This window comes from Dermacentor silvarum, chromosome 8 (genome assembly GCF_013339745.2).
Source record: "Dermacentor silvarum isolate Dsil-2018 chromosome 8, BIME_Dsil_1.4, whole genome shotgun sequence".
NCBI lineage: Eukaryota > Metazoa > Arthropoda > Arachnida > Ixodida > Ixodidae > Dermacentor > Dermacentor silvarum.
The window spans coordinates 120,378,712-120,500,607 of NC_051161.1; the positions used below are offsets into that span (position 1 = coordinate 120,378,712).

The following is a 121,896-nucleotide window of genomic DNA, read 5'->3' on the forward strand; positions in this document are numbered from 1 at the left end:
GGCAATCTCAACCTGTGGGGAGGGAGCAATAACACTCACAGATTCCCAAGCAGCTTACCGGAATTTTCAGAAAGGGAGAATCTCCAGGCAAGCCCTAAAAATCCTCACAGAAACGGCAAAGAAGAACTTACCGGAAACGTACACCGTTTGGACTCCGGGGCACGAGTCCCTACTGGGGAATGAGGCAGCCGATGCCTCCGCCCGAGCTCACGTTCACCGGGCTTTCTCAGAGGACGCACCAACGAGACTGAATGAAGTCCCGAAAAAGTACAGCGACATTCTGCAACACTACAGGCTAGACGGAAGAACTTACCTGCTACCTCACCCCAGCCTAACTAGGAAAGAGGCAGTAATCCTCAGGAAACTGCAAACGAACCGCTACGTCCACGGTATTCTATTGCATCAAATCTCGCCTACCCTGCATTCATACCTCTGTACGTACTGTGATGTCCCAGACACCCTGTGCCATGCGGTATGGGGATGTGTCGGGAAAGATGGCAACATAAACGCTCACACACTAACTGAAGAGCAGTGGGAGGCCAACCTGTCAGACCCGGACCCAAAGAGACAGCCCAGCCTCATCTAACGGTCACGGAAGATGGCCATGGCCCGCGGCTACCTGGAATAAGGAGGCTGCCCACCTAGGGCGCAGACTGCGCTTGCTCATAATATAAGTTTATTCTCTGTCTCTGATCACACCACCTAGTTTTCTGCCGTCCTCAGCTGCGCTTCCCTTCTCTTTGTATCCATTTTGTAACTCCATAGAGTTTTTCACTACATTACCTAGAGGGAAAACTGGCGCTGCTGCACTGTGGTATCCATGGGAATGCCGGTATATTGTGACTTCGGATTGGCATCGTTCTCGGAGAACCAGAAAGCCTTGAAGACGCGCCTCGTTAGCACCGTTCCGCCTATCACAATGATTCATTTCCTGCTAAAACAGAACATGAAAAGCTGCTTTAGCTTTATTATTACACAAAAACATGTTTTTTTTTTTAATTTGAGGACTTACTATAGGATGTACAATTATATAAAACGTAAAAAGTATCAGCTGGCCGCTAAAGTTGGAGGGCAGACGACAAGATTCTCGCTCGCTTTGGAAGAACTTGCCGTCTGTTCTTGCTTTTCTTCGCTTGATTCTGCATTGTGGGTGAGTAAACTTTATTGAGAGATGTAATATGGGTGAATGAAAACCCTTTATGTATACTTTTTTTAGGGAAGCGGTTTTTGTGTAGCCATATCCATGTTTTAGACGAAGCCTCGTACAACACCAGCCAACACAAGCCTCGCAGACGCATATCCCATCATTCCCATGACGGCACATCGCCCTTTAAGAAACTCGCATAGACGGTGGCGCCAGTTTACCCTCTAGGTGTTATAGTGAGAAACTCTATGTGTAACTCCAACGGTCCACCGGTTATCCATCCTACGCATTACATGGCCTGCCCAGCTCCATTTTTTCTCTTAGTGTCAAAATATCGGCTATACCCGTTTGCTCTCTCGTCCGCACCGCTATTTTACTGTCTCTTAAAGTTAGGCCTAACATTTTTCGTTCCATCGCTATTTGTGCGGTCCTTAACTTTTTCTCGACCTCCTTTGTTAACCTCCAAGTTTCTGCCCCATATGTTAGCACCGGTAGAATGCAATGATTGTACACTTTTCTTTTCAGCGACAGTGGTAAGCCCCCAGTCAGGATTTGTAAATGCCTGCCGTATGCACGGCCACCCAATTTTATTCTTCTGTAAATTTCCTTCTCGTGATCAGGGTCCCCTGTGAGTAATTGACCGAGATAAACGTACTTATTTACAGACTCTAGAGGCTGACTGGCGATCCTGAATTCATGTTCCTTTGCCAGGCTATTGAAGATTACCTTTGTCTTCTGCATATTCATCTTCAACCCAATTCTTACACTTTCTCGGTTAAGGTCCTAGATCATTTGCTTTAATTCGTCTCCATTGCTGCTGAATAGTACAATGTCATCTGCAAACCGAAGGTTGCTGAGATATTCGCCGTTGATCCTCACTCCTAAGCCTTCCCAGTCTAAGAGCTTGAATACTTCTTCTAAGCATGCAGTGAATAGCATTGCAGAGATTGTATCTCCTTGCCTGACCCCTTTCTTCAAAGGTAACTTTCTACTTTTTTGTGGAGAACCAAGGTTGCTGTGCAATCCTTGTAGATATTTCCCAAGATATTCACGTATGCCTGCTGTACTTCTTGATTACGCAATGCCTCTATTACTGCTGGTATCTCTACTGAATCAATTGCCTTTTCATAATCGATGAAAGCCATATAAAGAGGTTTATTGTACTCCGCCGCAGATGCGGAGTACAATTCTCGATTACCTGATTGATGACATGGATAAGATCCATTGTAGAATATCCCTTCCTGAAGGCAGCCTGTTCTCTTGGCTGACTGAAGTCAATTGTTGCCCTGATTCTATTGGAAATTATCTTGGTGAATATTTTATACACTACTGAAAGCAAGCTAATGGTTCTATAATTCTTCAACTCTTTAATGTCTCTCTTCTTATGTATTAGTATAATGTTCGCATCCTTCCAAATTTCTGGTACACTATAAAGGGCCGCAAGCTTTTCAAGCATGATATCTCCTCCATCTTTGTTTAAATCGACTGTTATTCCATCTTCTCCAGCTGCTTTTCCTCTGGTCACGTCTTGCAAGGCCCTTCTCCCTTCATCGCTAGTTATCGTGGTCATATAGGCTCCATGATACTATCGCCGTCACGCCATTTTCCTCATACCATCGTCCTCATGCCGTTCTCCCACCACGTCGTCATACAGTTGCCGTCGTGCATTCATTGTCATACCGTCGTCGTGATGCCGTCGCGGTCGTTCGATCATCGTCACTAGAACTTCCACATTCTGTTCTCGTCATGGCGGCGTCGTCAAGCCATCGTCGTCACACAATCATCGCCACATCATTGTCGTCATGCCGTCGTTTTCACGATGTCGTTTTATCATCGCCATCGCTTCAGCAACGTCATCCAAATTGCCGCCGTGCCATCGTCGTCAATCCGCCTTCGTCGGCTCACCGACGCTATTATTTTTCCTCGGTCTGTCGTAATCATACTGTCATCATTCAATCTTGTTTATGCTGCCGTTTTCACGTCACCGTCCTCGTTTCGTCGTCCGTCGTCAGGTAGTAGCTATCCTGCATTCATTTGTGGCGCCGTCGTGTCTTGCCCTCGTCATGGTCATGGCCTGCCATCATCGTCATCCCAGCTTCATCATGCGGTTGCCGTCATGCCATCCTTGTCATACACTCGTCGTCATGCCATTGTCCTCCCGTCAGTCGCACAGTCGTCTGTATGCAGTCATCATCGTTTAAGAATAGTCATCTGATTGTCGTCGTGCCGCCGTCGCCATAATCCTTTTGTCATTCCACTGACGTCATTCCTACTTCATCACTTCATCATCCTCACATCGTTGACGTCATACTGTCATTTTCAAGCCGCCATGCTCATGGACGGCCTAGTCAAGCGAGTGCCATAGAGAGAGAGAGAGAGATAAATGAGATGCGAAAGGCAGGGAGGTTAACCGGTAGGTACATATCCAGTTTGGTACCCTGCACTGGGAAAGGGGTAAGGGGAGACAGAAAGATAAACAAAAATGCACACACATAGAAAGAGACGGAGATTTAAAAAAAATTCAAACACCATAATTTATATATCTATTCATACTTTTGTGCTTCGATGCATAAAACGACGTTTTGTTAAGAAAGTGACTGGCAAGCCAATGCATTTCTCCGCAAAGTTAGAGAATTAATATTTCGACACTGGTGTCAGCCTGAGAATTAGTTCCAAGTGGATCCAAACTCTACGGCTAGAATTTGTAAATTGCAACATGTGGCATAAGGTAATTAGCTAAAAACTGAATTGGTAAATTTTGTTAATTAGTCGAATATGCATTTCAATTTTTTTGTGCAAGTAATGTCCGTATCTTCGAGTAGACGAGCCCATGAACTAGAATTGTGCTATCTGCCACAGGCAACCTTTAAACATTTTTGAAAGTGTTCGCTGACACACTTTGTACATACAATTCACTCAGTAACCGAAATGATGCCAAGCCGGATTCACTCGAAATCAGAATGAATAGAAGTTAGAAGTCATGCGCAGCAGTGCTTATACTCGGAATCAAAGTACTAAAAAAAGAGTGCAGTTTAGCCGGGAAGGCGAAGCAGTATTAGTGATGGCGAAGTAGAAGACAATTACACGAAGGAAAATTCTTACCGTGTAAATCCGTGTAAGTATCGCACCCGTGTAAGGGCCGCACCCCCAACTTGACAGCCAATATAAAAAAAGACATCAACCAAGAAGCAATCGCGTTCCGTGCGCTGATTCTGATCCAGCTTAACAGCGAACTGTCGCGCGTCGCTACTGGATGTCGAGAGGAGGCGATCGCGGAAGTTTATGGCGCATTTCATAGTCGTAGTTGGAAAAATGAGGTCAAACGGCCCGGTCCTATGATAGGCCCGTCAAAATCGCGACAGAAAAAAAAGCCGGCACATCCCACGCCCTGTGGGAATCGATGTTATGCGAAGCAGTGTGCCGGGAGAGTATACCAAGTTAACGAAACGACCATGAGAGCACCAAGATGCGGGCGGCTTTTTCATGACCTACATGACACGCATGTCATGACATTCACGTCATGAGTCCGCAGGAGTCCCTTTAGCTACACCTAAGAGACCTTAAGGCGAAAGCCTTAGCCATGCTCATGACCTTTAGCCTTTTCCTTCACTTAGTACCACATCCGAACCCATTCCATTGGTTTTTGAGTATTAACGTTTTTTCTCTGAGTCATTGTCAGTTTTACTTAGCCATGGTCATCACTATGGCTTCTACCACTATCCTTTAGTGTTTCCTTCACTTAATACCCACGTCCGAACCCATTTCAGTGGTTTTCGAGTGTTAATATTTTTTCTGAGTCATTGTAATTTTTGCTGAGTCATGCTCATGACCATGACTTCTACCACCATCCTTTAGTGTTTCCTTCACTTAGCACCCACGTGAGAACCCATTTTAATGGTTTTTGAGTGTCAATCTTTTTCCGCTGAGTCATTTTCATTTTGCTGAGTCATGCTCATGACTATGACTTCTAGCACCATCTAGTGTTGCCTTCGCTTAGTTCAATGTCCGAACTCATTTCAGTGGTTTTTCTGTGTTAACGTTCTTTCGCTGTGTCATTGTCATTTGAGGCGGCTGTTTTATGACCTACATGACACGCATGTCATGACATTCATGCCATGGCCTATCATTTATGTTTGTCATACACTGTTGTCATACTATGCCAATTTTGCTACCTACCAAGTTAATGAAACAACCTTGAGAGCACCAAGATGTAGGCAGCTGTTTAATGACCTACATGACACACTTGTCATGATAATAATGTCATGACCAATCATTTGTGTTCGTCATACACTCTTGTCATAGAATACCAATTGTGGTAAATATCAACTTAACGATACGACCTTGAGAGCACCAAGACGTAGGCGGCTAGATAGATAGATAGATAGATAGATAGATAGATAGATAGATAGATAGATAGATAGATAGATAGATAGATAGATAGATAGATAGATAGATAGATAGATAGATAGATAGATAATGTCACAGTGGCAAATGTTCGCGAAGAAATGCTTCGCATTTAAAATTCGGCCCTTAGACGACGCTATAAGTTAGTTATAGTGGCAATATAAATTGTAGTAAACATTCACCTAAAATTAAAATAGTGTCGCCGTAAAACGCCAAGAGAGGACAGGGAGACGTTCTTCAAGAACAGCAGGACAACCTGTTCTAGCAAAACAGAACGGAGACACGTCTTCTTCGTCGCCAGCCAAAACCCACTGACCCACTAGACGGAGTCTGTTAATGCCCCCATCGTCGTCGTCGTCGGCCTAGAGCACACGCGTCATTTGTCCCTCCCTAGAAGAGCATCGTCCCGATGCTATACCAGAAATGTCACTTGCGGTAGTGAGGGTCTCTCGCATAGTCATTCGCTCACATATGGCTTCATGCGTACAACATGCACAAGTTCAGGATGGCGCGGACGGCGCCTCGTACAGTTGGGACTATCGGGGACGACCTCGTAGGTGACATCACTCAGTCGCCGCAATACTTGATATGGACCGAAGTATCGCCTTAACAGCTTTTCGGAGAGACCTCGTTTCTGTATGGGTGTCCAAACCCACACTCTGTCGCCGACTTCATAGGTTACGGCTCTACGGTGAGCATTATAGCGGCCTGCGTCGTAGTTTTGCTGCTGGCAGATCCGCACGCGCGCGAGCTGCCGAGCCTCTTCGGCGCGTTGCGTAAACACATCGGCGTCCGTGCCAGTGTCGTGAAATTTTTGTGGAAGCATTGCATCCAGCATCGTTCGTACATCCCGGCCGTGAACAAGGGTGAACGGAGTCATGCGCGTCGTCTCTTGTTTCGCCGTGTTGTACGCAAACGTGATGTAAGGGAGGATGTCATCCCAATTTTTATGGTCGACATCCACGTACATTGAAAGCATGTCTTCAATTGTTTTGTTTAGGCGCTCTGTCAGTCCGTTGGTTTGTGGATGGTAGGCGGTCGACTTCCAATGAGCCGTTCCACTTAGCAGCAAGACATGATCTAAAAGTGCAGCCGTGAATGCGGTTCCTCTGTCGGTAATTACGACGCTTGGGGCTCCGTGTCGCAACACAACATTTTCAATGAAAAAGCGCGCCACCTCGAATGCTGTGCCTTTCTGGATGGCCTTTGTTTCGGCGTAACGTGTCAGATAGTCGGTTGCGACGAGAACAAAGCGATTCCCTGCAGTGGAAGTAGGAAGTAGGCCCAATATATCCATTCCAATTTGATCAAATGTAGTTCGAGGAACCTGGACAGGTTGCAGGAGGCCGGCTGGTTTCGTCGGAGGTGACTTGCGCCTCTGGCAGTCAAGACAAGTGCCAACGTGATGTTTCACGGCCGTGGTAAGCCTCGGCCAGTAGTAGCTTTGCCGCACTCTGCCCAATGTTCGCGTGTAGCCCAAGTGACCAGAAGTCACCTCGTTGTGACAGGCTTGAAGTACTTCCGAACGAAGAGTTGCAGGAATGACGAGCAGGTAGGGGGACCCGGTAGAAGAAAAGTTTCTTTTGTAAAGACTTTGGCCCGTAAACAAAATGACGACAGTCCTCTTGCGAAAACTCTAGGTGCTTTCGCAGACCTTCCCTCTAAGTAGTTGATGAGTGCAAGCAACTCAGGGTCGTCCCGTTGTTGTTGAGCGATGGCGGCTGTGTCCAGAACACAAAGAAATGCTGTATCTTCTTCTTCGAGTGGACAAACCGACTCTATCGGCGATCGAGACAGGCAGTCAGCATCCGTATGTCGCTTCCCCGACTTGTACATGACCGTCATGTCAAACTCTTGCAGCCTTAGGCTCCAACGTGCCAATCGTCCAGACGGATGTTTAAGGTTCGTCAACCAACACAGTGAATGGTGGTCGCTAAGAACTTTGAAAGGGCGGCCGTACAAATATGGGCGAAATTTCATAACCGCCCATACCACGGCGAGGCATTCTTTCTCAGTTGTGGAATAATTAGCCTCTGTGCGTGAGAGTGTTCTGCTTGCGTAGGCAATCACTCTTTCCGTGTCCTCCTGCCGCTGCACAAGAACAGCTCCCAAGCCAACATTGCTGGCATCCGTGTGGAGCAATGTAGGAGCGGTCTCATCAAAGTGGGCAAGCACTGGAGGTGTCTGGAGACGTTGCCGCAAGACGTTAAATGCCCTTGCTCTTCGTCACCCCACACAAAAGCAGCGTCGTCTCTCGTGAGGCGAGTTAACGGCGACGCAATGCGAGCAAAGTCTGCAATAAATCACCGGTAATAGGCGCAGAGGCCGAGGAACCGCCGGACAGCCTTTTTGTCGGATGGTACGGGAAACTGTGCGACAGCGGTAATTTTTGCAAGATCCGGGCGGACACCGGCGTGGCTGACGACGTGACCAAGAAACTGTAGTTCCGCAAAGCCAAAGTGGCACTTTTCCGGCTTCAGGGTGAGGCCGGCGGATCTTATGAACTGCAGAACTGCTTCAAGCCGTTCGAGGTGTTCTTCAAACGTTGCGGAAAACACGATGACGTCGTCGAGGTACAATAAGCAGGTTTTCCACTTCAGACCGGAAAGCACAGTATCCATGAGGCGTTGGCCGTCTGGCGTCACAAAAGCAGTTTTTTCACGGTCTCTCGGGTCTACCTCAATATGCCAATATCCGCTCTTTAAGTCCATTGAACAGAAGTAACGGGCGTGTCGAAGCCTCTCGAGAGAATCGTCGATACGGGGAAGCGGGTACACGTCTTTCTTCGTCACCTGATTTAGTTTTCGGTAGTCCACACAGAAACGCAAGCTGCCGTCTTTTTTCTTGACTAGAACTACAGGGGATGCCCAGGGACTCGTTGATGGTTGGATCACGTCGTCTTCAAGCATTTTTGTCACCTGTTGTTGTATGGCTTCACGCTCTCTGGGAGCCACACGATAAGGATTTTGGTGAATTGGTCTCGCCGTATCCTCTGTAATGATTCGGTGCTTTGTTAGAGGCGTGCGACCGACTCTTGAAGTCGACGCAAAGCAGTCGACAAACTGGGCCAATAGCGTAAGAAGCTGTTCTCGTTCGTGCTGCGGCAAAACAGTGCTGACGTCAAGTACAGGAGCTGGGTCTTGTGTAGGCGCTTCTTCGAGCAGTGAACAGCAGCCGCGAACGTCCGCAACACCATCAAAATAAGCCACATCCGTGCCTTTTGGAAGGTGTGGTCTCTCTGTGCTAAATTTGTTAGCAATTGGTTCGTGCGCCCGTCGGTGACATTTACAATTCCTCGTGCGACCGAGATACCGTGAGTAAGCAACAGCATAGATATTTGGTCGGCAACTCCTTCGCAATGAAATGGTACGTCACAGGCCACCGAAACAAGAATACATGACCGAGGTGGGATTACGACTTCATCTTCTGTTAGACGAAAGGAATTGTGTTGCGGCGATAAGTAATGGACTAAACCAGGGCTCTTATAAAACGTCACCATGCGGTCTGGAATGTTAATTACGGCGCCATATTCGCCTTAGGAAATTCATTCCAATAATCAAATCTTTACAGCACGCAAGAAGAACGATGAAAGCGGCCACGAAAGAAGTATCTCCAATATTAATTCTTGCAGCGCATCTTCCAGTAGGCATCAGTACTTGGCCGCCTGCCGCCTTATGTGAGGTCCCGTCCATGGCGTCTTTACTTTCCTCAGGCGGAGGGCGAGTTCCTGACTTATTATAGAGAAGTCAGCACCAGTGTCGACTAACGCTGTCACTGGCTGCCCATCCACGAAAACATCAAGGTCGGCGCTCACAATGTCTTCGGGGTCGGTGGATATCGGCTTCTCGGCTTTTTGCAGCCGGCGAGTTGGTGGCTTGTTATTCTCTTGCGACGGGCCTGCAACCTTACCCGCAGAGGTCACCGCCTTCAGTTTCCCTGGCGGGGGCTGGGCGACCTCCGGCCTTGAAGGTTAGCAAAAGCACGTCCAGCAGGCATCTGGCGTGGAGGAGTTGGAGATCGCGACCGACGGCCGAAATCAGTCCGATCATTGAGCACGGATTCGTCATTCGGGTGCGCTATGGAAGGTCCCTGAAAAGCAGCATCCTCGCGGCGTAGCAAGGAGTCACCATCTGCACGTCGACCATCAGACCACGGACGAAGAGGTCGAAATTATGTGTCGCGATGCCAGCAATGGCGCGAAATATGGCCGGCACCCCCACAGTTAAAACAGAGAGGGCGGTTATCGGCGGTGCGCCACGCGTCAGACCTCCGAAATTGTGGCCGTCTCGTAGGGTCGTTTTGCGGCGTGGTCCAAGGAGCGGCGAATGGCGGCTGACGGTACGACTGCATCGGCATCACAGGTGCGCGCCTCCATGCCTCCTCTTGCGGCGGTGACCAAGGAGCGGCTCTCGGGAGCTGGTTGTACGGGGGTGTGATTGTAACGGTTGGGGAACATCGGACAGCGTCGGCGTAACTCATGGGACGCTGGTGGTCGGGAAGATCGGCTGCCGGTAACGCCTGCCTGATTTCGTCGCGTACCACTTCGGCGATTGACGCGACGGGGCTATCCAGTGTCGGTGTCAGGATCCGGTGAACTTCTTCTCTGACGATCTCTCTGATCAATTCGCGCAAGGGGCTCTGATACTCTGAAGTCAATGCGGCGGCGGTGCTGGTGGACAGTCGATCGTACTGCCTGCATCGTTGATGAAGGGCCCGCTCAATAGCCGTAGCCTCTTTGACAAAATCACCGACGGTGACTGGTGGATTCCTCACAAGCCCCGCGAACAACTGCTCTTTTACACCTCGCATGAGGTAGCGTAACTTCCTATCCTCGGTCATGTTATGGTCGGCTCTACGAAAGAGACGGGCCATGTCCTCGGCGAACATTGTGACCGACTCACTGGGCTGTTGCACCCGTAGCTCCATCAATTGCTGGGCGCGGTCGCGTCGGTCGGCACTTGCAAACGTATCGGTGATTTTCTGCCGAAAGTCATGCCATGTCGATAGGCTAGCTTCGTGGTTCTCGTACCAAGTACGGCCACTGTCGTCAAGCGCGAAATAGACGTGGGAGAGCTTTTGCTGCTCAGTCCACTGCTTAATCTGGGCGACGCACTCGTACTTGTCAAGCCAGTCTTCAATGTCTTCGAAGGCTGCACCGCGATAGCGATCGGGAACCAGCGAATGAAGAACAGTTACCTGTTGTTGACTGGGAGACCGGCTGCATTGGGGTGCTTGCGGTGGGCTGGTTTCGGCCATTGCCAGATGTGTGGAGCTCCTGGAAAGATGTGCTTGAAGAGAGAACTCCGGAGCAAGGCCTAGCAGTCGACGACTGAAGCGATGCACGGGGGTCGTAATTGGCGACAATGCGTCCGGGCTAGATGAACGACTCCCAGAAGGAGTCCGGAGCATCAGGTGTGGTCAATATACCCAGCACCTCCACCACTGTCGCGCTACAACGCCTAGAGAGGACAGGGAGACGTTCTTCAAGAACAGCAGGACAACCTGTTCTAGCAAAACAGAACGGAGACACGTCTTCTTCGTCGTCAGCCAAAACCCACTGACGCACTAGACGGATTATGTTAATGCCTACATCGTCGTCGTCGTCGGCCTAGAGCACACGCGTCAATAGCAAGCATAGTGCAATGCACGGACCATGTAAACCTGCAAATACCTCACTGTATGACCTCGAGCACTCGCTTTCACAACGCAAGCAACGCAAGCATTATGAAGAACGCCGGCCGTGGAGGCGAACGGTTCGTGCAGCCGCGCGATTCACTGCAACTCCGAAAATTAGACTCACCAGCATTATCTGCCTTGTTTATGTCCACTACAGACGACCTCTGTCAGTGATCTGTAATGAGCTCTGCAACACTAGAGGCGCGGAAAGACAGCCCGGCAAAGACAGCGCGCATGAAGTCAGCTGCCATCCCTGCTCGCCCTTTATCATTGCACCCACCAATGATTACCAACAATTGCATACGGCATGCGGGCCGCATAAGCGTCAGCCGCGCACAGTCATTCACAGCTACGGCAGGACTAGAGGAAAAGACGCGTGCTCTCCTTGCCATTCGCGTTTGATGACGTGACCTAGAACTAATCTGAATATTGAGCGCGTGGGAAGATAATGCCCATCAAGCCGCAAATCCTTTTCGGCTCATCACTGTTACGTGCTTTTTCCGGTACCCGCCGTGTATGGATATGTCTTTTCGATTTAATACGGAACAGCATGGTGACGACAACAGCGAAAATTAGCCTGGAGTGTCGATATAAGTGCTTTCGCCATAAAGCGAGAACTAGAAAATTGTTGGCAAAGGGTATATATATATATATATATATATATATATATATATATATATATATATATATATATATATATATATATATATATATGGTACCCAGGGTGCCACCGAAGGAGTCGCAGAATCTATACCACTTCGCCGAGACGAGTTGCATGGCATATTCTTCGGCTTCCGCTGTTATTTGTGCAATGCGTGTCTTCAGTTTCCTGTTGTGCTTCTATGTTTTCCAGCGGCGGGTGAGGCATATATATTTTAACGCCTTCGGTGAGGCGAAAGAAAGAAGAAAAGGACGACGGATCTTGTGGTGTGGAGCGCAGAACAAAAACCGGTGCTGGACTGTTTTCCTCGACCCTCATTCATCATCTGTAAATAAACACGCCTCATTCGTAACTGTTTTGTGGTGGAGGTGCTAGGTACTCAACCAGCCAACACGGTTCTGGAACCACCTGATCTACGCCGAAGCCGCCGCCTAGCTGCACTGCCACCGTTGCCGCTGGTGGTCGACATGTCTCGCAGTTACGATGGAACCCAGACTGTATCAGTTCCTGCAGCTGCAGCCCCTGTCCTGGTTATAGCGGCCCCTTCGGTACCTGCTTCGGCCGCGGCTGTCCCTGGCAGCGTCAGCACCTGATAGAGCCTCGCAAATTCGGAGGCAAATCTGGCGAGGACGTGGATGAGTGGCTCACACACTACAAACGGGTGAGTAACTATTACCAGTGGGATGCGGCAACTCAGCTGTGCAACGTCATGTTCTTCTCAACGGGTCGGCACTTGTGTGGTTTGACAACCATGAAGACACCCTCACGACCTGGGATCGGTTCGTGTCTGAAATACCGGAGTGTTTTGGGAACTCAGTCGCGAAGAGGAAGCAGGCTGAACAAACGCTGCTGCAAAAAGCCCAATTACCAGGCGAGACGTGCCCGACGTATATTCAGGCTATATTGAACCTCTGCAACACCGTCAACCCTCACATGTTAGAGGAAGAGAAGGTCGGCCACCTCTTAAAAGGAATTGCTGAGGATGTCTATCACTTCCTCATTAGCAAAGAGACCCTTGGTACAGTAGCTGACGTCATACGGCATACGGCATTGTCGTACATTCGAGAGCCTGAAGATGCGGCGTATCATGCCTAAATTCGGACGGTTACCGAATGTGACTACCGTAGCAAGTGTTGACGAGGATAGCTGAAGCGGTGTTCGTACCTCGACTCTGCGTAGTGATTGCGCTGCGGCCTCGGGGGCGAGCGAGAACTGTAGTTGTAGTCCTCGACACCAGTAGCAGCGATAGAAACATGATGAGAGGGAACGGGGATAGCCGCAGCAGCATAAGGGGTCGAGTGCACGTGTCGGGTGCACTCCGCCTCCGCCAGTTACGGTGCTCAAGAACAAGATACACATGTTAATGGATGGAGTATGTGCAACGGCTTTAGTGGATACAGGTGCAACCATTTCTGTTATGAGTCGTTCCTTCAAAGATCGCACTGGCCGCAAAGTTATGTTTTCTTGGCCCGAATGGACAAGATTTCGTGTTGTCGGCGGGAAAATACTTCATCCTCTGGGAGTTTGCGTCGTTAACATCTTGTTAGCCGGAAAGGTGTTCCCAACTGAGTTGCTGGTTCTGCAGCAGTGTACGCACAAAGTTATTCTCGGGATTGACTTTCTCCAAGCGTGTGGTGCTTTCGTCGAGTGCGGCACCGGTGAACTTTCAGTCAGCAATGAAGTTGTTCCTGCCCTCGGTGACGAGCTGCCGCCCGCGGAAGACACACTGGTTGTTTCTGATGAACTGACAGTGCCACCATGGTCCATGCGGTCGGTTGCCGTGCTCGCTTCCGTCTCTGCCGTATCTCCCTTTGAAGTGATTGTTGAACCTCTCACTGGTCAGTGTGCTCAGAAAGACATCTTAGTGCCTCGCTGCATTGCATCGATTAGCAACCGAGCCTCGTTTTTGTGGGCACTTAACTGTTCGCCAGTGCCTCTTATACTTCCTCGAGGAATGAAGCTTGCCGTCTTTGATTATGCCATCGGAAATTCTATTGCTGCCGTTAACGACGAAGAAGGTCATAAACGCTTGGCCGTTTGCGAATGCAGTTGCTCCTACGAGTCACAGATTCTGAGCATGGTTAGTAAGAACCTATGGTCACACGAGCGACAAAGATTGGTCGAGCTATTGGAAAGACATGCTTCTGTGTTTGACTTCTTCGAAGAAGAGAAGCGACCATCTTTACCCTGTTCTCGAGCTCAGCACATGCAGGATCGATACAAGTTCTGCTGATCCGGTTCGGCAAAAACCTTATCGAGTGTCCTCATCGGAGCGGAAAGTTATGGCCGAACAAGTTCAATATATGCTGCAGAAGGGCGTTATTGAAGAGTCGTACAGCCCTTGGGCAGTACCTGTCATTTTGGTTAAGAAGAAAGACGGCTCTTGGAGGTTTTGCGTTAATTATAGACGATTAAGCACCCTCACCAAAAAAGATGTATATCCACTACCTCGGATAGACGATGTCATCGACTGTCTTGCATTCGGCTTCCTACTTTTCTTCACTAGATCTACGATCAGGGTATTGGCAGATCGCTACGCACCCTGCTGACAAGGAAAAGACTGCATTCGTGACGCCTGATGGACTCTATCAATTTAAATGTTATGCCGTTTGGGCTTTGCAATGCGCCCGCTACTTTCGAAAGATTTATGGACTCAATTCTGCGCGGTCTAAAATGGGAGGTATGTTTGTGCTATCTAGATGACGTTGTCATTTTCGGACGTACTTTCGCAGAGCATAACGCCCGTTTAAACCTCGTTTTAGACTGCGTCGAAAAGGCCGGCATGGTTTTGAATTCTAAGAAGTGCCGGTTTGGCGAACGACAAGCATTCATCCTTGGTCACCTGGTTGACAAAGATGGTGTCAGGCCAGACCCCCGGAAAATAGAAGCAGTCAGTGCCTTTAAGCCACCTCAGTCACTAAAAGAACTCAGCAGCTTCCTGGGTTCATGCTGCTACTTTGGACGGTTCATGCCCAGATTCGCGGCCATAGTTTATCCTTTGACAAGTCTCTTGCGAAAAGACAGCCCATACGAGTGGACACCTGAATGCGACGCGGCATTCTCTCAACTCAAGTTTCTGCTGACTTCAGAACCCATTCTTCGTCACTTCGATCCGTCTGCTCCTACTGAAGTGCACAGTGACGCCAGCGGAATCGGCATCGGACGAGTGCTTGTTCAGCGCCATAATAATGAAGAGTATGTGGTTGCCTAGGCGAGCCGTTCTCTCAGCAAGGCTGAACGAAACTACAATGTGACAGAGCAAGAATGCTTAGCCGCTGTATCTGCTGTTCAGAAGTTTCGTTGCTACCTCTACGGCCGTCCATTCACAATTGTAACCGACCATCATTCCTTGCGTTGGCTTGTTGCCCTCCGTGACCCCTCCGGTCGTCTAGCACGCTGGGCTTTGCGGCTCCAAGAATTTGACTTCATTGTGTCGTACAAAAGTGGAAGGCGTCATGCTGACGCAGACTGCCTTTTTCGCCTTCCTCTGTCGACAATGGAGGATAACGCGGACAACCTCGACACCTGCTTTGCTGCTGTCTCTCACACGTTTCCTGACGCTACCGTCTTTGACCGGGAACAGCGCAATGACTTATGTTTGGACCCCCTGTTCGCCGATGCCTGCAGTCCCAAGGCCAGTGGTCACTTTTGCCTTCGCGATGGACTGTTATACAAGACAAATTATTCAGCAAGTAGCGCGTGGTATTTACTGTTTGTTCCCCAAAGCCTGCAAGTCACATTCTCCGTGTCAGGCACGACGATCCGACGTCAGGTCATCTTGGATTCATTCGCACCTTACATCGAATACAGGAGCGGTTTTGGTTTTACTGGCCTAAGATGAGACATTCCACTAAACAATACGTGTCGAGCTGTGACATGTGCCAGCTTCACAAGCCACCTACAAGTGCTTCGCAAGACCTTCTTCATCCTGTAGTGCCGCCTATACTACACCTGTCGAGCAAGTTGGTATCGACCTGCTAGGACCGTTTCCACGATCTTCGAAAGACAACCGCTGGGTCCTCGTCTGTGTTGATCACCTAACAAGATACGCGGAAACCGCTGCGATATCTTCCTCTACAGCTACTTGCGTCGCTGCCTTCTTGTTACGCTACGTATTTCTTCGTCACGGTCCACCTCGCGTAATCATCAGCGACCGCGGTCGCCAATTCGTCGCTGACGTCGTGGAAGAATTGCTTAGACTGTGCACTTTGCAGTTCCGCCACTCAACACCATATCATCCCCAGACGAATGACCTTGTCGAACGTACCAACCGCACCCTGACCAACATTCTGGCTATGTATGTATCATCCAATCACAGGAACTCGGATGACATCTTACCGTTTATTACCTATGCATACAATACAGCGAAGCACGAAGCTACGGACTTCACACCTTTCTACCTGCTCTACGCTCGGGCACCGCGCAGCTGTCTCGATACCATTTTCCCCTTTACAATCCATACAGAGGACTCAGTTGCCGAAACTTTGTGCCGTGCTGAAGAAGCCCGACAAATTGATCGTCTGCGTACACTAGCATCACAAGTTCGCTCCTTGGAGCGGTATGACCGCCGCCGCGACTCAATTTCATTTGAAAAAGGCGGCTTGGTGCGGCTGTGGACCCCTCAGCTCAGACGTGGGTTATGCCAAAAGTTCCTGGCTCAGTATACCGGTCTCTTCACAGTCATTGACCGCATTAGTGATATAACATATGTGGTCGCCCGTGTTAGGTCTCCAGGACGCCGCTCTAGTGCTACTCAACTTGCGCATGTTGTGCGCATCAAGCGATATCACTCTATCACTCAGCCCTAACTCCCCAGGTGGGCATCATCTGCGAAACGGGGAATGTAACGCCTTGGTTGAGGTGAAAGAAAGAAGAGGACTGCGGATCTTGTGGTGTGGAGCGCAGAACAAAAACCGGTGCTGGGGTGCTATGCAGGATGCCCCGAGTTTGGCGAAACTCGGGATCTTCACGAGCTCTGGCGACGCCCCAAGATTAAAGCACTAATGGTAACAAGACAAAGTTTGTCCATCGGCACACCTCCAGTTTCATTGGCTTATCTAGATTCACTCTGGGTGGACATCATCCCTTGGGCGTTGCCATATGGGCGGTCGACAAACTGGGGCTCCCGTGATCATACGGTTGGTGCATGGTCGTGCATTCTTTCACTTGTTTGTCGTTCCACCGAGTGCATTCAAAGGCACAAGCAAGTTATCAAATAAATGCATTTAGTACAATGATATTAGTCACATTACCGTAGGGTATAGGTGTTTTAAAGTTTACAAGTTGTACACTGAATGTGTATTAGACTAATTAGTAGTTTAATCGTTTCGCGTTATACCCCGAGGGCACGCTAGCCCTCCTCTTTCTTCCTCTGGATTGGATTGGCGCGGCTCGCTACGTGCTTGCGCTAGCATTTCCGAGCAGAGATTGGTGTGGGCTTAGTTTTCGCACTGGGCTGTGAACAGATCGCTCGTGGCTCTTTCTCTTTCCGCTGGATTCAATTGGTGCGGCTCGCTACGTGCTTGCGCTCCCATTTCCGAGCACAGATTGGTGTGCGCCTGATTTTTACACTGGGATTTCAACAGATCGCTCGTTGCTCGCACTAAAGTAAGGCTGCGAGACGAAGGGAGCGTCGGCTAGCGCAGAAGTGGTCTGCCGCGCGCTTACCGTGTAAGCACTCAGGAATGTCGGAAAACACTCATGCAAGGATAAAAAAACTACGCTTTATTTTCTTTTACATTGTGACGCACCTTCATACTGGCTAGCGCCGAACGATGGCTTCTAACAACCGCAGGAAAGAGTCTTTATACTGGGTAGCCCGAGCGATCCGTGGCTTCTAACAAACGCAAGAAAAGGTCTTTGCAGCGCACGTGGCCGTTGAGTGCCACCACATTCATCCCAGGTGGGACTCCAGCATCAGTGCAGTTACTCTGTACCCACTGCTGACGAGGTGGCGCTTCACTTTTTCACAATAACTTTCTATTTTTTTTTGCGTGTGAACGCCCGTGTTGGTTTCCACAAAGTGCACGCTGTGGTTATCTGTCTCTCAATGCAGATTGAGGCATAGCCCCGTTAGCATCCACTAAATTTGGGATACAGTAGTATGCGGCCAATTCGTCACTATGAATAATGGTCCCCGGTTGAACATTGGCTTCAATAATGGCGCCTAGCGTCGCTGCCTTTCGTCGGTCGACCTTGAAAAGTAGCAGCACCCCTCAGGTCGCGCAGGACCATGCCGAAGACCCATGGGCCACTATCTTTAACACCACCGTAATTTTGGCGACTCGGCGGAACGTTGTCTGTCGCCCGTCATTAGGCGGCCTCGATTGCACTTTTGCCCACCGCGAAGAAGGCACTCATCAATTTGCGCTGTCTTCCCGGGGCCAACGAGTGGAGCTCGCGCCAGCAGCTCGTCTCTCGCGACCTTACGGGGTAGCTCCTCCAGTCGGCGATGGCGTGCTCCGATAGAGGAAACAAGTCTACGGTCTCTTTTAACATCCATATGTCTACGCTTTTGCTCACGCAGTATGTGAGCCAAATCATTTGCTGCGTGGAGAGGTGGTCGTTCGGACGGCCGAGGCGGTCCGTGTTGGCGCAGTAACTTCCTTCGCCTCTCTGCCCGTGTAGTGCAGGGGTACCGTGTACCTGGGAAAACTGATTTCGGCACCTGTTGCACCGGAAGGCAGCCCGGCGTCCATTCTAAATCTTCCAATATAATGTGACTACTTCGCCTGCGCAGGTTGGTTGGTCCGGGTTGAACCCCAGGTGCTCGCAGGTGCTCCAGTACTCCGATGACGACGCCGGACCTGGCCTGGGGCTGGGGCGCGGTGGACGAGCTTGCTTGAAACAGGAGAGAGCTGAAGCGATCGCACGAACTATTCCTCCGCAGCCTAGTCACACCAGTCTGCGCTGGGAAAGCATCATTTTCCCACCACCCTATCTCCGCAGACGACGGCCTTCGCCTAACTCGTCACACAGCCAGCGCAATCACGTTTTGGAAAGGCCAAAATTACGCTAAAACTCTACGTCGGACATGTAGGTGAACGGTTCCAGACGGTCATATTGACGCTTGCTGCCACTGGGTGCGATTACACAGGCTGCTGATGCCACCATCATGTTCCCGAGTTCAACTCGAGGGGGGTTTCGCGATGTACGAGTTTGGCCCGAGTTCGCGTGTCAATCAAAACCATATGTCACGCCCCGCGCGAGGCATGTAACTCTTGTGCGCGCGCCCGCCACGGTTGGGCCACGCCCAACTTATTTTCCGGCAACAGCGACGTGGTGCAGAATGAGAGGCATCAACAATCTTGACCGCCGACAGAAAATACGCACATCACACTGTCATCGGTGATGTACTGAGAACCACTATCAAAAACAAAGCGGCGACTTTCGCTGGCTTATGCATCTATCTTCTTAGGCTGTGATGGCCCCACAACATGGTTCATTGTCTGCATTGTAGCGACGTAGCGCACAGCAAATAATTATCGGAACGACACTGTAGCTGCTTGCAAGGCGTTGATGAGCCGTGGTGGATGACGATGCTGAGCAGTGCGTAGTGTTTTCCAACGTCAAGGTATCGCAGCTGTTGTTTGAGATGGCTAACCTGTCATCGGTGATGTATCGGATCCGCAGTATCGCAAACACGGTCAGCGCCGAGAAACGCTCGCTCTTTTAAGCACAGTGCGATGGCATTTCTTCATCACAAGCACGGCACAATAAATAGTTGCAACCCCTTCCTGCGTTCGAAGTTTGATTTCCTAACTGCACACAGGAGCCATCACCCGTCAAAATGCGATTGCTGCGCTGTCGTTACTATATCCATATGCGATCGCTGTTAGCTCAGCAGCAGAGGCAATCGGCAAGCACATTGGAGAGAACAACACACTCAAACTCTTCGTATACATGCGAATGGAGGCACCTTCACTGGGCAAGCGATGACAAGCGATGAATTGTGTCACTGGGCAGCGCGCTCTTCTTTGCAATGCATCGCGGAGGCTTCCCGCACGCAGATAAACGGGCGCATTTTCACTGTGCTGCGTCACTACGGACCCTAGAATGCCGCACAGCCATTTTGCAGTGACAACCGTTGCTCCCGTCGTTTCAGTTGGTAAAGCGGCGACCTTAATAGCCGCCTCAGTGAAGCACCTGCGGTGAACAACCATGCCGTAGCGCTGCGTTGCCATTCCCCTAATAGTCAGAGAATGGAAAGATCATTGTCATGACTGATTTTATCAAGGATTAGAGTGCCTCGACGCGCGCGGGCATCAAGGCACCCTATAATGGATGGATGGATGGATGGATGGATGGATGGGGCTGAACCCTTTAAATCGGGAGGTGGCATACGCCACCTAGCCATGACTACTAACATAATTTGTACTTTGTGGTGGGTGAAATTTCAACCCTGCCTTGATTTTATCCACCAATCAGACAACCTCTGTTTGGTTACTTCTACCCGCTTAAAGTCTATTTTGCCTTCACTGTCCCTAAACCCCAATGCTTTGAAAAAATCAGCCCCGTTGCCTTGCACTGTAGGGTTAAGCCCTTTACAGAAAAGTATGAGGTGTTCAGCCGTTTCCTCTTCTTCTCCACACGCACAGCACAACGTGTCTATACCTTGGTACTTGACTCGGTACATCTTAGTCCGCAATACATGCTATGAATGCTAGCACTATCAAGGATAGCAATCAAGGATAGCAATACATGCTATCAAGGAATGCCTGCTATCAAGGATAGCACTGCAGCGCCCCTGGCGACTGCTCATCGTATGAACTCCCTCGTGCGCGCGACCCTCCAGAATTTATCCGCTTGTAATCTTTCGCCTCACTGTCGCCACTCGCGGCAAAAAAGTGCGAAATTTAATAATTCTCTCGATCTCTGTTTGTCATCAAACATTTATAGCATTCCAAACGAAAAACACGAACTTCAAGAAATAAAGTGTTTCTTATTTTATTCGTTGTATTTTAACGTAATCGATTGAGGGAAAGTGTAGGCTCAACAATGCACCGCATGTGCCCTGTTCGCATTCGACGGAGGATAGAAAGATAATGCTCGAAAGAGGAGGCACGCCCTTTACGCGCCCTAGAAAGGCGTAGCAAGTGGCTCACGGCAAGTGTGCAGATAGACAGCGGTACAGTCACGGTATTGCTAAATGGTGATAATACGTTGATAACAATACGCGGCGCTGGCACGTTTTGTTGCGCAGTCTTCTGTGCTTGAAGCACGGAATCACTGTGTCGCGCAGGGTGCGCTCATGTTGTCATACGCGGCTTTATCTCGACATTTATTTTTGCCTGCTGTTCTTGCACGTTCCTTGCTATCTCCGTTCACTGACTGCCATCGAGCAAACTCGGGTGAAACTCGTGCGAACGAGAAACTCGGCGCATCCTGCATAGCACCCCTGGACTGCTTTTCCTCTACCCTCAGTCATCATCTGAATATATATATATATCTACCCTTTGCTAACAATTTGCTATTTCTCGCTGTATGGCGAAAGCAATTATATATATATATATATATATATATATATATATATAAATACATGGGTAGGTTTCGGAACGCTGGTCGGGCCCCAGCCCCCCCCCCCTCATATGATAACTTTCCGCCTATCCTCAAACGCATTAGAATAACATGGGATGCCTCCGGGCGTAATACCGGTGGATGTTAGACCTTTACTTACTCATCCAAATAACTACCGCTGTTCTCTTCCAGTCTAGCTGGCGACCATAAATAAGATGGTGCCATCCATTTTATATTTTCGAAACATTTTACTTATAGTCATTCTCATCCTTGAGAGAGGTCATCTGATCACCAACATACAAAACACGCAATAACATCACACGGAAAACAAAAGAAAAGAAGGTGCTTTGCACGTTCGGGTTACGAACTCAATTTATGAAATTCCAATAAATATGATTCTTTTGCGACACATATTTCAACATCTGTTTATACAGTGTAAAGAAAGGCGAGGCATACGGCGCCTTGAACACATCATCTGGAAGGAAATTGCAGCTATTACTGTACATCGAATAAAATAATTTTGTCAAATTTTGTTGGCCTACCAAATAACTTGCTTAAGAAATAAAGCCCCAGGGTCGAAGAAAAGCACCAATGTTACGTGGCACCCACGCGCTTTCTCGCGCGTGACGCTACGCCAACATGGTCGACGCTACATATATGCCTTCTCGAAAACCAAGCATCGCTAGGGTCCTATGCACGTCCAAGGCCAATGCTTGCGCACTCCGCGTAAGGTTGCAGCAGCATGGAAGCAGTGAAACAATTTCGGAGTCAGTACGCGTGTCTAAAGACTTTGTCCGTGTCATACGGGAGCACCGATCAAACAAAGTGACTGACGCACGGTGCTGACGGACATCAAGCACTCTGATCGTAGCGTGCGGTCAAGTGTGGGCCGAATTGCTGCTAAAGGAAGTTCTTGCGGACCGTCGTAGGGGTTCATTATAATCTACCTCGGTTGAGTGGACATTCAATTTGCTTCCCTTTCCTGCCCGCCTGGTTATTGGAATGCAGCGGACACGAACCAAGGGCCTATAAAAGGCGAACTGCCATCCGCGCGGAACTAACAAGCGAGAGACATGAATGCGTCCTCATCGCCGTTCCGTACCCTGCACGAGCACTATGTCCTACTGGCTGATCCGCGTACACGGGCGTGGTTCTTTATGGGCAGTCCGCTACCCGTGATGGCGTTCATCTGCTTCTATCTGCTTTTTGCCACGCGTCTTGGGCCCTGGATCATGAGGGATCGTAAGCCTTTTGAAGTGCGCAACTTGGTTGTCTCTTACAATGTCGTCATGGTAGGACTCAGCGCCTACTTCATCTACTTCAGTCTCTCGTACGCCTCCATGCGAAAGCCCGGGCAAAGCATCTTCTGCTGGGCCACGGACTCTCGGCCGACGGAGGACAACATGTTCTTCTTGACTCGCGCCTGGTACTACATGCTCATGAAGGCCGGCGAGATGGTGGACACGCTATTTTTCGTGCTGCGCAAGAAGACGACCCACCTGAGCTTCCTGCATCTCCTGCACCATTCCCTCGCGCTGTGGTCAGTGTGGCTGGTGCTGACGCTGGGCATGACGGGCCACGTGTTCTCGTTCCCGCTCCTCAACTCTGCTGTGCACGTTGTGATGTACGGTTACTACGCTCTCGCCGCGCTTGGACCAGCGCTGCGACCGAACCTCTGGTGGAAGAAGTATGTCACCCTGTTCCAGATTTTTCAGTTCGTGGTTCTCTCCCTGCACGCACTAATACCCGTGCTTCTGGACTGCGGCATATCCAGGATACTTGCCCTGACCGGTGCACTAGAAGGACTACTTTTCGCGTCTCTCTTTTCGGACTTTTATATTAACGCATATGTTCGCAAGAGTGCATTGAAATGATGTTTATACCTTATAGTGCTTCAATGACACCGGCATTTCCAATAATGTTCTTTACCTGACCATTTGAAAACATATTGATACAATACTGGCAGAAATTTAGGGGCTAAAAAAAGCGCGCTTCAGTTTAGGACCCGTATTCACGAAAATGGTTTACGTAAGAATTGTTCGTAACAGTGAATTTCAGTCAAACCTGATGCGGCTTATGTCACTAACGAAGGCGACCATCAATGGCACAGAACACTTACGAACGAAATGCTTTATGAATTCGGCCTCAGAAGTGCACGTAGGTACGGGGTACTTTCTTATGAGAGTGTAATGTTTTCCAATGTCAATGCGGAACGCTTTCACACTGAATAATCGTGCACAATGACTACTAAGATACGTTAGGATTCGCCATTCGAATACTCCTTGTGATCTCTTGTTCGTTTATTTAAGAACGGTCTTTTTTTTGTGAGTGCCCGAGCGTCGACTGTGTATTCCTGCGAATCAATGTCCCATTCGGTTTAGCTGAACTGAGTTCAAAAGAGGAGGTATCAACACGAACACGAGACTACATGTACGAACACGAGACTACGTGCGACTTCCAATGACGCACTTTTGAATGAACGACCGTGTCCTCTTGTGAGCACCATTTCTTGAGTCATATACCCCTATTTGCACACAATATTAAGATGTCTGGTCCGATCGCCAAGTTAGCGACTGAAGTTGGTCTCATCCTTTTGCCTCAACATGTCACAACAACGCATGCCTCAACAGATGTCAATGGCTTACCCTCGCAACAAATCGTAAAAGTAACCGCGCCTAGTCGTACGTCTGATATAACAGTGTATTTATTTTATATATATGAGCATCTAATTTGGTCCTGTAGGTCCTCCACACTATAGGATGGCTCTAGTAACCATGGTAGTGACGCTTGTGGCCATAAACATTCATGTCCTGTATTTTGTTGACGCTAGTAAATACTTTATGACGCTGTATTGCAAAACAATTACGGTTTTACTTAGGTATTGTACTGTAGCTAGAGTGGACGTGTTGTACTCACTTCATCTGTTTCCGAAGACAGGTGGCCATATAAAAAAGGGGATTTTTCAGCAGTGAACTTACCTTGTCCTATGACAGTGAAGCGCACTCCGGACTTTCGCGTGCCAGCCACTATTTTAGTTGCTCAATATCGTGCATTACTGTAGTTCCATGCATTAATAGCGATTGAACCTCTTAAAATTTTGTAAGGTTTATATACTGCAAAGCAGAACCCTGCGTTTGCGCACCTACGAGCCGAAGCAGTTGCGTGAATATTATCCTTAGCATGCAAGATTACTAAATCAAAACAGAATTTCGGGCATAATACGGCGTAGAAACGACAATTAATGAACAAATTCTGCCAGGCACTACTTCATTTGACCGGGACGTGATACGAAGCATTGTTGTTTGATTAGAAGGGTTCTGGCGGAATATTGTTGATTTTCTGGCACGAAACGGTGAACGCAGTTGTAACATATGTGTGTGAACTGGTGGTGTGTGTAGCGGCAATCACACATTGGTTGTTGTTGATGAAATGTTTTATTAGATTGATGGTGTTAGAGATGTTTATGTACTTTCGGTTACATTATGGCATATGTTCAATACTTTGACTATAAATTATTAAATTTCCATTCGTTCACAGATTTCACTGATTCCGTTTATTGTTTTGTGTGTGTGTGTTCGCTTCGGCGACTGGACTGGACAAACATTACTTGGGTCCTGCAGGACGCGCTTAGGGCTTAGTGGGCGTCTCCCACGTAGGGACCGACAGGGAATACCTGGCGGCCGCTTCGTGGGCCTGCTGGACGGCCCATTGCTGGTCGGCGAGAAGCGAGCTTCTGAGGGACTTCTCCCACTTCTCCGAGGTAGAGTCGGGATGAGCGTTTCTTCACTCCCCGAGCATGTGTGCGAGTGTCGCCGTGTATCCGCACGAGGGACACATGTCGCTGGGGTACGCGTCAGGATAGAGAACGTGGAGTTTGGCGGGGTTTGGGTACGTGTCTGTTTGTAATAAGAATAGGGTTAGCGCCTGCGGTCTGTTAAGTTTGGGGTGTGGGGGCGGAAAGATGCGGCGTCCAAGGTAGAAGTGTTTGGTGATTTCATTATACGTAATGGGTGCATCCCGGTTGGTCTCTATCTCGGCCAGGTGGGGTTGCCCTGGGACGGCGCGGTCAGTAAGCGCACGCGCTGCGTCGTGGGAGATCAGTTTGAGGTTTGGCGGGGCACCCGGCACCCGTCCGAGATGGCCGGGGAACCAGATGACGGTATGGTGCTTGAGGGTACTCTGATCCGCGCTGCGGAGGATGCGTAACGCTTGGTCCGAGACGACACCGCGTTCGAAGGCTTTGATGGCCGGTCTGGAGTCGCGATCCATTTTCGTTTCCACCTTGTATGTGTTTCGAGGTCAGAATATCAGTGAGTACGCCATCGGCTCTAATGTAAAACATTGGTAAGCTCGCCAGCAATGCAGTTAAAAGGGGCTTCAGGTTCGCTGAACCATTCTTATTTCTGAATGGGACATGTTATGCAAGTGTACTTATGGCATTGATGGGGCAGTTACAGTTCTGAAACTGTCATTTCAAATCACCCATCTATATAACTACTTCAAGTCAGCATTGCAGAAATAAGCCTTCCTTTCTGCACAAGCAAGCACCATACCTTTGCATGAAGTAAAATGCGAGACGGGGAAACGGTTCATGAGGTGAAAGTTAATGTACCTGTACAGAACTTGTTCGGACTTTCGACGAGGTTGTACTGTGAAGTTTCAGCATATCAGGAAAATTTTGATATCAAACTATTACAAGGCAGAAGGACATGGTTATGCAGGATCACTCATAGCTTCTGAACTCGTGCATCGTAGCTCACATTTCAATATGTTGTTGTGGCTGGCAGTTATGACAACGTGCCTTTTTGTGGCTGTATTTTTTTTTCAATGAGAAATGCGTCTCACTGGGGGAGTCAGACATCTCGGTGGGTTGGAGTACAGGGTACCGTATCTATGAACAGTATCATTTAACTGGACCGGCCACCAATGAAATGGGCATTTCCGGTCTCAAGGATATTCGAAGTAAACGATACTTTACGCCCAGGAAGGCACGCTTTTATATGTAGAGTAGTGACGTCAGATAAAAATGCAACAAATTTGAAATATACTCACGGCAGCTTTAGGATAATTGGGACACTATGTGCATGATGTTCCATCTCTTCATTGCCTGTCCAAAGCAGGGTGCAGCTCCGCTCCGCTAGTACACCGAAAGGCAAAGTTGATTGTGCCAGTATCCGCAATATGCAGGAATACAAATTTCGATCAGGTGACGACGCCGTAGCTACTGGCTATGCGCTGAATTATTGATTAGAAGTTGTACTATCGTGCTCGGAAAACCAGGCCAGGTAATATTACTCGGATATATGAATGAGGATCACAGATCTTGATAGACTTACCGATTACAACGGTTCTCAAGTGCTGTATCTGTGTGATGAACAGAACCTTGCTGTACTTAACAGGGAGAATAGGTGTCATATGAGAACAGGTAACTAACGATACTTCAGGCCCCGGCGGTCCTGCCCTACTCCTCGTCATTCCTAAGCACCTCCCGTGAGCTGTTCTCCAAGAACTTTGCGACTTACCAATGGCAGGTCAACTCGGCGTCTCCCGCACCTACGACCAGATTCGCCGACGGTTCTTTTCGCCAGGCTTTTCCCGCTCCGTCCGGAAATATGTTGAGGTGTGTGACAAATGCAAGCGCCGAAAAACACCATCGGCGCTCCCTGCCGGCTGCCTTCAACCGCTCGAAATTCCTTCGGAGCCGTTCTTTCGCGTTGGCTAAGACTTAATTACTTCGCCCTCTCCCTCTATGAACGTCTGGCAACAAGTGGGTTGCTGTGGCGAGAGATTACGCCACGCGCTACGCCATCATCAGAGCGCTTCCAACAAAATGCGCGACAGATGACGATTTTCTTTTACGCAACGTGATTCTGCAGCATGGATCTCCACACCAACTGCTTACTGACCGTGGTCGGACATTCCTTTCTAAAGTCATCGCCGACATCCTGCAGTCCTGCTCAAGCAGGCACAAGCTGACTACGTCTTATCATCCACAGACTAATGGTCTCACGGAGCGTCTGAATCGAACCCTGACAGGCATGCTTGCAAAGTATGTCTCGTCCGACCATACTGATTGGGACCTTGCGCTACCCTATGTCACATTTGCATACAATTCTTCGCGTCACGACACTGCCGGTTATTCCCCGTTCTTTCTGTTGTTCGGCCGAAAACCCACATTGCCACTGGACACATCCCTTCCACCCGCCGCAGCAGAGACCAGCGAATATGCACTTGACGCCATCACCAGGGCAGCCCAAGCACGCGAAATTGCCCACGCTCGCCTCCTGACCTCCGAAGAGAACCAACGGCCTTTGTACGATCGTACACACAGAGAGGTCCACTTTCCGCCTGGATCTCTGGTACTCCTGTGGTCCCCGACTCGTCACGTTGGCCGGTCAGAAAAACTACTGTATCGGTACACAGGTCCATATCGAGTGCTGCGTGCCGTGACTCCAGTTACTTATGAAATCGCCGCAGTTAGTACTAGTGCCTCGTCTGCCCCGAATTTTCCTGATGCTGGGCATGTCGCACCCCTCAAACCGTATTAGTCTCCTGTTACCACCGATATTTAGACGCACCGGAATGGTGCTTCTGCCGCCGGGGATAGTGATACATGCACATTGCGTGTTTCTTGTGGACGATGCACGCGGGCGCCCCGACTAAGAAGACGAACTGCTTCTTGCTCTCGAACTGTCGGCTGAACTGGACAGCGTTGCAGTTGTTCTTTGTAAATATACTTTGTAAATAGTCTCCAGTGCTTAATCCTTACTTCGCGTAACAATACTTATCATTTCGAATGCTTGGCAGATCCATGGTGCACTGAGGCAATTTTTTCGAAAATGTGCAGAGAATTTCGTAAGCCTCGGCATTTTTGATGGTGCTTGGAAATAAGTCCCGGCAAAAGTAAAAAAAAGGTCACAAAGTCTGGCAAGATGTACGCGCTCATGTAAACGAAGCGACAAATCTATTTCAATACATAGCTTGCACCGACGTCAGTGAAAGGAATTCTGGGATATGCGTCCGCCATGCACATGAACCGCTCACTCTCCCACAGTCGTTGGAAGCCCCGCAAGACGTGTTGTCACCATGGTCATGTGCATGATTGGATTTGGTTGTTCCAACCGCAGTGACACCCACGGGAGAAAAAAAATGTGGTTGATCCCTCTTATATAGGAATCGGTATAGAACACGAAAGTGAAACGTGTCTTCACAGAAGTAGTGTAATGTTTATTGCACATTGATATATAATGTCTATTGGTGTTTTGTGGCTAAAGCGCCCTTAGGCGTTGATGCACCCACGCTGACGCCTGGTGGCACGTCTCCTCCATCACGACTACCAACGTCGATGACCATGAGCAACCGTCGTGCATATGGAAGCTGCACTACGCTGCACACGCTAGCACAACGCGAAAGACGAAGCACGTAACTGACACACTAATACAACGCGCAAGACAAAGCACGTAACTGAATCGTCAACGAGTCAAATCAGCGCGTACAGCGCGTCGTAATTGCAGCCTCCGCGATCAACTTCAGAAACATTTTCAGAGCTAATTGCGGAGGCCACGCTCCGCTGTGCTGAGTACGGTGAACGCCACCTAGGTGGCGTTGGTAGTGCTTCTTGATGCCAGCGTCCCTTAAAAACCGAGTAACAAAAACTTCTTTTCATTACCGAAGATCGTGGTGAACCAGTGCGAGCGCACGAAAGCGTTGAGCACGAAGCGGCGCAGCCTATGGCTGGCGCGCATTAAACGTGCCATGCTTAGACATCGAGAACCGCAACCTGCGAGTCTGCGGCGCACACTTCATTGCAGGTAAATAATTCCTTTCGACTTTGACAGTGTGATAACGGCGATATATAACGAAATGTTAGTTCGCAAAATGAACATTGTTCATTTTGCGTTCTTAGGGAAGCCAGCTAAACTGTTCGACGAGACGGACCCTGACTGGGCTCCGTTGCTTGTCCTCGGCTACAGTGCCATGAACACGGATCCCTCACGGCACCAACGCCTCGAAAAACGACGCGCCGAAAAGCGGGAAGCCGAATTGCAGGAACGACGTGCCGAGGCCGACGCGGCAGCCACAGGGATCCAGCGGTGTGCCGATCGGCCCCTTTCGCCGCACCCGACTGGAGAAACCGACGCTGACGAAAGCTCTCGGGATATGCAGCCGAACGTCACAACCAGCGAGACACCGCGGCGGATGCTTTAAAACTATATGCAACCAGTTGAGAGACCTTGAAAGTGAAAAAAAAAACTCTGCGCTTACCTCTCCCAGTAGGAGTACTTTGTCTTCTCCAAGCCTCCTCGCTGATAAACTCTTCACCCAACCACCAGTGAAATAATTGTGGGACTCCAGCCATTTGTGGGCTTTCATCTGGTGCAGGGTGACAAAGTTGGTGGAGAATACCAAGTAGTTGACGACGTCGCTGTGAGCGACACTTGGCAACAGGCTGGCGGTGGAGGGTAGGGTGCGGGTGGTCGCGCGGCAAGAAGGCTCCGGGAGGAGGGTAGGGAGGGGGAGGGCGCGGTCTACTCCGGGTGGATCCGACGGCCGCACGCGCCCGCCCCGGCCGCTGTATCTTGAAAGCCATCTGCGTCGAAAGCCATCTCAGAGCCACAGCTCGCCGTGCGCTGTTATCGCGGTTTAGTTCACGTTGATGCGAGACCAGCACGAAGGTCCGTTCGCTTCCGGCTGCTGCCGCGCTTCCTTACCACAGCGTTCTGACAACGAGCTTCCGCGGTCATCGAGTGAGATGTGTTCATGTTTGCATGTGCGCCGGTGACACCATGCTGGTTAAATTAGTCAGTATGCCTATGTTTATACTGCCGATAAAACAACTACTATCCCCTAATTCGCTATCACAATCGATGCTTCCCCTTCCGGGCAAAACTGCGACTTTTTAAAGCGAAGCTTTGTATCTCTAGACGAAATCGTATATGGCTAGGCGAAATCGCCTGTGTACAGAAAAATATCATCATCGATATCGGCTCGAGAGTCATCGTCTTCTTCCGCAGCTGGCTCGGTGGCGCCACTCGGGTTGCGCTCGTGCTCGGCACGCACGCAACCCGAGGGGTGCGCGTACCGAGCACCCAACCCGAGTGGCTCGGCAAGCGTGCCGCTGCTCCCGCGTCTTCCACAGCTGCCTGTATTGCTGCTCATCATTCCAGCGTAGACACAGACCGAAAAAAACTTTTAATAGCGAAGCATTTCCTGGCCAACATTTGCTACTTTGACCGTATCTATCTAGCCGCCTACGACATTGTGCTCTCATGGTCGTTTCGTTAACTTGCCATGTACCAAAATTGGCATACTATGACAAGAGTATATGCCGAATATAAATGATATGTCGTGACATGAATATCATGACATGCTTGTAATGTAGGTCATGAAACAGCCGCCTACGTCTGCTTTCATGGTCGTTTCGTTAACTTGGTAGGTACCAAAATTGATATATTATGACAGGAGTGCATGACGAAAATAAGTGATAGGTCATGACAAAAATGTCATGACAGGCGTGTCATGTAGGTCATCACAATGAACCAGCGAAAAAGTTTAACACTCAAAAACCACTCAAATGAGGTTTGGACGCGGGTACTAACTGAGAGAGAGAGAGAGCAAGCGAGAGAGGAAAGGCAGGGAGGTTAACCAGAAGTCAGTTTCCGGTTTGCTACCCTACACTGGGGTGGGGGATAAAGGGGTTGGAGAGAGTGCAAAGAGAGAGAGAGAGAGCGAAAAAAAACAGAAAAAAGACACAGGCATTGGTAACAAAGGAGGCGTTCCAGTCACAGACGTTCACACAGGCCAGTGGACTTCAGGAACCGCAGGAGCGCTTGCACGGCCTTCTGATGCGATGTTGAGTCGCGTCGATGTTGCAGAGCCGCTTTTTGATTTTAATGCAGTCCTAAAGTTTTTAGCAGATGTAAACACTTTACAAATCATCTGGCCAGGGTATCTGTAGCGCAGCCTCGTCTTGCAGGCTGCAGCTGCAGTGCAAATAGTTTGTACAGCAGCTGTCAAGATCAGAGGACGACGACAGTCCTCTGATCTTGACATATGTGGGAATATGGTCACTCCCGTGCGTTTCAATGTCCGTAAACCATCCTGTACGCCTGACGAGACTTCGTGATACGAAGGCCAAGTCAAGACAGCTGCTGTATGTGCAGCCGCGTAAAAAAGTAGGACTGCCGTCATTTAAAACCCAGAGCTCACTGTCGGAGGCGAATGATACCAAGGCTCTGCCTTTCGCGTTGATTTTCGTACTTCCCCAGATTGTATGATGTGCGTTGAAGTCCCCGATGATAATCCATGGATCAGGCGTTGCTGACAGGATATCTCGTAATCTTTTGGAGTCAAATCTACTTGATGGTGATAGGTACGCACCAACAACAGTGACGGCAAGTCTTTTCTTCTTTACTGTGAAGCATACGTATTGGTTATCGTCATGAGGTGGCACAGGTTGAAGAATGTAAGTGAGGTCACGGCGAATAAACACCATAACCTTGCTTTGTACTAAGTGAATGAAACACTAAAGGATGCTGGTAGAAGTAATAGTCATAAGCATAATAATAAAATGTGGTTTTTATTGGCGCAAGGGCCAGATATGGCCAAAGCGCGCCATGACAAATGGTGATGGTTTTTTAAACGTACTATAAATAGAGTGGCATATGAGTTATAGATGGTTGAATATTAAAAACCAGTCAAAAGACGAAGGACAGAGAAGAGACGTGGCACACACGACGACTGGTTGATATAACGAATGGTTGATATAATGAATGGTTGATATAACGTGGCTGCAAAAAGGCCTAAAATCAAGTCGCTGTAAATTGCGTAAAATATATTGGTAGTAAAATAATGACAATGACTAATGATTAAAGTTATGACTATAAAAATTCCGATACAAATTGATGATGTACTAAAACGTGTACAATAGCACTAGTGCCTCAAGAGGTTCCTTGAAATCAAGGGCTGAGAGGCACGTGCTGTACAAACTATTTGCACTGCAGCTGCTGCCTGCAAGACGAGGCTGTGCTACAGATACCCTGGCCAGATGATTTGTAAAGTGTTTACATCTGCTAAAAACTTTAGGACTGCAATAAAATCAAAAAGCGGCTCATGGCTAAGAAAGAATGCTGAATGAAGAGGAGAATGTGAAAGCTCACGATATGCTGGATAAAAGTACTTTTTTCGCTGGGCTTCTATTTCAGGGCACTGGACAAGAACATGGAGGACTGTAAGAATGTCGCCACACCTATCACATTTTGGAGGATCGCTTCCTGAAGAAAGGAGGTAAGAGTGTGTGCCATAAGTATGACCTATTCTTAACCTGCAAAGAAGTACTTCCTTGTGTCTTGCCGTTTTTTCGGACATCCATTTCCCTATTCTTGGTTTGATCATATGTAGCTTGTTTGACACTTCGTTGTCCCACTGCCTTTGCCAACATCTCCGCAACTGATGGCGCAAGAAGGGCTTTAGGTCTGCGCGAGGGGATAGCTATGTTTGTGCCTGTAGATTTAAAAATTACTGACGTGGCACTCTCGTCTGCAGCTACATTGCCTTTTATGCCTCTATGGCCATGTACCCAGCACAATATTGCCACGTGTACTTGTTTATCTTTCACCGGTGACAGCTCTTTACCGGCTAACAAATGTAATCGTTATCGCTCGGCGCAGGACGCGCCTGTATCGGAAGTTTCTAGAACGTTATCGATGCTTCTTTCCGTTGCCTCTTTTCACCGACGCTTATGTTATCTGATTGTATGACCGACGCGAATTGTCTAGAACTTTCTGGAAGACCCGCGGCCATCAGGGATTAATCTGGAACCTTCGATGACTCAGGTATAAAAGCCGACGCGTTTCGCCGCTGATCAGATTTTCGACGATCGCCGACTGTGTTCGCCGCTATCGTTCTGCTTTGAGTGTAGCTTGCTTTTGTGGGCACAGGTTCGCCTAATAAACAACCAGTTTCGTCATACACAGTTTTACGAATGTTTACTTCAGCGTCACTACTACGTGACAATATGACCACTTGGTTGCCCATGTAAGTTGAGCATAACCAGCTGTAGAGTTCGTTAAATACTGAATTATGTTGTTTTCGTAGACTCATTAGAGCTCTAACGACGCTCAATGAGTCTGTGAACACAATTGCTTTGGTAACATTCATTAGCTTGATGTGTTTACCTGCCGAGAAGATTGCGTATGCTTCCGCTGTAAAAATACTTATATCCGGATTTAGTGCTCCAGATGTTGAAAAAGGCGGTCCCAGAGCTGCGTAAGCAACACCAGCAGGAGATTTGGAAGCGTCTGTGTAAAATTCTGCACATGAGTACTTCGCCTGAAGCTCGGGGAAGTGCGAACGTATATGAGTCTCAGGTGCGTGCTTGGAGATCTCTATGAAAGAGACATCGCACTCAATAGTCTGCCACTCCCAAGGTGGTGGAAGCGGACTGGGAGCCATTAAGACATTCTCTTGAACTAGTATGCCTGTTTCTTCAGACGACACTTCTAGACGCAAGGACAAAGGAGTCCTCACAGACGGCCGGTTTTGATACAGCCTGGCAGCCGATATGTCGCTTATAGTGGAAAAGCATAGGTGTTCTACATCTGCCTTTACATTCAGGGCGTAGGATAAACTTAAATACGTTCTTTGGAGATGCAGGGACCATTAATCCGACTCAACATACAGGCTTTCTACAGGGCTAGTCCTGAAGGCGCCTGTAGCAAGCCGAATACCCAGATAGTGAACGGGTCTAACATCTTTAAAGCACTAGGTGTTGCAGAGTTATAAACTATGGCTCCGTAGTCAATGCATGACCGTAAGAGGCTTTTGTATAAGCTAAGGAGGCATCTCGTGTCGCTTCCCCATGATGTACGTGACAAGAGCTTCATCAGATTCATAGCCTTCAGGCACTTTGTTTTCAGGTTGTTGAGGTGTGGGACAAAAGTTAACTTACCCCAGTATTCAGAAACGCGCCTTAACTTGAAGCTGCGCCTTGACTTGAACAAGTCCAGCTCAAGACTACACCCGACTTGAGCCCGCTGAAGGCAGCCATCACGTTTCATAAACGTTCCCGCTGTCTTCCTTCGTCAAGTCAAGCCCAAGCGACGACACGGTGTGTCTGGGAGCGAGGTTACCAGATCGAACGAGAACAATTATATCTGCTACATCTGTAGCACTGCCAATTTTCTGAAAAGTTAAACACTGTGCACGTTTACAGACAGCCATTGGTAGAGAAAAGGAAGAAGTAAGAAAGACCGCACGAAAATAGTCACAACCATCCAAGTCAATCCACTGCCGCTCAGCCAACGGCTCAGCTTTCACTTTTTCAAAATGGCGTCGGAGGAGTTGACAGTACTATCTGGCTTGCGTACACCAGCGCCGCGCTTCACACCCGAAGAAAAATCTCTTCTTTTGAGTTTAGTAAACAACCATAAGAAAGTTTTGGAGTGTAAGAAGACGGACGTGGCAGCGCTCAGCGCCAAAAGTGCGGCATGGAAGAAGCTGGCAGTGGAGTACAATGCGCAGCATGGTGTCACGCCTCGCGACTTCAAACAGCTGAAGAAATGTTGGGGCAACATGAAACAGAAATGGAAGGAAGAGAATTCGGAGGAGAAAAGAAAAATGCACAAAACGGGTAAGGGCAATCTTATATTTATGACGGTACAGCTGCAGCGGAAAACGATTAGCACAAGTCACCGATCACCCGAGCAGATAAATCGCACATCGCGGCACGCGACGCTGTTTTTCCCTATAGCACGCCGAAAACGAGAGTGTCAGGCACCCTCTCTTTGAAAGATGAATCATGTAGATACCAGTGTGCACGGGAACGAGAGCGCCGCGTACCGCAATTTCCCTGCTCCGGTTATCGGCCAATTGTGCTAATCTTGTCCCGTTGCAGCTGTGCATAAAAGGCTAGCATTATTGTGTAGGGCATTGAAATTGTGTTTTCAAGCTGTGTGTGTGGTGTCGACAGTACAGTGGCTTCGGGTGATTTCGTACTTGCTGAGACTCGCGTCATCAGGCGCGAAAACGGCCAAGTCCCGGTACCCATAAATAACACGAACAGCGCATCGTCCTGTGTGTACGTGTTATCGTTGTCTCCGCGTTTCGACGTCACGCTAAATAACTTTGTGACCTTTTCGCGCGTCTGTACTGCACTGCGCATACACGTGTGCTTCGTGTAGCGTTAAGATTTGCAGGTGGACGAAATGGTGCACGGTACAAAAGCTTTTTCCTCAAAGCGATGAACGTGATGCGCAAGCACTTTATCGCGCGATGCGCATGCTGCAACAGATAATGGGGTTCACATTGGGCGTAGGGTAACGCATAAAAGACGCGAACACAGCTTAGGTTTGTTGAAAGCTAGGCATTAGGCTTGAAGTATGTTATGCAACAAGTGAGCTGTTCAAGGAACATATTATGCTCATTCTACAGCTCTGAAAAGTAATGTCTTTTTAAATGGTGACCCGACACACTTGTAAGGTGGCAAACACAGCTTTGTAGTAGTTTGACACGTTCGAGAGGCTTTATTTCAGTATGACCAGATACACATAAGCTCCAGTTGACAAAACTTTTCACCGAATCACATTTCGTAAGTCCTAAAATGCCCTATTACTATAATAGCCTACCTACTTTTGTAAACAGTACATGGCAGTTTGCTACGCACATTTTGGCAAAACTCCGAACAACCTCACTGACCATCTGAAATTGCATCCATAATACAGCAGTGACATTTTATGCAATACCACAAGCGTTCTAAATATCAGACGCTGAAAGGCAATGCGGCTTACAAGAATACAAATACTAGGAAAATTTGATCACACTTATACAAATGCACAGTTACTAGAAATATATTTCACGTGGCACGATTATATAACACAGTGTTCTGCTGGTGGAGGTAAAATTGTGTAATGGAAATTCTGGTACCGCTCTTGTGTAACAATGTTCACGAGATGCAGAAATTATACACACACTATACGTACTTGTGCCTAAAAGAAGCTGTCCACTGAAAATTCTACATGTTCTGTAGAGAAAAGCAGAAATTTATGCGCAGAAAGGCAGAGAGGTCGGCCTGAGCTATACCTTGCTCTGGCCTGCTACTCTACACTGGGGAAAAGGCAAAGGGAGGAAAAGAGCTGATGAATGATGATATAAGGAGGAGGTGCGTATAAACAAGCTCACAACGTTGTGGCATCTCTAAAGCCATGCGTTTAGCCCAGTGGCTTGTAGAAGGGCTGTAGCAGCACTTGTAATCAAAGCTGCGCTGTTTGCATTAGGCCAAAGACCCAAAAGGAATTGATCTGATAGTAGCCTCTGTAGGACTGCATGCATGCCAATAGAACCTGCTTCACATTTTCAGTAGGACATGGCGACTAGTTTGTGTCACTCTCGACCATCACGAAGCAGTGCTCTACAGTGAAAAATTGTTTATTCTACAACCTTATCTATAAAAAGATTATGGAACAGGAAATGTGGCAGCATGCAATACTACAATACACCTTGCATGCTAATACTGGAAATGACGTGAGAGAAAAGTGGGTCACAGCAGTTTCAGCAACCTGCTCGAAAGCAAACGTGTTGAACAATTTTATTCTGCGTGCATTGTGTATTGGTCCACTCAAAGCACTTTCAATGTATTTCATAGAATGTAATAACTGTTACACATTTTTTAGGAGGAGGACCTGCTGCTGCAGGCATGACACCCCTGTCAGCATTGGTTGGGGCTGTGGCTGGTCACATGGCCACCAGAATCGCAAATGAGAATGACTCGGACGGAGCAACTTATCTCCCTCCAGTAGACAGCCAGCCTGTTGTTCGGCTCCTGCAGCCGATGGTAACAGAAGTGGAAGCAGTGTATGACTATTACGGTATGTTACTATTACATGAAACACATTGAAACAGTTTTCTTGGTATGAAACTGGAAGGCATCCTGCTGTGAGGAAAGTGGGAGGAACCACTTCACAGTTTATCATGTTTTATGAGACTTTGATGTTGTATACATGTCTAGCCAATTGGTACTTCCAGCTTGTTTGTTGTGCAGTGAGGGGTTATATGTATCTAGAAGGCATTTAAGCTTTTTCAAAACTCTTAGCTGAATATGGTGAAAGCCATTTCTTGTGGCATTTAAATTCAGTGGTGCGAAGTGTGCTGCATGATGAGCATCGTGTTGAATTTACCATTTCAGAGGAGCACAGGAGCCCTGGCCACATGCAGAACGACGAGGCAATGGACTACAATTATGGTGTCACACACAATACATGTGCACCCAATGCAGATGAAAATGCAGCTGCGTTGGAGCATCTGGACAATGATTCTAACAAAGAAAACGAGCTTGACAGGCCAGCCAGAGAGGCCAGCCCAAGGCCAGCCCAAAGCCACCCAGAGGCCAGCCCAAGGCCACCCAGAGGCAGGATGGCACTCCTTGAAAGAACACTTTCTTGCGAAAATGATGTAAGGATTGCTTTGCTCCGGGAGGAGCATAAGACACGAATGCGCCTCCTGGAGGAGGAGCACAAGGACAACCTCCAGAAAAGAAATGAAGAACACAAAATCAAAATGGAAATTTTGCAAGTTCAGAAGCAAGTTGAGCTTGCCAAATTGACGGCCATGAACGAAAGAGTGTAAACTTGATCAGTGTTGTTAAAAATATTAAAGCTTTTATTCTGAAATGGGTCACAGAATATGAGACAATATAGTGCAGTTTTCTCTCCATGTAGATTTGTGAAAATGGTAAAAAGGCTATAGAAGGTGTGAAGCAGTTACTGTGCAAGCATATGGCACCTGGAATAAGAAATTGCAGCATGCACTTGGTTGCATGGGACCCTGAGGCTGCATGTCTGGGCAGTAGAGTTTTTACCACATATGGTATTTTTCCATTTCATCATGTATCTATAGTGGCATACAAATACGGCACAACACATACACTGAACCCATGACCCAACTATTCAGTAGGGGAGTGTGAATATTCTAAACTTTGTTTAATATTTCAAAACGTCAACTAAAACAAAATTGGAGCAAAAGCATGGCAAGTTTTCACCGCCTTGAGCATAGTATAGACACAAAACATGAGAACTCGCGTAGTGGAACAGGCTACGTCGCTCAGGTAGCCATACATTACAGGCTATGCAGCGACCATTCGCACTGTCTAAAGAGCTCTGTGCATGCGAAGAAACTACTTGTCTGCTCTTTATGCTTCATTTGTGCTTTTAATAAACATCGCTTCATAACGTGCTATGTAATAACAGAAACTTCCTAATTATACTAGGATGTGAACATTGTTTTATATTAATTGTGTTCATGCTTGTTCATTATTGGAAAACTATTCAATTTGGGACAATTTGTATTCAATTCAATATCAAAAATCACTATACGCACACCCCTACTATTCAGAAACACTGACGTGGATTTGAAACAACAATGTTTACGAGAAACTCCTCTGGATTAGAAGTTGCCGTGCACGCATGCCAGGTATATTGTCCCCCACACCATTAACAGATGGCAGGTGCTCTTGGCAGGTATTTCTTCCTGTACGTCGGCATCTGCTGGTGGGAACATGGAGACCAATTGGCTCGGGTTCTTGTCGCAGGAGAGCCACGTTGTGCAGGGCAGCACAAGCTGTTATTATGCGAGCTGCATTTTGAGGCTTGTGTTGAAGTTTCATGTCTAAGCAGGGGAAGCGCCTTTTCCACACTCCAAAGGCCCTTTCTATGGAGTTGCGGGTCTTGATGTGTGCCTTGTTGTACCTGATAGAATGACAACACAATGCAATCAGTCAGTTTTTCAATGCACACTGTACATTAAATTGTGCCAAAGCTTTCCTTCTGTGTAGTTAGCACAGATCTACACTGAATGCTTACAAATACATTCAATTTCTTGGAAACAATGTAGCACATGGCTAGATTGCCATTCATTCTGTCCAGCCATTTTTCACTGCCAACCATTATATTGAATGTAGTCATATTGATCTGGCTATATAGGTGACTCCATCTGTGTGCTCTTGGTGCAGCAGCAGATAACAGAGGAGCATGTTGCTTATGTGTTACAGCTACTCGCTGTACCACACTTAAGGTGTATAGCATAGCTTCACAAAAAGAGTATGTTATTATGGAGAGAAGTGCTACCTATCATATACACCTCTGAAATGGTTAGGCATTACTTGCCTGCCTTCTGGTGAGTTAGCTGGACCTGGCTCATGAAGTGGGGTCATCAGGAAAGGAGAGCAGGCGTAGCCCATGTCTCCAAGCAGCAGACCAGGCACACGGTGCTGTTCGTACATAACACGTACACGAGAATTGTCGTATATGCGACTGTCATGGGCAGACCCCGGCCAGCTCGCTACAACATTGAAAAACTGCAGCATTGGTCCCGCAACCACCTGCAAGAAAGAGTATGAGCGGAGGAACAGCATTTTGGAGTTGCAGCAACTGTAACTACATTTTGCCTCCCAGCAAGACGGACAATCAAAATCTGAAAACTGCTGAAGGCCATCTCACAGAGATTTTCAACTACCTAAAATTTCAAGTGGCCCATAATTCTAGGTCCTGTTCTTGCCACGGCACATGTACAGAATGGAATTTATCGCACAGCTCGTACTGGTCACGATGTACAGAAGTGTGAGTGATAGCCGATTTCTTACGTTGCCAAAAATGTGTGTACGTGCACAGCATGCCCGTTACTTCGTGATCAGCAAGCGAAGCTCTTCTTTGCCGCACATTTGCGCTTTAAATGGCCTATTAGTGCAACCGTTAAGACCACACACTCGACTAAAAGCAGTACTCGTACCGTCTTTCCGTGTAATATTGCGTGTGAATGAATATGACGCGCGAGAGACCGTTACTTAAAGCATGCAGAAATTGTAACATGACGATTAGGACTTTCACCGCTGCTTTTGCGTTCCTGCAAAACTAATCGCTTACGATCACTGCACATTGTGAAAAAGGGCTTACCTGAACGTTAACAGAAAACACTCCTTTGCGGTTGCGGTAAACCTCTGCGTCATCACCTCCGGGACTCTTTATGCGCACATGTGTGCCGTCGATGCAGCCGGTCACCCCGGGGAAGTGGGCGATCTCATAGAAGCCCCGCATCACACCTGACAACTGCGAGGCATCCGGGAAGCGGACAACTGCTCGAAACAGGTGCCTGGCAATGAGGCGCGTCACTTTTTTCACCGTGCGACATACCGTGGGCTGGGACACATTGACCAAGTCTCCGCTCACAATTTGAAAGGTTCCGGCGCCGTAAAATCTCAGTGCCGCAAGCAGCTGTAGCAGAGGTGTCAGCGGCAGTCCTCGGTTGTCGCCGCTCGTCTCAAGTGGTAGAAAGGCCAGCAGCTCACGAACTGTTTGCTTCGTGAATCGATAGCGCGTGATGAACTCATCATCGTCGTATACCTCCATCGGGTTCGATCTGTCACGCAACCATGGCCGTGGCACACTTCGCATGTAAAATGCATCACCGAAGACGACATCACAGGCTCTACACGCAAATTCGTACGCGCCGATTCTTCTGGCGACGTCGCTCCTATACGACGCCATGTTGCTACAACCTCTCCAAGCCTACCTCAAGGTAGCTCCGGCTCTGTCTTGAAAGTTTCGCGTACTTGATCAAGTGAAGTCCGCCACGAGGAGGCGCTTCAAGTCAAGGGAGATTTATGATACGCGTTGGCGCCGACTTGAGACGGCCGCAAGTCAAGTTGGAGTCAAGGCGCATTTCTGAATACGGGGGTTAGAATCTAAGATGAGGCCTAAAAATTTATATTCATGACTCACAGATAGCCGTTCTCCATTAAGGTCAATAACGGGGTCTGGTTGCATACCTCCTTTGTTCGACAAGACCACGCACGTGCTTTCTTGTGGGTTTAGTCTAAATCCATTCTCGTCCGCCCACTTGGAAATCTTGTTGACGCAGACTCCGGCCGATGCCGGAGTCTGCTGCAGCGTTGCCTCCTTTCGCGCTGCACCAGCATACCCTGCGGTATGCAGGAAGGAAACACGTTTCCGCGCTTCTTGAAATGAGATGTTATCCTTCCCTTTAATAGTAATATCGTTCTCTTTCTTCCACGTAGGGCATGATCGTGAATATGCCGCATGATCACCGTCGCAGTTTGGACAGTGGAGGGCACTACCACAGTTATCAGACGTGTGTTCATTGTTGCCGCATTTTGCACATGTAAGTAGGCCCCGGCAGCTTTGAGAGCCATGGCCTAATCTTTGGCACTTAAAACATCTGCAGGGGTTCGGGATGTACGTTCTCACTCTTGTCTTTGTGTATCCTGTTTCAAGGGAATCTGGCAGCCCGCTTGTCGCAAAGGTGAGGATCAAAAGCTTAGTAGGTATTTCTCTATTATCGCGTTTATTCTTTATCCTTCGTGCTTCAATCACATTCTGTTCGTTCCAGCCCTCTAGGAGCTCTTCTTCGCTCAGGTTAAGTAGGTCGTCATCAGATATCACTCCTTTGCTTGTGTTCATTGACCGGTGTTGTGTCACAGTGATTTGAAGATTGCCGAATGCCACTAGATTTGAAAGCTTATATGTTGGTCCTTGTCGCGAGCCTCAAGGAGAAGGTCGCCGCTGGCCATTTTGGTCACTTTGTAGTCAGTGAGATATTTGGAAACACAGAAAGGTGAAATTGTCCTAGCGGTCGTTTCAGTGTTAAGACTATGAATGACAAGTAAACGTTGGAAACATTCTTTGCGTTTGACAAAAAATTGAAAGTTTTCTTCGGTGCGCCTTCTTTTTGTAAGAGGATGATCATTGAGTCGGGGGAATGACGAAGCCATCAAGTGTTCATTGAGTTCGGCAGCGATGCCAGCCGCCCACCACGGAGCCCAACAAGGGGGCGTGACAAGACTGGTGCATAGATAAAGCCTGCCATCGCCAGCTGTACACAGCCACTATAACCCAATATGTAAAACCAAGGTTGGTTATTGCACACTAGGTTAACCCTCGCTGCCCAGAAGATCGGAAGTAAATAGAAGAGAGGAGAAGACAGGAAAGATTGAAAGTGAGATAAAAAGACGAAGATTGGAGAGGAGAATAGAAAAAGGCAACTACCGATTTCCTCCGGGTGGGTGAGCCCGGGGGTGCCGTCTACGTGAAGCCGAGGCCAAAGAGGTGTGTTGCCTCCACCTGGGCCATAAAGGTTCAAATACCCGGCATCAGCTCAACCCCCCGGATCCCCTTTTCAACGGACACGGCTAAGCCGCGCGCCCAGACGCGGGAGGGTCCAACCCTCGTGTGCTCGGGTCCATGGTGCTGCAAACCACCAGACGCCTGCTGAAGCAGACGCCCCTGCGGGGAATAGCCGTGAGCATGACTCAGCCAAAATGACAATGAGTCAGCGAAAAACGGTTAGCACTCAACGACTGGAATGTGTTCGGACGTGGGCACTAACTGAAGGGAACACTAATGGACGATGGTAGAAATCATAGTCATGAGCATGACTCAGCAAAAATGACAATGACTCAGCGAAAAAAAATATTAACACTCAAAAGCCACTGAAATGGGTTCGGACGTGGGTACTAAGTAAACACTAAAGGATGGTGGTAGAAGTCATAGTCATGAGCATGACTCAGCAAGATGACAATGAGTCAGCAAAAGAAGATTAACACTCAAAAACCACTGGAATGGGTTCGGACATGGGCACTAAGTGAAGGAAACACTAAAGGATGATTGTAGAAATCGTAGTCATGAGCACGACTTAGGCTTTTACCTTAAGGTCTCTTAGGTGTAGCTAAAGGGACTCCTGAGGACTCATGACATGAATGTCGTGACATGCGTGTCATGTAGGTCATGAAAGAGCCACCTACGTTTTGGTGCTCTCATGGTCGTTTCGTTAACTTGGTAGGCTCCCCGCACACTGCTTCGCATAACATCGATTCCCACAGGGCGTGGGATCTGCCGGCATTTTTATTTTTACGCGAACGTCCGGCGCTCACCTCTTGTCAGTCAACTACTAGTCCTCACCCAACACGTCTCTAACGCGATGGATAAGCACCGGCAGGTAAATGTTAGTTGCATGGAGTGGTGGAGTGAGCCACTTCATCCATGACCGTGGTTGGATGTTAGTGAGAATGGTGGAGAGGGCTGACTGCAGTTTGGAAATTCACTTCTTTTCTGTCGTCGTAATGGGGAGTCGGCGTTTACGGGTTCATTGTCTTACGTAACGGGCAGATTTAATTTCAAGCAATTTAATTTGGAAGAATCACACGCGGCAATATCGGGCGAATGCTGCCCACCATGCCGCCGAGCAAACTCTACACATAAAAAATTGTGCGGTTTTTTATGCCAAACCACAATCTGTTTCTGAGGCACGCCATACAGGGGACACCGGAAAAGTAGGGCCACCTGGGGTTCATTAACGTGCACCTAAAGTTGTCGTACTTCGCCCCCATCTAAATGCGACCGCCGTGACCGGGATGAGATCCCGCGACCTCTTGTTTAGCACCCCAATACCATAGCCACTACGCAACCACGGCGGGTGCAAACTCGAGACATCGAACGCAAGCGACAACGGCGAAGTGCTTGCATACCGTCAGTTACGTCATTATCTCCGTCGCAGCCGAACGTGTGTGTAACCTGATAATTCAGAACTACTTTAATGAACCATTGGGATTAACCCAGTGATAAACACCAGGGCCGCACGTTTCAGCGTCACTGGTTAACCATCTTCACGGGGGCGAAGGGGCGACGAATTTTTTTTTTCATTGATCGGCTGACGACTTCATGTGGTAATAGGAAGAGATAGGGTTACACCAGGACGAGATACTAGGTATCTCCTATTCCCGTATAATACTCAAATTTTAAAACATTCAGAGCAAAATAAACAATTATCATGACATGTCTACGACAGAACAAGAACAAGAAAAGACGCAGTTTCGCCTGAAAGGCGAAGCAGCGATTGCGATAGCAAAATGTTTAGGCAGCTGTACAAAGTAAGGATAGCAGTTTTATGGGCCGTATAAATTTGTACACATTCGCTTACTAACTAAATTAACAAGGATATGGTGTCACGCGCGCATAGGCAAACACGAACACATCTCACTCAATGACAGCGGAAACTCGCTGTCAAAATGCTTGAGTGAGGAATCCATGCAGGAGCAGCGAGCGAATTGACCTTCGTACTGCGGCTCGCATCAAGAAGATCAATCAACTAGGCCGGGAAAACACAGCGCTGTAACCCCCACGCAGATGGCTTTCAAGATATAGCGGCCGGGCTGCCTGGAGTATAACACCCCCCTCTCTGTTTTCCCCCGGAGCATTGCGCTCGACGGAAGAGGGCGCGAAAGCCGCGAGACGACCCTCGCACGCTTTCACTCGCGCATACAGCATACGGCGCGCGGCGACGATTTTATCGCCATTGCACTTTATACGGAACTCCACGGCGATGGCGATGCCGACGGCAGAAATGCTCCTGGAGTGTGGGTATAATTTCTATCCCAATGAAACGTCTTTGTTACCTACATATTGTGTGCTGTCGCATACGCTCAAGCCCAGCCTTCAATACTGTCTCAATTGCATTTATTTATTTGGGTGCCCTTTAATATGACTAGCTCCAGGTGAGCCACAATCCTTCATACACACGGCCTAGTGCTAACACAACGTGGTATTTGCTGATTGCCCTCTCGCTATTATGCTATTCGAAAAGCGCGCGAAAAAAAAAGCTCCGTTTTCGCTGCAATGCCCATTCAACAAGAAATGAAATGCTCGCAATACACATGTACAAGCAATCACAATAATGGTGTATTTTGAATTTCGCTTGAGCAGCAACATTTTTGTAAATGATCATTGTTTCACAAAATACAGCCTTGCCACGTGAAACTTATCGTGCATCTCAGAATCTTAAAAATGGGCTTTGGATTCCCGCACGAAGCTGCAGCTATGTTCACAGAGTTTGGCTCCTTGTGATATTCTGGGAAATGACAATGACTTACCGCAATTTCCAGTGGCGCGGTACAAACAACCCCAGTAATGTATACGTATCTGCAGCTGCGCCAGGGCAGATCTCTCCGGGTGCTGGCCAGGCGTTGCTCATTTCCGCATCTTTATAGGAATCTGTTGCAGAACTCCGTCCGACCCAGCGCAATAGAAGTTCGTGACATCGACCCCATAGACCCAGAAGTTTTGCTGCCGTTAGAAGATGTCTACTTGGGTGAAAACTGGAAGCGCTGCACAGCTGCACGCATTAGAAGCAGGCAAGCAAAAAGACCTGCGAGTTTCCTTTCAGATGTTTCATCAGACAGCTGTCATCGAGGTCAAGAAAAGACTTCCGGTCTCTGGCATGTTTTTTCACGAGGTCAAGTTCACAGCACGATCAACTTCTCGGAGTGTGGAGGCCAGAGTGGCGCTGCCAGTGGTGCACACACTTCAGAAGTGGCATGCTCACTTGCTGCCTTACATCGGAAGAATTGAACAGGAGTGGCGAAATCTCCCTTCCTGCCACGAGAAAGATATCCTGGAAAAAAAATCTACCCCATCATTCTGGGCAGAAATGGGATAAAAAAAACATGTGATGCCTACCTCATATTATCTTTACCACACTATAACTGAAAGGCTCAAAGGATTTTCAGTATTGTGACTGGTGTCAAAAAAATAATGAGAATGGGCTTGGAGCTGAAAACCTCAACAGTGTCCTCGTAACTAAGGCCGCTTTAGCAGAGATGTGCCGTAACTGTGTAAACATGGGCGTCTAAGAATGGCATAGTGAACTACATCAAAAGGAAACGCACTGAATAGAGACACTGGTGGTGTTTTACCACAGTTTAAACATATGTTTTAGGTTTAGGTGTCAGTTCGTGTTCGTCATAGTTTTGCTAAACTGCAGAATTTTAGTAATAAACTGCCAATAAATCACCAATTGGGGCCCTGTCCTTTGTTAGCGTACTCCAAAAGTATTCGTTTTTAGTTTTGCTATAAAAGGAACAAAACATTAGCTCATATGACGATGCCGCCCCCCCCCCCCCCCCAGTGGTTGCTTGAAATATTTAATATAACCTTTAAATGTCTGCGTGGCAATTGTACGTGAGACGTAAGTCACATGAATATTATTTCAATAATTGTTTGTCTCCATTACGTTATTGTTTGGTGATTTATTTACGAAAATTATTTATTATCAATTTATATTTAATATATTTATTTTTCACATCATTCTTAGTTAAATAATGTGTTTACCCATTAGAACACGAAATTAGTACGTAGAGTAAAGCAGAGTCTTGGCGAAGTCCACGGCATTACAGGGTATTTTCGGCCGCCACCTAGGTCTTTTTGAAACATTGGTTGACAACGGTGTGCCAGTCGCGTCACGGGCCCCGCGTCGCAGAAAATCCGGCTTCGGCGTCAGTCTCGGCATGCGGCGTGCGCGGCCAAAATAATCATCCCGAACCACCCCGACCACACAGGCCTTCCGCGTGGCGTAGAGGCGCAAGTTGGATTTCTCAAAGTAAAATGCGTCAAAAAATCGTAAAATACGACTTAACTACAACCTACACGTATGATTGCGTCGGATTGTAATTTTAATATACGAGAAAACATAATTCTGTTACGCAGAAACTCGAAAACACAAACGCCTTTTCCAGCATTTCTACCACTGATACAGCGGCGCGCCCCGGTCGGTGTACCTTGCAAAAACATTATCCAGATGGCGCTCGCCTCCACGGCAGCCGCATGTGGAGGCGAAGTTGGAGAAAAAAGAAAGCTGCAGTTGCCGGGAAACCTGACAAATAGACGAGGCAACCTAAAGTTTGCCCGCGCGGCACCAGCGCCGACTGCTCCCCTGGCGGAAGGATGGAAGTGTCGAAGGTCGCCGCTCGGCCAGCGCTCGCCTGTGTTCTCTACGGCGCGAGCGATCGTGCGCGTACTTTTCGCAACGGCGAGCGCGACCTCATCAACCAGGAAAGGTGGCACGCAATACTGCTGTGTTGTTGATTGTCACAAGAGCCCCGAAAGGTCGAAATCCGACCCGTGAAGTCCTACAGAATTCCGGGGAGGTGGTACGAGAAGGACAGACGACAAGCGTGGATAACTGCGGTGCGCCGAGTCAAGTAAGTGACGTACTTTCGCATTCGCGTGCAATATCACGGCCGCTCGATAAAAACGCAATAGTAATGTGCCTGTATTTAGCGCATGGCCGTTTGTTTAGACGTGTCGCGTAGTTGAATCGTACAGTGACATCCGCCGTGTTAGCTTAGCGGTAAATGCATACGTGTAGCGCCGCTAAGCTCGTACGACACGAGCTCGATTCCCGGCCACGGCGGCCGCATTTCGATGGGGGCGAAATGCCAGAATGCAGTTCTTACCATGTACTTTGATTTTGTGCACGTTAAAGAACCCCCGGTGGTCAAATTTATTCCTGAGACCCTCCATTACAGTGTGCCTCATAATGATTCGTGCTTTTGGCACGTAAAACCCGCGAATTTAATTGATTGTACTGTTCGTTCACTCGGCGATCGGCAAAGAGGAGCTGCAGATAATTATATCCTTTTTCCAAACGCGGCAATATAAATTCCTAGTTGTGCTGGCAACAAAAGGGGCCGCACGTTACTTGTCTTTTGTGTGCTGGCAATCCGCATTTAATGCAAGCTGCGGTCATCGCATGCGGCGGTAAACGGCAGATCGCAAAGCAGTTGCCCGGGACGCGCGCGTTATGTTTGTTGCTTGGCCAAGCTTTCTAGGTTCACAATATCCAAGCATGCTTTAAAGTAATTGCCACCTTGCACATTCTTCCTGCTTCACACTTTCTGCCAAGAATCTTCGTTTCGTGTAGTAGCCGGCCATCGGTGTGAGCTTACTTTAGCTGCGGCGGGGCATTTGCCCGACGAGAAACTAGATTTGCTTTGATGAGGCATGTATCGCTAATTCTTGCGCTCGTGCTGCTGGTCCCAAGGTTATCGCTGGTTGCCGTGATCTGGGTTCATTTCGCGGAGCAGTTTGTACGAGTGATTTCTCATGACCAGTGAAAAGATACCTCGCTCAATAATGCAATGAGTTGCCATGACTCTAACATCTGCATTGAATAAGGCATGATATACTTTAAATATTTATACAGCATGGTATAAGGCATTATGCGCATATGTAGTACTTACATCGTTAATTAATTTTATTGGCTTATTCTTGCCTAATGCATGTGTCTTTCTGTGCTGACAGTGCTGATGCCACTCCCTGGGAGCCAAAATGAGTGCAACCGTGCGTGCGCGCCCAGCTGCCAACGAACCCAAGGGCAATCGTCACCGTCTCTCCACATCTCTGCAAGGATGCATGACCGCTCTGTGACTGCATCATAGAGAAATAAAAGTGACTAAATTACTGAACTCGGTGTGTACCTCTAACTCGGTGTCGTATACAGTCTTGTTGGACACCTCAGACACGCACTTGGCTTCCACTGTCACCTCACCGCCCACAATTTGTTCAACACCACACACGTGTGGAAGCAGACGCTCCCCTTTCCTGAGTTTGCCGCCACGAAAAAACTATTGGCGTCGGCAACCGTCTTGAAACCAGACTGCAGTCTTCGCATCTCTGTTCAGCAAGCAGGCGATCTGCCGCCGTCGAAAACGGAGCGCTGTGAGCACGAGCAGCGAAGGAAAGCGCGGGCGAAACAATGTAAACAAAGCGGAGACTGCACCACGGCGCGACCGCGCTGCGTGAAATTTCCACTTTGGGGGCGCTGTCAGGAAGCGCAGCAGCGCCTTCTGGCGATCGTTTTCTCGTCTATAGCCAGGGATCCTTAATGCTATCGCGTTCCACTCTTAAAGGCGAAGCTTAAGCGTCCTCCATTTTTTTTTTCACTCATCACTTTAGTGCTTCCTTGCTTTCTTCGCACCATTCACACAAAATTTTATGCTGACGTCGTCGTTCGGGTACTATTTCCGATTCTGCACACTCGGTACATCGACCCAATATGATTCAAGAAAGTAGCCTTCTTCGAACTTCGGATCTAACGGCGTTTACTGATCCGAAATAAAGAAGGGCGCCGAGAAATGGAATAGCTAGCAAGCATGAGTTATTATCATTAAACGGCACTATGAAGTTACAAGCAGGAAAGTGTAAGGCGCCTCAGAACTGCTGGCCCACGTTTTGATGAGTGGACCTATGTTCGTCAAAGCGCATTCGATGAAGGTATGTTCACCAACTGAAACGTATAGGTCTGCCTGTCTGAGGAACCTTATCCCTATTTGGAACCATTATGCTGTCGTTTAAGTAATTCATACTTCAAGCTGAACGCCCATGGACAGACATTTAAACTGAGTTGCTGCATCACCGCATTCTGTGTGTTCTGCGGTAATATAAACGAGTATATGCTTGATAAACTTTTGAAAGCGCAAACAAGAGACAATGCACGAAAGGAAGGTCAGAGACAGGACAGGCGTCTGTGGGCCTAGTCGGTGCATACTTGATAAACTTCTTAAAGCGCAAACAATAGACACGTTACAAAAGGAAGGTCAGACACAGGACAGGCGCCTGTCCTGTGTCTGACCTTCGTTTTGTGCATTGTCTCTTGTTTGCGCTTTAATTAAGAACTTTATCAAGTATGCACCGACTAGGCCCACAGAAAGTTCTTCTAAGAATATATGCTCTTGAGACAGTTGTGAGCTGTGATGACCAATATAGGAAAAACTAGGGAAGCGATTATAATACGCAGTGAGAATGCTTCATCGGTTTATGTTCTTTGTCATAAATACAACGCCTGTTGGTGGGCCGTTCTTTCCGGTATTACATCCATGCGCTAAAAATGACTTCACCGTTTGCAGACGCCCCGCAGTGCACTTACGCACCTCCCGGCAGTGAACTGGCATACTAAGCACGCTATCATAGCTCTATTTCTTTAACAATGGCAAGCATTGCCAGAAGCTCGATTCTCACTAGGGTCGCCATAGTCAATGTAGGGATGAGTCCTATTCGTAAACAATGCCCTAGTAGCCATTGCATAGGCAGTCCTTGTCTCACGCTGCACGACCGCTTGTCGAAAGCGCACTCCGTGGCACGTTTTTTCAATGATTCTGTAGTACACTAACGCAAGCCCCTGATAACACCCAGGCGCGGCATTATTGCACGATCTGTGTTTTGCTGTTCAAATTTCGAAGAATTCTGCAGCTGCGAAAGGGGGGCTTTTGACGCTTTCTGTGGGCATTGTGAAGCAAGGATAAAGTCGTGCTAATAACTATGGTGTGCAAGTTAAGTCGTGACATTGCCGCGTAGCTGCCTTTGGAGTACCGCAGTCACGACTTCTGTCCATTTGCGCTTAGCACAGAATTTGAAAACAGTGGCTTCTAAGCGGTGAAGCACCCAACTAGTCGATCGTATAAAATGGTGAAATCAGCGAATAGCACTTGCACCGTCACTGTGTATGTGACTGGCATAACACGTATTAGGTGTATATGCTCACCTGCTAGCAACCGCTTCATGGCACACCTTCCTGTGCCTGACACAGCACAATAGTGCGTGCCCGCTTAATACAGCGCGTGCACTTTAATACAGTCTGCACGGTGCTTTATCGTTCTTTTTTTTTTGACATGCCGAAAAATAGTTTGCGCATGAATGCGGCTCGTATTGCGCACGGAGAATCACTTGCATTCCAGATAGCAGAAAGTGATCATTGCGGTGGTGCTGATCATACAAATGTAGCGCAAGATACAATGAGCAAATCGCAGTTATTCCACGTTCATTTTGCGTAGAAGCCATCGACTTCCAAGACTAGAAATAGAGCCGTTCTAAGCTCGGCAAAATCCCACCTTGTTATACGAAATTTCAAACAGTTGATTCGTTCTTTCAACGACGGTCACCGCAGTAACAAGGTGACTTTAGCGTTTCGGCCGCACCTGTCGCATTCCGACGGCAACGCAAAAACGCTTCTGTCATTCTTTCGGTGCGCGGTAATTAACTTCAGGTGGCCACAATTATTTCGTAGCTCTCCATTGCTGTGTCCCTCGTAATGCACAGCAGTTTCAGGGACGCAAAGCCTCACAATATAACTTCTTTAACCACGCCTCGATTTCTTTCCTCCCTTCGTTCCTTTAGGCTCGACGGCACAGCAGGTATGTCCACGGTAGCTAGTTGCAACGTCACGTGCAACTTTATAATGGAGCAGAAAAAAATTATCAGGAACATTATCCATGATAGCGCTCCAATAACGGATCCCATGACCGTTGCTCCCCTTTCAATAGTTCTTCAACAGCGTCTTCTCCCCGCACACTCATCACTCTGCCCATACTTCGCCTCCATGTTGTTGTAACGTTAACCTATCTCCTGAAGGCGTACTGAGCATGCTCGTCAGGTTAAAATAAGATCGTTTGCATTCCCAACACCCTCCTTCGCCATTACACTTAACCTCTCCGTTATTTTTCTTGTGATAGATCTTCAGGCCTCCCTTAATTCTGCAGTGCTTCCGCATGATTGTAATGTAGCACGTGTTGTTCCTATATTTAAAAAGGGTGACCCGCGTCCCCCCTTGAATTATCGTGTGGATTCCATCTTATCCTCTTCTTGTAAATTAATTCATCATATTGTAGCTGTTTGCGTTACTAGCTTCTTGAACGAGCATGACATTTTATCATGTTTCCAACATGGCTTCAGAAAGGGGTTATCGACAATCACCTAATTAATCACACTAATTCACTCTTTTCCTTCTGTTCTTCTCAAGGCTGGTCAAATAGAGGCAATAATTTCGGATTTTCGAATGGCTTTCGATGTAGTTCCTCAGGAGAAATTAATTTTCAAATTGGAGTTCCTTAGTCTTCCTAGCTTCCTCATATCCTGGGTTTCTGCTTATTGAACAGGCAGATTCTGCTACGTAGTATTTGATTGGCGGCAGTCTGATCCTCCTCCCGTCGTCTCCGGTGTTCCTCAAGGTAGCGTGCTCGGCCTTCTACGTTTTCGCTCTTTTGTAACGGCATACTGAATAGTAAAGTCACTCAAAGGACGAAAGGCAGAGAAGAGACGTGGCACACACAACGACTGGTCGTTGGTCGTTCATGTCGTTGTGTGTGCCACGTCTCTTCTCTGTCCTTCGTCATTTACTGGTTTTACTATTCAGTATGTACCAACTGACTCAGATAGCTTCTCTACTGTAACGACATAGTTGACGTAATAGATGGCCCCCATTATTATTCGCCTGTTGGCCGACAATTCTATCATTTTTAACGACATTAAAACAGCTAATGATCAACTTGCACTTAATTTAGTCTTGAATTATATTCTTTAGATGAGAAACAAATCGGGGATGGAACTCAATTCTGATAACTGTGTGCTAATACGCATACATAAAAAATACCTCTGAAGTTCTCTGACTTCATTGGCCTACACCTCTTGACTGAAGTCAACGCATACAAGTATATCGGAATTACAATAACTAATAACCTTACGTGGAATAGCCGCATTACCAACACTGCTTGTGCTGCTTTTAGAAAACTCTACTACGCCATAAGTTTGAAGATACATCCACTGAAATGGAGTAATTAGCTTATATATACCCCCTTTATTCGACCCAAACTGGAATATTCTTGTATTATTTGAGATTCATTTACTAAACCTAACACTAATGCCCTTCAGAGGATACAAAGGAGAGCCATTTGTTTTGTTCTTTTTTTTCTAAATACGGCCATGAATCTGTAACCGATTAATTGCGGATTCGTGGATATCACACTCTTCAGACAAGGTGAAAAATGCTACAACTGAAATTAATTTACTGGTTAATAAACCGTAAACTTTCTTAAGGTACATGCCTGACACTTCCTGCATCGAGAAAAACTCGTTATTCCCACCCTCTTACTCTATCACCTTACCTTGCCCGGACATACCTCTTTAAATATTTCTTTTTTCTTTACAGAAATATAGAACAATGAAGTGCTACTACGCCTTTTCATTATCTTAACAGTGCAGAATCACTTGAAACTCACGTTCTCGTTAGTTCGTTCTAGGTGAAATTCTTGTTTTGTGCTGTTTTGTTGGCTTTCCTAATGCGTTATTTTTTTCTCGCAATGTTCAGTGTACATTGCACATCCTGCTTGGGTCACAAGACCTGCAGTATGATGTACATAATATATGAATAAAATGTATAAACCTACGCTGAATGCACAGTATTGGTATCTAATTTTTCAGAATGAGGCCGGACTACGCAGAAATTCTGCCAGAGAGGTGAAGTTTTGGTAGCAATCACAAATATTAGACAATTACACGAGGCAAGGTTCGTAGTTTTGTCGCTCGTACGAATACCAGTGAACACTCGGTCATTAACTTGCAATGATGGTGTCACGCTCTGACAAACAAGCATGAACAGATATCATTCGATGACCATGAGCATTCGCTGTGAAAACGCTGCTGTGATGACGGGAGTCAGCAGCGTGGAGAGAACTCTTGGTGTTGCCGCTCCCTTCACCACGTGTCTTAAACGTTCATTACGCAACCTTCAACCCTAGGCCTGAGAACAAACACCGTGCATGAAGCCGCCAGCCATCTCGGCCGCCCTTCGCTATACCACCTGCCGCAGTTATCCTCCCACATACGGCACGCAGCTCGCACATGCGCTCTACCCCGCGCTCAGCAATGCTTAGCCACAGCCGGATAGAGGAAGGGTTTACTATGAAAAAAGTTGTCGCAGTTTCACCTGAAAGGCGAAGCATCAATTGCGATAGCAAATTTGAAGAGAGCTATACGGAGTAATGGTAGTAGCTTCATCAGCTGTATACAAACTTGGACATGCAGCAGCACCGGCAACACGCAGATCTGTTGTCGACGCCGTCGGCGTTTTGCCCGCGTTCGCACAAAATGCGTGCGGCGTTGGTGACTGTTGCCGGAGCCTGTGATGTAAATAGGCACTTGGTGCCGCAGCTAAACGTCGCCTCCCTTCCCTCCGCCCCCCCGGCATTTCACGCGTCGGAAGAAGGCGTGTTTGCTCTACATATAGGTGATTGTAAAGGAGGAAAGAGACGCCTACTTCTGCAGCCCTTAAGGGAGCACGGCGCAGAACGCGCTTTTGTTCTCCGCCGTGCGTTCACTCCCCGTGAAAGCGCGCGTCCCTCACGCCCTTTCACTCGCACATACAGCGTTCGGCGGCGCGCGGCGGCGATTTCATCTCTATTGACTTCATACGGAACCTCACGGCGACGGCGACGGCGACGCCGGCGGCAGAAATCTGCTTTGGAGTGTCCATATAATTGCTATCGCAATAAAATGATATGCTAGGCCAATCTACTAAAGGAGAAGAGGCACGCTGTCGTCCCTTAGTGCTCGTTCGATCACGTAACTTCAAACATTGAGCGAGCCATTAAACGGCGCGCATCAAGCCATTAACCTGCTCGGCTCCTCTTGCACAGTTGCTTCCGCACCCACAACATACAGCCCGCGGGCAGCTCATTCGTTTTATTGGCGTCGTGCGCTACCGATGGCGGTGCTGCGAACGGCGCTCCCGTGACGTCAGAGGGGGACTCTCCCTTGTCGTTTGCTACGCTCTGGCTAGAATAGCTTCATTTTAATGCGTTTGCTCGCGCTGTGACTGCGTGCTCGCGTAGCCCGGCGCTCCCCAATTACCATCTGTATTTTTGTAGTGTTAATTTTATTGCGATAGTAACTATATGGACACTTCAAAGCAGATTTCTGCCGTCGCCTTCGTCGTCGCCGTGAGGTTCCGTATGACGTCAATGGAGATGAAATCGTCGCCGCGCGCCGAACGCTGTTCGTGCGAGTGAAAGGACGCGAGGTACGAGCGCTTTCACGGGGAGTGAGCCCACGGCGGAGATATAGCGCCAACCTTTCCCTTTCCCTCAAGAACCACTTATCATCACGGCGGAGAACAAACGCTCGTCCTGCGCCGTGCTCCCTTAAGGGCTGCAGAAGTAGGCGTCTGTTTCCTCCTTTACAATCACCATATATGTAGAGCAAACGCGCCTTCTTCCGACGCGCGAAAGGCTATAGGAGGGGGGGGGGGGGGGTGGAGGGAAGGGAGGTGACGTTTAGCTGGGGCACCTCGTGCCTGTTTATATAAAAAATCACAGCATATCCATGGGGTGAATGATGATGAGTGGGGCGAAGCTCCGGGGGATCATTCGGGTAAACCACACTACGGACGAGAGATAAAGAGAGCGCGCGTCGGGAACGAGGGAGAAAGAGAGCGCGCGTCGGGAACGAACGCCCTTGTAGGGTGCCTCGATTCCAGCGCCGCCGTTCAGGGTGGTGCCATCCTTTGACCGCAACCGCGCCGCCGCTTTCTCGCTGCGACGCCATCTTGAGTCACAGCGAGCGGTTGCGAGTGCTTGGTGCCGGTGCTTAGTTCGAGACACAGTGCGCGCGGATGCTTCGCTCACGCTACTACTTGCTGGACAGTGTTCAGCCGCATGAATGACAAGCTTGTCAAGTGCATCGAGTCGACATGACGGGCTGTTGTGTTCCCAAGTGCACCGGATCGACGCGTAAAGGGCTTCGTTGTTTACGCTTCCCCCGGGACCCAGAGCGAAGGAAGAGATGGGAAGCCCAAGTAAAGCGGTATCACTGGAAGGCAACGGATAGCTCCTACATTTGCCAGGTAAGTGTCAAAAAAGTTTAGACTATCGCATCGTGTTTTTTAAAATAAGAAAGTATTCTCTGATCCTCGCTCACGTACCTACGTTCGCTCACGAACTAAGCACTGCACCGATGCTGAGTAGCCTATGGTTTGCGAGCGCGCGTCGCATAGGCTTTTGCTGTTTTGATCAGCGCAGTCTATGCGAGTAGTACCCTTATTTTAAGAACTGACGAAAATGCTTCGCCGCGAAATAGCCCTACATTAGCTACAAATCGTCATGTAAACCACCTATTTTACTTTTTCACGGGAAGCACACATCGTGTGTCTCTTGTTTCTTTGTTTTCCTTCAGTTTCTTTTTTCGCTACTGGTTATTTGGGACTAAAGAACGCAGTGCTTCTTCTGGGGAGAGCGGCTGTTGTGTACGTGGCAAGCGAAGCATTGTGATTTTCTCTATTCTCAGCAGATATCTTGCGGATCTCAGGTTGTTACGTTATATAGCTGATTTTTTAGACGAATATATTTGTAGCGTGGTGCTCGTAAGCCGATGGTCATTCGTGCTCATTCCCGATCGTAGTGGGTACTGTGACGGTCTTTAAATGCCTGTGCACGGTATGCCCAGGTGTAGTAGAGTTAAGGGGCATCATGGGACCAAAATGTTTCGGCGCTTTCTGGCATGGTGTCTGTTGTAGCCTGTGCATTTCTTCGAAACGTGTGAAGCGAGGTAATACAGCATTACTTCTGCGAAATTTTATTTTTAGGCACTGTAATGGGTTCTCCGTATTTACAAGGCAACTTTTCATATCAATAATCACTTTTGTTGTTTGACTTAATTTTTGTACTTAGAAACACATTGAAGAGGACCAGTACGAGGGAAATCGACAGGATGGGCGTCGTCTGTTAAAGTCAACAGCCTTACATCATCATGGACTATATTTTTGAAGTGAAAAACATTGCTAATCTGTATTTGACTGGCTTAGTTTCATTTACGGTTTTTGTACGCGATATGTATGCAGTTTTGTTTATTTTTTCAATGTAGATATCAGTGTTCTAATGGTTATTTAAAAAATGTTCTGTACTCGCCATCGATGTGTTTGGCTGATGCGACGTATTCGATGGTAGCTGATGTATTCTGGCTGGATAGCTTGATTAATATTACCCGCGGTTGCGTTTTCTTGTTTGCATTCTTGTTTTCGATTTATATTGTTTGTAATAAGGCTGATGTACTCACTTGAACCCCCCCCCCTCCCCATGTAATGAATAAATAAAAAAAAACTCTCACTATCCCGAATTGTGTGTCGAGCCTACCTTGCGAATTTTTTTTTAACTCTTCTTTCAACATAACCTTCAGGCGCCACACAGTACATATAATTTTTCATGTACATATCTCTTTCATGATTGATTGTACTAGACATTATAAGTAAATGTATTTTGTGCATTGTTTGGTTTCTTGTGTGTACTACGCAAGATTGACACAGACAATTTACGTTACATGTTTCTCTACAGCACTAACTAAACCTTATTTTCACATCGCAGTTATTTTTACACCAACTTAATTCTGTCAGCACACAGTTTTGTGGGCAAAAGAAAGCAAAATTGCGCGTAGATATCGTCAAATAATTGCAACGAACGCGAAGAGCACGCGCAACGCAAGGGAAACTAACCGCCGTGCGCGAGTGGCTGGCTACGGTAAAGGAGGCGTGACGTGTAAACCAATATACAACAGCGAAAAAGAAAAACTTCCACGCACAGGGGCTCGCAAACATTATATACCAAGCATCGAAGCGCAAAAAATAGTGCGTATTTCAAACATACACACGGCATGCTAAATGTAAATTCAATTAGGCAACTTGGGGCATGTTCCCGGCGCCATACATTTACGTCTTGAACCTTCGACGAGTTAACGGCTATTGGTTATAAAGATGTGCAGATGCGATACCGATAAAAAAATCCTCATCAAGGCAAAGCACTTGGAAGTGCGCCGCGAGTAACACTATTTATGAACGCAAGCGTAGCTGAGTCTCAGCTCGTGTGACTCAATATGGCGGCGCCAGCGGGGTTGTCTCCACCCTGGACGGCGGCGCTGGCCATCGAGGCACCCTAACGCCCTTGTGCACCGCAGCGCCCCTAGCTACGGTGTTGCGTTGCGCACCGCTTATCAGCCGGCGCCCAAGTCTGGCTCATCTGTTCCGGACGATAATCTGTTTCGCGCATGTGCGCTGATGTTTTCCCTCGCCCTTTGATCACGGCGTTCCTTTATAAAGGACTGCGGATCACGCCGTTGGCGGCTTCTTTTGTACACCTTCTTTCGGCAAGCATGCCGCATTAAAACTACGTTCTTCCTTCTCCCGGCGTCTTCTTCTCCCGGCTTGGAACCGAACTCGGCCAAACGTAACAACGGACAAGAGAGAAAGAGAGCGCGCGTCGGGAACGAGAGAAAGAGAACGCGCATCGGGAAAGAACGCCCTTGTGCACCGCAGCGCCCCTAGCTACGGACAAGAAAGAAAGAGAGCGCGCGTCGGGAACGAGAGAAAGAGAACGCGCGTCGGGAACGAACGCCTTTGTGCATGTTCAAGTTTATACAGCTGATAAAGCTACTATCATTACTCCGTATATCTCTCTACAAATTTGCTATCGCAATTGATGCTAACCGCATGTTCGGGTGAAACTGCGACAACTTTTTATTATTGCCAGCACAACGAGGACAACAAACCTTGCATGTTAAATGTGTCTTCCACATTACTGCCCGATGTGATCGCCCAGTGGCTCTGACGTTGCGATGCTTAGCACGAGGTCGCTGATTCAACCTCTTCCATGGGGGCCGTACTTAAATGGGGGCGAATTGTAAACACGCTCGTGTGTACTTAGACTTAGGTGCTCGCTAAACAACCCCAGGTGCTCAAAATTAATCCCGAGTCCCACACTACGTGCCTGATAATCATATGGTGGATTTATTACGTAAAATTTCAGAATTTATTTTCTGCATATACGTTTATTTTTCATATGACCGCATCTCTTGCGGGCAAGAACACCATCTCGTGACTCAGTCATCAAACATCGCACCGCGCCAGTAAATCAAAATCGTCACAGCTTTGAAAATGAAGCACGATCGCAGCACTAATGTGCGAAACTTTGCGTTCACAAGGCGGCATTGTAGTCGACTGCGAATTTCACATTTCGCTTGCAATTCCAGTAACTTGGGGTTCCAAATGTAAAATGTTTTCTGTCAGCCAAAGTGTTATTTTACTCAGAAGCTGCAGTTGTGGGGCACCACGTGCTATCGCTCCCAATTATCCAGCATGCTTTGTACTAATTTGTTGAAAATAAATGTCATTGCCACTTTGTAATCGAGAAAAAAAACGGTTGTTTAGCTTAGCATAATACTATTTCCTCTCAACGCGCTTGTAAACATTTCTACTTTAAACTTCTGCTTTCATTTTCTTTGTGTGTTTAGTGCTCCAGCAAATCATTCGCTATAGTTCCCAGCAAACCTATAAGCTTATCATTGCTATTGTTTTTGTTTTGAATGGGTATGACCCGCTTACAGAGCGACATATATTGGAAACGATGATCTCAGGTTGTCGCCTGTTTTTATTACGCGATAGAACTAATTATCATCTCTCGACGAATCTAGCCCGGGGAATGCGCACGCTACCCACAGCACGAGCAATGAAAGAAAGGGTTACGCTGAGCCGACTAACACGCAGGGGCGAGCTGTTTCACAGTGGAAGTGATTCACTTTAATTAAACATTATGGCAAGGTCAGTACTGCAGCACAAGGCTACGTAATTTTGGGTTGCTCACTAATTTTATCCGCTCTTGTATCAGACGTTCCAGAGCCCCTTTTGCTGCAATGCCACGTACACAGTGCATGCATTAACGTACCGCAGTGACCACCTCGTTGCTTGAGAATGCCATCAAACTTCTTTCATGATAAGCTTAACGTGTTGGGCAGCAGCAAAATCGGAATATCTGTGGCAAACGGAGTGGGCGACCGAACATGCTGCACGCACTGAACAGACAACACACTATTACAGCTGCGGCCACCGTAGCTGTTGGCCAAATATCCCACAGTTCATTGTCAAAAAAGGGGTGTCAAATCATTATGAGTGCGCCATGAAAACGGAACAGCAATGACTGGGAGCCAACGCCGTAGACGCACGTATACACACGGAGACAAGCAGACGACGCCACGAGCAATCCGCACTGAGCGTGGTGACGACTGCTAGGCTCGATTTCTCAAGGAGTCGTGTCCTGGAACATTCTGTTCATACTGGTAAAAAAACTTGGAGGACGCTAAAGCTTCGCCTTTAAGAGTAGAACGCGATAGCGTTATCAGAACCCGTTCGCATACGGAAAGTAGGCTTCATTCACTGCAACACTGAACGTGGGAAAGCCAGCTTACAAAGACCAAGCTTCCACCAATTCCCTTAAAGTCGGCTTCACTTTTAAACTGAGATGCATTGCTGGAAAAACGTTTTTCCAGGGCCAACATAAGTAGTCATATTAAAATTTGAAGGCCATAGCCCCTTTTTTATTATTTTATTAATTGTTCGCCATTGCCCCGACGCGCGCAGGTCTGGTAGAAATGTTTGAGTTTGCGCGTAGCAGAATTAAGTTTTCTCGTACATTCAAATTACAATCCGACGCCGATTTGTAAACAATCCCACCGCGAATCCGACGCCGTATGGTTAAGTCGTACTTTACCATATTTCTGACGGATTTCACTGTGACAAATTCAATTTTTGTTCACCAAAACATTGCTCCACGTGGAGGGCCTGCGCGATCGATGTGGTAGGATGATTTTCTCCGCCACCCGCGATCACACGCTGGTTGCCGACGCCGGATTTTCTGCGACAGGAGCCCCTAAACGCTATCGCGTTAAAATTTGCAGACTCGCCTTTCAAAAACGCGAGTTGAGTAGGACGGCCGACAGCTTCAAGCTGCCTTCACGTCCCCCATTGCAGAGTCCCCCCCCCCCCCCCCCCCATTGAAGTCGCACGCGAGAGGGCGTCGCTCATACATCTCGGTAGTAAAAAAGCAGGGAAAAGCATGGATACGACCTGATCTCTTAAAATCATAGGTAGCGGTACAAGGTAAATTTAAAAAAAGAAAAAGAATAATGAGAGCTATACAAAAATGCTAGATAAAGAACATGTATAGTATACCTGATTAAATCAAGCAGGCTAGGTGACTATTTGTCGCCGCCCTGTTTCAAAGGGGATGCCAGTAAATCATCATCATCAGCAGCAGCAGCATCAGGTGCGACCGTGCGGATAGCGCAGCTCTTGGGCTCCAGTTCCAGCGCACGAGCGTCGACGTGTCTCGGCGGCTTACTTTGTAACCGAGTGAACGAGAACAGCGACAGATGAAAGCAAACACGGAACGCATTGGGAGGTGAAAGGAAGCATGCGGCGGAAAGCAGAGGAGGAGTGGAGGGGAGACGGCCTGCGCAAGCGCTGAGTGGCCGGTGGCCACGGCGTCCGCCGCCGCGAGGGCGATCTCACCTGCGCTTCAGAGGGGGGTGGCTTGAGGCGGGGAGGGCTACGCTCTTCCGCAGCGTCAGCTGCTGAGGAAGTCCGCGGTATACTGGCATGCGTGACGCGGATAACTGCTCCTGCAAGGGGCGATAGCGAGCGGCTACAAGTCAGGCTGGACGTGACGCTCCCTTGGGTGTTGTCGCCGCTGACGCTGGTGGTACGATTTCCCCGCTACGAGGGCCCGCTCTCGTCGTTGGTGGAACGGAAGCGCGCAAAGAAAAGCGCAGTGCCGCGCAAGACGGACTGTGCGGCGACGATGGGTACGATATGGAGCTAGAGTAGCACGCGTCGTCTGTATGGAAACAAAGCACTCCATTAGCGGAGGTCTCTCTGCGGCGGCTGCTGTGAATCGCACCTACGCGTCACTCACGTGCTGCCTCTCGCAACCTCCCGATTATCGAGGCAGTCGCGCCACACTTCGCTTCGTTTGAAGTGTGCCGCACTAGATAGATTGTCCACGCTAGATACGCTGCTCACAGCGTTCTCTCCCTAATATAAACCGTGTACCTATAGGATCATAAGACAAAATATGGACACGCGAAATGAAAACACGTGTAGAGCTGCGCTCAAACTTCGCATTAGGGAGTATCGTAACCGTAGGTGAATTTTTTGTACTTGGACTTTACGTGAAGGTTCGCGGCGAAAGCAACGCTGGAAATTCGCCAGTTGTGTTCACATAATTGTCGCAATAGTAAAACTGCACTTGCCTGAAGCACCATGTAAATAATGTGCACAAGCGGTGGAAACATTATGCAAGAAATCCCCTATGGCTGACAATTGTCAGCTTATAGAAGCAAAAGTAGAATGTGTTTATACTTATGGTTACTATCAGAGAAATTAAATGATCAAGGATTCATCGGGATAGAGAGACACAATTTACTTTATTACCAAACTTTATTGGCAAGTGACATACAGTTTTATTTCTCGCGCTTTTGTCAATTTCATTAAAAGCACAACACTTGCAGTTTCGAGAGAAAACGATGCATATAAGATGTCGACCATCCCCAACCCATCTACAAGAAAGCATCGCCCGTAGAAGAACAATTTAGGATGTCACTTTTTCTCATCTGTTGCATGAGTGGGTATAAGTGATACACGTTGGCCAGTCCCCGCAGAGTGCCTGGAAATGCTTCAGGCAAGTAAAGTTGACATGGTGATATGGGCCTTCTTTAATAATGGCACTTTCCCACAGGTGGAGCTCGCAGTGAATTTTTCCTGTTGGAGAAAACAGCACGTTGTGTTTTATCGTGGTATGATTTGCGCCACTGCAATACCGAGAGATGTGGCATGCAGCAGTGACCAGTTACAGAGAACCACATCCACAGGCGTTTTTCTGCACATTGGAGAAAACCACATCCACAGGGCAGCATATTAATGCGATGCCTCTGCTATCATACATTATTGCTGCAGAACAGTACGGTGAGAACACCAGCATGCTTAAGGTAACCATCCGGACACCCCACTACCAGCTTTTTTTTTTCTTTTTTTTTTTTTGGTCATGCACTTGCAGTCGTCTCATTCGTGCTAAAGTGTGTAACTCTGCGAATCTCCAAGAAACGACATCAGGATTCACACGTATGCCTTTAAGTCTCCACATCGGCACCATGACAATATTCACTTAGACTTTACATGATGATGAATGACACGGAATTGAGAAATAAATACTAGTGCTTCACAATAACACTATTTCCCAAGTTTACCATTACCCAAGTTTACCATTATCAATTATTCGGCCGTGGTGGCTGGCTGGCATTAGTTCTCTGATGAGGCGGAACAGTTAGTGTTGGTCGCGACAGCAATACTCATATTTTGATAGAGCGAAAATGTAAAAAAAGGTTAAGTTCCTCTTAGCAGCATATTTTTAACTAAGAGAAACTAAGCTGCACCTCTCAGCACCATGTCTCGTAGCAGGCGCTGCAGCGTTGAGTGATGTGAAAGTGTATTTAGCTAAATTACCACTTCCTTTTCGACAGGAGAAAAACTGCATCAAAGATAATAGAAAAGACGTAATGAGTCATTTTACGTAGCATCAGATACTATTAGTTGGGCGTACGCCGCATATGAGTATGCAGTACGCAATATGTTGCGTACGCTGTAAAGTCAGCGTGCCACAACAATTTTAGTTTAACGTGCCGTGATACGCTTTACTCAACCAATATGTGCCATATGCCAGGTGTAAGAGTTTTAAATGCGCGTAAGCATCTCTATGCCTATCCAGCGAGGAAACCCCTCCTTCCGTCCATCCGTCCGTCCGTTCATCCGTCACGTGAGACGATCACTTTCAAGGTAGGGACCGCCGCATATAGCGATTTGTCCTTCGTGCTGCCTCTATATTCAACGCGCACTAAGTGGCGGGAACCCGGCGCACACGAAGCTATCAGTAGTCGGCGCACTTTGTCCCCATCGCAATCACTTTCAGGATGGAGCCCGCGCGGCTGCGCCATGCGTAACCGCCACCACAGTAGGGTTCATCCCCGTTCATAATGGTTCGACGCGGATGGATAAGGCGCTAAAGAGCGATAACAGCTTATAATAATCGGAGTGTCATAAGCGCGCATGGCGGCGCCACTTGCAGTTGTTTGCTTGAGTCATCAATTCACCTTGCGCCGCCATCCGCAGCACTTCGTGTCGCCGCAGCGCTGTCGATTATACTGCTCCGATCAAGTTTCATACCACTGATAATGATACCGGGCTACGTGGAGATCAGCAAGTGGCACAATGCTTACGCATACTTAGACAACTCCCAGGGGAGTTTCTGCGTTAATTTTAATGCTTCTCGGCGCCACCAAGCGTCAGAATTATACCGCGTTTCAGTAACGGCCTGGCTACTGCGATCGGGACACCGGACAATCGCGGTGGCCATGGTAGCGGCCACAAGCATCCGAGTCAAGTGACTTGTTTGAACCTCCGCTAGCATGGCGACATCGCCTTTCAACGTAAAGTAGATGGAATTTGCATGAGGTTTGCCCGTGCTGTACGAGTCGGACGCCATTGTCACCGTCATGCACTCTCGTTTGTTCGAGGTTTCGCGAGAGCATCACGCAGGAAGCCGCGCGTCACGCACGCGACATCTTGTTACAGGCGTACGCACGCATCCGTGAAATAGACCGTTTCGTTTTGCGCTTGCTAACTTCCATCCCGCAGACTTGCAGCGTACGCTTGATTGTTACCTACGACCAACTAAATGTGGTTATTGTTGATCAGAGCAAAACAAGTGCAGCGAATGAATGCGTTAAGTGAACCTTGTGAAATGTTTAAGAATGTTAGAAAAAGTGACAATTTAGGGGATAACTTTACAAAGAACATTCAGAAAATGGTAGTTGAAAGTGATTAGAAATACCGCAATCATAACCAATTAAACACTTGTCCTTCAATCCCTTGTAGGTGTTCTCATTCCTCCATTCACACAGCACCCATTGGAGGCTACAGAATAGTGGACCGTTGCCGCCAATACAACGCTCATTGTATATCAAGTGGTTGTAAAGAATGTAAAACAACACCCGTGGACGCCTGGCACAGTCGCTTTCTTGTTGGCGCTTGCGTACCACTGTCGTGACACTATGGGAAAGATGAGGCCGGCGCGCCTCAGGGAGAGTAGTTGTCTGGCCGTCTGCGCAACACGCAAGTTGCGCAAGTATACGTTGTTGGTCGAACCGAGGATTCTGTTTAGCTGCACGCCGAGGACGGGGTAAAGCAAGCGAAACCCACAAGGATGGCGACGCCAGACAGCGCTGTTGAAGGCAGCTAAGTGGCGGAAATGAAAGCAATCGCCGCCTTCTGTCTCGTCGACCTCGGATTTAAAAGGTTTCCCGAAACTAACCCGACTGGAAATCGACGTGGCAATTTTCCTCGGGCACTTAGTGTCTCAATGTGTAAACCCTGGCACTGGTTACGTCATTGGCAGTTATTCGTCTTTTGGGCGCTGGGTACTTTAATAACACTTCATGTTATTCAGCACCGCTCTCTTGGGCGCTGGTTACTTTAATAGACTCTTACACTTCATGTTATTCAGCACCGGTTGCCACTTCGCCATTGTACGTTTCGGAGAATGGTGTGGCGTGGGCAGCGGAAGATAGCGCTGCTAACTATCCCGAATTAAGCGAAGAGACGTGACTTTTGAGAAAATTTCCCGTGTGCCGACTTGACCCAACTAGAGAAGATTGCCTTTTAGAGCGCAGCTCTTAGGCGCCCGCTCCTGGGTTGAGCGCCGGCGTCCCTCGGCGTAACTGTGTGAACGCGCTCGTGCCGCTGCTCGCACGTTCGTCGTCGTCTTCTTCCACCGCTGACTCCGATTCCGCTCATCACACCAGCGTTCCCATATTGACCCTCCCTATGCGATGGTGCTGACGACACCAACCCACTGCCAGTCGGTGTGGTCATTTCGGTCTCAAAATATGTGCTTGAAAATATCGCCAAATGAAAAGACGTATACAGCTGCGCTCAAATTTCACATTACGGAGTATCGTAATCGTCTGTCATTTTAGCAAAGCACAGCTCTTGCGGCAAGATGCCGCAATTGCTGACACCATCATGGTAGCGGCTAACCCCTCCGCCTCCGTCGCTAGCGTGCAAGTGGAGAGTGCTTCCGCTCCCTCTCCCAACGAATTCCTCGAGCTTCGCGAAGAGATCGCGCGCCTCACCGAAACACTGCCAGCTTTGCAGGCACGCACCTCGCACCCTTTGGAGCAGCGCAGGGCACCGCCACAGCAGCCGCGACTCCGTTGGTGCTGGTACCACAGGAAAGATGGCGATGCGGCGCGCAAATGCGTTGCGCCCTGTGACTATCCGGGAAACGGCAGAGGCCAGCATTGAGGGCGATCAATGCTGCATTACCGACGGAAAGTCGCCCCTCAGTGTTCATCACCGAACGCAGTTGTGGCGTTCGTTTCCTTGTGGACACAGGCGCAGAGGTGAGCGTTATCCCTACATATCCAGCTGACCGTAAGTGACCGAGCTCATCTCCATTAAAAGAAGTCAACAACACAACGATCGCTACTTACGGACATAGCTAGCTGTCTCTCAACCTAGACATAAAAAGAACATTTCGTTGGATTTTTACACTTGCTGATGTGAAATTTGCCATCCTCGGCGCCGATTTTCTCCGTCACTTTGGTCTTTTGGCAGACGTGCGCAACCGACGCCTATATATTCCTGTGTCGCAAGCAACAGTTCAGGGCATGCCCTCAAGCCATCCTCCGTTAGGTCCTACCTTGGTCGGACCTGCCGGAACATCTCGCTTTGTGGCAATATTGAACGAGTTTCCAGAACTTATGCGCCAAGCAAAGGTGGACAATGCGGCTCAGCATGACGTGCTCCATCATATAGCTACGACTGGACCTCCCGTCCATGTCCCCTGAGAAGCTCCGTTTGGCACGCCAAACGTTCGATCATATGCTCGAGCTTGGTATCATTCGGCCCTCGTCAAGCCCTTGGGCGTCTCCGCTTCACATGGTACCAAAACCGGCACCACATGACTGGCGACCATGTGGCGATTACCGGGCACTCGATCGAGCAATTATACCGGACCGCTACCCTGTGCGACATATTCATGATATTACAACGAACTTGCACGGTGCTATAAAATTTTCTAAGGTGGACCCCGTGAAGCCATACCATCAGATACCAGTGGTACAAGACGACGTCCCGAAGACAGTGATAGCAACACCTTTCGACCTATTTGAGTTTCTTCGAATGCCATTCGGACTTCGCAACTCTGGACAGACATTTCAGTGGTTTACGGACGGTGTCTTACGCGGTCTAGATTTTTGCCACGTTTACCTGGACGATCTCCTTATCGCTAGCGCCACTCCATCTAAACACGAGGAACACCTGCGAACCGGTTTTCGACGTCTCTCTGCACATGGCATCGTCGTCAATGCAGAAAAATGCCAGCTTGGTGTGTCCGAGCTGACCTTCCTGGGCCATACCATATCGAGTGGCGGAATTCGCCCCCACCCGGAAAAGGTAAAAGCTGTGCGATAATTCCCGAAACCTAACACTAAGCGACAGCTCCGCGAGTTCGTTGGACTGGTGAACTTCTATCGCCGTTTTGTACCTCAGTGCGCGGCTATCTTGCACCCTCTACACAGACTACTAGCAACTGCGGACAGCACGGCGGCGACCCTCACTTGGACTGAGGAAGCATGCAACGCTTTTCATCGAGTCAAGGAGGCTTTGGCAAACGCTACTTTCCTCGTGTATCCGCAACCAGGCATACCGCAGTGCACCATGGTCGATGCCTCAGACACAGCCATCGGCGAAGTACTACAGCAGCTGAGCAACGGAATCTGGCACCCGACATCTTTCTTCTCGAGAAAGCTGACCCCTGCAGAAGAACACTACAACACTTTCGGCCGACAGCTGCGTGCTATCTGTGCCGCCATCCAGCATTTTTGGTCACTATCTTCAAGGCGTGGATTTCTTTGTGCTTACAGACCACAAACCTCTGACGTACGCCCTGAGTCTCCCGACATCGGACAGAGGAACGCACACAGCCCGTGAGCTACGTCAGATGTCTTACATATCCGAGTTCACTACAGAAATCCGGCATGTAAGCGGCGTCAACAATGTGGTCGCAGATGCCCTGTCACGAAGTCCTGTCAACGCCCTTAGCCTTTCCGAGGTGACTGATTTGACTCAGCTGGTGGCAGCTCAGCAAGCAGATCAAGAACTCGGTCAGTCGCTGACAACAACAACCACACTGAAGTTGCAATGACTACCTTTGTCCGGATTAAAAGACCGAGTGTGCAGCGATGCATCAACAGACAACCCTCGTCCTTTCGTTCCTTCTGGCCTTCGTCGTACCGTCTTCCAGTCGCTGCACAAGCTGGCGCATCCGGGTGTTCGGGCGACACAAAAGCTAGTGACGACAAGGTAGATCTGGCCATGTATAAATCGCGACGTCCGGCAGTGGACGCAAAAGTGCATCACCTGCTAGTGAGCTTGCAAGGCATATCGACGTGGAACGAATTCAGAGGGTGTCACAGGTTTTGAGATATGACCGGTCAAATTCGTGGTAAAAATTCAGTGTTGTTCCGCCCTTTTTAACGAAACGATGTGTTATGCATTGAAGCGCAGAAGTAAAGTAAAAGCTAATGCGTTTCGTTGGACATATTGAAAAATAATTTCTCGAAACTTGTTTAGTCCTGCGAATTCGCCTAAGTCTATATGCCTTGGAAGATCACCACGTTAGAAACCACAAGCATTTACCACGTTACTGCTTGTGGTTGCCAGGCTCATTTCTCGGAGACAACCATTTATTTATTTATTTATTTTTATTTATTATACCCTCAAGGTACAGTTGTACATTGCAGAGGGGAGGGGCAAGGTAAATACAGAGGCAAATCACACAATCGTTGATTATAGAAAAAAATACAAGTACAAATAATCAAAAACTTTCCAAGAAAACGTCAAGCTAAATGCGTTGATATCAATAAACAATAAAAAGAACAAGAAGAAATGAGGAAGGAAGACAAAAAAAAGAATAAAAAAGAATTGTCCTGGAAATGTTAGATAATTACTTGATGCAATACCTGGGAAAAAACATGGCAGAACATCGCAAAACGTGGTATACAAAATGATAAGAATGGTAAATAGAAACTTGGTAAGCGTAGCAAAAATACACGGCGTAACAAAAAGAAAAGAAACGAAAAAGAAGCATCATATAAAAATACAAGCCATAACTTAAAATTATGGCATAAGAACAGATATTATGCAGAACAAGCAATCGCAACATTAATTTATAAAATGAAACTTTGAAGTGTGGATTTAAAGTTATTGGTGTCAATTATGCTTGTAAGTGATGCGGGTAAGTTATTCCAATCTTTGCTCGTTTGGGGAAGAAATGAATATGAAAAGCGGACGGTGTTGCAGCGCGGAATGTTTACCTTTTGGCGGTGGTCAATGCGAGATGAAATGTATGGTGGTGGTTGAACAAAGATTGAACGTAAATATGCGTTGTGGTAGTGGATTTTATGGAAAATACATAGGCGAGATAGTTTTCTGCGGGTTGATAACAGCGGGAGGTGTAGGAGAGCTTTCATGTTAGTGACACTTGCAGTTCTTTGGTAGTTGGTGAGAATGAAACGGGCTGAGCGATTCTGTATTGCCTCTAGAGAATGTGTGAGGGTGTCACGACCAGGGTCCCATACTGATGATGCGTACTCAAGCTGTGGACGAATGTAAGTTGTGTACAATAAGAGTTTTAGCGATGATGGTGCTAGGGAAAATTTCCGACGAAAGTATCCCAGTGTACGAGTGGCCTTAGAGGTTATGTGGTCAATATGAGTTTTCCAGGATAGATTGCTGGCAATGTGAACCCCCAAGTATCGGTACGACGTTACACATTCTAGTGGGATGTTATTTAGCGTGTAGGTGGGGCAGATCACGTCAGTACGAGAAATCCTCATAGTCTTACACTTTTTAATGTTTAGTTCCATGCGCCACGTACGACACCACTCATTTATGTTATTGAGATCCTCCTGAATTGCTAGAAATATCTGAGGGATTAGTTATTTACGATACAAGACGCAATCATCCGCAAATAGGCAAATGTTCGAGGAAACGTGAGTGGGCAAGTCATTAATGTAAATTAGGAATAATAAAGGACCGAGCACGGACCCTTGCGGGACACCGGAGTCAACTGGAGCTAGAGGCGAGTTCGCGTCATTGGTGGTTACAAATTGAACAACGTGATGTCAGAAACGCGCGAATCCAATTAATTATGGCAGGGTCTATGTTTAGGACGTTTAATTTATGAAGAAGCAATGCATGGTTCACTTTGTCAAATGCTTTAGCAAAGTCAAGAAATATACACTCTGTTAAAAAACCAGAATCTAAATTGGCATGTAGGCCATTAGTGAAGAGGATAAGTTGAGTGTCACAGGAGAAGTTTTTACGGAATCCATGCTGCATAACTGCATAACTTTCTAGGCAGGAGCCGAAACACTTCTTCAAGACTTACTCTAGAAGCCGATTTTATGAAAAAAAAAATCACCAGCCCTTCCCCTGTCGAGAAAATGGGGGTAAGCGAAGCTTGTCATTTGTGTACCTGACCTAATACTTTTCCTTCCCTTTCCTACTGCTTTACCTTGCCTTTCGCGCAACGTTTCCTTCCGTTTCGTGGTACGATTCTCCGCTCGTCGCTGTTGTCGCTTGCGTTCGATGTCTCCAGCTTGCTCGAAGGCGCGTTTAGCAGAATTCGCCCACCATTTCTGCTTGCGATTCTTCCAAATTAAATTGCTTCAAAATTAAATCTGTCTGTCACGTAAGACAAAGAATGGCTCATACCCCCTAAAGCAATTGCGCATATACCCGTAAACGCGGCCTCCCCATTACGACGACAGAAGAAGTGAAATTCTACGTTGAAATGATGAGCTGCAACGGAGCCAGCTGTGGAAGAACACGATGACGACGCACGTGGTAGCAGTGGCACGAGCGCTTGCCGAGCACGAGCACGAGCGCCACCCGAGGGGCTCCAATAAGCCAGCTGTCGAAGAACGCGACGACGCTCGAGCCAATGCTGATGATGATATCGCGTACGCGTAAACCGACCCCGACACAAGTAAAGCTTCGCTTAAATAAAGATATTGAGATTGTTGCATAATTTGGCCGTCAATTGAGCTGTTCTCCCCAGAATATGACTGGTTGCACAACCGCCTTCGATGTACACATGTTCTTCCTGCGAAAGTGGTGTGTACATATCGTACGCATGCGTGAGAAATTTATATATATATATATATATATATATATATATATATATATATATATATGTATAAACGTAACAGATGCAGGAAAGCGCGACGACGAACCATTTGGGAACAAGACGTTGAACTTTTTGGGGTGGTGGACCAGCCTTCGTCACAGTACAACTCTGACGAAGGCTGGTCCACCATTCGAAAACATTAAGTAAATATGTCTTATTTCCGATAAGTTCGTTGTCTGATTCCTGCATATATATATATATATATATATATATATATATATATATATATATATGCCATTAATTTAGCATTTCTTTATTTCACTTAGTACAAGTAATTTCTCCTATGTCGTGCTTGGTGTCGTTGTTTCTTGGCTCCTTATAATACGATTAATAACATTCGGGCCCCTATGTTACCTTTCTTCTCGTTCATTACATAACGAGGGCCTCGAATCCGAAAATATTGTTGCCTTCAGGTAGCATGAATGGGCTTATTGACCAGTTCATCGCGGGAACGGCATGATTTGTCTTTAAATATATGTTCTATAGTTTTCCTGCTGCGCGAAATTGAATAGCATGAGGAACAGCTTTTCACGGCAGCATCTCTTGCTGTTAGTATGTTTCATTTATCGAGTTCAACTAGTGTTCCAGGTCGTCTTTAATTAAGCATGAATTTTCGCTACGAAGGAAGGTTATTGAACAAGAACAGCTCTCATGAGTGTAATTGCGGTGATTGATATCTACGAATTTTCTTACAAGGCTTACGGTTCTGAGGAATCGACGATGGCTGCGAACCGTCGACCATATTTCAGTATATCGCGTCGAATTTCGCTTACTTTTTTCCTAAACCAAAGGAGGGTTAATGATAACAAAAAAAATGGTCGCTAACTGTAAAAATGCCATCCTCCGTCGCAAGTATAAAAAAATGTTGACGTAAACTCTAAACATGCAGAAAAATCCAAATATTAAAAGCGTTTCAATGTTGTTTAAAATTACCTCTTCGCGGCATCGTAAACACAGCGCACTGTAGGTCACGGAGGTTGAAGAACAAGGTCCTTCTGGCAGGAACCGATTCATCTGAAAAAAAAAATTGAATGTGTGGCTATAGTTAAACAAGTTATACATACTTAACACACATCTTGGAATATACGTGAAGCGAAGGTTTCGCGAAGCGGTTAAAGAAAGTGTTATAAAGTATCTCATTGAATTCCTGCTTGCTTGGCGCAAAGGAAACTCGCGGGCGTGCTAACCTTGTTGCTATGACGTTCCACACACAAGCTTATGCACTCAAATAGATAGTAGGCGTCGGCATCATAGAAGTATCCGAGCCATTTTGGCCTACAAGTTAGATTATCGGGCTACTGTGCCGGGGTAGCGAGGTTCAAATTTTGGGATCTAATAATTTTTTTTCTTAGCATGACCGATTCGGTAAGGCAGCAGCAGCGCTCAGCAGCCACGGTCTAGCAAGTAAAGCTTCCCTTTGGAACATATCACGAAAAATCTACGACATACCGTACAGCATGTCGTCCACTTAATTCAAATATAAAAATAAAATCTTTTGCATTTAAGTTCAATAAATTGGCCAAGATAGCTCAAAGTATTTTTAGTGGCCGTTTCTAGCACTTCAGTGCTTGCGTAAATCGCCTCCCAGATTCAAGATTCTCGTAGCCGATTTGCGAGGCGTACCGTATTTTTTTTTCTCCGGATGAACCGTGAAAGGCCGGTGATATAAAAATGGAAAACCTCTTCGCAGTAGAAAAACATTCCACACGTCCACGAGCATCGTCTATTAAAATTAGGTATCACCTGCCAGCTGCTGTCTGACTGTCCAGTGTAGTCACTGTGCTAACAAGAAGCTCACGGAGCGTGAGAAGTCTTCAAAGTTGGTGCACCCTAGCATTCAGCGGCTGTTTACCGCTAAATATAAGTCCTTTATTTTCCCTTTTGAAAGAAAAGAGCAGCCACATTACTGGGGTATTATAATATGGGCACTGACATTTCGCACATGACAGGGGTATTCTTTCACGGGAGAAAGAATGACAAAGTTATCAAGGATTTTGGTATAAATTAAGAGAAGAAACTAGTATCTACCAACCATTTAGTATTACTCTCACAGAATGAATAATTGCACCTACGACACCTCCAGCATAAATGATCAACTTCATGAAGGTGGTTGTTTGTGTTTGTTTTACTTCACCCTAACATTATTCAGTACAATTTCAAATGTTTTGATACAGTCACATATAGAATAATCTTTCCCGCGAAGATGAACACGCGCATTGTTTTCATCGTCTTCTGCCCTTCTAAAACTCCGACAGTAACTGTTTAGTCTAGCAGAAACTGGCAGCACAGCCTACATGGTGCACCGGTGGGAATAAAACTGCACTAACTTACTCCGGTCAAAGAGGATCCTGCAGTGATTTTATAACGCCGTGCCTGCATCGCTCGCAGTCAACACCTACGGCAATACCGCGGCGCTCGATTATTATTGCGATAGCAATTATGCGCACACTCCATGTGCATTTCTGCCGTCAGCGTCGCCGTGAGGTTTCGTATAAAGTCCGAGGGCGAAAAAGTCATCGCCGTGCGCCGTATGCTCTATCTGCGAGTAAAAGCGCGCGAGGATGAGCCAGCGATCGCCGTTCAAACGTCATCAGCGCACCTGGCGCCGCCACCTGCAGTATTTTGCTTGAGTCATCAATTGATCTTGCGCCACCGTCCGCACCAGTTCGTGTCGCCGTAGCGCTGTCGTTTGTACTGGGCGGATCAAGTGTCGTAACACTGATAATTATACCGGTCTGCGTGGAGGTGAGCAAGTGGCACAATGCTTACGCATACTTAGACAACTCCCAGAGGAGTTTCTGCGTGGTTTTTTTTATTATCACTTGCAAGTCTGCTCTCTTGTTTAACATCATTCGCAAATGTCGTTTTGAATGTCACAGTAATAAAGAAAACAGCAATTGGCTTAATAAACAATTCGTGATTTATTTACACGTATAAATATTCCCAATATTTAGGAGAACATACTTGTTCAATTCATTCAAGCTATGGTTAGTGCCACATTGAGCATCAGTAAGCATGTTTATTTTGAAAAGAAATATTATCCGGGCCAAATCGTATGCACAAGCTTTTGATTGTCGAGGAACACACTGGGGCCGTCAGCTAGATATTGCCAGAAAAAGAAAGACTTGCGTCTAAACTGAGCAGAAATAGCTACGAACAAGTGGTAGACAATGCTATACATATTTAACAACCAGGTTCAGAATAAATTGTTGTTCGTATGTATAACAATACATAACAACGCCTATTTTGAAAAACTCGCCCTTGGATACTTAATACAGAAACAAAACTTGAAAGATACATACCACGTGCTCTTTTTTAATTTCGAGCATTTTTATTCATCTATGAAATGGCTTCCGTATGTTCATTCTAGTAGTTGCGCACGAGAATGGCTCCCCTAGCTAGTGCACAGCTAGACATACATGATTCGAAGTGTTCTCCGCAGAAATGAGATGGAGCACGAGTTGCAAAAATAAACGAATCCGATTGTTATACAAAGCGTAAACGTTTATTATAAAAACTTACAATAAACTAAGGAAGCTTCTACAACAAATGGTAACAGTCATGTAGCTCTAAATGTTATAGCAGAGGTAAATGATCAAATAATATAACATCTGTGACCAGTCACCGGTATATTGATGAATTCAGCGGGAGAAAAAGTGGGTTGCCCTTTGGCTTTTGATTATTTTCTGCATCTCGGTCTTGCTGAAAAGTGGCGCAGATGCCTAATGACATCAAGCTTGCATGAAATCGAACTTGCCCTAGCCCAACACGAATTCGGGACTCACTTCACCGCCCGGCACAGCTGCACCTGTAATATCTAACGTCGTCCCTTTCTCCCTCCAACGGGTGTCCTTAACACCTAGACGTTTGTTTCTTCTTTTTTTTTTCTTGAATAAGGTTGAGGCCCATAAAAACCTGTAATATACTGTTTCACTCCGTAGAAGGAGTACGCTTGCTTCAGGTGGACCTATATGTTTCAAACAATATAAGCCCACTTGCAGTAAGATATTTGTACTACGCATCATTTTTATAGCGGTTGAATACTTGCAGCTCCATATTTCCCTCTAGCAATTTGAGTACAAATCTTTGAGCTAGGCATGCAGCTGCGGTCATACGTCTCCAGTATAAATTCTAAATTCTACATTGGGTACGTGTAACTCCATGATGGCTCGTCATCACTTTTAAAATGCAGGGCCTCCAGCCACGGAAGGCTTGAGCATACGATGCCGGATTGTAGCGGACAGGGTCAATCTGAATGGCTAAAGTAAGCATGGCCCCTTATGGTCTAGGCCACGCTCCTTGCCAAGAATCCATACGTCATGTACTGCCAGCCGCCGTGACAATACCCTCTACCAGAAATTACCTTTCTACGTCACAAACAATAAGTTCCAGGAAAGTACCGAAATAAAGACCCAAGTGAATGATAAAGCAAATCCGAGAAACGTACGACAATTCACAGATGTGCGCGACAGGCCTGATCTGCCATCGAGATTATTCTATGTAAATACCGTGTTTTATCACTTCGTTCCAAATAACGAGAATGTGTCAACCTGTAAAAACGGACACGAAAGCGAATACGCTTGGCGGCGCTTAGGACGGGGACAAAACAGACACTGCCACACGGGTACCAGTGCTAGCTCAATTCAAGATACTGCTCTGGTACGACAGATCCTTGCTAAGTACCCCGAGAACGAGCTTGACTCATGTGAGGTTGCTGACGCGCACTTAAATATTGTCGCGACGTCGGAAATTCGAGGGACCAACGAAACGCACTTGTCAGCAGGTGCAGTAACAAGAACGTACGGCTTTGTTAATACCACGCGCTGGTCACTGCTTCTTCTCGTCCTTTTTCTATGATTTTCAGAACTGCCGGTATATCGCGTTACGTCGTCGTGTTTGCCGCACTACATCGACGCCGCAATTGCCTCCCTTCCAAGAGAAGCAGTAGACCAGCTGGCTTGTCGGGTGACGCTTTGCGTCTTTGGCAGTCACGACAAGTGCGTACATAATGTTTAACATCGTCAGGGAGCTTCGGCGAACAATACTTGCGCCGCAGTCGGAGCAATGTTCGTGTGTAGCCCAGATGACCTGAGGTGGCCTCATAACCGTTGACGCGACTAACACGAGAGGCTGTTCCCTTTGTTTGGGGCGAAAGCGAGCAAATGGCATTTAACGAATTACGTCAGCGTCTGCAAATGCCCCCAGTTCTTGGATACTTTGACCAGGACGCCCCGAGAGCACTTCATACCGACGCGAGCAATGCAGGTCTGGGTGCCGTCCTGGTGCAGTGGCAAGAATGCTTCGAAAAAGTGATAGTCTACGCCAGCAGAACTCTCTCGCACTCAGAAGAAAACTATTCCACTACGGAGCAGGAATGCCTCGCCGTAGTGTGGGCTGTTATTAAATTTCGCCCTTATTTGTATGGTCGCTCATTCACCGTCGTCAGTGACCACCACTCTCTCTGTGGTGCACATGCTGTGAGAATTTCATGGCGAAGCGAAGCAGGCACGGCCAGCAAGTAGGTGCTTCCCGTCGGAGAAAAATTCTTCTTATAGAGAACATTGTCCTTCAAACAAAATTACGCCAGACTTCGTCCCAACAGTCGCGGCACGTCTTTGCCTTCCAAGAAATCAATAAGCGGAAGCAGTTCTGGGTCGTCGCGCTATTGCCGGGAAATGGTAAATGTATCGACGACTCCCAAGAATGCAGCGTCCGTGTCCTGATCCTCGGTGACAGAAGGCTGTATTGGTGCCCGAAAGAGGCAGTCGGCGTTGGTATGCTTTTTCCCTGATTAGCTATACGACGCTCATGTCGAACTCCTGAAGCCTGAGGCTCCAGCGCGCCAGTCGACCACAGGGGTCTCTTAAATTAGTCAGCCAACAGAGAGAGTGGTGGTCACTGACGACGGTGAAAGAACGACCATGCAAATAAGGGCGAAATTTATTAACAGCCCACACTACTGTGAGGCATTCCTTCTCCGTAGTGGAATAGTTTTCTTCTGAGCGCGAGAGAGTTCTGCTGGCTTAGGCTATTACTTTTTCGAAGCAGTCTGCCACTGCACCAGCACGGCACCCATACCTACATTGCTCGCGTCGGTATGAAGTGCTGGTGCTGCGTCCTGGTCCAAGTGTGCAAGAACTGGGGGCATTTGCAGACGCTGACGTAATTCGTTAAATGACATTTGCTCGCTTTCGCTCCAAACAAAGGGAACATCCTCTCGTTTTAGTCTCGTCAACGCTGAGGCAATACAGGAAAAGTCCACAATAAACCGTCGATAATAAGCGCACAGGCCCAATAATTGTCTCGCTGCCTTGCTGTCAGATGGTCTGGGAAACATTGTAACAGAATCTATTTTGTCCGGGTCAGGCTGTACATCTTCGCTACTGACGACGTGGCCCAGGAATTGGAGCTCGTTAAAGCCAAAATGACATTTTTCTCCCTTTAATGTGAGGTCAGCTGAGCGTACGGCTTCTCTCTTAGGTTCTCGTCAAATGTAGCCGAAAAAACGATCACATCGTCGAGGTATACCAAGCACGTTTGCTACTTTAGGCCTGAAAGTACGGTGTTCATTAGACACTGAAAAGTGGCTGACGCTGTACACAAACTTAAATTCGTAAAGACTGTCGGGCGTCACGAAGGCAGTTTTCTCTCGATCTCTCTCATCGACTTCTATCTGCCAGTACCCGCTGCGTAGGTACATGGAGGAAAAATAACGTGCATGACTCAAACTGTCTAGTGAGTCGTCTATGCGTGGTAATGGATAGATCTCTTTCCTGGTTACCTGATTTAACTTACGATAGTCAATACAGAAGCGTAAGCTGCCGTCTTTTTTCTTAACCAGCTCCACAGGGGACGTCCAAGGAGTCTTCGAAGACGCTGTGTCACATCATCCTCGAGCATTTTCTTCAGGTACTTTTGTATTTCTTTGTGTTCCTTCGGGGCCACACGGTAGGGGTTCTGTCGAATGGGTCTCGTGGCATCGTCCAATCGTCCGTAGTTATCCGATGCTGGGTCAGTGGTGTTTGCTTGGCCTTGGACGTGGACGAAAAGCAATCCTCAAACTGCCGTATCAGTTCAAGTAGGCGCTACCTCTCAGCGGGTAACAGGGTGCAGCTAACATCGACAGACAATGTTGCCGGGGCTGGAATAGTTTTTTTTATTCATTCCTTGGTGGTGCACAGCGAAGCAGTCCATTACTTGTATTCCGTCAGCAGAGACGCAATTGCAGTGTCCTTCGGTACGTGGCGGCGTTTGTTGCTAATGTTCGTAAGGAGCACCGCTTTATGCCCACGATTTAAAGCCAGAATGCCCCTTGCAATCGATACACCTTGTGTGAGCAATAATTCGCTTATTTCTTCCGCTATCACATCAACATTGTAAGCCCTTTCGCTAGAGACAGACACAAGGCAGCAGGTTCGCGGCGGTATCATCACGTCCTCGGTTAGTCGTAAATGCGCGTGCTGTCTATGTGACCAAAATGTGACCAAATGCTCCGGGATGTTTAAAACAGCGCCATAATCGCGCAGATCATCCATCCCCAAGATGAGTTCCTTGCAGCATTCGGGGAGCATAATGAACGTGGCAATAAAGCTGGAATTACCCGATGCGGGGTATGGCAGTACACTTACCCGTTGGCGTCATTAGCTGACTCCCGGCACTTCTTATGGGTGGCCCTGTCCATAGTGTTTTCACCTATTTAAGGCGGTCAACCAGCTCTTGACGCATAATCGAGAATAAAGCACCGGTGTCCACAGGGGCTGTTACGGGTTGTCCGTCAATAAAAAGGTTTAGGTCGACCCGCAAACATTCGTCGGCATTACTCGTCGTCGTCATGTCGTCTTTTTGCGGCAGTTGGGGGGTCTTTTCGGCGTCTCGACAGTTGGCAACCTTCCCCCGGATGTCGCGGCCGTTAGTTTCTCCGGGGAGGACTGGGGGAGCGGCCCCTTACGACGTCAGCAAAACTTAGGTGGCTGGGGGAAGCGGAACGTTGAGGTGACGAACTGCTGGCGACGACGTAGCGAAGCGGCTTGGTTGGTCGGCAAGTGATACTCGTCCAGGGCACGGCGGTATTCAAAGCGCGGGGAAGCTGAACGTGGAAAGCCTCCAAACGCGATGTCTCGGTGAGGGCAGTAACGGACAATGTGGCCCGGTTCCCCTCAGTAGAAGCAGAGTGGTCGTCAGGTGGTAGTGGGCCACAAGTCAGTTCGGTGAGCTGGTGGTCGTCTCCCAGGCTTGCGCTGCCACGATGGAGTGGTAACAGGCCTCGAATGGAACGGCGTGGTCGGCGGTGGAGGACGACGAAAGACATCGGCATAGCTCAACGGGCGTGATTCAGGGCACGGCGCGGGCGATGAAAAGGCCTCCCGCAGTTCCTGACGGACGACTTCGGTAACAGAAGCGACTGCTGGCTCGGCAGAAGGAGCAACCAAAGTTTGTAGTTCCTCACGCATCCTTCTGCGAATCAGCTCTCACAGAGAGCTTGAGCTTGTGGTGGCATTCTGAGCGACGGCACTCATCGGTGTGTTATTGGGCAGGTGGTCAATGTGGCGGAATCGTTGCTGTAGTGTAGTGCCCGCTCGATTAAAGTGGCCTCCTTGATAAATTCGTCTACTGTGGTTGGTTGGTTTCATACCAGGCCTGCAAACAATCGTTTTTTAATTCCTCGCATGAGATGGCGCACTTTCTTGTCAGCTGGCCGAAATAAACAGGCCATATCTTCAGCATACATGGCAAGGCTTCCGTTGGATTTCTGAAAGCGCGCTTCAATAAGCTGTTGCGCGTAATCCCGCTGGTTAGAACAGAACTTATCCAGGAGCTGGCGTCGAAAGTTGCTCCACGTTTGGAAGCACGCTTCCTGGTTCTGGAACAACGTGCGTGCGCTGTCTTCTAGTGTGAAAGAAGCGTGCGCAAGTTTTTGTTCTGCGCTCCAGTCGTTGACTTTAGCAACCCTCTCATCAAGGCAGTCCTCAACGTCTTCAAATGCATCGCCACGAAAGATGTCAGGAACGCGAGGATGCTGAAAAGTCACCTGGGAAAGTCTTGTCATCCTCTGTGAAGGAGCAAGATTCGCCGATGCAGGAGTTTCCATGCTGGTCGGAGCTGGAACACTGGTGAATTCGGGGCTCAGGCGTAACAGGCGGCTGCTGAATTGGTGCACTGGAATAATGATGAGCGGTTTATTCTCTGAACTGCGCGTACGAGTCCTAGTAGGAGTCCCGAGAATCAGGTACCCAACACCTCCACCAGTGTCGCGACGTCGGCAACTCGAGGGATAAACGAAAGGCACTTGTGAGCAGGAGCAGTAACAAGAACGTACGGCTTTTTTAATACCGCGCGCTAGTCACTGCTTCGTCTTCTTCTTGCGCTCTATGTTTTTCGTAAGTGCCGATATGTCGTTTTACGTCGTCGTCTTTTCCGCACTACAGACATGGCAATATGTTTGATTCTGCCAAGGACGTAGACATCGTCGGAGTTATCAGAGGCGGCGAAAATTAAAAGGGCATGTGGTGAGAAAAAACTTCGTGATATATGCTCTACGTCCAAGACACAAATTACCCAATGCTTGCAACAAAACGAATTGGAGTGCAGGGATGTCAAGAAGTGTTTTATGAGGCACGACAAAACTTTAAAGTCGTAGTGCTGAATTCTGAAAGAAAGGCACCGCATACGCTATTCACGTCTTTTACTCTGGATCAAACACTGTAATGCAGCGACTAGAGTGTGTGACTTCCTTTCACAATGCATTAGTCGATCTCCCTACCTGTTGGACAGCACTTCCTCCAATGCTCTAACCGACAGGGACTCACGACTGTAAACGAAGTAAGGTTCTTAACAAATTGCGTATATTTTGCTGTCCCGGTGACATTGTTTGCTGTATCTGAACAACAGTCAAAGACACAGCAGGAGACTTTAGCTACGTGTGAAAGAATATAAAGTAGCAACTACTGCCCATTGTCTCAAACATGTGATTTTTGACTGCCGTCACTTGACCTCTACAACACATTGTTAATCTTCAAGGCGTCAAACCACCAGCTTTTTCAGGCATGTCTACAGAAGGATCTTATAGCACCTTTCATGTAATAGAAGAATTTCTATATAAGGCATGTTTGAATCAATATTTCCGCTCACCTTTATCTGTGGAAAAGTCCCTTGCTTTTTCTCTAGTACGAAAGGTTGTTTCTTCTGAAATGGTGGTGAAACAATATTTCTAAATTACAATGGGAGGAGTCTTTTCTAAAGAAATTTTCCCACCATACCAATACTCAAACACTTGTGAATGTGCCTCTCATTTAAATTTTAAACTTACTTGGCCAAAAATTGGGTTCCATGTAGGGGCCGCCTACATCAGGGTCGTCTCCCAGTTTGGCGTTAACAGGCATGTCATATCTGAAATCATATCACGCCTTCGTTAACAACCAAGGACGTGTCGTAGTTATCACTATTTCCAAATTCTCGCACGAGGCATGCAAAACTTATTTAACAAAGCTACATCACCACTATATGGTGCTTAGTGGCGAAAAAAATTACACCATCTTCCCGTAGGGGAACCCTGAGTAGTATGCGAAGCAGCCATGGGGTCGACTCAAGTTCCCATTAGTTTTCAGATCGGCCTGTCGCCGCTGCCGTTTCGTGGCAGCGGCTCGAGCCCTCTTCTCCGCGGCGCTGTCCACGGCACTGACACTGGCGTTGACGCTGGCGCTGTCCGTGGCACTCATCGCGGCGTTGCGGGAGGAGAATGAGAGGACGAAGCGAATGATGATGAGTGGGCGAAGCACCGGGGCATCATTCGGGCGAAACGCCGGAAGCGTTCTCCGGAAGCCGGCTTCCGTAAGTGGAACCGGAAGCGGAACCGGAAGTGGGAACGGAAGCGGAACCAGAAGCAGAAGCCGGCTTCCGGTTCCTGCTTCCGGAAGCCGGAGTTTGGCGTGCATGTACTATACATATAACTACAAGGAGAGGAGGGGAGGAGAATGCGCAAGCGCAGTGCGGGTGTGGGCGCCGCACGGCGGATGGAGGGAGTGACATAGCCCCGACCATAAGTTGCTTCGCATCTAAAAACGCGTGCGAGCTTGGACATAATACAGCTTTCTTATATACGCTGGTATTTATGCTTATTTTAGCGTAAGTATACGTAACGTAATTGCTTTTGTTTAACAAAAGGTTTTTCACGAATAGCTCCAATATGCGCCAGTAATCAGGGAATTAAGAAATCTCGATTGGTGGAATTGAAGCATCATGAAAAGATGTGAAGTTTTGTGATGGAACCAGAACGCATCAAGGTAGTAGTATTAACAGTAGAGTAGAAGCATTGAATGTTATACCAAAGCAGTGGAAGCGGTGTACATTAGTCTGTTAAATATATTCAGCGGCGTCTTTTAGATGATTGCAACTCATTGCAAATAGGACAATTCACTTGGATTAACTGGAGGCACCATTTAGGGAGCCGTTAATTAGAGTTGAAAGAAGTTGTTGAGTAACCAGGCAACCATTTGTTTATCAAGCTAAGTGCAATATAGTGATACATGCATATTGCGTGTTTCTTGTGGACAATGCGCGCGCGCGCCCCGTACGAAGCAGACGAACTGCTTCTTGCTCTCGAGCTGTCGGCTGAACTGGCCAGCGCTGCAGTTGTCTTGTGTAAATATACTTTGTAAATAGTCTCCACTGCTTAATCCTTTGTTCGCGTAACATTTTGGTGGAGAGTGCCGTTCCCCGTCCACGCCACGGAGCTCCGCAGCGGCCGCACCATCCTGCTTTCCGCAATGGCTCCCTGTGACGACACCTCGTCTGCTACTACTGCTGCGACCCCGACAACAACGTACGTCACGGTTACTAATCCCCGCGATTCTGGCATCTTCTCCGGCCAAGATAATGTCGACGTTGAGGATTGTATGAGCGTGTTAGCCGAAGCAACCGCTGGGACCCTACCATTATACTAGCGAATGTACTATTATACTTGGGTGGAGCACCTCGTGTCTGGTTCCGGACACACGCGGACGACATCGCTAGCAGGGATGCTTTCAAAGAGAAGCTCAGTGACCTTTTTGGAAATCTGACCGGTCGGTAGCTGTCTGCAAGAAAAGAGCTTGCTACCCATGTTCAGTCTTCTACTGAATCGTATGTCTCATACATACATACAAGACGTGCTCGCTCTTTGCCGGAAAGCCGACGATAAAATGGCCGAGGTTGACAAAGTAGGCCACGTTCTCAAAGGTATCGCGGACGACGCGTTCAACTTGCTGATCTTCAACAATGTTTCCACTATCGACGTCATTATCAAGGAATTCCGCCGCTTTGAGCTCGCCAAAAGCCGCCGCGTCATTCCACAGTTCCCCCGGCTCCCTAACACCGCTGCGACGCAAGACGACATCGCAGCCGTGTTAGGGAGAGGCCTTACCGCTTCACCCCCCTTCAATGAGAACGTCACACGTATTCTTCGCCGCGAGATCGAGGCTACAAGTGCTGCTGCGTTCCATCCACGCCCACTTGACCCCACCATTGACCAACCAGCCCCAGCGATTTCCCTCATTCAGGCAGTTGTGCGGCAAGAATTTGCCAATCTCGGTTTTCCTGCTACCTGCTCTGTGTCCCGACCTGACGCCAGACCGGTGCCGACAGCTGCGCCTCGCAGCAATCTGTATTCCCCTTCCAGATACCGCAACCCTACAGAGTGAAGACCTCTGTATTAAAAAGGCAGCAGATCCATTGAGTTGGAATGTATATCCCTTTGAGGGTGAATGCCGTAAAGATACGGCGCCGCGAGCAAGCCCCAAATGGTAGATGCCGTATATTTAAGGAGCCATCTGAATGTTTGAAAAACAGGCCAATTTTTCAACTATTTTTTCCCAGCAAATGCTGCTGGACTGTGCGGACACAACTAATCTTTGTTTTGGCTCCATAACCTCTTGGTTTTCATTCCAGGGCTTTTTTTTTTTTTTCGCTGGTGTTTCGGTGATCGCTCGCGCATCCGCGCGTGCGAGGGCGAGCAGCGGTTAGTTTTGGTTTCGTTTCGAGGGCTGTTTCCTTTTGTTGTGATCCTAAAAACTAATGTCTTTCTGGTTTATAATCTCTCAAAGGATAACCGCTAGATGCTCGCTCATCTATTGTTCACAGAGGTGTGATTGCACCTGTTGAATTCAACTCAATGCTTTATTGATCTTTCTGTAAAAGAAAGCCGTCACAAAAAGCTACTACAGCGAGTAGATTGACGAGATGGCTGCCCCATCCAAATGACAGCAACAAGCAGTTCGCAGAACAAAACAGAGTGTATAGGGAAGATATTACAAAGATGGTTGAATTATTATAAACCACAGAACTGAGTGGTACCCTTCATGTCTAACAGGCAATTTTATGGATATGAAGGAAATTCAACAGAAATAGATGACGTGACAGTCCAATATGTGAACATATGAAACAGTTCAACAATGAAAAAGGTGAAAGAAAAAAATTGCTAAGTAAAGTTCGGTAAAATCCAGGGGGAAGTAAGATTTGTTACAAGAATACGTCAGGAAGCTCTTGCAGTGATATGTTTGCAAGGTTCACGCCATTTTGTTGCAAGTTATTTAACAGCGAAGCTAACCTGCATCGAATCGTTTGTTTTGCGTAGTTTGTGCGACAGCGTGTTACATGGCATAGTTCCGGATTACGAGTGTCATTTGCGGTTGTGTTCCTTCTAAGATTGGCAAGACTTTATAAAGCAGTGGCTTTCTTCTTTACACATATTTTATGGCAGCGAGTAAACCCTCTTCTTTCTGAGGTTTTACGTGCCAAAACCAGTTCTGATTATGAGGCACGCCGTAGTGGAGGGCTCCGGATAAATTTTGACCAATTTTGAATAAACCTAAATTCAGAAAGTCAAGGAACCTTATGTGTAATTTCGCAAATAATTCGGCTGTGTGAGACAAATAAGGCAATTTCTAAAGTAATCTAACAATCCGTTTTCGTAATAACAATAGCTTCGCAAAATTAACATTTGTAGTTGTGCCCCAAACAAGAGCTCCATAATTAAGAATAGAAGGAAATAATTAGTTGTATAGCAGTAGATTAATAGATACCGGGAACGTTACACAATTCCGCTCCAAGAAACCAATAGTGCCTGAAAGCTTGCCAATCAAGAAGTCAAAGTGTGCATCCTATGAGATGGTTGCGGAAAGTAGATGCCAAGAGTTTTGAAGGACAACGTATTCAACTGATCTGCCATTGATAAATAGAGGGTACAAGGGAAACTTTTTAGAACGCGGGGGAAACATTACTTCTTGAGTTTTACTGACATTTAGTTTTAGGTGGTTTTGTGTGGACGATAGTTGAATTAAATATACAGTTTTATTGACATGATTTGCTAAATCAGCTATGTGGCGACCAGAGAAGGGACTCGTTTAATCAGCGTAAATGACGTACTTCACCGTCTCATCATAGGTAATGATATCGTTGATATATAAAAGAAATAAAAACGGGCCTAAAATACTTCCCTGATGCACTCCTAGGCTAACCTGTTTGAAGGTGGATGTGAACGCGTTAATCTCTACGTACTGTGTACGCTGCCGTAAGTACGATAATAATAAAGAGTGGGCGTCCTTATACTGTAGTGATAAAGCTTTTGACGAAGAACTTGATGACTAAGGCTATCGAAAGTTTTGTGAAATCGAGAAGCACACCAATAACTAAGGTATGATTTTCTAAATTTTCGAGTATAAATTCTTTCATAAAGGGAAAGTGAGACATCTACCCAATCGTAGCAATTGATACTAAGGAATTCTTTCTGTGCAGGAAGGGCGCGCTGTGTTGATTTATTTTTCTGAAAGCCTCGAGAAAGTACTGGGTTTAAAATTTTCAGGAAAGTACTGGGTTTAAACTTTCATAACGGTGAACGAAGGATGTGAAACGTTTAAGTGCAATTTCCTGTAGTCCTTTTGTAAAAACTGCCAAGATACAAATAGGATGGTAATTGGACAGATCGTTTGTGTCACCTTTCTTGTATATTACGGCGACTCTCGCACATTGCATTTTACGTAGAAAGTCTCCTGCTGCAAGACATATATTGTATATATGAACTGAACAGCGCGCGATAATATCAATAACATATGTAACTGCTGTTATCTGTATGGGCAACCTTCAGGTTGTCTGAAAGCAACCTTCATGTCTAACAGGCATGACAAGAGTCAATCTACATATACACAAAATGGAATCATGTGATACGCACAAGTGGTGAAAGTGGTGGCATTATAAATAAACCAAGTTTTTGAATAGCAAGACAGGCGAGACCCCTTCATTATACTTGTACGCGTTACATGATCATATTTTGTGTATATATAAGCAATCTTATAGCGGCCTGCAGATAGAAGAAGTTTCAACAAAACAAGGGGCAGGGGGAGTGAAGAACATGCCAAATGATGTGTATGAAATAACACCGATTTTCAGCACCTTCGATTTCCATGGCACTCAACAAGGAAATTTGAAGTTTCATTTACGCGATTGCGTTGCCGAATACCCAGGCTTTATTTCTATTCCCATAGGTCTGGTCTGGCACCTTCCCTTCAATGTTTTCGTTACAATGAACCCGAAACTATGAATCATTTCTTTATAGAGTGTCGTAGGTTCACCGTGCATAGAAAACGATTTCTAGAAGGTTCCCTCCGCCAACTTGGATTAGCCATTATGCTACCTATCATTCTGAAGCTAAACATGTCGACAGAATTACCTGTCTTGTTGGGAAAATTGTATTAGGACTTAGAGATTGACTCCAACCAAATAAGGTAATTTATTAGCCTGACGTTTCTGAGCAAGTTCGGCTGCTTCTTCAGGGGGTATTCTTCGGAGGTGGCGGTGTGCCGGTTTTCAACGGTCAATCGGAAGAAAGGAGGAAGGGGGAGACAGCGGAAGGTGGGGAGACTCCTGACAGGGCACCTGTTCTTGACAGACGAAAGAGGTTTTAGGGGGGGGGGGGGGGGGGGGGCTGCGTCGTTGCTGGTCGGCTATAGGTTGACCGATGCTTGGGGCGCTTTAGTCGCGGGAATGCCGTTGACGAGGGGCGGGGGGGGGGGGAGGGGCAAGAGATGTTTTGGTGTTGGTGAGGTAGAGCGGGGACCTGGAACAATGTGATCAATTCAATGTCACCACAGATAACTTCCCTCTGCCCAAGATTGTTGCCGCCCTCGAGAGCGGCATCCAGCAGCTGCACCCCAAAGTGCGGGAACCGGTCAGACTAAAAGCAATAGGCATAACATGGTGCAATAACAACCGCAGAAGAGAAAGAAACTTGTCTTCCAACGAAATAAGAGAGCTGATATTACTGAAAGAAGATAAGAACATTGTAATCCTACCAGCGGACTAGGGCCACTCAACCTTGTTTAACTGCGCGAAAAAACGGACCACAGAAACAGCATGGGACAAGGACGGGCGCAGATCCTTGCTGTCCCATGGTGTTTTTGTGGTCCGTTTCTTTCGCACAGTTAAACAATGTTCGCTAATATGTACCAACTCGTCCAACAACAAGTTCTTCTAAACTACATAGGCCACTCAACCGTCGTGTTGAACCTGCAGGACTACGAGGAAAAGGCGTCCACCCTACTTAACAATCAAGACTACGAAAAACTAAAAAAGGACCCCACCACAAGGACCCAATCAGTACTTAATAAGACGCTGGTCGAAATATTCCGAAACCACCCAAATTCTCTAAATCTTTAGCTAAAATTAATGTGCAGGAACGAGTCCGCACCAGCTTTTTTACGGCTTGCCAAAGCTCCATAAACCCGGAAACCCCTTATGGCCAATCGTAGACTTTTCGGGCTCCCCACTGCGGTCACTATATATCCACATATTTGCACCAGATTATATCTCCCCTCACCGGAAGGACAGCATCCCACGTGCGCAACCCCGAGAACTTCATCCAGTTCTTATCAAATGTACGTCTCAAGATAATGAATGTCTGGTCTCTTTTGGTGTGATCTTTTTGTTCACCAGATTACCCTTTCAGTTAGCTATATCTGCAACAAGGGATGCCCTGGAACGTGGCGACATACTCGACGAGAGAACCCCCTTGAGTGTAGACGAGATCTGCCAGACTGGAAGACTGTAATGCAATCACATTCAAAATTCATCATTTCAATAAACAATACAGATTTGAACAGCGGTCTCTGATACAATGGCATACCGACAAACAGTAGAATAGGTAGTAGACAGGTAGTAGACTTGTAGGCTTGTAGACCAGTAAAGTTGTATGCCGATTGGCTAGTAGACTATCAAGGTCTGAAATTAGGGTTAGCCAACAAGCATGTAAGCTGATAGCCGGATGGAATTTTTGACTGGATATATATGCATATAAAATTCCAGACCCGTCATAGTGGCTAAGGTGTACGTTGCTCTAGTGAACTGAAAGCTCAGGATTGAATCCTGGGCGCAGCGGTCGCATTTCGATGGGGCTGAAATGCAAAGATGACTGTCTGTCATGCATTGGGTGCACATTAAAAGACCACAGGGAGTTAAAATAATTTGGAGTGCCTCGATCACCAGGGTGTGCCTCATCCTAAAATTGTGGTTTTGGCATGTAAAACCCCAGATTTTAATTTATTGAATTTCCAAATATGACCATATAAGAGCGCCATATATGGACATATTAAAAATTTAGAAGTGGCCATATATTAAAGGGTCCCATATATGGGTGTATTAAAACTTTGGCAGATATGGCCATATATAGAATATAAGGGGGCCATATATGGGGATAATAAAATTGGGCAGATATGGCCATATATGGCCCTTGTATGCCATATATGGCCATATCTGCCCAATTTTTAATATGCGCATATATGGCCTTTTCCATATCAGTCCATATCTGACATTTTCGTAAGGGATGCCTGTCAAATGCCTACTTCACCTTCCGAGGCAGCTGTTACAAGCAGCTGAAAGGAACTGCCATGGGGTCCTCAATTTCCGTCACCATGGCTAACCTAACTATGGAGAATATTGAAGACAAAGCTCTGAGTACTTTTTTCCCCGAAGCCTAAAGTTTTCCTCAGGTACGTGGATGATTGCTTCTGCATCGTGAAGGAGTCGCAAGTCGAAAACCTGCAGATCCATTTAAATCCCATAGACCCTAATTCACGTCTGAGTGCGAACAAAACGGATCGCTACCATTCTTAGATGTACAAGTTACACGAGCCCACGGCAATCTAAAATTTTCAGTCTACCGAAAACCAACCCACACGGGCCGCTGCCTACACTTCGCATCCAACCATCCGGCAAACCACAAGGCATCTGTTGTAAATTCATTATTGAAAAGAGACGAAACTAATTGCACAGTGGAATCATATTAAAAGAAAGAAATCATATTGGTTCTCAACGAACTTAAAAGGAATGGCTATACAACGGAATTCATTCGAAAAACCACCCGACAACAAAAAAGAAGAAACACACTACGCGAACTCCAACCGTTGACTTCCCACTGACCACAGAAACGGGTGTCCATCCCATAATTCAAAGGTACCAGCGAAGCTCTCAGCCGAATATTAAAGAAAGAAGGCCTCAAAGTCGCGCACAAACCGATTAACACTTTGAATATCCTCATTCCTAAACCAAAAGACCGTCCACCAAAACAAAAAAGCTGAAGGCGTCATCTATAAAATCAGCTGTGCCGACTGTCCGGCGTCGTAGATCGGGGAAACCAAACATATAAAATAAAGAATCAGACAACATGAAAATGACCTCAGAACATTTAACCGAATTCGCAGGGCAGTCGCCGAACATTCCGAAGACGCCAACCACAAGATTTCTTTCCAAGAAACCCAAATCCTTCAAACAAAGACAAACTGGCGAAAAAGGATACTACTGGAGTCATGGCACATTCAGAATACGGCGGGTAATATAAACCACGTGACGGGCAACCTTCCTTTTGTGTATGTCCATGGCCTTGGAGACCCGACGAAGGCAAGGCAGTACCCCCCGCTCTAGGTCACCAACACCAAAGCATCTCGACCCCCCTTTCCTTCCCGCCCCTCGTCAACGGCATTCCCACGAGTAAAGCGCCCCCAGCAACGGTCAACCCAGCCGACCAGCAACGCCGCAGCCCTCCCCCGCCCCCACCTACCACCTCTCTCGTCTGTCAAGAACAGGTGCCCTGTGAAGTATTTCTCCACCTAAGGCTCTCTCCCCCTACCTGCTTTCTTACGATGGACCTTTTAAAAGCGGCACACCGCCACCTCCAAAGAATACCCCCTGAGGAAGGAGCTGAATTGGCTCCGAAACGTCGGGCTAATAAATTTTCTAATTTGGGTGGAGTCAATCTCTTAACCTATCATTTTGTCTCTGGGGGCGTCAGCATCAGGACACTGCAATACGAACGTATTGGATGCCATATTTCATTTGCAATGGAAACAAGGAGACTTCCATGCTAATTTAATTGTTTTACTTTCCACAACAAGAAAACAAAAATATGAACTTCAAATTTTAAGATAATTTCGCATGAAAATTGATATTAACGATTAGAATTCATTTATTATCTCATTCTTAAATATTAAAATCCTATTTAAGTATTCTTACTTTTTCTACCCACTGCCGTCCGATGCATGACCAATCCCCCGTTGTGGGTTGTGCGATATGTATAGGCCACAAAGCAAAACAAACCGAAGGTAAAGTGAGATGGAACAAAACGGAGTCCGTGTTGTGCAGCAACTAAGTGCAGTTTGATTACATATTTTGGCGCAGTCGGCTTCATAGGATCCATGATGTCGGTAACCTTCGTTCAACCAGCCAAAGACAGCCTCGTCTTCACGAGGTACGCGCTCCCTGAAGAGACCCAGCAGTCGATCTTCACGTAGACGTGACGACAGGTGAGCTCGTGTCTAACCTTCTGCAGAAGGCACCCATGTATCTGGACGAGCTCTTAGAAAAAGTGTCCGTGAAGATAAATCTTCGTCTCCCTTTTCAACCACCTTGTGCTATCGCAAGTAGAGAAGTCAACCGCATCGGAGCCAACTTACCATTCAGATATCTCCGTTGTGCTCCAGGCGATTCACTTTCAACAAAAGCAAGTTTGCCAGCGAAATGAAATGATCCAGACTCTTGTCTCAGCTCTGCGTGTCGAAGAAAGCGTTCCTACAGAGGTTGTGCAGCCTGAACCCGTCGATGGTTTGTCGAGGAATCCAGAAGCTTGGATCGCGTTCTTTGAATACGCCTGTAGACAAAACGGCTGGGACACAGATGAAAGAAAACTGGAGCCCATGCTACCTTTTCTAAATGGCATCGCAAGAAAATGGTACGCCCCGAATGATCTCGTTTTGTTCTTGCAGCGATGCACGGATGTTCTCGTTTGAGTGTCCGGATAATAGCTCTTGCTTTTGGCTCAAGGTCACGTGAAGGTCGCCGAGAACGGGAGCTAAAAGTGTCTCATGCTTAAAAATATCGGTAGTCACCACTGTCGCTGAAAATAAAAGTTTACTATCATTCCATTCTACCGGTGCTAACATATGGGGCAGAAACCTGTAGGTTAACAAAGAAGCTCGAGAACAAGTTAAGTACAGTACAAAGTGCGATGGAACGAAACTTGTTAAGCCTAACGCTAAGAGACAGGAAGAGAGCGGTGTGGATCAGAGTGCAAACGGGGATAGACGATATTCTAGTCGACATTAAGAGAAAAAAGTAGAGCTGGGCAGGCCATGTAATGCGTAGGATGAATGACCGGTGGACCATTAGAGTTACAGAATGGATACCAAGAGTAGGGAAGCGAAGTCGAGGATAGGAGAAAGCTAGGTGGGCTGATGAAGTTTGGAAATTTGCAGGTGCTAGTTGGAATCAGCTAGCGCAAGACAGGGGTAATTGTAGATCACAGGGAGAGGCTTTCATCCTGCACTGGACATAAATATAGGCAGATGATGATCATCATCATCATGATAGCCCCGAATCAGGAGGCCATGATGGCCTTTTGAAAACCTACATGAAATTGACAAAAATGTTGTCATGGACTCGTATGAAGGAGGAAAATAATGGATATGTATTATGTCATAAATTCCAGATTAACAAAGTAAAATTAAAGCAACCGACGCAATAAATGCTTATACCACAATATTCTACCACGTCATTTGAGGTTTCAGCCAATGAGTTTTTAATCAATACCACGTCATTTGAGGCTTCATCAATGCACAAGCCTTCCTGTTGTGCATTGATGAGTGTATCGGGATGATTGCAGAAAGACGTGGTAAAGAAGATGCCAACAACATAATTTCTTTTTTTAACAGGAAAATGATTGAAAATGCTAGTCATTGTCTCCGACAATGGACCTGCCCTCCAACGTCGTCGGCTACAGGAATGGGCTGAAAAGCGCAACATCAAATTATGGTTTACTGCACCCTATCATTCCGCAGCAAATGGACTAGCTTAAAGGGCTATCAGGGACATAAAACAATACATTAGCATTCCTTGGTGGTTTGAAATGCGGTCTAGAAGTGGCAGTAGGTCACCACAACCGCTCGTATACAACCGGCCTGGGAGGTACTCCTGTATTTGCTGCAACTGGGAAACGACCTTATCTGCCTGCGGATTTAAGCCTTGGCATCGACAAGAACATAAAGCTGACAGAAGCAACAAGAACTGAAGATAGTACATCAAGAAATCGTGAAAGAATGAAGAGAAATTTCGACAAGAGGCAAAATACAACGTTATAACACTCGACGTCGGTGACCTTGTGCTGGTAAAGATAGCGCCAAGCCTGAACACGTCCTATAACGGGAAATTTCGTGTGATGAAGACAGCAAGTCAAGAACGTCACCTAAAGACCACATGGTACATTGAGAAACATTGACACGATGGAATCCACTGGTATTGGAAATACATTCAAGTATCATTCCAGGAGGGATGCAAAATGCTGGGGCGAATGAAGCAATCCTATTGCCGCCTGCAGATAGAAGTTCAAGACAAGGAGCAGGGGGAGTGAAGACAATAAAGAAGAAGTGTGAGATAGAAAAAAATGGAGTCTGTGTTCTGCAGCCACTAAGTGCAGTTTTATTACATATATATTTTGGGAATGCGCGACTCTCACGCGTCTCCTGTGGGTCCGGCTTCACCGCGTGGCTGGGCGCCGGAGGCGGTCGTAGTGGTTGCGGCGCGTTGCCAGAGATGGCGCGAGTGTCGCGATGCTAACGCCACCGAACGGCGGGGTGACTTGGGAGAAAAAGGTCGAAGGCGCTCCTCTTTGGCTTGGGATCGGCGACCAACACGTACGAACGCATCGCGCGTGCGCCGGCCCGCTTCGCGGGTACCGTCTCGAGCAGGACACCGGTATGGACGAACACGGATCGTTCGAACGCGCCACCGTTCGCGTGACCGCACACGTGAACGACTAGGCGATTGTGTCACAGCATGGGGCGAACATATTCACTCGCTGTCGAGTCGCGGTGAGTCGGACTTCCCTGATTTGTCGCGCCCATGTGAATGTTATATTGGTTGTAATTCGGCTAGTGTGCATTAGTGTATGAAAGGTGCAATAAATGCCCTTTTGATTGTTTGCACTACTGTGTTGTCGTTCCTTTGTCCCAAGAGCATGTGTGAGACCCCCACATCTGGCGCCCAACGTGGGGCTCTTGGGGCATCGGACGATAATTTTAAGTTTTGCTCGGTTCGAGATGTATCAACCGAAGCGTAGTCCTACGTGGATTTTGATCGCTAGTGTCGGCGGTGTGCTTTCTTGGGCGAGGCGGCGGTTGCTGTAGCGTGCTTGAACTTTTCAACATGCTAAGCCTTTTCGCGAGTGTTTTGAAGTACACTCGTCGGTACGAGAGCCACGTGGTCTGCATCCTGGGAGAGCGAGGCCTAGTGCCCGCGGAGCATTGGCAAGCCTGAAGCGAGTGAGTACGGAAGCCTCGTGGGTGGTCCGAATTTCTTATGTAAATAGCTTCTTTTATATCTTCTATATCTTCGGAAGTCGAGGCTCGGGGAGCCGGGTGGCCGCGGGCCACGGATGCCGCTACGGGCTGACTGGTATTGCGGCCTGGGACCGGGCGCTCTGATACCGTCTGGGACGGTGGGCGCCGTCAACTCGGATGCTGTGTGCATCGAGCGGGGTAGGACCACCTCACAGAGCTAACGTCTCCTCCCGGCTGCCTGTTGTGCCCATTTTGGGTGATATTTTTTTGGATGCCGGTTGTTGTCAGGGAAGCTACGCATTAGGCCTAAGGCTTTACAAAGCCGCCTGTCGCATGTGGAGGGACACAACCCGGTGGACCGTCGTGTTGAGGTGTCGCACTTTGCTTCCCTCATTTTAGTTAGCCTCGCACGAATTGAAATTAGTCGTTCGATTCAAGAAAGTAAGCTTTGTTCACGTGCACTTAGCATCTCAAATGCCGCCCGAAATTTCGCTAGCCGAATTGAACATCGTACCACGTGGGCGATGCGTATGCCGAATTCCTCTCCCTTGCACTACTTTACTGTTTGTCGAGTGCGTTGATTGTACGCAGCTTGAGCGGAGTCACCCCTGGTTTGCTGTCACCTGCACAATGTCTGCGTTGCTGCCCCGGCCTACGAACGCGCCACCCCTGGCGATGCAGATGCCTGTGGCCAGTTCGGCGCAGCGATTTCGGCGGCCGCCTGTGTCCGGCTCGCTACCCTCGGCGGCTGGGAAAAGAGCCGGCAGGTACCAACGGCTACAGCGGCTCTCGCCGGCAGGGTGCGTCGGCGCGAGCAACGCTTGCTCGTCCCGACTTCTGCGTCGCCGTTTCCGGAGTCTTGTGCTGGGGTCGTGCCATCGAATCTGCAGAGCTGGTGCTGTGACCAACGGACGCCAGCGGTGAACCCCAGAGACAATGTCGGCTCGCATGTTGTGGATAACGTGTGGACATTTCCTCGGCGGCGCTACTGTCGCATGTACTAACTTTTGTTCGCGACGCGCGCGTTGATAGACCTTGTGACATGTTTCGCCGGAGTATGTGTAGTGATTTAAGGTTGGGGGGATGTGGGGATGCGCGACTCTCACGCGTCTCTGTGGGTCCGGCTTCACCGCGTGGCTGGGCGCCGGAGGCGGTCGTAGTGGTTGCGGCGCGTTGTGAGAGATGACACGAGTGTCGCGATGCTAACGCCACCGAACGGCGGGGTGACTTGGGAGAAAAAGGTCGAAGGCGCTCCTCTTTGGCTTGGGATCGGCGACCAACACGTACGAACGCTTCGCGCGTGCGCCGGCCCGCTTCGCGGGACCGTCTCGAGCAGGACACCGGTATGGACGAACACGGATCGTTCGAACGCGCCACCGTTCGCGTGACCGCACACGTGAACGACTAGGTGATGGTGTCACAGCATGGGGCGAATATATTCGCTCGCTATCGGGTCGCGGTGAGTCGGACTTCCTTGATTTGTCGCGCGCCCATGTGAATGTTCGATTGGTAGTAATCCGGCTAGCATGCATTAGTGTATGAAAGGTGCAATAAATGTCCTTTTGTTTGTTTGCACTATTGTGTTGTCGTTCTTTTGTCCCAAGAGCGTGTGTGAGACCCCACAATATTCACTTGTCAGAAAAAATAAACCAGTTGTCATTCAGTGCTCATATCGTCTGCCTTTGTCCTTCCTCTGGGTTGCGCTGACCACCCCTAAGAATATGTTCAGTTACCAACTCGCCGAGCTTGCTGTGTCCATTCAATATATGACGTGCTTTCGATTCTGCCCAGCACCAAAGAAATGTAAGATGTTTTTTTTTTTTCGCTTGAAAGTTACACACACATTCAGTGGCACAAACCTAGTGACCCAAGTTGCCGTGAAAGATGTTCATTGCAGACAGTCACATGCCCAGCGGCGCACGGACAGTGGTCAAACTTGGCGTAAAAAAGGTTTGATAACGATGAACATGCCATTGGGTGAGGTCAAGTTCGCGTGGAATGTGAATTGCGTTAGAATAATGAATTCGCCATAAAATCCACCACTTGCTTGTAGCCGTTAAAAATGCCAATCTTGAGCGACCACTGCGCACACTCTCATGCTCCATATTTCGCAAGAAGTGACTTGCTCAACTATACTTTCTTCTCTCGGTGAAAGACAGAATAGACGACATTTTTGCTGCGTTCGTAACTAGCACTGAATTCATAGAACCTATTCCTTGTAACGTTGATCGACCTGTAGGTATTCTATATATGCACTCTTGTAGTCCAATTTTCATTTGTTATGTGTGTATAAATTGTTGCACATTAAGCTGCTTTATATTTTGCATTCTGAATGGTAAAATGATGCCTGCAGTATTGTAAAAGCAAACAAGTCAATAAATTATTTATTTGATGGATTCTGTTGATGGTACGAACATAAATTAAGGTAGCTAGTTTGTGCTGGCCCTCTAATTTATTTGGATTTTGGCATGTGTTTCAAAAATAGAAAAAGAAGTATGTCAAATCTGTTTTTTTTTTTCTGAGGTTGTTCATCCGTTATATAAAACTTTATGGCGTTTACGTTAGAACAGTGAGAACCATTTTTACAATTGCTTTTTAAAACTTCGGAAATGCTGCGATTTAATTATCCGCGATATTACGCATGCAAATTTTTGTTCAGCATTTGGCAAAACATCTGCCAAAAGGCACACATTTTTTGTAGGCATCCGAACACTTGCTACAAACAAAAGAACGAAGTAATCAAGTATAGAATTCTTGAACTTTTGAACAACATAAAAGCAAGGTTATTGTACTCACGTACGCCAGTCAGCTTTGTACCGAATATTAAACGTGAGGCACGTGTCATTTAAATATTTCTTCGAATACCAGATGCACGTTACAGGGTTGTCGTAAATATATGTCACATAAGTAGTTGCGTACACATATATTCTTGAAGTAGTATTGAAGAACTGCAAATTAAGTTAATGTAATCAATATTTGTTAACGTTAAAAATATTTGCGCAAGTCATAAAATTAAACAAAGAATCAACAATGAGCTACATTTCTTTTATTCAATTCCCTCTATACAGGGCGTCCCAGCTAACTTTAGCTATAGTTTAAAAATTTACCGATCCACTCTGCGCTCTAAGAGGACGCGATCAAATGCATGTCGCTGAGAAGGGTATGGAGTAAGTCGCACTATTTTTGGTATTCTGCTTAATTCCATAATTAGTCAAGAATATTTCACCTACTTCTGAAGCAACAAAGTTGAGCAAAAAATTCCAATGAGAAAGTTGGAGAACAGTTTGCAAAATGTCCGACTAAACAGTTTCTAACTTTTACCTAAATATTAGTTTTTTCCCGCTTACTGCAGATGCCCGCGAAATACAAAAAATACCACGTGACAAGCCCGCTTGCGCGTCGTGATTCAAGTGCTTCCCAAACGTTCCGGTTGTCGTCCCGTCATCGTCACTCCAGCTTCGTAGCCCCCCCCCCCCCCCCCCCCCATACAGGTTTCACGATACAATCCTTGCCACGCTATACACTCGCCGTCCTCCCATTGTCCTCATGCCATTGTCATGCTATCGTCCTTATACAGTCGTCGTCACGCGATCGTTGTCATATGGTCGTTGGGATGCCGCCGCGCTTGCGCCATTGTCATCATTGCAACTTCTACAAACGACTCTCACCATGCTGCTACCAGGCGCCACATCAGCTCGGGCCAACGTTTGATAGGTACTGGCAGTTCCCGGCCCATTGAAGGCCCGTGGTTGCCGAGCTCGGTACCAGTATGGGCTGTGCCATCCCGATTCCTGACTCAATGATGGCCCAAGGTTAATAGCGTGACTCGAATATCGGCTGGGCCATTTTGGTAGACATCCAACGCTGGCCCGGATTACACATGCAGCAAACAATGTTAGCACTGCCATGCACAAGGCGGGAATTATTGGGCCGATATTCCTATGAGCTTGCTAAACGAGTTACTAAGTTTGCTTTCTTGGGGCAACACTGGGCTCGTAACGAGCAAATTTGTTGTTCCTGATTATTTTTAATCTATTTTTCTACGACAAATGCTCGCTTGCGGTCATCATGCCGCCTGCGAAGCCTTCATCTTAAAATATGCAGCGACGTGACCACGGATTTTTGTGAATGTGAGATATATATATATATATATATATATATATATATATATATATATAGACAACAAGGAAAGTCCACGCTGGTGGCCACCTTCTTCGATTTGGAATCGCTCGCAAACACCGGAACCTGTATCTTACATAGGTGAGTGAACTTGTTTTGCGCATGTTGTATATTTTGTAAGGTGCCAGATGGGGTGAATTAGAAAATGGCGCATAAAGTTGCGTACTTTACAAACAAGAGTGTTTCAACGAACTTAAATTACACGATACTGTTGCCTTAAAAATTATATCCAGCTACTCAACCGCTTTTTCTTTTCGCTTTAATTCTACGACATCTGTGATCTTGTGACGCAGCAGTTATCATGACGTTTATTCCGTTTATTACTAAAATTTGCTATATGGCCTGGTCAGTGGCCCTTTAACACTGTAAAAGGATTATGTTCATAGTGATCATTCTTACTGCGAGCCATTTTACATATATATATATATATATATATATATATATATATATATATATCGCCCACCTATATGTATATCGGACACATATATCGCCCACCTCAAAACCTTTCCACGCTTAAAAAACCACGGTGTAAGACTTTTGATGAAGTTTAGGGCAGTGATGTCGCATTATCTTTATGTTTAATTGCTTTCTTTAGGAGTTCTTCTTATGGGCCAAAACATAACATAATAACCATAACATAACATAATTAAATAATGTTAGGTATTTGCCGAACAAAGTCCGATGTCTACTCGCACATCTAGTGTCCGCAACGTTGAGGCGGTGCATAGTAAAAAAAAAAGGATTCCTCGCATCGGTTAGATCACATTCTTTAACGCTTGCCTTCCATTCAAGTTATCCCAAGCTATACGTGAATTTTCATTTTGAATGAATTGTGTCAACTGAAGGCTCGTTGTGTCCTTTTATTTGATCTATAGCATCATCTGTTATTTAATTGTAATGAAGTAAAATGTAAGGCAAACTAAATAAATACACTTACATCAAGAAGGTCATTGAAGGTAGCAGGTCCAGATTCAACTGCGCCTACAACGAGCGCCACTATGAATATGAGTTTCGCACGGTACATGCTCCCGGCATTTGCAGCTGTCCTTTAGCGGGAATATGTGTCGCTACCTATATATGCAATATGCACCTGTTAGATATGTAGATATACAGCTGTTGGAGATAGAAAGGGCTTATTTGCTTTTTCTTGAGCAAGACGCATTTCCGCCTTATTCGTTTTCCCCAGTCGCCTATGCTTCTGCACAAAATCTGGAACGCTTACTTTTAGCAGATTTCGGAAAGCTTTTACTGTCCACCGTATAGAGGCATGGGCTAGTCGGTTACTTTCTTTAGTGTTTCTTTCTGAAGAAAGAATCCAGTCGTCGGTACAGCGCTGGTGTGCATTTCTCGTCTTGGCTCTCCTTTTTTTTTTTTGGGGGGGGGGGGGGGGGGGGGCTCACGCTGCTCACGCCGAGCCGGAAGGCTCGCGTGAGCGCGCTACGTCAGCTGGTATACCTAAAATCCCTATATAGTAAAGGTACCGCCATCTACTCTTTCCTCCACCGTCTCCTCTCCTAAAGCACTTGTTTTTTTTTTTTTTTTTTTTTTTGCTTTTTGCTTATGAAAGCAACTCGACGGTGGCGCCCCTAGAAGGTCCCCGTTAAAGCTTTCAGGCCGGGCATGCGCCACGGCCGCCGCCGGCGACTGCGGCTGCGCAGAATGACTTTCAACATGGCACTGAGGCGAAAAAAAAACAACGAAATATGAAGAAGTGAAAGCGCGCGCTATCATCGTCCAATAAGTGATACAGGAGACAGAGCAGCGGCGGTGATCAAAGGATGGTGGTACTTTTCCTATATAGGGACTTTAGGCATATCCCCAGGCACGGTGTTAGAATAAGCAACATAGGTGCTAACACTCTCCCCACAACGCGCGCGAAAGCGCCGCCCGCTCGCGTCCAGATCGGCTTGGTTACAGCTCGGTCGGCGCCGTCGTAGAGGGCGCTCCGGAATGAGGTCCCAGCGTCGGCGGCAAGGCGCGTGCTGCCGCTGCTTCTTCATCCTGCTTGCATGTGCGGCCGCACTGTTTTGAAGGCACGCTTTTTGTTCGCGTGCGTTTCATAAGCTTGTGCTTGGGTAATGTCGCCACGGGCCCTCAACAAAGGTGGCAGCGGCCTTCTGAGGGGTGTTTGAAATGGCTAGAAAGTGCTTTGTTCCGAACTGCAATTCTGGATACCGGACTTGTGCTGAGCATGTGCCTTTATTCAAAGCGCCGTCCGACAGCGGTCGTCTAGAGCAGTGGCGCCGTGTAAATCTGAGGACAGACCGAAGTCTAATGCCTACCAACCATGTCTGCGCCTACCATATTTCAAAGGATACGATATCGACGGCATACTACGCGTAGCTCGATAAAAAGGGTTCCCACCTTATTTCCTAACTGTCCAAAGAACCTCACACGGTCAAATAAACATTGAAAGCCGCTGCAGAAGAGAGAACCTCCTGTGTGTGACAGCAGTTTGTGCAAATTTTGCTGCATGTACAAGATATATACTGGGTGGCTTAGCTATCATACACCAAGATTTAAAAATATTCAAATGTCACGTAGCTGGACAGAACCAAGGTAGTATTTTCTGCCGTCGCTTGGAGGTACTCAGAATATTTTTTTGCATTCAGCCTCATTACATAATTATTTTTATCATTGATTAATCAACTTGTCTAATACTATAATAGGATAAAAAGTGTGAACGAGAGAATTGTACAGCAACATGGAAAACTTCCGATACAGCTTTCTGTTGCCCAACATGTGATACTCAAAAGTGTTTTCCGCGCGTGAAAGAAACCCGCGAAAACAGGCCAAATTGCCGCGCGTCTGGCCGCTCGAGGCACTTCGCGTGTATTCGTGGGCTTCTTTCACGCTCGGAAAAACATTTATACGTAGGACGTATTGAGCAGTATAAAGCTGCACCGGGAGTCTTTCATGTTGCTCTCCAATTTTCTCATTGGCACTTTAATCTAATTATAATATTTGATAAGTTGAATAATTCATTAAGACTAATTATGTAATTAGGAGGAATGTAAAAATAATCTGAGTATATATCTCCAAGGGACGGAAAACATCATTACTTTGCTTCTTTCCAGCTACGTGACATTGGCACATTTTTAAATCTTTGTGCACCCTGTATAATACTGCTGTTTTCTGTGCAGATGTGTGCCTGATTTCCAAATTTGTTCCATCCTGGCTACGCAATCTTTTTTTTAATGCGCGTGCTGTGTATATTACACGCCTGCATGTTTTATTCAAATTTTTGCATTGTGGAAGTGTATTAGAGCGCAAGCTTCTGGGATGATTAACGCCTTTTAAAATTATCGAGCTGCTTCATGCACAATTTTTTTCTTATTGTGTCTTTGCAAAATAAAAAGTATGAGATTATTGTGTGGTGGGTGTAAGTATATTTGTGGACAGGCTGTAGCAGGCACTGTCAAATACGCTTACATCGGCACATTCTCATATGCAATTTAAGAAAAAAGAAAGATACCTCTTTTTTAAAATCCTGCAAGAGTCACTCAGTTCTCAATGGATGAAAGCCATCGCAGGACTGAGTACACAGTCCTCAACAGACATACGCGCCCGTGTATGTCCGTGTATGTCTTCAAGTGCATGTCCAATGACATACATACCACCAGTACTCTAATCGTCTCTCGCTTATCCCTACGACTGATCTGTTAATGTTTCCTTCCACTTTAAACCCAAGCGCGCTTCTGGGAGTTGCACGTTACCTAGTTTCTCGCTGGGTGAATCCCGTCGCATTCCATTAGGATGTGCTGAGTGGTCTCTGGATCTTCACTGCAGCGTACACATGCCTCATCTAGTTGCGAATATTTGCTCCGGTATGTTTTGGTCCTTAGGCAACCGGCTCGAGCCTCACATAGCAAGGCACTGCCCTTTGTCTTATCGTACAGATTTTCCTTTCTAATTTCTTTCTTCTCATTCTTGTAAATCGGGTCCGGTACAGCAGCGCCGCGGCGCGGGAGTTCGAAAGAAAAGGTCCTCGCTCCTCCCATGCATTCGCGCGGCGCTTTGGACACTCTCCAATATTCTAAAGTCGCGGGTACAACTTTAGAAGGCAGCGGCATTTGCCCCCTCAAAGGCGGATGCATACGAGCCTCCACCAATGGGCGCGCGCTAAAGACTAGCGTCATGAGCCGGACGGCCGGTGTCCCCGCCGATGGAGAACATGGCAGCCCGCGCTTCAAGCCGGGGAGAGTCGCGTCAGCGGGACTATTTCTTTGGTCGCGGAGGAAATCGGCTGCTGCGCTTCGGTCATCTGGGCGGGGCCTCTCCTCTCTTCTTAAGTTGTACCCGGCTATAGGTCACTCTAGCAGTCGGAGGTGAAAGAAAGCATGGGGCGGAAAGCAGAGGAAGAGCGGAGTCTAGCAGCGGATTTTGGAAGAGCGGATTTTGGCAGCAGTGGCAGCAGGCTTGCAACGTCGCTCACAATCATCCTTCTACTGATCGCAGATACCACCAGTGCCGATACGTACGTGAAGAAGTTGGTGGCAACATCACTCGTTTTTTCCTGGGGGACGGCGACGGTCTTAATAGTCTGTGACGTCACTCCAGAAGGCGACTGTGCCGCCAGGGACCATCAGTATTTCTACAGGACCATCGGCTGGCACCGTCCATTTGGCAGCAGCGGCAGCAGGCTTGCAACGTCGCTCACAATCATCCTTCTACTGATCGCAGATACCACCAGTGCCGATACGTACGTGAAGAAGTTGGTGGCAACATCACTCGTTTTTTCCTGGGGGACGGCGACGGTCTTAATAGTCTGTGACGTCACTCCAGAAGGCGACTGTGCCGCCAGGGACCATCAGTATTTCTACAGGACCATCGGCTGGCACCGTCCATTTGGCAGCAGCGGCAGCAGGCTTGCAACGTCGCTCACAATCATCCTTCTACTGATCGCAGATACCACCAGTGCCGATACGTACGTGAAGAAGTTGGTGGCAACATCACTCGTTTTTTCCTGGGGGACGGCGACGGTCTTAATAGTCTGTGACGTCACTCCAGAAGGCGACTGTGCCGCCAGGGACCATCAGTATTTCTACAGGACCATCGGCTGGCACCGTCCATTTGGCAGCAGCGGCAGCAGGCTTGCAACGTCGCTCACAATCATCCTTCTACTGATCGCAGATACCACCAGTGCCGATACGTACGTGAAGAAGTTGGTGGCAACATCACTCGTTTTTTCCTGGGGGACGGCGACGGTCTTAATAGTCTGTGACGTCACTCCAGAAGGCGACTGTGCCGCCAGGGACCATCAGTATTTCTACAGGACCATCGGCTGGCACCGTCCATTTGGCAGCAGCGGCAGCAGGCTTGCAACGTCGCTCACAATCATCCTTCTACTGATCGCAGATACCACCAGTGCCGATACGTACGTGAAGAAGTTGGTGGCAACATCACTCGTTTTTTCCTGGGGGACGGCGACGGTCTTAATAGTCTGTGACGTCACTCCAGAAGGCGACTGTGCCGCCAGGGACCATCAGTATTTCTACAGGACCATCGGCTGGCACCGTCCATTTGGCAGCAGCGGCAGCAGGCTTGCAACGTCGCTCACAATCATCCTTCTACTGATCGCAGATACCACCAGTGCCGATACGTACGTGAAGAAGTTGGTGGCAACATCACTCGTTTTTTCCTGGGGGACGGCGACGGTCTTAATAGTCTGTGACGTCACTCCAGAAGGCGACTGTGCCGCCAGGGACCATCAGTATTTCTACAGGACCATCGGCTGGCACCGTCCATTTGGCAGCAGCGGCAGCAGGCTTGCAACGTCGCTCACAATCATCCTTCTACTGATCGCAGATACCACCAGTGCCGATACGTACGTGAAGAAGTTGGTGGCAACATCACTCGTTTTTTCCTGGGGGACGGCGACTGGTCTTAATAGTCTGTGACGTCACTCCAGAAGGCGACTGTGCCGCCAGGGACCATCAGTATTTCTACAGGACCATCGGCTGGCACCGTCCATTTGGCAGCAGCGGCAGCAGGCTTGCAACGTCGCTCACAATCATCCTTCTACTGATCGCAGATACCACCAGTGCCGATACGTACGTGAAGAAGTTGGTGGCAACATCACTCGTTTTTTCCTGGGGGACGGCGACGGTCTTAATAGTCTGTGACGTCACTCCAGAAGGCGACTGTGCCGCCAGGGACCATCAGTATTTCTACAGGACCATCGGCTGGCACCGTCCATTTGGCAGCAGCGGCAGCAGGCTTGCAACGTCGCTCACAATCATCCTTCTACTGATCGCAGATACCACCAGTGCCGATACGTACGTGAAGAAGTTGGTGGCAACATCACTCGTTTTTTCCTGGGGGACGGCGACGGTCTTAATAGTCTGTGACGTCACTCCAGAAGGCGACTGTGCCGCCAGGGACCATCAGTATTTCTACAGGACCATCGGCTGGCACCGTCCATTTGGCAGCAGCGGCAGCAGGCTTGCAACGTCGCTCACAATCATCCTTCTACTGATCGCAGATACCACCAGTGCCGATACGTACGTGAAGAAGTTGGTGGCAACATCACTCGTTTTTTCCTGGGGGACGGCGACGGTCTTAATAGTCTGTGACGTCACTCCAGAAGGCGACTGTGCCGCCAGGGACCATCAGTATTTCTACAGGACCATCGGCTGGCACCGTCCATTTGGCAGCAGCGGCAGCAGGCTTGCAACGTCGCTCACAATCATCCTTCTACTGATCGCAGATACCACCAGTGCCGATACGTACGTGAAGAAGTTGGTGGCAACATCACTCGTTTTTTCCTGGGGGACGGCGACGGTCTTAATAGTCTGTGACGTCACTCCAGAAGGCGACTGTGCCGCCAGGGACCATCAGTATTTCTACAGGACCATCGGCTGGCACCGTCCATTTGGCAGCAGCGGCAGCAGGCTTGCAACGTCGCTCACAATCATCCTTCTACTGATCGCAGATACCACCAGTGCCGATACGTACGTGAAGAAGTTGGTGGCAACATCACTCGTTTTTTCCTGGGGGACGGCGACGGTCTTAATAGTCTGTGACGTCACTCCAGAAGGCGACTGTGCCGCCAGGGACCATCAGTATTTCTACAGGACCATCGGCTGGCACCGTCCATTTGGCAGCAGCGGCAGCAGGCTTGCAACGTCGCTCACAATCATCCTTCTACTGATCGCAGATACCACCAGTGCCGATACGTACGTGAAGAAGTTGGTGGCAACATCACTCGTTTTTTCCTGGGGGACGGCGACGGTCTTAATAGTCTGTGACGTCACTCCAGAAGGCGACTGTGCCGCCAGGGACCATCAGTATTTCTACAGGACCATCGGCTGGCACCGTCCATTTGGCAGCAGCGGCAGCAGGCTTGCAACGTCGCTCACAATCATCCTTCTACTGATCGCAGATACCACCAGTGCCGATACGTACGTGAAGAAGTTGGTGGCAACATCACTCGTTTTTTCCTGGGGGACGGCGACGGTCTTAATAGTCTGTGACGTCACTCCAGAAGGCGACTGTGCCGCCAGGGACCATCAGTATTTCTACAGGACCATCGGCTGGCACCGTCCATTTGGCAGCAGCGGCAGCAGGCTTGCAACGTCGCTCACAATCATCCTTCTACTGATCGCAGATACCACCAGTGCCGATACGTACGTGAAGAAGTTGGTGGCAACATCACTCGTTTTTTTCCTGGGGGACGGCGACGGTCTTAATAGTCTGTGACGTCACTCCAGAAGGCGACTGTGCCGCCAGGGACCATCAGTATTTCTACAGGACCATCGGCTGGCACCGTCCATTTGGCAGCAGCGGCAGCAGGCTTGCAACGTCGCTCACAATCATCCTTCTACTGATCGCAGATACCACCAGTGCCGATACGTACGTGAAGAAGTTGGTGGCAACATCACTCGTTTTTTCCTGGGGGACGGCGACGGTCTTAATAGTCTGTGACGTCACTCCAGAAGGCGACTGTGCCGCCAGGGACCATCAGTATTTCTACAGGACCATCGGCTGGCACCGTCCATTTGGCAGCAGCGGCAGCAGGCTTGCAACGTCGCTCACAATCATCCTTCTACTGATCGCAGATACCACCAGTGCCGATACGTACGTGAAGAAGTTGGTGGCAACATCACTCGTTTTTTCCTGGGGGACGGCGACGGTCTTAATAGTCTGTGACGTCACTCCAGAAGGCGACTGTGCCGCCAGGGACCATCAGTATTTCTACAGGACCATCGGCTGGCACCGTCCATTTGGCAGCAGCGGCAGCAGGCTTGCAACGTCGCTCACAATCATCCTTCTACTGATCGCAGATACCACCAGTGCCGATACGTACGTGAAGAAGTTGGTGGCAACATCACTCGTTTTTTCCTGGGGGACGGCGACGGTCTTAATAGTCTGTGACGTCACTCCAGAAGGCGACTGTGCCGCCAGGGACCATCAGTATTTCTACAGGACCATCGGCTGGCACCGTCCATTTGGCAGCAGCGGCAGCAGGCTTGCAACGTCGCTCACAATCATCCTTCTACTGATCGCAGATACCACCAGTGCCGATACGTACGTGAAGAAGTTGGTGGCAACATCACTCGTTTTTTCCTGGGGGACGGCGACGGTCTTAATAGTCTGTGACGTCACTCCAGAAGGCGACTGTGCCGCCAGGGACCATCAGTATTTCTACAGGACCATCGGCTGGCACCGTCCATTTGGCAGCAGCGGCAGCAGGCTTGCAACGTCGCTCACAATCATCCTTCTACTGATCGCAGATACCACCAGTGCCGATACGTACGTGAAGAAGTTGGTGGCAACATCACTCGTTTTTTCCTGGGGGACGGCGACGGTCTTAATAGTCTGTGACGTCACTCCAGAAGGCGACTGTGCCGCCAGGGACCATCAGTATTTCTACAGGACCATCGGCTGGCACCGTCCATTTGGCAGCAGCGGCAGCAGGCTTGCAACGTCGCTCACAATCATCCTTCTACTGATCGCAGATACCACCAGTGCCGATACGTACGTGAAGAAGTTGGTGGCAACATCACTCGTTTTTTCCTGGGGGACGGCGACGGTCTTAATAGTCTGTGACGTCACTCCAGAAGGCGACTGTGCCGCCAGGGACCATCAGTATTTCTACAGGACCATCGGCTGGCACCGTCCATTTGGCAGCAGCGGCAGCAGGCTTGCAACGTCGCTCACAATCATCCTTCTACTGATCGCAGATACCACCAGTGCCGATACGTACGTGAAGAAGTTGGTGGCAACATCACTCGTTTTTTCCTGGGGGACGGCGACGGTCTTAATAGTCTGTGACGTCACTCCAGAAGGCGACTGTGCCGCCAGGGACCATCAGTATTTCTACAGGACCATCGGCTGGCACCGTCCATTTGGCAGCAGCGGCAGCAGGCTTGCAACGTCGCTCACAATCATCCTTCTACTGATCGCAGATACCACCAGTGCCGATACGTACGTGAAGAAGTTGGTGGCAACATCACTCGTTTTTTCCTGGGGGACGGCGACGGTCTTAATAGTCTGTGACGTCACTCCAGAAGGCGACTGTGCCGCCAGGGACCATCAGTATTTCTACAGGACCATCGGCTGGCACCGTCCATTTGGCAGCAGCGGCAGCAGGCTTGCAACGTCGCTCACAATCATCCTTCTACTGATCGCAGATACCACCAGTGCCGATACGTACGTGAAGAAGTTGGTGGCAACATCACTCGTTTTTTCCTGGGGGACGGCGACGGTCTTAATAGTCTGTGACGTCACTCCAGAAGGCGACTGTGCCGCCAGGGACCATCAGTATTTCTACAGGACCATCGGCTGGCACCGTCCATTTGGCAGCAGCGGCAGCAGGCTTGCAACGTCGCTCACAATCATCCTTCTACTGATCGCAGATACCACCAGTGCCGATACGTACGTGAAGAAGTTGGTGGCAACATCACTCGTTTTTTCCTGGGGGACGGCGACGGTCTTAATAGTCTGTGACGTCACTCCAGAAGGCGACTGTGCCGCCAGGGACCATCAGTATTTCTACAGGACCATCGGCTGGCACCGTCCATTTGGCAGCAGCGGCAGCAGGCTTGCAACGTCGCTCACAATCATCCTTCTACTGATCGCAGATACCACCAGTGCCGATACGTACGTGAAGAAGTTGGTGGCAACATCACTCGTTTTTTCCTGGGGGACGGCGACGGTCTTAATAGTCTGTGACGTCACTCCAGAAGGCGACTGTGCCGCCAGGGACCATCAGTATTTCTACAGGACCATCGGCTGGCACCGTCCATTTGGCAGCAGCGGCAGCAGGCTTGCAACGTCGCTCACAATCATCCTTCTACTGATCGCAGATACCACCAGTGCCGATACGTACGTGAAGAAGTTGGTGGCAACATCACTCGTTTTTTCCTGGGGGACGGCGACGGTCTTAATAGTCTGTGACGTCACTCCAGAAGGCGACTGTGCCGCCAGGGACCATCAGTATTTCTACAGGACCATCGGCTGGCACCATCCATTTGGCAGCAGCGGCAGCAGGCTTGCAACGTCGCTCACAATCATCCTTCTACTGATCGCAGATACCACCAGTGCCGATACGTACGTGAAGAAGTTGGTGGCAACATCACTCGTTTTTTCCTGGGGGACGGCGACGGTCTTAATAGTCTGTGACGTCACTCCAGAAGGCGACTGTGCCGCCAGGGACCATCAGTATTTCTACAGGACCATCGGCTGGCACCGTCCATTTGGCAGCAGCGGCAGCAGGCTTGCAACGTCGCTCACAATCATCCTTCTACTGATCGCGGATACCACCAGTGCCGATACGTACGTGAAGAAGTTGGTGGCAACATCACTCGTTTTTTCCTGGGGGACGGCGACGGTCTTAATAGTCTGTGACGTCACTCCAGAAGGCGACTGTGCCGCCAGGGACCATCAGTATTTCTACAGGACCATCGGCTGGCACCATCCATTTGGCAGCAGCGGCAGCAGGCTTGCAACGTCGCTCACAATCATCCTTCTACTGATCGCAGATACCACCAGTGCCGATACGTACGTGAAGAAGTTGATGGCAACATCACTCGTTTTTTCCTGGGGGACGGCGACGGTCTTAATAGTCTGTGACGTCACTCCAGAAGGCGACTGTGCCGCCAGGGACCATCAGTATTTCTACAGGACCATCGGCTGGCACCTTCCATTTGGCAGCAGCGGCAGCAGGCTTGCAACGTCGCTCACAATCATCCTTCTACTGATCGCAGGTCTGAAATTCTCTTGTAACCGCGATTTATTAGTGCATTAATTTTTCACTGTTGCTGCTGCTGCCATCAAAAGTGTACTGTGCTGTCCTTTGCCATGAGCTTATCCCGTACTGAAGTGGGCAAACTTGTGAAGGAGCTAAGACATGACTTGACTGAAATGCGCCAGTCGCTCGAGAGGGAACTGCGTAAAGAGCATCGTGAGATCAAGGCATCATGAATAAAGCTTTTGAAGACATGGTTTTCATGAATAAAGCTTTTGAAGACATGGCAAACCAAGTGAAAAAAGTTGAAACTGAAAACGCCGAACTGAAGGCAGCCAACAGCTCCCTCACGAGTGAATGCGCGCTGCTAAGAGACAAAGTGACTGAGAACGAACTTAGAATCACCCAACTAGAACAATACTCTAGAAATAAGAACATCGAGATTAAGGGTGTTCCTACGACACAGAACGAAAAACTCGAGAGCGTGCTTGCAGCTATTGGCAATGCAGTGGACGAACCGGTATCAGAAAGTGACATTGAAGTTTGCCACCGTGTACCAACACGGGACGCCTCAAGACAAAACATTGTTGTCCAGTTCCATAACCGCTCAAAACGGAATGCCCTGCTTGAAAAGGCACGAAAAGAACGCGTAACCACTGCCGACATCGGACACCAGGATCGCCAGCCTATCTATATAAATGAGCATCTTTGCCCCACATTGAAAGTGATACTTGGAAAAACAGTAGCCAAGAAAAATGAGAACTGGCGTTTCTGCTGGACGAAAGAAGGCAAAATCTTTCCAAGGAAAAATGAGTCGTCACGTGTGCTTCGCGTCACGAAGCTCAGTGACCTAGATAAGATAGAGTAAGCAAGCACGTGCAAATCATTTCAATAAGTGAACGTGGAAAACCGCCTGTTGTCAGTTTCAGAAATTCGAAGGTTATCACGTAACAAATATTCATCCTCTGTACTGCATATTAACACCCAGTCCGCTAGAAATAAAGAGCAAGAAATACAATGCTTATTATTGCGCATGGATTTTCAATTTGATATTCTGATGTTTACCGAGACATGGTACCGTGATGCTGCAGAAGTGCTGAAAATTCCAGGATATACTTCTTTCTTTGTAAACCGTACCTTAAGAAAAGGAGGCGGTGTCATGCTGTTAGTAAAAAATAGTTCGAGTTGTGTTATTGTGGAAGAATTTTCCAAAATCACTTCAGATTATGAAGTGCTCACCGTCAGAAATGAGTTAAAGTGTACACCGTGATGTATCGTCCGCCCCACGCGAGTGTTTCGAATTTCTTTACATTTTTAGAGAGGTACCTTAGCTATTTCAATGATGATGGTGTCACTGTCATTCTGGGAGGTGACATAAACATTGACTGCTTGCAACAATCATCAAATAATCAAGAATTTGGTAGAATCTTAGATGCGAACAATTATATTAACGCAATAAGTCTACCGACACGAGTACAACCAACTTCTTCGACACTACTAGACGTCTTGATTACCAATATTCCCTCCGAGCATCTCAGTGCTGGTGTTATCAGTTCTCACGTGAGCGATCACTTACCGATTTATCTTCTATCGGAATATATGAAGCCCTCCAACACGTTACAGCACCCGTCTACCAAAACTTACAGGCAGATAAATTCTTACACTCTGGAACGTTTTCGCTCTCATTTGCGTCTCACTGACTGGAGCAAAGTATTAGAAAGTGTTGAACCAGAGAAAGCCTATATTGAGTTCATAAAAGTTTTCAAGGTGGTATATGACCAATGTTTTCCACGTAAATTACGAAAGCGAGCTCGGAAAGCCCGTAAACCATGGGTCACGTGGGAACACCTAAAGAGTATGAAAGAAAAAGACAAACTGTACCAAACTTTTATGAAAACAAGAGCTCTAAAGACCTGCTTGCCTTTAAGCGTTTCCGGAATAAACTCAACAAACAGCTCCATGGAGCAAAACAGACCTACCTCAGTAATCTTTTTTCTCCCGAGGTACTTAAAAGGCCACACCTTGTGTGGAAGCGTTTGAACAACGTGCTCCACGGTGACCCCCAAGAAAAATCCACTTTATCAATTAACATTAAAGGCGACACATTAACAGATACACGATTAGCGAACTCTTTCAACGACTATTTCACATCATTAGTAAAAAGTAAGCACGATACCAAATGCATCCAGTACTTAAGAACACCAATACAAGAAAGTGCATTCTTGTTTCCCACTACCGTGCATGAAATTGTAAGTTCTGTCATGTCACTGAGAAACAGTATGTGTACCGACGTTGATGACTTACAGATACAACCTGTAAAATATGTTATCGATACTATCGCGCCAATTCTAGAGCATGTGATTAACCTAATGTTTTCTGCTGGTATTTTCCCTAAACAACTTCAGATGTCAAAAGTAACCGTAATATACAAGGGTGGTGATATCAATAATTTATCTAACTCTAGGCCTATTTCAATAATTCCCGTTTTCTCGAAATGCATTGAAATATTTATATATAAACGCATGTCCAGTTTTACTACGAAGCATAACATTATTACGCCTTGCCAGTATGGCTTCCGGAAGGGTTGTTCAACTGAAACGGCTCTTCTGAGGCAAAAGGAATTTATCTTGCAGTCATTTGAAGATCATCTATGTACACTAGGCATTTTCATTGACTACTCAAAAGCATTTGACTCAATTAATCACCATTCCTTGTTTGAGAAATTGCAACATTATGGCTTTAGGGGTACTTTCCTAAAACTTATCACTTCTTACTTTCATCACCGTCGGCAGCAAGTCACTGTTAAAGACTTTGTATCCGAATTCAAGCCAGTTACTGCTGGTGTGCCTCAAGGCAGTATTTTGGGCCCTTTACTCTTCAACTTGTACATTAATGACATCGTAAATACTTGTGCTAACACTAAGTTTATCATTTACGCGGACGACACAAGTATTTTTATTACAGGCCATGACCCTTCAAAACTCGTAGAAAAAGGCAACGCAGTACTAAGAAAAATCCACACATGGAGCGTTGCCAATTCATTGAACTTAAATGCGGCAAAGACAAATGCAGTATTATTTCACCCTCAGAACAAAAGGCTGAATATCACCGACAACTTAAAATTAGGGTCATCAACTATAGAGCTTTCACGCGTAGCTAGAAGCCTTGGCGTCATTTTTGAAGAACATATGACGTGGACAGATCAATTAAATGCAACCTTAAATAAACTTTCAAAAACTGTAGGCATCTTATGCAAATTTCGCTACATCCTGCCTCAGAACATAAAGTTGTCAATTTACAAATCGCTATTTTTGTCCAACCTATCGTACTGTTACTTAGTTTGGGGCACGACCACCAAAACTAACACTGAAAAACTACACAAACTTCAAAAGAAAGCACTTCGAAATATCGTTAATGCTGCATACGACGCACACACGGAACCAATTTTCAAGGCTCTCAATCTATTACCAGTGAATGAGGTTTACCGTTCAATGTTACATAAACGCTATACATTGGCTACGAAAAACAACGACACGTTTTTTACAGAATTGTCTGAGTTAAGACAGGCTGAGCATGTGCGCATCCTGAGGGTACGCGAAGTATGGAGGGTGCCTAGAATACGAACAAATTACGGCACACAAATGTTAAAATACCAGTTACCTGTGCTACTTAATAATTCAGACCTTCACATGTAACATGTTCGCGTGTCTTGTTTGTATTTGTATAAAGATGGCATTATCAGTTCCTTTAGCATTTCCGACCTTACTAGCGCATTTATGACCATTCAGTGAAAAACCTATCTTCCTTATAATATACAGATTGGTTCCTTTGTACTTCTGTATTGTATAATCATGTGCCTTGTTTGCCAAGCCCGGGGGTACAGACCCTGTCAAGCCTGATTAATGGCTTTTTGTCTGTACCCACCAAATGTCATTGATTTTCATTGATGCTGAAATAAATGATTGATTGATTGATTGATTGATTGATTGATTGATTGATTGATTGATTGATTGATAGACGACCTGCGCATGCGCTGAGTTGCCGGCGGCCACGGCGTCCGCCGCAGCGCGGGCGATCTCATCTGCGCTTACGAGAGGGGGGGGGGGGGTGAGTGAGGCGGGGAGGGTAGGCTAAAATCCCTATACAGTAAAAGTACCGCCACCTACTCTTGTCTCCGCCGTCTCCTCTCACAAAGCGCTTGTTTCTTTCTTTACTCTTTTGCTTGCGAAAGCAAGTCGACGGTGGCGCTCCTCGAAAGCCGCCATTGAAGCTTTCAGGCTGGGCGCGCGCTGCCGAGTGACTACGCAGAGTGACTTGCAACATGGCTCTGAGGCGGAAGAAAACAAACTATAAGAAGTGAAATGGCACGCTATCATCGTCCAATCGGAGATACAAGAGGGAGAGAAGCGGCGTTGATCAAAGGATGGCGGTACTTTTCCGAAGGTATAGAGACATTGGCCTATGCTAAAACCCCATGATAATTTGAAAGTAGGGACACTCTCCTCCCCGCAGCGCTTTCATCCTAGATTCTCCTCGCCCGCCGATGCGTGCGCTGCGCACGGCACGCTATTCCGCCTTGGCTCCTGCGGACAGGCTGCAGAATTCAATGGAGGCGCATGATTTTGGGCCAGTTGCGCGCCCCAATGGCGCAGAAAATGTTGAAAAATGGTGATAACAGCACATAGAATGCTGAGGAGGTTGGTTTCATCTTAAAGCCGTATGAATGGAGCACTGATGTAAAAGGAGCTTTGAGGTGAGTTCTATACTCCAGATATTTTTTTCTGCCACATAATATACTGCTTTAAATGTGCATCTGATCTAGTATTGCTTGTGGCACATCGCTCTGGGTTTGGCACTTCTTCCTTGCACGTGCGCGCATGTGCACCGCAGGTATTATATTCTGCGTGCCTTCATATTGTGACACAAAGATGAAAGTAACAGTGAAATCTATTTACAGCTGATATTACAAGAGACAGGCAGCGCAGACAAGTCCCTAACGTTGTTGTTTTCCGACACCAGTTTGCGCCCTTCTTCTTCCACCTTGTTCCCAGCGTTGTAACATATGCCCCTACGGCGTGGAAGCACCGTCCCGGTGCGTCTTATGTAGACGAACACTGGTAGCGCTTGAGGCGGCCAACATGCACGACGTCACGGGGAGGCTGGGCAGAGCAAGCGGGAGTCGTGACCGGGGAGATTTCGTACGTTACAGCTGTCACCTGGCGGAGGACCCGGTAAGGACCAGCGTAGCGCGACATTGGCTTTTATGATAGGCCAACGCGGCGGCTAGGAGACCATGGAAGGACCAGGTCCCCGGGAATGAAATTAGCGTCACGGTGACGACCGTCATATGTGCTCTTCTGCTTGTTCTGAGAAATAGAAAGGCGACGATGAGCAATTTGACGTGCCTGTTCGGCTGTGGCAATGACGTCTCGGGCGTATTCCGACGTAGAATCCTGAGCGATGGGCAGGACGGTGTCGAAAGGCAATACGGGGTCGCGGCCGTACAATAGATAAAATGGTGAGTAACCGGCTGTGTCGTGACGCGACGAATTGTACGCGAATGTGACGAAGGGAAGAGCATTGTCCCAGTCACGGTGGTCATCGGAAACGTACATTGATAGCATGTCGGTGATTGTGCGATTAAGGGGCTCACTCAAGCCGTTCGTCTGCGGATGGTAGGCAGTCGTGAGCTTGTGCTTGGTGGCACAGGAACGGAGTATGTCGTCCACAACTCGGGAGAGGAAATACCGGCCGCAGTCTGTAAGAAGCTGACGAGGAGCGCCGTGATGAAGGATGATGTTGTGCAAAAGAAACTCAGCGAAGTTGGTCGCGCAGGATGTCGGAAGAGCTTTGGTGATCGCGGACTGAGTTGCATAGTCGGTAGCGACAGCAATCCACTTGTTGCCGGAAGCAGATATGGGGAAAGGACCAAGCAGGTCTAACCCAACGCGAAAGAACGGTTCGGATGGCACGTCGATAGGTTGAAGGCGACCAGCAGGGAGCAGAGGTGGCTTTATCCGGCGCTGACATAACTCGCGCCAGACCGGGCCAGAAGAAACGGCGTCGTACACGATCGTACGTGCGAGAGACGCCAAGGTGACCAGCCGTGGGTACATCGTGTAACTGAGAGAGAATGGTGGCACGCAGATGGCGGGGAAGGACAAACAGCCGCTCGGGACCACTAGGGTGCACGCATGCTGCGCCGATACAACGTGCCGTCCTGGATGAGAAACAGTCGAAGGGAGGGGTCGGACGGCGCAGACGCGAGCTTGTCCATGACCTCACGTATGTAGGGGTCACGGCGCTGCTCGGTTGCGAGGTCAGCGAATGCAGAGAGCGAGGGAACAGGAGCAGGAGTGTCGGTCGCAAAAATGTCCGGAGGGTCGACAGGATGAGGTGACAGACAGTCGGAATCTTGGTGTAAACGACCCGACTTGTAGGCAACGGTGTACGGGTACTCCTGAAGTCGCAATGCCCAGCGACCGAGGCGGCCTGTAGAGTCCTTCAGGGAAGAGAGCCAGCACAGCGCGTGGCGGTCTGTAGTGACTGTAAATAGCCGACCGTATAATGAATTACTGGCGAGTGTATCGTCCGTCCATGTGTTTGTCTCAATGTCAAAGTAGCTTTTGCGCTGTGGTTTCTGCATTTAATTGGACGGTTGCGCAATTGCAGTGTGATGAAGCGGTGCCGGCAATAATGACAAAAGCTGAGGAAAGGTATTTACAGATTACTCTTTACGCGTTGGTGTCAATGAAGCTTTAAAAAATACTCTGTATACCTATGGCAGAGGGACATTCTATATATTTAGGCAAAAGAAACGCCTCTGGATAAGGTATTTTGATAGTTCACACCGACATACCGTTACATTATGTAGTAGGATACGTAAAATCGTGATTTTGATTAGACATCAAAAATACATTTATCACACAAAAATCAAAAGGAATGGTCAGCAAGATGCTTTCATTTTCATGCACGCGCAAAAACATTATTTGACAAGATACAGATAACGTAGAAGAGTATCATATAATATTGTTGCACGAACGGTCTAAACGAACGGGATAAACGGTCTCCTTCGCGCGTAACAATATTCAGAATGAAAAACAGTTCTAATGTAGAAATATGCCATGTAGTACGGATGGCAGCTGAGAAAAAGACATGCTCAAGAAAACACGAGCAGTAACATTATGCCATGACACAAACCTACACCGTTTAATACATGATAAAGCCGTATCAGTGCGGCCGAAAGTTGACGGCCAATGGGTTCTTGCGATAAGAGCTTGTCCTTTCCAAAAAGCGGCTCTCTTGCGATTAAAACGACACTCCAGGTGCAAGAGATAGCACATTTTCTTTTGAGCCGAGCCACTATTTGCTACGAAAATGCAATGCGCAGATGCTCAGGAGATTCGTTACATACTGGGCGCGAATGCACTAATCGAGTCCTTATTTTTAAGAGTTCTACAGTTGGATACAGCCCAAGAACGAAGTGGCAAACACCCCTCAAAGCCCCCTGAAACACCTAATCCTCAAACACCTAATCCTCCTTATTACATCTTGATCCCCTAACCCTAATCCAACTTAATCCTCCTTAGTTGACCCTAGCCTTCCTCATTTAACCTTAACCCACCTTTATCGACCTTAAACCACCTTAATCCAATCATTAATCAGTCACGAATTTACTTTGCTAATCATTAATAATCTATTATACACGGCTGGACATGATTTGGCTCGCTTCTGGCCTTCATTAGATCACGTTACTTTCTGTACCTCAAACGCTCACCTTGAAACATATCCAACTAAGGGTCTCGCCTTAAAATATGGACTAGCTGGCGCTCATCACCTGCAATACCACGGGTATACTTGCCACTAATTTTTTAGGTCCTGCATTCATTGTATTTAAGTGACTGACACACACGTCGAAGTAAGGTGTAAATAGCTCCTCTACAAGCTGCTATTTAGATTTTCAGTAAAACAGTCAACGGATCCTAACAATTACGAAATGTGCGATCGAGAGGCTGTACCTTCGGGTATATTTGTTCAGTGGAAAGCAGAATCTATAGTGCTGCACATCCGATTGAATAACAGTTGACGACGTGCGAGGTGATGGCGTCCCAGCAGAATATTCAACATTCCGAGGAGAACCCCATTTTTATGCAACGTGCAAATTGCCGCCGCAAAAACGCTAATGAGCTGGCTGGAAGAATTGAAAAAATGCAGCATTAGGGGATGCTTTCATATGAGCAATAAGAAAGGCGCCTTACCTCGCAAACAACACTGTTCTTTATCGGAAAAAACTTCTTTCGGCCAATGTTGTGCAGCCACTGCTTCTTGCGCAAGCCATCACGCTTTCCTTGTGGTATCGTAAAACTGCGTAACCATCATCCCGCTTCTTGCTGCAGTTATATGCGCAGCAGCACGGCATAGTGCTAGCAGACAGTGCTCAAAACAGCGTGCTATGTTAGCGTGTGACGTGCTCTATATACGTTTTCACGAGGGCGCTTCCGACGGTCTGCCGTGGAGAGTATGTGTCAGTGTTGCCTGTTTAGTCTGAGCATGCCTTGCGCTTGCGTTGCGGAGTGGCAGCTTTCCTTCGATGTTTCCGTTTAATTTTGTCACGAATGACTTACACTCGCAAATAATGGCATATGCTCATCAAAAGGCTACAGGCCAACACTGTGAAGTTTATGGGTGCACAAACAACCAGCGGAAAATAACGATTTTAGAGACTATAGTGTCTCCACAACACAGCCCTCCGGGAGAGCACTGCCGATGTTTTATGCACACGCTGCGCTGGTTTCCCGCTTCACCTGAGGAATTAGCATTACAGTCTCATATTGACACGTACACATGTTTATCTTTCACCGGTAGCCGCTTTCAACATTGGCTGACAAATGTTAAACGTTATCGCTCGGCGCAGGACGCGCCTGCATTGGAAGCTTCTCGGACGTTATCAATGCTTCTATCCGTCGTCTGTGGTCACCGACGCCCATGTAATCTGATTGTATGAGCGACGCGAATTGTCTAGAACTTTCTGGAAGACACGCGGGCATCAGGGATTAATCTGGAACCTTCGATGACTCAGGTATAAAAGCCGACGCGTTTCGCCGCTGATCAGATTTTCGACGATCGCCGACTGTGTTCGCCGCTATCGTTGTGCTTTGAGTGTAGCTTGCTTTTGTGGGCACAGGTTCGCCCAATAAACAACCAGTTTCGTCATACACAGTTTTGTGACTGTTTTCTCTACCGTCACTACTACGTGACATCTGGTGGAGGTGCTAGTTCGTTCATGCACCGAACGCCCCCGCAAAGCCGCGACCCAAGCCCGAAACCGGAGAACGAGACCAACGTCGCCAAGGACCAGCGAGCTAGCCGTAGGCAGCAAGGACTTGTGCCGGAGTTCGGACTTCTTCCCGAAAAGACCACTGCAATCAAGGCCAAGTCAACGACCAAATGGCAGCACCAGCGTCCCCCATCCTGCTGCAGCAACCTCGGGAGCCACCGACTTTTCGTGGATCATCGGCTGAAGACCCTGAAACCTGGCTGGAGACATACGAGAGGACCGCGACGTTCAACAAATGGAGCGACGACGACAAGCTGCGCCATGTGTATTTTTCATTAGATGATGCTGCTCGGACCTGGTTTGAGAACAGAGAGACCACCCTGGTGACGTGGGACCTATTTCGTGAGAACTTCATGAGGACTTTCACGAATGTCTTGCGAAAAGAAAGGGCCGAAGTTTTATTAGAAACCAGAGTGCAATTGCCGAACGAGAACATCGCAATCTTCACGTAGGAGATGACTCGCCTCTTCCGCCACGCCGACCCCGATATGTCAGAGGAAAAGAAAGTTCGGTTCTTGATGCGGGGCGTCAAAGAGCATCTATTCACTGGATTGATGCGCAACCCGCCCAAGACTGTGGCAGAATTTGTTTCGGAGGCCACAACCATCGAGAAGACCCTTGAAATGCGAGCCAGGCAATACAACCGCCGTGCACTGACAAACTACGCCGAAGCTCAAGCTCTAGGCGCCGACGACCTGCACGAGACGATCAGAGCGGTTGTACGGGAAGAACTACAGAAATTATTCCCAAGATCGCATACTCAGGTGACTTCAATCGCTGAAATAGTTAAAGAAGAGGTTCAGCGATCACTAGAAGTGCCAGAAGTTCCGGTATCGCCTCAACCACAGCCGCAAGCGATGACCTACGCCGCCGTCGCCCGTCGTCAAGGCCCCCCTCCGCGCTCGCGCCAGGGCCCCGTAACGCCGCAGTTCCGTCGTCCACCGCCGCCGCCGCCAGCACGCCCGCCCGTCGCCCAGCGCAGCTCCCAGCGGAAGACGGACATTTGGCGCGCCCCCGACCACCGCCCGCTCTGCTATCACTGCGGGGAAGCCGGCCATGTCTACCGCCGATGCCCATACCGAGAGATGGGCCTACGAGGGTTCGCCGTCAACGCGCCACGTCCACAGCTTGGCGAGCGACCACGTGACATCGCCGACTACCTTGCCGGAGCCCAGTGGCAACCACGACGGCCCTCACGCTCGCCGTCACCAGGCCGCTACATCTCGCCGCATCGCCGCCTGTATGCCGGCCCAACCCGGGGCCGATCTCCCAGCCCATACCCGGGAAACTAAAAGCAGCAACCGATGGAGGTGCGGTTGCTGTACGACGCAATGCCGAAGATCCTCCGCCGCCGACGACGACGACGATTCGCGAATCATCACGACGAGATATCAGCACGCCGCCTAGCAACAGCCTTGACAGCACATCGCCGCCGAACGAAGACCTTCCGACGCGACGTAGCAGCAGCAGAGCAAGCCGACGCAGCCGTGATCCGACGCCACGAATTAACCGCAACGCCAGACGCCGGTCTACCGATCTAGACGTGCTCATCGATGGTCATAACGTCACCGCTCTCGTCGACACTGGCGCCGACTATTCAGTTTTCAGTGGCGCGTTCGCCGCCAAGTTAAAGAAGGTGCAGACGGCCTGGCAAGGACCCGATATACGGACAGCGGGAGGTCACCTAATAACGCCGGCTGGAATCTGCACAGCGCGAGTCACGGTAAACAACCGCACTTACCCGGCGAGCTTCGTAATCCTGCAGCACTGCTCCAGGGACGTCATCCTAGGCATGGACTTTCTACACCAACATGGTGCAGTCATCGACTTAAGGTCCAAGTCGATAACGCTTTCAACACACAAAGCGATACCGCCGGATACATGCATCAGTTACCATGCCTTGAATGTGCTTGAACAAGTCACCGTCCCGCCTCACTCCAGCGTAATGATTTCCGTCGGTACGGAAGTGCCTGCAGACATGGAGGGCGTCATCGAGGGCGATCATCACTTACTGCTTTACCGTGAAATTTGCGTCGCTAGAGGCATAGCTGAGCTACGTGCAGGGAAAGCAACGGTGATGCTCACGAACTTCAGCCCCGAATACAAGCACATTAACAAAGGCACCACGGTTGCCTACATCGACGAAATAGTACAAGCCAGCAGTGCTTTCGCCTTCACGGATTCCAGTGCACCCGCAACGACGACTATAATACCTGAAGCAACTTTCAACGTTAATCAGAACCTTCCCAGGCATAAGAAAGAACAACTAAAAGCTCTGCTCCTGCAATACAAGGATTGCTTCTCGTCGTCGTCAAAAGTTCGACAAACCCCTGTCGCCAAGCACCGAATCATAACCGACGAAAATGTCCGCCCACTGCGTCAGAGCCCGTACCGAGTTTCGGCACGCGAACGCGAGGCCATAAGGCAACAAGTCGACGAAATGCTACGCGACGACATCATCCAGCCGTCCAAGAGTCCGTGGGCGTCCCCCGTGGTGTTAGTGAAGAAGAAGGATGGAACCCTACGTTTCTGCGTCGATTATCGTCGCCTCAACAAGGTCACGAAGAAGGACGTATACCCCCTTCCACGGATTGACGACGCCTTGGATCGACTATACAACGCAAACTATTTTTCGTCGATGGACCTCAAAACCGGCTACTGGCAAATCGAAGTCGACGATAGGGACCGGGAGAAGACGGCCTTTATAACACCAGACGGACTGTTCGAGTTCAAGGTCATGCCGTTTGGTCTTTGCTCGGCACCTGCGACTTTCCAACGCGTCATGGATACAGTACTGGCAGGCTTGAAGTGGCAGACTTGCCTCGTCTATTTGGACGACGTCGTTGTGTTTGCCTCAAGCTTCGAAGAACACCTGCGGCGCCTTGAAACAGTTCTTCAAGCAATCAAAACCTCCGGACTCACGTTAAAGCCAGAAAAGTGCCGCTTCGCATATGAGGAGCTCTTGTTTTTGGGCCACGTCATCAACAAGTCTGGAGTGCGCCCCGACCCTCAGAAAACTGCGGCCATCTCCAACTTTCCTCTGCCCGCTGACAAGAAGGCAGTGCGTAGATTTCTGGGACTGTGCGCCTATTACAGGCGCTTCGTCAAGGATTTTTCACGGATCGCCGAGCCACTGACGTACCTCACGAAGGCCG

General features: G+C 47.9%; 4 protein-coding genes across 4 annotated transcripts; 2 read left to right on the top strand and 2 right to left on the bottom strand.

Moving 5' to 3' along the window:
* Positions 1-22,474: 22,474 nt before the first annotated feature.
* LOC119462813 (elongation of very long chain fatty acids protein 7) lies at positions 22,475-24,932 on the top strand. The gene has a single exon (XM_049672715.1). The coding sequence runs from the start codon at positions 22,475-22,477 to the stop codon at positions 23,273-23,275; it is 801 nt and encodes a 266-aa protein (XP_049528672.1). The 3' UTR covers positions 23,276-24,932.
* An 11,837-nt stretch (positions 24,933-36,769) lies between these two features.
* LOC119462376 (uncharacterized) lies at positions 36,770-38,021 on the top strand. Its single transcript, XM_037723720.2, has 2 exons — positions 36,770-37,264; positions 37,582-38,021. Exons 1-2 carry the CDS (start codon positions 37,093-37,095, stop codon positions 38,019-38,021), a joined length of 612 nt encoding a protein of 203 aa, XP_037579648.2. The 5' UTR covers positions 36,770-37,092.
* Positions 38,022-38,027: 6 nt separating this feature from the next.
* Positions 38,028-41,122, bottom strand: LOC119461644 (putative nuclease HARBI1). Its single transcript, XM_037723009.2, has 3 exons — positions 40,343-41,122; positions 39,557-39,771; positions 38,028-39,139 (listed from the first exon to the last, which is right to left on the bottom strand). Exons 1-3 carry the CDS (start codon positions 40,931-40,933, stop codon positions 38,818-38,820), a joined length of 1,128 nt encoding a protein of 375 aa, XP_037578937.1. The 5' UTR covers positions 40,934-41,122; the 3' UTR covers positions 38,028-38,817.
* A 21,365-nt stretch (positions 41,123-62,487) lies between these two features.
* On the bottom strand, positions 62,488-99,270 carry LOC125947339 (uncharacterized). The gene is made up of 6 exons (XM_049671828.1): positions 99,151-99,270; positions 96,831-96,982; positions 81,494-81,573; positions 81,316-81,369; positions 72,121-72,201; positions 62,488-62,639 (listed from the first exon to the last, which is right to left on the bottom strand). The coding sequence occupies exons 1-6, from the start codon at positions 99,235-99,237 to the stop codon at positions 62,488-62,490; spliced, it is 606 nt and encodes a 201-aa protein (XP_049527785.1). The 5' UTR covers positions 99,238-99,270.
* Between the last annotated feature and the right edge of the window lie 22,626 nt (positions 99,271-121,896).

Bases quoted from the DNA above. Each gene is read 5' to 3' on its own strand.
- LOC119461644 (XM_037723009.2), bottom strand. From the start codon at position 40,933: ATGGCGTCGTATAGGAGCGACGTCGCCAGAAGAATCGGCGCGTACGAA. The intron at 39,772-40,342 runs GTAAGCCCTTTT...TCTTTCTTGCAG, and splicing joins TGTTTTCTGTTAACGTTCAG to GTGGTTGCGGGACCAATGCT. The intron at 39,140-39,556 runs GCAAGTAATGCC...TCATTCTATCAG, and splicing joins GCTAACTCACCAGAAGGCAG to GTACAACAAGGCACACATCA.
- LOC125947339 (XM_049671828.1), bottom strand. From the start codon at position 99,237: ATGTACCGTGCGAAACTCATATTCATAGTGGCGCTCGTTGTAGGCGCA. The intron at 81,574-96,830 runs GTGAGTACAATA...ATATGATTTCAG, and splicing joins TACAAAGCTGACTGGCGTAC to ATATGACATGCCTGTTAACG. The intron at 62,640-72,120 runs GTAATTTTAAAC...TTTCTCCAACAG, and splicing joins GTTTACGATGCCGCGAAGAG to GAAAAATTCACTGCGAGCTC.
- LOC119462813 (XM_049672715.1), top strand. From the start codon at position 22,475: ATGAATGCGTCCTCATCGCCGTTCCGTACCCTGCACGAGCACTATGTC.
- LOC119462376 (XM_037723720.2), top strand. From the start codon at position 37,093: ATGACACCCCTGTCAGCATTGGTTGGGGCTGTGGCTGGTCACATGGCC. The intron at 37,265-37,581 runs GTATGTTACTAT...TTACCATTTCAG, and splicing joins AGCAGTGTATGACTATTACG to AGGAGCACAGGAGCCCTGGC.